This window comes from Electrona antarctica (genome assembly GCF_951216825.1).
Source record: "Electrona antarctica genome assembly, chromosome: 3".
Taxonomy (NCBI): Eukaryota; Metazoa; Chordata; class Actinopteri; order Myctophiformes; family Myctophidae; genus Electrona; species Electrona antarctica.
The window spans coordinates 62,500,531-62,643,346 of record NC_136808.1 but is presented as its reverse complement, the minus strand read 5'-3'; the positions used below and the strand labels follow the sequence as shown (position 1 = coordinate 62,643,346).

General features: G+C 44.7%; 2 protein-coding genes across 3 annotated transcripts in view; one reads left to right on the top strand and one right to left on the bottom strand.

Moving 5' to 3' along the window:
- Positions 1-21,342: 21,342 nt before the first annotated feature.
- On the top strand, positions 21,343-88,644 carry LOC306920458 (protein NLRC3-like; the record flags this gene model as incomplete). The annotated part of the gene is made up of 13 exons (XM_079497216.1): positions 21,343-21,424; positions 28,905-28,988; positions 42,819-42,879; positions 46,980-47,093; positions 52,442-52,555; positions 54,731-54,844; positions 57,981-58,094; positions 70,205-70,318; positions 77,847-77,960; positions 83,705-83,774; positions 86,162-86,369; positions 86,585-88,364; positions 88,464-88,644. Exons 3-13 carry the CDS (start codon positions 42,854-42,856, stop codon positions 88,642-88,644), a joined length of 2,949 nt encoding a protein of 982 aa, XP_079353342.1. The 5' UTR covers positions 21,343-21,424; positions 28,905-28,988; positions 42,819-42,853.
- A 44,980-nt stretch (positions 88,645-133,624) lies between these two features.
- bbox1 (butyrobetaine (gamma), 2-oxoglutarate dioxygenase (gamma-butyrobetaine hydroxylase) 1) overlaps positions 133,625-142,816 on the bottom strand; it is a 72,720-nt gene continuing 63,528 nt past the window's right edge. For both annotated transcript variants that reach the window (XM_079497218.1, XM_079497217.1), the window contains exons 7-9: positions 139,703-139,899; positions 137,144-137,307; positions 133,625-136,159 (exon numbers count right to left, since the gene is read on the bottom strand). In XM_079497218.1, coding sequence (XP_079353344.1) covers positions 135,999-136,159; positions 137,144-137,307; positions 139,703-139,899 — 522 coding nt within the window. In that variant the 3' untranslated portion in view covers positions 133,625-135,998. The remainder of the gene's footprint in view (positions 136,160-137,143; positions 137,308-139,702; positions 139,900-142,816) is intronic.

Here is a 142,816-nt window from a genome sequence, read left to right as displayed (position 1 = left end):
TATTTGTGCACCAGTCCTTCCTGTGCTCCCAGGCAGCACGCCGACCAGTAAATCCTGTTCTTTTGTGTTTTGTTTTAAAGCTGCAACTGAGCCAACTGCTGCCCCTGAGGCATTGTAACCACTTTCATGTTGGCGTCCCTATATTTTGGGCATGTTGGCATTATTGTCAAATGTTTTGGGCATAAACGTAACCGTGTGTGTGTGTGTGTGTGTGTGTGTGTGTGTGTGTGTGTGTGTGTGTGTGTGTGTGTGTGTGTGTGTGTGTGTGTGTGTGTGTGTGTGTGTGTGTGTGTGTGTGTGTGTGTGTGTGTGTGCGTGACTACAGTGTCACGACAAAGGGTCAAAAATAGCAAATCTGTACGCGCTGCGTTTTGAGCTTGATGTTTTGTTTGTTTTGTTTTTTTAACCCATTCTGACCTGAGATCAGATTCTAAAAATGTCTTCTTAATCCTGACAGTTTTCTGAAAAAGCTATGTTTCTATGTCAGTCGTTCTTTGATTTTTCAAAAATAGCAGACCTACAAGCTCGTAGCGCGGCACACGGTGCCTTAAAATGATTATCCAACATGATATAACACCATAACTAATGATTATCCAACATGATATAACACCATAACCTAATGATTATCCATTATGATATAACACCATAACCTAATGATTATCCAACATGATATAACATCATAACCTAATGATTATCCAACATGTTATAACACCATAACCTAATGATTATCCAACATGATATAACACCATAACCTAATGATTATCCAACATGTTATAACACCATAACCTAATGATTATCCAACATGATATAACACCATAACCTAATGATTATCCAACATGATATAACACCATAACCTAATGATTATCCAACATGATATAACACCATAACCTAATGATTATCCAACATGTTATAACACCATAACCTAATGATTATCCAACATGATATAACACCATAACCTAATGATTATCCATTATGATATAACACCATAACCTAATGATTATCCATTATGATATAACACCATAACCTAATGATTATCCAACATGATATAACACCATAACCTAATGATTATCCAACATGATATAACATCATAACCTAATGATTATCCAACATGATATAACACCATAACCTAATGATTATCCAACATGATATAACACCATAACCTAATGATTATCCAACATGATATAACATCATAACCTAATGATTATCCAACATGATATAACATCATAACCTAATGATTATCCAACATGATATAACACCATAACCTAATGATTATCCAACATGATATAACACCATAACCTAATGATTATCCATTATGATATAACACCATAACCTAATGATTATCCAACATGTTATAACACCATAACCTAATGATTATCCATTATGATATAACACCATAACCTAATGATTATCCATTATGATATAACACCATAACCTAATGATTATCCAACATGATATAACATCATAACCTAATGATTATCCAACATGATATAACATCATAACCTAATGATTATCCAACATGATATAACACCATAACCTAATGATTATCCAACATGATATAACACCATAACCTAATGATTATCCAACATGATATAACACCATAACCTAATGATTATCCAACATGATATAACACCATAACCTAATGATTATCCAACATGATATAACACCATAACCTAATGATTATCCAACATGTTATAACACCATAACCTAATGATTATCCAACATGATATAACACCATAACCTAATGATTATCCAACATGATATAACACCATAACCTAATGATTATCCAACATGTTATAACACCATAACCTAATGATTATCCAACATGATATAACACCATAACCTAATGATTATCCAACATGATATAACACCATAACCTAATGATTATCCAACATGTTATAACACCATAACCTAATGATTATCCAACATGTTATAACACCATAACCTAATGATTATCCAACATGATATAACACCATAACCTAATGATTATCCAACATGTTATAACACCATAACCTAATGATTATCCAACATGATATAACACCATAACCTAATGATTATCCAACATGATATAACACCATAACCTAATGATTATCCATTATGATATAACACCATAACCTAATGATTATCCAACATGTTATAACACCATAACCTAATGATTATCCAACATGATATAACACCATAACCTAATGATTATCCAACATGTTATAACACCATAACCTAATGATTATCCAACATGATATAACACCATAACCTAATGATTATCCAACATGATATAACACCATAACCTAATGATTATCCAACATGATATAACACCATAACCTAATGATTATCCAACATGATATAACACCATAACCTAATGATTATCCAACATGATATAACACCATAACCTAATGATTATCCAACATGTTATAACACCATAACCTAATGATTATCCAACATGATATAACACCATAACCTAATGATTATCCAACATGTTATAACACCATAACCTAATGATTATCCAACATGATATAACACCATAACCTAATGATTATCCAACATGATATAACACCATAACCTAATGATTATCCAACATGATATAACACCATAACCTAATGATTATCCAACATGATATAACACCATAACCTAATGATTATCCAACATGATATAACACCATAACCTAATGATTATCCAACATGTTATAACACCATAACCTAATGATTATCCAACATGATATAACACCATAACCTAATGATTATCCAACATGATATAACACCATAACCTAATGATTATCCAACATGATATAACACCATAACCTAATGATTATCCAACATGATATAACACCATAACCTAATGATTATCCAACATGATATAACACCATAACCTAATGATTATCCAACATGTTATAACACCATAACCTAATGATTATCCAACATGATATAACACCATAACCTAATGATTATCCAACATGTTATAACACCATAACCTAATGATTATCCAACATGATATAACACCATAACCTAATGATTATCCAACATGTTATAACACCATAACCTAATGATTATCCAACATGTTATAACACCATAACCTAATGATTATCCAACATGATATAACACCATAACCTAATGATTATCCAACATGATATAACACCATAACCTAATGATTATCCAACATGTTATAACACCATAACCTAATGATTATCCATTATGATATAACACCATAACCTAATGATTATCCAACATGATATAACATCATAACCTAATGATTATCCAACATGATATAACACCATAACCTAATGATTATCCAACATGATATAACACCATAACCTAATGATTATCCAACATGTTATAACACCATAACCTAATGATTATCCAACATGATATAACACCATAACCTAATGATTATCCAACATGTTATAACACCATAACCTAATGATTATCCAACATGATATAACACCATAACCTAATGATTATCCAACATGTTATAACACCATAACCTAATGATTATCCAACATGTTATAACACCATAACCTAATGATTATCCAACATGTTATAACATCATAACCTAATGATTATCCAACATGATATAACACCATAACCTAATGATTATCCATTATGATATAACATCATAACCTAATGATTATCCAACATGTTATAACACCATAACCTAATGATTATCCAACATGATATAACACCATAACCTAATGATTATCCAACATGATATAACACCATAACCTAATGATTATCCATTATGATATAACATCATAACCTAATGATTATCCAACATGTTATAACACCATAACCTAATGATTATCCAACATGATATAACACCATAACCTAATGATTATCCAACATGATATAACACCATAACCTAATGATTATCCAACATGATATAACACCATAACCTAATGATTATCCAACATGATATAACACCATAACCTAATGATTATCCATTATGATATAACACCATAACCTAATGATTATCCAACATGATATAACATCATAACCTAATGATTATCCAACATGATATAACACCATAACCTAATGATTATCCAACATGATATAACACCATAACCTAATGATTATCCAACATGATATAACACCATAACCTAATGATTATCCAACATGATATAACACCATAACCTAATGATTATCCAACATGTTATAACACCATAACCTAATGATTATCCAACATGTTATAACACCATAACCTAATGATTATCCATTATGATATAACACCATAACCTAATGATTATCCAACATGTTATAACACCATAACCTAATGATTATCCATTATGATATAACACCATAACCTAATGATTATCCAACATGATATAACATCATAACCTAATGATTATCCATTATGATATAACACCATAACCTAATGATTATCCATTATGATATAACACCATAACCTAATGATTATCCAACATGTTATAACACCATAACCTAATGATTATCCATTATGATATAACACCATAACCTAATGATTATCCAACATGATATAACACCATAACCTAATGATTATCCAACATGATATAACACCATAACCTAATGATTATCCATTATGATATAACACCATAACCTAATGATTATCCAACATGATATAACACCATAACCTAATGATTATCCAACATGATATAACACCATAACCTAATGATTATCCAACATGATATAACACCATAACCTAATGATTATCCAACATGTTATAACACCATAACCTAATGATTATCCAACATGATATAACACCATAACCTAATGATTATCCAACATGTTATAACACCATAACCTAATGATTATCCAACATGATATAACACCATAACCTAATGATTATCCAACATGATATAACACCATAACCTAATGATTATCCAACATGATATAACACCATAACCTAATGATTATCCAACATGATATAACACCATAACCTAATGATTATCCAACATGATATAACACCATAACCTAATGATTATCCAACATGTTATAACACCATAACCTAATGATTATCCAACATGATATAACACCATAACCTAATGATTATCCAACATGATATAACACCATAACCTAATGATTATCCAACATGATATAACACCATAACCTAATGATTATCCAACATGATATAACACCATAACCTAATGATTATCCAACATGATATAACACCATAACCTAATGATTATCCAACATGTTATAACACCATAACCTAATGATTATCCAACATGATATAACACCATAACCTAATGATTATCCAACATGTTATAACACCATAACCTAATGATTATCCAACATGATATAACACCATAACCTAATGATTATCCAACATGTTATAACACCATAACCTAATGATTATCCAACATGTTATAACACCATAACCTAATGATTATCCAACATGATATAACACCATAACCTAATGATTATCCAACATGATATAACACCATAACCTAATGATTATCCAACATGTTATAACACCATAACCTAATGATTATCCATTATGATATAACACCATAACCTAATGATTATCCAACATGATATAACATCATAACCTAATGATTATCCAACATGATATAACACCATAACCTAATGATTATCCAACATGATATAACACCATAACCTAATGATTATCCAACATGTTATAACACCATAACCTAATGATTATCCAACATGATATAACACCATAACCTAATGATTATCCAACATGTTATAACACCATAACCTAATGATTATCCAACATGATATAACACCATAACCTAATGATTATCCAACATGTTATAACACCATAACCTAATGATTATCCAACATGTTATAACACCATAACCTAATGATTATCCAACATGTTATAACATCATAACCTAATGATTATCCAACATGATATAACACCATAACCTAATGATTATCCATTATGATATAACATCATAACCTAATGATTATCCAACATGTTATAACACCATAACCTAATGATTATCCAACATGATATAACACCATAACCTAATGATTATCCAACATGATATAACACCATAACCTAATGATTATCCATTATGATATAACATCATAACCTAATGATTATCCAACATGTTATAACACCATAACCTAATGATTATCCAACATGATATAACACCATAACCTAATGATTATCCAACATGATATAACACCATAACCTAATGATTATCCAACATGATATAACACCATAACCTAATGATTATCCAACATGATATAACACCATAACCTAATGATTATCCATTATGATATAACACCATAACCTAATGATTATCCAACATGATATAACATCATAACCTAATGATTATCCAACATGATATAACACCATAACCTAATGATTATCCAACATGATATAACACCATAACCTAATGATTATCCAACATGATATAACACCATAACCTAATGATTATCCAACATGATATAACACCATAACCTAATGATTATCCAACATGTTATAACACCATAACCTAATGATTATCCAACATGTTATAACACCATAACCTAATGATTATCCATTATGATATAACACCATAACCTAATGATTATCCAACATGTTATAACACCATAACCTAATGATTATCCATTATGATATAACACCATAACCTAATGATTATCCAACATGATATAACATCATAACCTAATGATTATCCATTATGATATAACACCATAACCTAATGATTATCCATTATGATATAACACCATAACCTAATGATTATCCAACATGTTATAACACCATAACCTAATGATTATCCATTATGATATAACACCATAACCTAATGATTATCCAACATGATATAACACCATAACCTAATGATTATCCAACATGATATAACACCATAACCTAATGATTATCCATTATGATATAACACCATAACCTAATGATTATCCAACATGATATAACACCATAACCTAATGATTATCCAACATGATATAACACCATAACCTAATGATTATCCATTATGATATAACACCATAACCTAATGATTATCCAACATGATATAACACCATAACCTAATGATTATCCAACATGATATAACACCATAACCTAATGATTATCCAACATGATATAACACCATAACCTAATGATTATCCAACATGATATAACACCATAACCTAATGATTATCCAACATGATATAACACCATAACCTAATGATTATCCAACATGATATAACACCATAACCTAATGATTATCCATTATGATATAACACCATAACCTAATGATTATCCAACATGTTATAACACCATAACCTAATGATTATCCAACATGATATAACACCATAACCTAATGATTATCCAACATGATATAACACCATAACCTAATGATTATCCAACATGATATAACACCATAACCTAATGATTATCCATTATGATATAACACCATAACCTAATGATTATCCAACATGTTATAACACCATAACCTAATGATTATCCAACATGATATAACACCATAACCTAATGATTATCCAACATGTTATAACACCATAACCTAATGATTATCCAACATGTTATAACACCATAACCTAATGATTATCCAACATGTTATAACACCATAACCTAATGATTATCCAACATGATATAACACCATAACCTAATGATTATCCAACATGATATAACACCATAACCTAATGATTATCCAACATGATATAACACCATAACCTAATGATTATCCAACATGATATAACACCATAACCTAATGATTATCCAACATGTTATAACACCATAACCTAATGATTATCCAACATGATATAACACCATAACCTAATGATTATCCAACATGTTATAACACCATAACCTAATGATTATCCAACATGATATAACACCATAACCTAATGATTATCCATTATGATATAACACCATAACCTAATGATTATCCAACATGATATAACACCATAACCTAATGATTATCCATTATGATATAACACCATAACCTAATGATTATCCAACATGATATAACACCATAACCTAATGATTATCCAACATGATATAACACCATAACCTAATGATTATCCAACATGATATAACACCATAACCTAATGATTATCCATTATGATATAACACCATAACCTAATGATTATCCATTATGATATAACATCATAACCTAATGATTATCCAACATGATATAACACCATAACCTAATGATTATCCAACATGATATAACACCATAACCTAATGATTATCCAACATGTTATAACACCATAACCTAATGATTATCCAACATGATATAACACCATAACCTAATGATTATCCATTATGATATAACACCATAACCTAATGATTATCCAACATGATATGACACCATAACCTAATGATTATCCATTATGATATAACACCATAACCTAATGATTATCCAACATGATATAACACCATAACCTAATGATTATCCAACATGATATAACACCATAACCTAATGATTATCCAACATGATATAACACCATAACCTAATGATTATCCAACATGATATAACACCATAACCTAATGATTATCCAACATGATATAACACCATAACCTAATGATTATCCAACATGATATAACACCATAACCTAATGATTATCCAACATGATATAACACCATAACCTAATGATTATCCATTATGATATAACACCATAACCTAATGATTATCCAACATGATATAACACCATAACCTAATGATTATCCAACATGTTATAACACCATAACCTAATGATTATCCAACATGTTATAACACCATAACCTAATGATTATCCAACATGATATAACACCATAACCTAATGATTATCCAACATGATATAACACCATAACCTAATGATTATCCAACATGTTATAACACCATAACCTAATGATTATCCAACATGATATAACACCATAACCTAATGATTATCCAACATGATATAACACCATAACCTAATGATTATCCAACATGATATAACACCATAACCTAATGATTATCCAACATGTTATAACACCATAACCTAATGATTATCCAACATGATATAACACCATAACCTAATGATTATCCATTATGATATAACACCATAACCTAATGATTATCCAACATGATATAACACCATAACCTAATGATTATCCAACATGATATAACACCATAACATAATGATTATCCAACATGATATAACACCATAACCTAATGATTATCCAACATGTTATAACACCATAACCTAATGATTATCCAACATGATATAACACCATAACCTAATGATTATCCAACATGTTATAACACCATAACCTAATGATTATCCAACATGTTATAACACCATAACCTAATGATTATCCAACATGATATAACACCATAACCTAATGATTATCCAACATGTTATAACACCATAACCTAATGATTATCCAACATGTTATAACACCATAACCTAATGATTATCCAACATGATATAACACCATAACCTAATGATTATCCAACATGTTATAACACCATAACCTAATGATTATCCAACATGTTATAACACCATAACCTAATGATTATCCAACATGATATAACACCATAACCTAATGATTATCCAACATGATATAACACCATAACCTAATGATTATCCAACATGATATAACACCATAACCTAATGATTATCCAACATGATATAACACCATAACCTAATGATTATCCATTATGATATAACACCATAACCTAATGATTATCCAACATGATATAACACCATAACCTAATGATTATCCAACATGATATAACACCATAACCTAATGATTATCCATTATGATATAACACCATAACCTAATGATTATCCAACATGATATAACACCATAACCTAATGATTATCCATTATGATATAACACCATAACCTAATGATTATCCAACATGATATAACACCATAACCTAATGATTATCCAACATGATATAACACCATAACCTAATGATTATCCAACATGTTATAACACCATAACCTAATGATTATCCATTATGATATAACACCATAACCTAATGATTATCCAACATGTTATAACACCATAACCTAATGATTATCCAACATGATATAACACCATAACCTAATGATTATCCAACATGATATAACATCATAACCTAATGATTATCCAACATGTTATAACACCATAACCTAATGATTATCCATTATGATATAACATCATAACCTAATGATTATCCAACATGTTATAACACCATAACCTAATGATTATCCAACATGATATAACACCATAACCTAATGATTATCCAACATGTTATAACACCATAACCTAATGATTATCCATTATGATATAACACCATAACCTAATGATTATCCAACATGTTATAACACCATAACCTAATGATTATCCAACATGATATAACACCATAACCTAATGATTATCCAACATGATATAACACCATAACCTAATGATTATCCAACATGTTATAACACCATAACCTAATGATTATCCATTATGATATAACACCATAACCTAATGATTATCCAACATGATATAACACCATAACCTAATGATTATCCAACATGATATAACACCATAACCTAATGATTATCCAACATGATATAACACCATAACCTAATGATTATCCAACATGTTATAACACCATAACCTAATGATTATCCAACATGATATAACACCATAACCTAATGATTATCCATTATGATATAACACCATAACCTAATGATTATCCAACATGATATAACACCATAACCTAATGATTATCCAACATGATATAACACCATAACCTAATGATTATCCAACATGATATAACACCATAACCTAATGATTATCCAACATGATATAACACCATAACCTAATGATTATCCAACATGATATAACACCATAACCTAATGATTATCCAACATGATATAACACCATAACCTAATGATTATCCAACATGTTATAACACCATAACCTAATGATTATCCAACATGATATAACACCATAACCTAATGATTATCCAACATGTTATAACACCATAACCTAATGATTATCCAACATGATATAACACCATAACCTAATGATTATCCAACATGTTATAACACCATAACCTAATGATTATCCAACATGATATAACACCATAACCTAATGATTATCCAACATGATATAACACCATAACCTAATGATTATCCAACATGATATAACACCATAACCTAATGATTATCCAACATGATATAACACCATAACCTAATGATTATCCAACATGATATAACACCATAACCTAATGATTATCCAACATGATATAACACCATAACCTAATGATTATCCAACATGATATAACACCATAACCTAATGATTATCCAACATGATATAACACCATAACCTAATGATTATCCAACATGATATAACACCATAACCTAATGATTATCCAACATGATATAACACCATAACCTAATGATTATCCAACATGATATAACACCATAACCTAATGATTATCCATTATGATATAACACCATAACCTAATGATTATCCAACATGATATAACACCATAACCTAATGATTATCCAACATGATATAACACCATAACCTAATGATTATCCAACATGTTATAACACCATAACCTAATGATTATCCAACATGTTATAAGGTTGGCGGTTTTAAGTCGATTTGCAGCGACGACGATCCCTTCAATCAAATATAAACGGGACTTCTCTGTCGGAATATGAAATGTTCAGCTCAGGTTGTTTGGATTATGTTCTATGAATTGTCATTTCTATAAGAGATTAAATGAACATGACGTGACCCTGAATTATATGTCTGTCCTTACTACTGTGTGTGTGTGTGTGTGTGTGTGTGTGTGTGTGTGTGTGTGTGTGTGTGTGTGTGTGTGTGTGTGTGTGTGTGTGTGTGTGTGTACGCATGTAAGGTGTGTCGGAGAGAGGTGCTGTTCAAATTCTCTTGTTAGAACTTGTTTGGCCTGTTTGAAAATAAACACACTCTCTGTCTGTCTGTCTGTCTGTCTCTCTCTCTCCCTCTGTCTGTCTGTCTGTCTGTCTCTCTCCCTCTGTCTGTCTCTCTCTCCCTCCCTCTGTCTCTCCCTCTGTCTGTCTGTCTGTCTGTCTGTCTGTCTGTCTGTCTGTCTGTCTGTCTGTCTGTCTGTCTGTCTGTCTGTCTGTCTGTCTGTCTGTCTCTCTGTCTCTCTCTCTGTCTCTCTCTCCCTCCCTCTGTCTGTCTCTCTCCCTCTGTCTGTCTCTCTCTCCCTCCCTCTGTCTCTCCCTCTGTCTCTCCCTCTGTCTGTCTGTCTGTCTGTCTGTCTGTCTGTCTGTCTGTCTGTCTGTCTGTCTGTCTGTCTGTCTGTCTGTCTGTCTGTCTGTCTGTCTGTCTGTCTGTCTGTCTGTCTCTCTGTCTCTCTCTCTGTCTCTCTCTCCCTCTCTCTGTCTCTCTCTCCCTCCCTCTGTCTGTCTCTCTCCTGTCTGTCTGTCTGTCTGTCTGTCTCTCTCTCCCCTCTGTCTGTCTGTCTGTCTGTCTGTCTGTCTGTCTGTCTGTCTGTCTGTCTCTCTCTCCCCTCTGTCTGTCTGTCTGTGTCTCTCTCTCCCTCTGTCTGTCTGTCTGTCTGTCTCTCTCCCTCTGTCTGTCTGTCTGTCTGTCTGTCTGTCTGTCTGTCTGTCTGTCTCTCTCTCTCCCTCTGTCTGTCTGTCTGTCTGTCTCTCTCCCTCTGTCTGTCTGTCTGTCTCTCTCTCCCTCCCTCTGTCTCTCCCTCTGTCTCTCCCTCTGTCTGTCTGTCTGTCTGTCTGTCTGTCTGTCTGTCTGTCTGTCTGTCTGTCTGTCTGTCTGTCTGTCTGTCTGTCTGTCTGTCTGTCTGTCTCTCTCTCTGTCTCTCTCTCTGTCTCTCTCTCCCTCCCTCTGTCTGTCTCTCTGTCTGTCTGTCTGTCTGTCTGTCTCTCTCTCCCCTCTGTCTGTCTGTCTGTCTGTCTGTCTGTCTGTCTGTCTGTCTGTCTGTCTCTCTCTCCCCTCTGTCTGTGTCTCTCGCTCTCTCTATTTTCACCATTTCATTGTATGTTGTGAGCTTGTAGATCTGCTATCTTCATGCATTTTATTTAATGTTGTGAGCTTGTAGATTTGCTATTTTCACCATTTCATCGCATGCATTTTATTGAATGTTGTAAGTAAACATACAAGGTTTCACCTCAGTTACCCCCCCCATCACCACAGAGACACGCCCACCTCACACATTGTCAAAGAACGGAATGTAATGTTGGCGCTCTAGTCTACAGTTTTCCTGTAAGTCACATGACTTCACTTCAGTGCGTTTGGGAGGGGGGGGGGGGGGGGGGGGGGGGGGGGGTTCTTTAGGCTGTGGATTCTGTGTTTGTTTTGAGGAATGTAGGATTTTAGATGTCAAAGAAAGAGGTTCAAAATGAACACTTTTTACAATCAATAATTCTATCTAGGAGAAAACACAACAGTATAACTTACATAAACTTGTTATGACTTGCATTTGTTATGACGACATAACAGGAAATTGTGTGTGTGTGTGTGTGTGTGTGTGTGTGTGTGTGTGTGTGTGTGTGTGTGTGTGTGTGTGTGTGTGTGTGTGTGTGTGTGTGTGTGTGTGTGTGTGTGTGTGTGTGTGTGTTTGGGTGTTCCCCCTCCCTTTTTTCCTTCCTCATCATTCTCTCTCTACAGATTCAGTTCTTCTCAGAAACAACCTCGTTGAGACTCAACAACAACGATGGACTGATTTTAGACGACACAAATGAAGCATCTAAGGTAAGAGGTTTTACTAGTACTACTACTAACTGAAGCTTACACTTTGATCTAAGGTAAGAGGTTTTACTAGTACTACTAATACTTAGTTACGCCTGACACCCCTACTGGGGTAGAGGCTGTCGACAAGGGACCTCCAGAGTTCTACTGGGGTAGAGGCTGTCGACAAGGGACCTCCAGAGTTCTACTGGGGTAGAGGCTGTCGACAAGGGCCCTCCAGAGTTCTACTGGGGTAGAGGCTGTCGACAAGGGCCCTCCAGAGTTCTACTGGGGTAGAGGCTGTCGACAAGGGACCTCCAGAGTTCTCGGTTACTGTATTCTTTTATATATCTGCGAACGGGTTTGATTGAATACTTTATTGGCAGAAATGTAATCGGTACAGGGTACAGTCAAACACACGGCCAATGGGATCACCGAAAGAAGTCCTTGCGGTCTTGTTTCCATTCAGGTCCTGGGTATTCAATTAATCACCATGACATGAAAAAAAACACAAATCAAATCATCATGAAAGGTTTAAAAAAAAATCACACCCGTGTGAACTGAGTGGTGTAAGGTTTTATATAGCATGATCAGCTGTGGTCTGACGTAATGTCTGACGTTAAAGATCTTTGGCTAGGTAGACTCGTCTTCTGATGTGATGATTTGTGACCATGAAGTTGATTCAGCTGGAGTTTTTGTCCGATGTGAGGTATTATATAAGGTAAGGTATTATATAGCCTGATCAGCTCTGATCTGACGTAATGAAATCACACCTGGATGTGATTTCACAACTGGCTTTTTTTGTGCAGAGAAAATGACCATGGTTGCTACGGTCATCCAGTTCACCCGGGTGTGATTTAATTACGTCAGAAATTATTTTGAACATAGCAACCATGCTCATTTTTTTCTGCACACAAAAGCCAGTTGTAGGAGTGGTTTACACCACTCAAAAAATGTACAGGTTGGGGAACAAAGAAGGGGTTATAAGGAGTTGGGGGTAGTCAGTGGTCACTAGACTGTGGGGGGTGGGGTGGGGGGGGTGTAATAATTTCCTCTCCCTGTGGCATGCTGAAAGGTGGATTTTCAGGCCTGTTTTAAAGGACGCCAGGGATTTGCATTTTTTGAGGGAGGGAGTCAGGGCATTCCACACTTGGGTGGCAGTGCTGTAGAAGGAGAATTTGTTTGTTTGATTGTTGGTTTTGAAAGTGGGTGGTACTAGATCGTTGTTCTCGCTTCCTCTTGTATTGTGGCTGTGGGAGTCGCTCACTTTTTTTAGGTAGTTTGCCAGGTATGCGGGTACAGAGGGCATAGAGGGCAAGGTTTACATTTACTGTTTTAAATGTCAGTCCCAATTTCAATTGCTTAACTCTGTTTTCTACCCGGAGCCACTCTAGACTATCAAAATGTGTTGCAAAGAGATAGGTCATGTTTTGGGAGGTTTGTAGCTTATTGGTCTTTAGTGTCATAGAGATGTTTGAGAACCAAGAGGTGCAAAGCATAGTCACAGTAGGGCTGAATTATGGCTCCCGCTAGAGTCTTTTTTTATTTTTTTAATATATATATGTTTTATCCCACAATTTTTGTAACCCATTTTTTTTACCCAGTGTCAATTATCTAATGTAATCCTGGGCGCTACACTTCCTCTGCCAACCTGGGGGAGCAGCGGACTGACCTCATGCTTCCTTCTATGCATGAGGAGTCCAAGCTGCTTCTTTTCACCTGACGGGGGAGAGTTTCCCCGGCCGGACGTAGCGCGTGGAAGGAACACGTTATTCTTATTTCCAACCAGTTCCTTTCCCCTCCTCCAGGTGCCCCGGCTGGCCAGGGGGAGGTAGTTTTAGAGACCAGGATTACTGCATGTTTTTGTGAGGGTACCTACCCCAGGGGACACGGGGAGAACATGTGAGGGTACCTACCCTAGGGGACACGGGGAGAACATGTGAGGGTACCTACCCTAGGGGACACGGGGAGAACATGTGAGGGTACCTACCCTAGGGGACACGGGGAGAACATGTGAGGGTACCTACCCTAGGGGACACGGGGAGAACATGTGAGGGTACCTACCCTAGGGGACACGGGGAGAACATGTGAGGGTACCTACCCTAGGGGACACGGGGGGGAGAACATGTGAGGGTACCTACCCTAGGGGACACGGGGAGAACATGTGAGGGTAACTACCCTAGGGGACACGGGGAGAACATGTGAGGGTACCTACCCTAGGGGACACGGGGAGAACATGTGAGGGTACCTACCCTAGGGGACACGGGGAGAACATGTGAGGGTACCTACCCTAGGGGACACGGGGAGAACATGTGAGGGTACCTACCCTAGGGGACACAGGGAGAACATGTGAGGGTACCTACCCTAGGGGACACGGGGAGAACATGTGAGGGTACCTACCCTAGGGGACACGGGGAGAACATGTGAGGGTACCTACCCTAGGGGACACGGGGAGAACATGTGAGGGTACCTACCCTAGGGGACACGGGGAGAACATGTGAGGGTACCTACCCTAGGGGACACGGGGAGAACATGTGAGGGTACCTACCCTAGGGGACACGGGGAGAACATGTGAGGGTACCTACCCTAGGGGGCACGGGGAGAACATGTGAGGGTACCTACCCTAGGGGACACGGGGGGGAGAACATGTGAGGGTACCTACCCTAGGGGGCACGGGGAGAACATGTGAGGGTACCTACCCTAGGGGACACGGGGGGGAGAACATGTGAGGGTACCTACCCTAGGGGACACGGGGAGAACATGTGAGGGTACCTACCCTAGGGGACACGGGGAGAACATGTGAGGGTACCTACCCTACGGGACACGGGGAGAACATGTGAGGGTACCTACCCTAGGGGACACGGGGAGAACATGTGAGGGTACCTACCCTAGGGGACACGGGGAGAACATGTGAGGGTACCTACCCTAGGGGACACGGGGAGAACATGTGAGGGTACCTACCCTAGGGGACACGGGGGGAGAACATGTGAGGGTACCTACCCTAGGGGACACGGGGAGAACATGTGAGGGTACCTACCCTAGGGGACACGGGGAGAACATGTGAGGGTACCTACCCTAGGGGACACGGGGGGAGAACATGTGAGGGTACTATACCCTAGGGGACACGGGGAGAACATGTGAGGGTACCTACCCTAGGGGGCACGGGGAGAACATGTGAGGGTACCTACCCTACGGGACACGGGGAGAACATGTGAGGGTACCTACTCTAGGGGACACGGGGAGAACATGTGAGGGTACCTACCCTAGGGGACACGGGGAGAACATGTGAGGGTAGTAGGGTACCTACCCTAGGGGACACGGGGAGAACATGTGAGGGTACCTACCCTAGGGGACACGGGGAGAACATGCAAACTCCACACAGAAAGGCCCTTTCGCCAACCCTGGTTTACTTTTTTGATTATACCCTTGTTGCCATGCGTTCACCTGTCAGTTTGTTGTCAATAATACAGCCAAGATATCTAATCTCTTCTTTGCTGGAGATATACTGTTGTCAACTCCGACCTTGAAATAATTTCCATTTACTTTACTGAGAGCATGTTTGGACCCAAAAAGAATGGATTCTGTTTTTTCCGAGATGTAGTGAGAGTTTGTTATCGGTAAGCCAAGTTTGGATTTTGGTGAGTTCCGAACTGAGAGCCTCCTCAACCTGCATATTGTCCTCCCCCGAGATCAGGAGGGCTGAGTCGTCAGCAAACGGGAACAATTTGCAGTTACAGGCAGCATTCATGTCGTTAATGTATAGTAGGAACAGTAACGCCCCTAGAATGCTTCCTTGGGGAACCCCACAGTTCACTGGGAGTGGAGAGGACATGGTTCCTTTGACGTCAACCATTTGTTCTCTTCCCTCCAGGTAGGATTCCATCCAGTTTAATGATGCACTATATCAAAACCGATCGCCTTCAGCTTGTCCAGGAGAATTGAGTTATTTACAGTGTTGAACACCTTTTGGAGGTCCAGCATGACCATGCCACAGTATTTGCCCGAGTCTACCTCACGTTTAACCCATTCTGGGCGGGAACCCCTTTTGGTGTTAGCATTATGTTATGCTTTAGCTATTGAAAAATAGCAGATCTACAAGCTCAAACCGAGTGGCGCACTACGAGCTTGTAGGTCTGCTATTTTTGAAAAATCAAAGAACGACTGACATAGAAACATAGCTTTTTCAGAAAACTGTCAGGATGTAGAAGACATTTTTTGAATCTGGTCAAAATGGGTTAATGTATGGGTTAATGTAGTCGTTCAAATACAGCAGGCATGGGTCAGTGGAGGGGATGTCCTGAAGCTAGTTTCCGCTCGTCTTAGTCTAGGTAGCTGCTGATTTGTTCGTGAATTAATCTCTCTATAACCTTTGATGAGGAACAAAGGATGGAAACAGGGCGGTAGTTACCAGGTTCTAGTTTGTTTGCTTTTTTGTACAGAGGGATTACTCGCTCCACTTTGAAATCCTGTGGTTCGTACATGACACTGACTGATGGATACATTTGTAATGTGGGCTACTATTGGAGCAATAGAGGCTGTAATGTGGGCTACTATTGGAGCAATAGAGGCTGTAATGTGGGCTACTATTGGAGCAATAGAGGCTGTAATGTGGGCTACTATTGGAGCAATAGAGGCTGTAATGTGGGCTACTATTGGAGCAATAGAGGCTGTAATGTGGGCTACTATTGGAGCAATAGAGGCTGTAATGTGGGCTACTATTGGAGCAATAGAGGCTGTAATGTGGGCTACTATTGGAGCAATAGAGGCTGTAATGTGGGCTATTATTGGAGCAATAGAGGCTGTAATGTGGGCTACTATTGGAGCAATAGAGGCTGTAATGTGGGCTACTATTGGAGCAATAGAGGCTGTAATGTGGGCTACTATTGGAGCAATAGAGGTTGTAATGTGGGCTGCTATTGGAGCAATAGATGCTGTAATGTGAGCTACTATTGGAGCAATAGAGGCTGTAATGTGGGCTACTATTGGAGCAATAGAGGCTGTAATGTGGGCTACTATTGGAGCAATAGAGGCTGTAATGTGGGCTACTATTGGAGCAATAGAGGCTGTAATGTGGGCTACTATTGGAGCAAAAGAGGCTGTAATGTGGGCTATTATTGGAGCAATAGAGGCTGTAATGTGGGCTACTATTGGAGCAATAGAGGCTGTAATGTGGGCTGCTATTGGAGCAATAGAGGCTGTAATGTGGGCTACTATTGGAGCAATAGAGGCTGTAATGTGGGCTACTATTGGAGCAATAGAGGCTGTAATGTGGGCTACTATTGGAGCAATAGAGGCTGTAATGTGGGCTACTATTGGAGCAATAGAGGCTGTAATGTGGGCTGCTATTGGAGCAATAGAGGCTGTAATGTGGGCTACTATTGGAGCAATAGAGGCTGTAATGTGGGCTATTATTGGAGCAATAGAGGCTGTAATGTGGGCTACTATTGGAGCAATAGAGGCTGTAATGTGGGCTACTATTGGAGCAATAGAGGCTGTAATGTGGGCTACTATTGGAGCAATAGAGGCTGTAATGTGGGCTGCTATTGGAGCAATAGAGGCTGTAATGTGAGCTACTATTGGAGCAATAGAGGCTGTAATGTGGGCTACTATTGGAGCAAAAGAGGCTGTAATGTGGGCTACTATTGGAGCAATAGAGGCTGTAATGTGGGCTACTATTGGAGCAATAGAGGCTGTAATGTGGGCGCAATACAGGCTGTAATGTGGGCTACTATTGGCGCAATAGAGGCTGTAATGTGGGCTACTATTGGAGCAATAGAGGCTGTAATGTGGGCTACTATTGGAGCAATAGAGGCTGTAATGTGGGCTACTATTGGAGCAATAGAGGCTGTAATGTAGGCTTCTATTGGAGCAATAGAGGCTGTAATGTGGGCTACTATTGGAGCAATAGAGGCTGTAATGTAGGCTTCTATTGGAGCAATAGAGGCTGTAATTTGGGCTACTATTGGAGCAATAGATGCTGTAATGTGGGCTACTATTGGAGCAATAGAGGCTGTAATGTGGGCTACTATTGGAGCAATAGAGGCTGTAATGTGGGCTACTATTGGAGCAATAGAGGCTGTAATGTGGGCTACTATTGGAGCAATAGAGGCTGTAATGTGGGCTACTATTGGAGCAATAGAGGCTGTAATGTGGGCTACTATTGGAGCAATAGAGGCTGTAATGTGGGCTACTATTGGAGCAATAGAGGCTGTAATGTGGGCTACTATTGGAGCAATAGAGGCTGTAATGTGGGCTACTATTGGAGCAATAGAGGTTGTAATGTGGGCTACTGTGCCTGCCCAGTGCCCCCCCAGGGCCTCCCCAGTGTCCCACTTAGTGCCTCCCCAGTGCCTCCCCAGTGCCTGCCCAGTGCCCCCCCAGTGTCTCCCCAGTGTCTTCCCAGTGCCTCCCCAGGCAGTGTCTTCCCAGTGCCTCCCCAGTGCCTGCCCAGTGCCCCCCCAGTGTCTCCCCAGTGTCCCCCCAGTGCCTCCCCAGTGCCTGCCCAGTGCCTCCCCAGTGTCCCCCCAGTGCCTCCCCAGTGTCTGCCCAGTGCCTCCCCAGTGTCCCACTGAGTGCCTCCCCAGTGCCTCCCCAGTATCCCCCCAGTGTCCCCCTGAGTGCCTCCCCAGTGTCTCCCCAGTGCCTCCCCAGTGTCTCCCCAGTGCCTCCCCAGTGTCCCCCCAGTGTCTGCCCAGTGCCTCCCCAGTGTCCCACTGAGTGCCTCCCCAGTGCCTCCCCAGTGTCTCCCCAGTATCCCCCCAGTGTCCCCCTGAGTGCCTCCCCAGTGCCTCCCCAGTGCCTCCCCAGTGTCTCCCCAGTGCCTCCCCAGTGTCCCCCCAGTGCCTCCCCAGTGTCCCCCCAGTGCCTCCCCAGTGTCTTCCCAGTGTCTCCCCAGTGTCTTCCCAGTGCCTCCCCAGTGTCTCCCCAGTGTCTCCCCAGTGCCTCCCCAGTGTCTTCCCAGTGTCTCCCCAGTGCCTCCCCAGTGTCTTCCCAGTGTCTCCCCAGTGCCTCCCCAGTGTCTTCCCAGTGTCTCCCCAGTGTCTCCCCAGTGCCTCCCCAGTGTCTTCCCAGTGTCTCCCCAGTGTCTTCCCAGTGCCTCCCCAGTGTCTCCCCAGTGCCTCCCCAGTGTCTCCCCAGGTCCCCCCAGTGCCTCCCCAGTGTCTTCCCAGTGCCTCCCCAGTGTCTTCCCAGTGTCTCCCCAGTGTCTTCCCAGTGCCTCCCCAGTGTCTCCCCAGTGCCTCCCCAGTGTCTCCCCAGGTCCCCCCAGTGTCTCCAATAGCAATACAAGAGCAATAATACATCCATCATAAACCCGCCAAAAAAGCATCAATAACCGCTAAGTCCCGCCAAACGTGCACGCGCGCGGTTTGGCGGTGGTGGTACTTGGAGTGACAAATAAAATCTGAGGTGGTACTTGGTGTAAAAAGGTTGAGAACCACTGGGTTAGGGTACTGCCCAAGGGGGCAGGCAGACTTTCCAACGTTGAAGCTCTGGGTGCTAGTGCTAGGAGGAGGGACTACAGGCGGACCCGTGGATTCATGACCGGGAAACCCCGTGCAGCTGGGCTTTAACGTTGAGCGCTCGGTTGCCCTACGTCACTCAGGACCTCAAAGTTGAGGTCCGGGGAGGGACTTCCGGCAGTCTTCCGGGTGCTTCAAAACGCCACTGAGCAACTTCCACTGACATGAATAGCTGGGGGGGCGGAGCTTCGCGCCAGTTCAGTCTCTATTATATATATACTCTATGGTACTGCCCCCTTCCCCCTCAGAGGAAAAATGGAAGCGAAAGAGAACAGTTCTGTCTTCTCATTTCTGTGACTGTTCACACTGTTTTTCAGGTTAGTACAACGTGAAAACAATATTAACTTATCCCTTAAGGTTCGAGTGCTTATGTGGAGATACTGTGAGACTTTTGAGGAAGAATTTGAGTACTTTAGAGTGAGTTTAAAGACGGTGAAAACTCTGCGGTTTTGGAGGGCTGTTGTAGCATGCTGTTGCATAACGGGCGTCGCCCGGTTGTTACATAACCACTGAGAAGATGGCGTCTGCCTCGTGTACTGAACACAGAAAGATGTTTGTTTATAATTATCCACGACATTATTAATGCTGGTTACCTGATTACTTGACAGATATATTTATTGGGTAAAAGGTTTTGTGAACTTTGAACAGCTAATGTTTATTATTCCATTACCTGGTGATTAAGTGAAGAACAGTTATGTGCATTTATACTACATTACATTACATTACAGTCATTTAGCAGACGCTTTTATCCAAAGCGACTTACAATAAGTGTATTCAACATAGGTAGGGAACAAAAACTACTAATCACCAGAAGTCTTTAGTGCATTTTCTGCAAAAACAAGCAACCAAGAGTATACCTAGCGCTAAGGTAAAAGTGCAATATATCAGCTACCTATTTTCTTAAACAGATGGAGGTGGAGGTGGTACTAACGTCACTTCTGAGAACGCAGAGCGGAGAATTTGACTCTTTGTTTTTTCATGACGGGCGTGGTTAAGTTTCAGGTTAAGGAGAGTTCCGGGTTTTACCCTTCATGGTCAAAGAGCCATAAAACATGGTGCTCGAATAAAACATGGTGCTCGGATAAAACATGGTGCTCGAAGGTTGGCGGTTTTAAGTCGATTTGCAGCGACGACGATCCCTTCAATCAAATATAAACGGGACTTCTCTGTCGGAATATGAAATGTTCAGCTCAGGTTGTTTGGATTATGTTCTATGAATTGTCATTTCTATAAGAGATTAAATGAACATGACGTGACCCTGAATTATATGTCTGTCCTTACTACTGTGTGTGTGTGTGTGTGTGTGTGTGTGTGTGTGTGTGTGTGTGTGTGTGTGTGTGTGTGTGTGTGTGTGTGTGTGTGTGTGTGTGTGTGTGTGTGTGTGTGTGTGTGTAAGGTGTGTCGGAGAGAGGTGCTGTTCAAATTCTCTTGTTAGAACTTGTTTGGCCTGTTTGACTGTCTGTCTGTCTCTCTCCCTCTGTCTGTCTGTCTCTCCCTCCCTCTGTCTCTCCCTCTGTCTGTCTGTCTGTCTGTCTGTCTCTCTGTCTCTCTCTCCCTCCCTCTGTCTGTCTCTCTCCCTCTGTCTGTCTGTCTGTCTCTCTCTCCCCTCTGTCTGTCTGTCTGTCTGTCTGTCTGTCTGTCTCTCTCCCCTCTGTCTGTCTGTCTGTCTGTCTGTCTCTGTCTCTCTCTCCCCTCTGTCTGTCTGTCTGTGTGTGTCTCTCGCTCTCTCTATTTTCACCATTTCATTGTATGTTGTGAGCTTGTAGATCTGCTATCTTCATGCATTTTATTTAATGTTGTGAGCTTGTAGATTTGCTATTTTCACCATTTCATCGCATGCATTTTATTGAATGTTGTAAGTAAACATACAAGGTTTCACCTCAGTTACCCCCCCCATCACCACAGAGACACGCCCACCTCACACATTGTCAAAGAACGGAATGTAATGTTGGCGCTCTAGTCTACAGTTTTCCTGTAAGTCACATGACTTCACTTCAGTGCGTTTGGGAGGGGGGGGGGGGGGGGGGGGGGGTTCTTTAGGCTGTGGATTCTGTGTTTGTTTTGAGGAATGTAGGATTTTAGATGTCAAAGAAAGAGGTTCAAAATGAACACTTTTTACAATCAATAATTCTATCTAGGAGAAAACACAACAGTATAACTTACATAAACTTGTTATGACTTGCATTTGTTATGACGACATAGCAGGAAATTGTATGTGTGTGTGTGTGTGTGTGTGTGTGTGTGTGTGTGTGTGTGTGTGTGTGTGTGTGTGTGTGTGTGTGTGTGTGTGTGTGTGTGTGTGTGTGTGTGTGTGTGAAGCCCTAGTGCACGTATAAATTATATTTCTGAGTCGTCAACTGTTTGTTCTCTATCTGTGCTGTCGGTGTCGTCATGGCCGTGAAACTTTCCTAACTGACATTATTGTCTTGAGAAAGTCTAAAACTTGAAATCTGCAATCACGGTATAATCAGTTTTACACCATTTTCTAACGCTTTCTATGGCCTTACTCACATTAAAGGGATTGTGACGTTTTTGTAATTTTTCGTACTTTTATTTGAGGTTTTCTGAGTTCAATTGCACCCACAAAAAAAACTGAACTTTTAACATTCAGTAGATTTTCTGTGGTCTGTGGGTTTTCTGGCTCAAACAAGTGCTCTGCTTTTCCTGCTGTTTGTGATGTCACAGCCTGCAAATGCCATATATGTCAATGGGATTTGCCAGCAGATGTCACTGTTTTCACTGCTTTCATTGCAGCTCAAAAGGCTTCCAAAGCCCAGAGAAGACTCGATGTGGCTTATAGAGTAATGTCTTGCAGAAAACAGCGAGTTGAGAAAACAGGCTTGAAAGGGTTAACTTCTGTGGACTCTAACATTACACCTATAGCTACATGTTTAAGCATTTATTTCATATTTACATATGAAATAAATGCTCTGACACTTATTTCAGACATGCTCTAGTATGTGAAGAGTCCAGTAAATAAAGTAAAAGATTCCTCTCAGGTTGGACAAAATTGGATTATTGTGTTTCTCAACTGATTCTGACATGCAGGACAATAGGTCTACTAGCCAGGATAAAACATCTACCCTAATCTGCTCACTGCTAATACCCTACATTTGCCTTAATCCAAGATGCCACCATTGACATTGACATAAGGTAATATTTTCTAAATGTCATTATGCTTTAAGTAGCATGTGACGTGTCAAACTAGGGGGTTTTCATGATTCTGAATCCATTCCAAGCATTAGTTTTGCATAAAAAACACTCCTTGGGCTAAAAACGGCCATAGCCACTTACCCAAATGACCCCAAAATGTGCTGACCTCATCACATTTGTGATGACGGCTATGGCCGTTTTTAGCCCAAGGAGTGTTTTTCATGCAAAACTAATGCTTGGAAAGGATTCAGAATCATGAAAACCCCCTAGTTTGACACGTCACATGCTACTTAAAGCATAAGGAAATTTAGAAAATATTACCTTATGTCAATGTCAATGGTGGCATCTTGGATTAAGGCAAATGTAGGGTATTAGCAGTGAGCAGATTAGGGTAGATGTTTTATCCTGGTTAGTAGACCTAATCAGTCAGAATCAGGTGAGAAACAAAATAATCCAATTTTGTCCAACCTCTGCCATTTAATTATTGGAGTCTGCCTGTGCTATTAACTCATTTTGGGGGGGAAAGTTTTTCTCCTCTGAAAGAAACTGGAATTTGCGCGATGGTAGGCTCTCAGTCAAATCTGGTCACATTTTACTCCGAGGGAGTGAAAGTGGAGCCCAAAGCACACGTACATGTATGTAGTATGTAGTGAACTTTGTATGATTTGGTTCTGTATGGTTGTTGTGATTTCCACTTTTTAATGTGTTATTTGTGCACCAGTCCTTCCTGTGCTCCCAGGCAGCACGCCGACCAGTAAATCCTGTTCTTTTGTGTTTTGTTTTAAAGCTGCAACTGAGCCAACTGCTGCCCCTGAGGCATTGTAACCACTTTCATGTTGGCGTCCCTATATTTTGGGCATGTTGGCATTATTGTCAAATGTTTTGGGCATAAACGTAACCGTGTGTGTGTGTGTGTGTGTGTGTGTGTGTGTGTGTGTGTGTGTGTGTGTGTGTGTGTGTGTGTGTGTGTGTGTGTGTGTGTGTGTGTGTGTGTGTGTGTGTGTGTGCGTGACTACAGTGTCACGACAAAGGGTCAAAAATAGCAAATCTGTACGCGCTGCGTTTTGAGCTTGATGTTTTGTTTGTTTTGTTTTTTTAACCCATTCTGACCTGAGATCAGATTCTAAAAATGTCTTCTTAATCCTGACAGTTTTCTGAAAAAGCTATGTTTCTATGTCAGTCGTTCTTTGATTTTTCAAAAATAGCAGACCTACAAGCTCGTAGCGCGGCACACGGTGCCTTAAAATGATTATCCAACATGATATAACACCATAACCTAATGATTATCCAACATGTTATAACACCATAACCTAATGATTATCCAACATGATATAACACCATAACCTAATGATTATCCAACATGTTATAACACCATAACCTAATGATTATCCAACATGATATAACATCATAACCTAATGATTATCCAACATGTTATAACACCATAACCTAATGATTATCCAACATGTTATAACACCATAACCTAATGATTATCCAACATGATATAACATCATAACCTAATGATTATCCAACATGTTATAACACCATAACCTAATGATTATCCAACATGTTATAACACCATAACCTAATGATTATCCAACATGATATAACACCATAACCTAATGATTATCCAACATGTTATAACACCATAACCTAATGATTATCCAACATGATATAACACCATAACCTAATGATTATCCAACATGTTATAACACCATAACCTAATGATTATCCAACATGATATAACACCATAACCTAATGATTATCCAACATGTTATAACACCATAACCTAATGATTATCCAACATGTTATAACACCATAACCTAATGATTATCCAACATGATATAACATCATAACCTAATGATTATCCAACATGTTATAACACCATAACCTAATGATTATCCAACATGTTATAACACCATAACCTAATGATTATCCAACATGATATAACACCATAACCTAATGATTATCCAACATGTTATAACACCATAACCTAATGATTATCCAACATGATATAACACCATAACCTAATGATTATCCAACATGTTATAACACCATAACCTAATGATTATCCAACATGATATAACACCATAACCTAATGATTATCCAACATGATATAACACCATAACCTAATGATTATCCAACATGATATAACACCATAACCTAATGATTATCCAACATGATATAACACCATAACCTAATGATTATCCAACATGATATAACACCATAACCTAATGATTATCCAACATGATATAACACCATAACCTAATGATTATCCAACATGATATAACACCATAACCTAATGATTATCCAACATGATATAACACCATAACCTAATGATTATCCAACATGATATAACACCATAACCTAATGATTATCCAACATGATATAACACCATAACCTAATGATTATCCAACATGTTATAACACCATAACCTAATGATTATCCAACATGATATAACACCATAACCTAATGATTATCCAACATGTTATAACACCATAACCTAATGATTATCCAACATGATATAACATCATAACCTAATGATTATCCAACATGTTATAACACCATAACCTAATGATTATCCATTATGATATAACACCATAACCTAATGATTATCCAACATGTTATAACACCATAACCTAATGATTATCCAACATGTTATAAGGTTGGCGGTTTTAAGTCGATTTGCAGCGACGACGATCCCTTCAATCAAATATAAACGGGACTTCTCTGTCGGAATATGAAATGTTCAGCTCAGGTTGTTTGGATTATGTTCTATGAATTGTCATTTCTATAAGAGATTAAATGAACATGACGTGACCCTGAATTATATGTCTGTCCTTACTACTGTGTGTGTGTGTGTGTGTGTGTGTGTGTGTGTGTGTGTGTGTGTGTGTGTGTGTGTGTGTGTGTGTGTGTGTGTGTGTGTGTGTGTACGCATGTAAGGTGTGTCGGAGAGAGGTGCTGTTCAAATTCTCTTGTTAGAACTTGTTTGGCCTGTTTGAAAATAAACACACTCTCTGTCTGTCTGTCTGTCTGTCTCTCTCTCTCCCTCTGTCTGTCTGTCTGTCTGTCTCTCTCCCTCTGTCTGTCTCTCTCTCCCTCCCTCTGTCTCTCCCTCTGTCTCTCCCTCTGTCTGTCTGTCTGTCTGTCTGTCTGTCTGTCTGTCTGTCTGTCTGTCTGTCTGTCTGTCTGTCTGTCTGTCTGTCTGTCTGTCTGTCTGTCTCTCTGTCTCTCTCTCTGTCTCTCTCTCCCTCCCTCTGTCTGTCTCTCTCCCTCTGTCTGTCTCTCTCTCCCTCCCTCTGTCTCTCCCTCTGTCTCTCCCTCTGTCTGTCTGTCTGTCTGTCTGTCTGTCTGTCTGTCTGTCTGTCTGTCTGTCTGTCTGTCTGTCTGTCTGTCTGTCTGTCTGTCTGTCTGTCTGTCTGTCTCTCTGTCTCTCTCTCTGTCTCTCTCTCCCTCTCTCTGTCTCTCTCTCCCTCCCTCTGTCTGTCTCTCTCCTGTCTGTCTGTCTGTCTGTCTCTCTCTCCCCTCTGTCTGTCTGTCTGTGTCTCTCTCTCCCTCTGTCTGTCTGTCTGTCTGTCTCTCTCCCTCTGTCTGTCTGTCTGTCTGTCTGTCTGTCTGTCTGTCTCTCTCTCTCCCTCTGTCTGTCTGTCTGTCTGTCTCTCTCCCTCTGTCTGTCTGTCTGTCTCTCTCTCCCTCCCTCTGTCTCTCCCTCTGTCTCTCCCTCTGTCTGTCTGTCTGTCTGTCTGTCTGTCTGTCTGTCTGTCTGTCTGTCTGTCTGTCTGTCTGTCTGTCTGTCTGTCTGTCTGTCTGTCTGTCTCTCTCTCTGTCTCTCTCTCCCTCCCTCTGTCTGTCTCTCTCCCTCTGTCTGTCTGTCTGTCTGTCTGTCTGTCTGTCTCTCTCTCCCCTCTGTCTGTCTGTCTGTCTGTCTGTCTGTCTGTCTGTCTGTCTGTCTGTCTGTCTGTCTCTCTCTCCCCTCTGTCTGTGTCTCTCGCTCTCTCTATTTTCACCATTTCATTGTATGTTGTGAGCTTGTAGATCTGCTATCTTCATGCATTTTATTTAATGTTGTGAGCTTGTAGATTTGCTATTTTCACCATTTCATCGCATGCATTTTATTGAATGTTGTAAGTAAACATACAAGGTTTCACCTCAGTTACCCCCCCCATCACCACAGAGACACGCCCACCTCACACATTGTCAAAGAACGGATTGTAATGTTGGCGCTCTAGTCTACAGTTTTCCTGTAAGTCACATGACTTCACTTCAGTGCGTTTGGGAGGGGGGGGGGGGGGGGGGGGGGGGGGGTTCTTTAGGCTGTGGATTCTGTGTTTGTTTTGAGGAATGTAGGATTTTAGATGTCAAAGAAAGAGGTTCAAAATGAACACTTTTTACAATCAATAATTCTATCTAGGAGAAAACACAACAGTATAACTTACATAAACTTGTTATGACTTGCATTTGTTATGACGACATAACAGGAAATTGTGTGTGTGTGTGTGTGTGTGTGTGTGTGTGTGTGTGTGTGTGTGTGTGTGTGTGTGTGTGTGTGTGTGTGTGTGTGTGTGTGTGTGTGTGTGTGTGTGTGTGTGTGTGTTTGGGTGTTCCCCCTCCCTTTTTTCCTTCCTCATCATTCTCTCTCTACAGATTCAGTTCTTCTCAGAAACAACCTCGTTGAGACTCAACAACAACGATGGACTGATTTTAGACGACACAAATGAAGCATCTAAGGTAAGAGGTTTTACTAGTACTACTACTAACTGAAGCTTACACTTTGATCTAAGGTAAGAGGTTTTACTAGTACTACTAATACTTAGTTACGCCTGACACCCCTACTGGGGTAGAGGCTGTCGACAAGGGACCTCCAGAGTTCTCGGTTACTGTATTCTTTTATATATCTGCGAACGGGTTTGATTGAATACTTTATTGGCAGAAATGTAATCGGTACAGGGTACAGTCAAACACACGGCCAATGGGATCACCGAAAGAAGTCCTTGCGGTCTTGTTTCCATTCAGGTCCTGGGTATTCAATTAATCACCATGACATGAAAAAAAACACAAATCAAATCATCATGAAAGGTTTAAAAAAAAATCACACCCGTGTGAACTGAGTGGTGTAAGGTTTTATATAGCATGATCAGCTGTGGTCTGACGTAATGTCTGACGTTAAAGATCTTTGGCTAGGTAGACTCGTCTTCTGATGTGATGATTTGTGACCATGAAGTTGATTCAGCTGGAGTTTTTGTCCGATGTGAGGTATTATATAAGGTAAGGTATTATATAGCCTGATCAGCTCTGATCTGACGTAATGAAATCACACCTGGATGTGATTTCACAACTGGCTTTTTTTGTGCAGAGAAAATGACCATGGTTGCTACGGTCATCCAGTTCACCCGGGTGTGATTTAATTACGTCAGAAATTATTTTGAACATAGCAACCATGCTCATTTTTTTCTGCACACAAAAGCCAGTTGTAGGAGTGGTTTACACCACTCAAAAAATGTACAGGTTGGGGAACAAAGAAGGGGTTATAAGGAGTTGGGGGTAGTCAGTGGTCACTAGACTGTGGGGGGTGGGGTGGGGGGGGTGTAATAATTTCCTCTCCCTGTGGCATGCTGAAAGGTGGATTTTCAGGCCTGTTTTAAAGGACGCCAGGGATTTGCATTTTTTGAGGGAGGGAGTCAGGGCATTCCACACTTGGGTGGCAGTGCTGTAGAAGGAGAATTTGTTTGTTTGATTGTTGGTTTTGAAAGTGGGTGGTACTAGATCGTTGTTCTCGCTTCCTCTTGTATTGTGGCTGTGGGAGTCGCTCACTTTTTTTAGGTAGTTTGCCAGGTATGCGGGTACAGAGGGCATAGAGGGCAAGGTTTACATTTACTGTTTTAAATGTCAGTCCCAATTTCAATTGCTTAACTCTGTTTTCTACCCGGAGCCACTCTAGACTATCAAAATGTGTTGCAAAGAGATGGGTCATGTTTTGGGAGGTTTGTAGCTTATTGGTCTTTAGTGTCATAGAGATGTTTGAGAACCAAGAGGTGCAAAGCATAGTCACAGTAGGGCTGAATTAGGGCTCCCGCTAGAGTCTTTTTTTATTTTTTTAATATATATATGTTTTATCCCACAATTTTTGTAACCCATTTTTTTTACCCAGTGTCAATTATCTAATGTAATCCTGGGCGCTACACTTCCTCTGCCAACCTGGGGGAGCAGCGGACTGACCTCATGCTTCCTTCTATGCATGAGGAGTCCAAGCTGCTTCTTTTCACCTGACGGGGGAGAGTTTCCCCGGCCGGACGTAGCGTGTGGAAGGAACACGTTATTCCAATTTCCAACCAGTTCCTTTCCCCTCCTCCAGGTGCCCCGGCTGGCCAGGGGGAGGTAGTTTTAGAGACCAGGATTACTGCATGTTTTTGTGAGGGTACCTACCCCAGGGGACACGGGGAGAACATGTGAGGGTACCTACCCTAGGGGACACGGGGAGAACATGTGAGGGTACCTACCCTAGGGGACACGGGGAGAACATGTGAGGGTACCTACCCTAGGGGACACGGGGAGAACATGTGAGGGTACCTACCCTAGGGGACACGGGGAGAACATGTGAGGGTACCTACCCTAGGGGACACGGGGAGAACATGTGAGGGTACCTACCCTAGGGGACACGGGGAGAACATGTGAGGGTACCTACCCTAGGGGACACGGGGGGGAGAACATGTGAGGGTACCTACCCTAGGGGACACGGGGAGAACATGTGAGGGTAACTACCCTAGGGGACACGGGGAGAACATGTGAGGGTACCTACCCTAGGGGACACGGGGAGAACATGTGAGGGTACCTACCCTAGGGGACACGGGGAGAACATGTGAGGGTACCTACCCTAGGGGACACGGGGAGAACATGTGAGGGTACCTACCCTAGGGGACACGGGGAGAACATGTGAGGGTACCTACCCTAGGGGACACGGGGAGAACATGTGAGGGTACCTACCCTAGGGGACACGGGGAGAACATGTGAGGGTACCTACCCTAGGGGACACGGGGAGAACATGTGAGGGTAGCTACCCTAGGGGACACGGGGAGAACATGTGAGGGTACCTACCCTAGGGGACACGGGGAGAACATGTGAGGGTACCTACCCTAGGGGACACGGGGAGAACATGTGAGGGTACCTACCCTAGGGGGCACGGGGAGAACATGTGAGGGTACCTACCCTAGGGGACACGGGGGGGAGAACATGTGAGGGTACCTACCCTAGGGGGCACGGGGAGAACATGTGAGGGTACCTACCCTAGGGGACACGGGGGGGAGAACATGTGAGGGTACCTACCCTAGGGGACACGGGGAGAACATGTGAGGGTACCTACCCTAGGGGACACGGGGAGAACATGTGAGGGTACCTACCCTACGGGACACGGGGAGAACATGTGAGGGTACCTACCCTAGGGGACACGGGGAGAACATGTGAGGGTACCTACCCTAGGGGACACGGGGAGAACATGTGAGGGTACCTACCCTAGGGGACACGGGGAGAACATGTGAGGGTACCTACCCTAGGGGACACGGGGGGAGAACATGTGAGGGTACCTACCCTAGGGGACACGGGGAGAACATGTGAGGGTACCTACCCTAGGGGACACGGGGAGAACATGTGAGGGTACCTACCCTAGGGGACACGGGGGGAGAACATGTGAGGGTACTATACCCTAGGGGACACGGGGAGAACATGTGAGGGTACCTACCCTAGGGGGCACGGGGAGAACATGTGAGGGTACCTACCCTACGGGACACGGGGAGAACATGTGAGGGTACCTACTCTAGGGGACACGGGGAGAACATGTGAGGGTACCTACCCTAGGGGACACGGGGAGAACATGTGAGGGTAGTAGGGTACCTACCCTAGGGGACACGGGGAGAACATGTGAGGGTACCTACCCTAGGGGACACGGGGAGAACATGCAAACTCCACACAGAAAGGCCCTTTCGCCAACCCTGGTTTACTTTTTTGATTATACCCTTGTTGCCATGCGTTCACCTGTCAGTTTGTTGTCAATAATACAGCCAAGATATCTAATCTCTTCTTTGCTGGAGATATACTGTTGTCAACTCCGACCTTGAAATAATTTCCATTTACTTTACTGAGAGCATGTTTGGACCCAAAAAGAATGGATTCTGTTTTTCCGAGATGTAGTGAGAGTTTGTTATCGGTAAGCCAAGTTTGGATTTTGGTGAGTTCCGAACTGAGAGCCTCCTCAACCTGCATATTGTCCTCCCCCGAGATCAGGAGGGCTGAGTCGTCAGCAAACGGGAACAATTTGCAGTTACAGGCAGCATTCATGTCGTTAATGTATAGTAGGAACAGTAACGGCCCTAGAATGCTTCCTTGGGGAACCCCACAGTTCACTGGGAGTGGAGAGGACATGGTTCCTTTGACGTCAACCATTTGTTCTCTTCCCTCCAGGTAGGATTCCATCCAGTCCAATGATGCACTATATCAAAACCGATCGCCTTCAGCTTGTCCAGGAGAATTGAGTTATTTACAGTGTTGAACACCTTTTGGAGGTCCAGCATGACCATGCCACAGTATTTGCCCGAGTCTACCTCACGTTTAACCCATTCTGGGCGGGAACCCCTTTTGGTGTTAGCATTATGTTATGCTTTAGCTATTGAAAAATAGCAGATCTACAAGCTCAAACCGAGTGGCGCACTACGAGCTTGTAGGTCTGCTATTTTTGAAAAATCAAAGAACGACTGACATAGAAACATAGCTTTTTCAGAAAACTGTCAGGATGTAGAAGACATTTTTTGAATCTGGTCAAAATGGGTTAATGTATGGGTTAATGTAGTCGTTCAAATACAGCAGGCATGGGTCAGTGGAGGGGATGTCCTGAAGCTAGTTTCCGCTCGTCTTAGTCTAGGTAGCTGCTGATTTGTTCGTGAATTAATCTCTCTATAACCTTTGAGGAGGAACAAAGGATGGAAACAGGGCGGTAGTTACCAGGTTCTAGTTTGTTTGCTTTTTTGTACAGAGGGATTACTCGCTCCACTTTGAAATCCTGTGGTTCGTACATGACACTGACTGATGGATACATTTGTAATGTGGGCTACTATTGGAGCAATAGAGGCTGTAATGTGGGCTACTATTGGAGCAATAGAGGCTGTAATGTGGGCTACTATTGGAGCAATAGAGGCTGTAATGTGGGCTATTATTGGAGCAATAGAGGCTGTAATGTGGGCTACTATTGGAGCAATAGAGGCTGTAATGTGGGCTACTATTGGAGCAATAGAGGCTGTAATGTGGGCTACTATTGGAGCAATAGAGGCTGTAATGTGGGCTACTATTGGAGCAATAGAGGCTGTAATGTGGGCTACTATTGGAGCAATAGAGGCTGTAATGTGGGCTACTATTGGAGCAATAGAGGCTGTAATGTGGGCTGCTATTGGAGCAATAGAGGCTGTAATGTGGGCTACTATTGGAGCAATAGAGGCTGTAATGTGGGCTACTATTGGAGCAATAGAGGCTGTAATGTGGGCTACTATTGGAGCAATAGAGGCTGTAATGTGGGCTACTATTGGAGCAAAAGAGGCTGTAATGTGGGCTACTATTGGAGCAATAGAGGCTGTAATGTGGGCTACTATTGGAGCAATAGAGGCTGTAATGTGGGCTACTATTGGAGCAAAAGAGGCTGTAATGTGGGCTACTATTGGAGCAATAGAGGCTGTAATGTGGGCTACTATTGGAGCAATAGAGGCTGTAATGTGGGCGCAATACAGGCTGTAATGTGGGCTGCTATTGGAGCAATAGAGGCTGTAATGTGGGCTACTATTGGAGCAATAGAGGCTGTAATGTAGGCTTCTATTGGAGCAATAGAGGCTGTAATGTGGGCTACTATTGGAGCAATAGAGGCTGTAATGTAGGCTTCTATTGGAGCAATAGAGGCTGTAATGTGGGCTACTATTGGAGCAATAGAGGCTGTAATGTGGGCGCAATACAGGCTGTAATGTGGGCTACTATTGGAGCAATAGAGGCTGTAATGTAGGCTTCTATTGGAGCAATAGAGGCTGTAATGTGGGCTACTATTGGAGCAATAGAGGCTGTAATGTGGGCGCAATACAGGCTGTAATGTGGGCTGCTATTGGAGCAATAGAGGCTGTAATGTGGGCTACTATTGGAGCAATAGAGGCTGTAATGTAGGCTTCTATTGGAGCAATAGAGGCTGTAATGTGGGCTACTATTGGAGCAATAGAGGCTGTAATGTAGGCTTCTATTGGAGCAATAGAGGCTGTAATTTGGGCTACTATTGGAGCAATAGAGGCTGTAATGTGGGCTACTATTGGAGCAATAGAGGCTGTAATGTGGGCTACTATTGGAGCAATAGAGGCTGTAATGTGGGCTACTATTGGAGCAATAGAGGCTGTAATGTGGGCTACTATTGGAGCAATAGAGGCTGTAATGTGGGCTACTATTGGAGCAATAGAGGCTGTAATGTGGGCTACTATTGGAGCAATAGAGGCTGTAATGTGGGCTACTATTGGAGCAATAGAGGCTGTAATGTAGGCTTCTATTGGAGCAATAGAGGCTGTAATTTGGGCTACTATTGGAGCAATAGAGGCTGTAATGTGGGCTACTATTGGAGCAATAGAGGCTGTAATGTGGGCTACTATTGGAGCAATAGAGGCTGTAATGTGGGCTACTATTGGAGCAATAGAGGCTGTAATGTGGGCTACTATTGGAGCAATAGAGGCTGTAATGTGGGCTACTATTGGAGCAATAGAGGCTGTAATGTGGGCTACTATTGGAGCAATAGAGGCTGTAATGTGGGCTACTATTGGAGCAATAGAGGCTGTAATGTGGGCTACTATTGGAGCAATAGAGGCTGTAATGTGGGCTACTATTGGAGCAATAGAGGCTGTAATGTGGGCTACTATTGGAGCAATAGAGGTTGTAATGTGGGCTACTGTGCCTGCCCAGTGCCCCCCCAGGGCCTCCCCAGTGTCCCACTTAGTGCCTCCCCAGTGCCTCCCCAGTGCCTGCCCAGTGCCCCCCCAGTGTCTCCCCAGTGTCTTCCCAGTGCCTCCCCAGGCAGTGTCTTCCCAGTGCCTCCCCAGTGCCTGCCCAGTGCCCCCCCAGTGTCTCCCCAGTGTCCCCCCAGTGCCTCCCCAGTGCCTGCCCAGTGCCTCCCCAGTGTCCCCCCAGTGCCTCCCCAGTGTCTGCCCAGTGCCTCCCCAGTGTCCCACTGAGTGCCTCCCCAGTGCCTCCCCAGTATCCCCCCAGTGTCCCCCTGAGTGCCTCCCCAGTGTCTCCCCAGTGCCTCCCCAGTGTCTCCCCAGTGCCTCCCCAGTGTCCCCCCAGTGTCTGCCCAGTGCCTCCCCAGTGTCCCACTGAGTGCCTCCCCAGTGCCTCCCCAGTGTCTCCCCAGTATCCCCCCAGTGTCCCCCTGAGTGCCTCCCCAGTGCCTCCCCAGTGCCTCCCCAGTGTCTCCCCAGTGCCTCCCCAGTGTCCCCCCAGTGCCTCCCCAGTGTCCCCCCAGTGCCTCCCCAGTGTCTTCCCAGTGTCTCCCCAGTGTCTTCCCAGTGCCTCCCCAGTGTCTCCCCAGTGTCTCCCCAGTGCCTCCCCAGTGTCTTCCCAGTGTCTCCCCAGTGCCTCCCCAGTGTCTTCCCAGTGTCTCCCCAGTGCCTCCCCAGTGTCTTCCCAGTGTCTCCCCAGTGTCTCCCCAGTGCCTCCCCAGTGTCTTCCCAGTGTCTCCCCAGTGTCTTCCCAGTGCCTCCCCAGTGTCTCCCCAGTGCCTCCCCAGTGTCTCCCCAGGTCCCCCCAGTGCCTCCCCAGTGTCTTCCCAGTGCCTCCCCAGTGTCTTCCCAGTGTCTCCCCAGTGTCTTCCCAGTGCCTCCCCAGTGTCTCCCCAGTGCCTCCCCAGTGTCTCCCCAGGTCCCCCCAGTGTCTCCAATAGCAATACAAGAGCAATAATACATCCATCATAAACCCGCCAAAAAAGCATCAATAACCGCTAAGTCCCGCCAAACGTGCACGCGCGCGGTTTGGCGGTGGTGGTACTTGGAGTGACAAATAAAATCTGAGGTGGTACTTGGTGTAAAAAGGTTGAGAACCACTGGGTTAGGGTACTGCCCAAGGGGGCAGGCAGACTTTCCAACGTTGAAGCTCTGGGTGCTAGTGCTAGGAGGAGGGACTACAGGCGGACCCGTGGATTCATGACCGGGAAACCCCGTGCAGCTGGGCTTTAACGTTGAGCGCTCGGTTGCCCTACGTCACTCAGGACCTCAAAGTTGAGGTCCGGGGAGGGACTTCCGGCAGTCTTCCGGGTGCTTCAAAACGCCACTGAGCAACTTCCACTGACATGAATAGCTGGGGGGGCGGAGCTTCGCGCCAGTTCAGTCTCTATTATATATATACTCTATGGTACTGCCCCCTTCCCCCTCAGAGGAAAAATGGAAGCGAAAGAGAACAGTTCTGTCTTCTCATTTCTGTGACTGTTCACACTGTTTTTCAGGTTAGTACAACGTGAAAACAATATTAACTTATCCCTTAAGGTTCGAGTGCTTATGTGGAGATACTGTGAGACTTTTGAGGAAGAATTTGAGTACTTTAGAGTGAGTTTAAAGACGGTGAAAACTCGGTTTTGGAGGGCTGTTGTAGCATGCTGTTGCATAACGGGCGTCGCCCGGTTGTTACATAACCACTGAGAAGATGGCGTCTGCCTCGTGTACTGAACACAGAAAGATGTTTGTTTATAATTATCCACGACATTATTAATGCTGGTTACCTGATTACTTGACAGATATATTTATTGGGTAAAAGGTTTTGTGAACTTTGAACAGCTAATGTTTATTATTCCATTACCTGGTGATTAAGTGAAGAACAGTTATGTGCATTTATACTACATTACATTACATTACAGTCATTTAGCAGACGCTTTTATCCAAAGCGACTTACAATAAGTGTATTCAACATAGGTAGGGAACAAAAACTACTAATCACCAGAAGTCTTTAGTGCATTTTCTGCAAAAACAAGCAACCAAGAGTATACCTAGCGCTAAGGTAAAAGTGCAATATATCAGCTACCTATTTTCTTAAACAGATGGAGGTGGAGGTGGTACTAACGTCACTTCTGAGAACGCAGAGCGGAGAATTTGACTCTTTGTTTTTTCCTGAACCCACTGTCAATAAGACACCCCAGTTTTATAAAAGACACTTACGATTTTGTAGACAAAATCAAAGCAATAGTAGTACCAAAAGAAGCCTTTCTGTTTTCGATAGATATAGACAGCCTCTACACAAACATTGAGACGACAGCAGGGCTACAAGCAGTCAAGGAAGTTTTCAGTAAATACCCAGACACAAATCGACCAGAGGAGGAATTACTCCAATTGTTAGACTTAAATCTAACCAGGAATGATTTTTCCTTCAATAACAAGTTATATCTACAAACCAAAGGGACGGCCATGGGAAAGAGGTTTGCACCATCTTATGCAAACATTTACATGAGCATATGGGAACAGACAGCCCTAGAAAAATGCAGACTAAAACCAACACATTACTATAGATTTCTGGATGATATCTTTGGAATATGGGAACATAGCAAAGAAGAATTCCAGGCATTTATTGATGTGTTAAATAGCCATCATAGATCCATAACGATAAAATATGTGACACACACGGAAAGTATTGACTTTCTGGATGTCACAATCTTCAAGGGCCCAAACTTCAACACAAACGGGAAATTAGACTTAAAAGTATTCTTTAAGGAAACAGACACTCACGCCTTACTACACAAAACGTCATTCCACCCACCACACTCGTACACAGGTATAGTCAAATCACAACTGCTGCGATTCCATAGGATTTGCACGCAAGGAAGTGATTTCAAAATAGCCTGTAAAACGCTATTTAATGCTCTCAGACTACGAGGTTACACCAGGACATTCCTACGGAAAGCTCACAATACCTTCTTAGAGGTAAGAGTACGGGATCAAGGCCCAAAAATAGCCCTAGTAACCAGTTATTCAACACAGAGCAGACTAGCCAACAACAGATTAAAAAGGAATTTTGAGAACCGAACAGATGATCTTCTAAAGGAATATAAAATTATATCAGCCTACAGAAAAAACAAAAATCTTAAAGACTATCTGGTACAGAGCAAGCTAAAAGGAATCAACACACCAGCACGCCAGAGACCAGAATACTTCAAACCCAAACAAATAGTTAAAAATAGAACTACAAAACGTGTGCTGGAGATTAAACAACAGATAACAGCCAGCACCAGCAACTGTATTTATTTAATCACATGTGAAAAATGTGGCTTACAATATGTCGGAGAAACGAGTAAAACAATAGCTGCAAGGCTGAGACAACACAGGTACAATATTAACAATGCAAAAAAGACAACTACAAGGATTGTCCAACATTTCATGGCACATGGCATTGCAGATCTAAAAGTGTCTGGACTCCAACACAATCCCAACTGGACAGTAGGACAAAGACGTTTTAATGAAAGACAGTGGATCAAGAACCTCAACACGGATTTTCCTGGAGGTTTAAACATGCCAAAAAATTAGACAAGTTGTTTTGATTTTGTACCAAAACTCCACAGACACATAGAAAAAGCCAACACTCAATGGAAATCAGACTTTGAATAGGGGACACATTAGCACATTCCAAATCAACCTGGGACAAGAAACAAAGAGGTGTCACTGACACCAAATGGGCCATTAGACACCCAGGGAACAAAAGAGAAACACATGTAAATGTTTCTTTTTTGAAATGGAGCCATGGGGTGAATTAACCCCAATAAGGCTAAATAAACCAAAAATCCTACAACAATAGGGTAAATTTAAACTCAGGGATAAACTGGATAAAATCTAAGAGTGATTGGATTAGACTTCCTTCAAGTACATGGCGAATGCACTCATTCCTTGCAATGTACTTACATACACTTACATATGTTGCGACCTTCGGTCGCAACATATGTAAGTACATTGCACTGAAGTCCCCAGGTCCCCCCAGTGCCTCCCCAGTGTCTCCCCAGTGCCTCCCCAGTGCCTCCCCAGTGTCCCCCCAGTGCCTCCCCAGTGTCTTCCCAGTGCCTCCCCAGTGTCCCCCCAGTGCCTCCCCAGTGTCTTCCCAGTGTCTCCCCAGTGCCTCCCCAGTGTCCCCCCAGTGCCTCCCCAGTGTCTCCCCAGTGTCTCCCCAGTGTCTTCCCAGTGCCTCCCCAGTGTCTCCCCAGTGCCTCCCCAGTGTCTCCCCAGGTCCCCCCAGTGTCTCCAATAGCAATACAAGAGCAATAATACATCCATCATAAACCCGCCAAAAAAGCATCAATAACCGCTAAGTCCCGCCAAACGTGCACGCGCGCGGTTTGGCGGTGGTGGTACTTGGAGTGACAAATAAAATCTGAGGTGGTACTTGGTGTAAAAAGGTTGAGAACCGCTGGGTTAGGGTACTGCCCCCTTCCCCCTCAGAGGAAAAATGGAAGCGAAAGAGAACAGTTCTGTCTTCTCATTTCTGTGACTGTTCACACTGTTTTTCAGGTTAGTACAACGTGAAAACAATATTAACTTATGCCTTAAGGTTCGAGTGCTTATGTGGAGATACTGTGAGACTTTTGAGGAAGAATTTGAGTACTTTAGAGTGAGTTTAAAGACGGTGAAAACTCCGCGGTTTTGGAGGGCTGTTGTAGCATGCTGTTGCATAACGGGCGTCGCCCGGTTGTTACATAACCACTGAGAAGATGGCGTCTGCCTCGTGTACTGAACACAGAAAGATGTTTGTTTATAATTATCCACGACATTATTAATGCTGGTTACCTGATTACTTGACAGATATATTTATTGGGTAAAAGGTTTTGTGAACTTTGAACAGCTAATGTTTATTATTCCATTACCTGGTGATTAAGTGAAGAACAGTTATGTGCATTTATACTACATTACATTACATTACAGTCATTTAGCAGACGCTTTTATCCAAAGCGACTTACAATAAGTGTATTCAACATAGGTAGGGAACAAAAACTACTAATCACCAGAAGTCTTTAGTGCATTTTCTGCAAAAACAAGCATTGATTGATTGATTGATTGAAGAATTTATTAACAGTTTGCAGAATTACAGTACATTTCAAGCACAAACTCAATACAAAGGCTGTTAACTGTGAGTGGACGACCCAATTAAGCATTACACTTGTTTCCAACAGGGTCCACCATGTTCAAATCATCAAAACATTTAGAGACGTACAAATAGACACTTCTATAGACAGAACAGGAATTCATCAAAAAAGAATTCATCAAAAAGGAGGTAAAAAGGGAAAAGAAATATATACAGTGAGGGGAAAAAAGGGGGGGGCGGGGGGGGGATTCAGATTTTACGGGGGCCAGTTTCGAATTGCAGCCATCCGTAGGTGCCCTTTGAGAGCGGTTTTGAAGGAGTCAAGGGATTCGCATGTCTTAATGACAGTTGGTAGGGCGTTCCACATTTTGGTGGCATAGGAGCGAAAAGAATTTAGTCCCTTGTTTGTGCCGAATCTGGGTTGTACATGGTTCGTTGCACTCCCTCTGGTGTTGTGGGTGTGGACTTCGTTAACATTAAGGAAGTATCTAGACAGGTACATGGGTATCTTGGTGGTGTATCGAATCTTGTGGACCAGACCCATTGCAAGTTGCTGTACTCTGTCGTCGACCCTAAGCCATTCCAGCCTGTCGAAGTGGGCAGGGGTGAGGTGGGTTCGGGGGGCTAGATCAAGTAGGAGCCTGACCAGTTTGTTTTGGGAAGTCTGGAGCCTGGTTTTAAGGGCCTTTGAGGTGCTGTGGTACCAGGAGGTGCATGCATAGTCAAAGAAACCCTGTACAAGGGCTCCTGTTAAGGTCTTCAAGGTGTTTTTGTTGACCAGTGAGGAGATCCTGTAGAGGAATCTTGTTCTATGGTTGACTTTTTTGATTACGTTGGTGGCCATTTTATCACCGGAAAGATTAGCCTCCAGGATGGAACCTAGGTAGGTAATTTCATCTTTGCGTGTGATAACATTGTCACCCACTCCAACCAAGAGTATACCTAGCGCTAAGGTAAAAGTGCAATATATCAGCTACCTATTTCCTTAAACAGATGAGACAAAATAGCTAAATCAAATGAGCATGAGCTATAACAATTAAGTGTATCGACTAAACAATCCAATAAACAATACAACAATAGAAAACAAGCGTTCGTACAACTAGTTAACAACAAGTAGGTCAGGCTACTACTACTTTTATATTTCTACTATTTACATTATTGTTATTACTGGGTTTATTGCAAAAGTGCCTTTAGTGAGGTTATTGTGATTGGAGTGTATTTGAATATGCTCACTTTTCTTATTATTAATATTCCCTACTTGATGTCAGTATGTTTTGAAAAGACAACAGTTGAGTACTAAGAGCAGCTTAAAGCTAAACAAAATTAATGTATATTCATTTTGCACTATGGTTGTGATGATTAAGAATTATGGCACAATTGCACAGCCAACCCTTTGCACCATATAATGGCAGCTAAATGGAAGCAGTAGCAGTACTGAAGAGATGCACTTGGATGTATTTATGTGATAACTTTGAGGTTTATTGAGATTGATGAAGCTAAAGAGTTTTATTGTAAATGTTGAAAATGGAAAGATGTACTTTTATGGGACAACAGGACACACAACAACATTACATACTCACCTGTTTAACACGTTTAAGGACAATACACATTCATTCACCTACACAGACATGCCATACCTACCTGGAACACACACACGCAACCTGGAAAGAGAACAATAACTGTACACTTACACATTTCTTACCCACCTTGAACCTGACAAAGGACTTGAACAAAAACAGACATTATTGCAGTATTGGGAAATGTTTTATTGATTGTTATAATTGATTGATTGTATTGTGAATAAACTGAGAGGAAAAATGGAAGCGAAAGAGAACAGTTCTGTCTTCTCATTTCTGTGACTGTTCACACTGTTTTTCAGACCAATATTCATCCAATTGTAAATGTGGTACCCGGCCTGGCTTGGGACCCGTTACATATTATTAGATTTATATTTTATAGGTACTTTATGAGGTATCATGGATGTATTATTAGATTTATATTGTATAGGTACTTTATGAGGTATCATGGATGTATTATTAGATTTATATTTTATAGGTACTTTATGAGGTATCATGGATGTATTATTAGATTTATATTTTATAGGTACTTCATGAGGTATCATGGATGTATTATTAGATCTATATTTTATAGGTACTTTATGAGGTATCATGGATGTATTATTAGATTTATATTTTATAGGTACTTTATGAGGTATCATGGATGTATTATTAGATGTTGTGTAACGTGTCATGTACGATGTAGCATTTAATAATGTAATGTAGCTTTGAAGTGTGATTGTATTTCTTCCTCTTGGTCAGTTCACACTTGGAAAAGAGACTTGTGTCTCAATGTGTTTTTACTGGTTAAATAAAATAAAATGTTGGCCATGTGTAAATCTACAGTCTATTGTTACAATTACAACTAATATGTTGTTGTTTTGTTGTTGTTTATCAGACGCTGTCGTCCTCATTGAGCTACAAAGAAGAAACATGGATCCTGGTCAACCAACTACAGGGTCAGTGTCAAATGTTTCATATTTATTTACTCTTTCAAATGTGTGAACATGTTCTATCAGGAGTAGTGCGTTATAATGTAATGTTATACTGTTATAATGTTATACATTAATGTTATGTTCTATCTATCAGATGCAGAGCGATGGAACAAAGCTTTAAATTTAACCTTTATTTCAAGAGAATCCATTGAGACCAAGGTCTCTGTTCACATGACCTCTGTACCGTACAAGAAAGATTGATTGAAATATGTATTAACAGTTTTCAGAATTACAGTACATTTCAAGCACAACTCAATACAAAATGAGACCATGACGCACTTGTTTACAACAGCTAGGGTCCACCTTGTTCAATTCATCAAAACATTTAGAGACGTACAAATAGACACTTCTATAAAGCCCAAAACAGGAATTCATAGAGGAGGTAAAAAGGAAAAAAAATCAAACATATACAGTGGGTTTGTTGAACTCCCTCTGGTGTTGTGGGTGTGGACTTCATTGACATTAAGGAAGTATTTAGACAGGTACATGGGTATCTTAGTGAAGTATTTAGACAGGTACATGGGTATCTTAGTGAAGTATTTAGACAGGTACATGGGTATCTTAGTGAAGTATTTAGACAGGTACATGGGTATCTTAGTGAAGTATTTAGACAGGTACATGGGTATCTTAGTGAAGTATTTAGACAGGTACATGGGTATCTTAGTGAAGTATTTAGACAGGTACATGGGTATCTTAGTGAAGTATTTAGACAGGTACATGGGTATCTTAGTGAAGTATTTAGACAGGCACATGGGTATCTTAGTGAAGTATTTAGACAGGCACATGGGTATCTTAGTGAAGTATTTAGACAGGTCATTGGGTATCTTAGTGAAGTATTTAGACAGGTACATGGGTATCTTAGTGAAGTATTTAGACAGGCACATGGGTATCTTAGTGAAGTATTTAGACAGGCACATGGGTATCTTAGTGAAGTATTTAGACAGGTACATGGGTATCTTAGTGAAGTATTTAGACAGGCACATGGGTATCTTAGTGAAGTATTTAGACAGGTACATTGGTATCTTAGTGAAGTATTTAGACAGGTACACGGTTATCTTAGTGAAGTATTTAGACAGGTACATGGGTATCGAGCCTAGTTTTAAGGGCCTTAGAGGTGCTGTGGTACCAGGAGGTGCATGCATAGTCGAAGAAACCTTGTACGAGGGCTCCTGTTAGGGTCTTCAAGGTGTTTTTGTTGACCAGTGAGGAGATCCTGTAAAGGAATCTTGTTCTTTGGTTGACTTTTTTGATAATGTTGGTGGCCATTTTATCACCGGAAAGATTTGCCGTGTGTGTGTGTGTGTGTGTGTGTGTGTGTGTGTGTGTGTGTGTGTGTGTGTGTGTGTGTGTGTGTGTGTGTGTGTGTGTGTGTGTGTGTGTGTGTGTGTGTGTGTGTGTGTGTGTGTGTTGAAACAGCTCATATAGAAGAATCATAAAGTTTAACATCTTAACTACTGACATTTGGAAAGCTTGTGATTCTTATCAGCAGACACTACTTGTGAAATCAATCAGTGGTCAGTGGTTCTCAAAGTGTGGTCCGGGGACCCCCAGGGGTCCTTGAGGAGGTTCCAGGTGGTCTCCACCAAAAGGAGGAACAGATTAACTAGTTCAACCTTATTTTATACTTTGGATATCAGGGCCGGTTCGGGGGGGGGGGGGGGGGGGGTGCTGATATAAGCCAAAACTAATTTATTATGGAATACTGTAATCAAGTATTAACTGTCCAACGTCCAACTGTGAATATCAGGTCAAAGGACAGCAGTGAAGCAAGACTTTTATTGCAGTCGATGGATTGAAGTTGGACGATTATCTGTGTTGTTATCTGACAGATTAATATATAGATTATCTGTGTTGTTATCTGACAGATACAGATTAATATAGATTATCTGTTATGGAACTGTGTTACTGTCTGACAGATTAGGCCTACTGCACAAACAATATAAAAGCATATTATCAAAAGGACAAAGTACACTGTACTTTAATCATCTGTCAGAAAGCAACACAGTTCCCTAAAAGATGCCAAGTTGCCAACTTCATTCCATTGACTGCAATTATAGTACTTTGACCGTGGGGCGCCCGCTGGCCTAGCGGTCCAGGCACATCATGCCACATATAGGCTCTGGCCTGACAGGGCGGCGCTTGTTCGAGTCCCGTTCATGACCACCTTTGCTGCGTCTCTCTCTCTCTCTCTCTCTCTCTCTCTCTCTCTCTCTCTCTCTCTCTCTCTCTCTCTCTCTCTCTCTCTCTCTCTCTCTCTCTCTCTCTTTCCTCTCATTCTTCACTTCAATGGAGGCAGAAAAGCCGAAAACAACAAATCTTTAAAAAAAGAAAATGAAAAGTACTTGGACCGCCTACCGCTTTATTGATGTTGGACAGCCAATAAATTTAACAATTAATTGATTACAGTATGGTCACTGTGGTCACTGTGGTCAAATGTACATGCCACTTCCAAAATGGTCACTTCTCTACTGTCCTCATCAACAACAACTATCTGGTGTATTAGCTGTGACATCTGAAAAGGCATCATTTTCATTATTGTGCATGAACATGGCAGGTGAAACACGTGAGTTTATACATTTTGGCAGATGATGAAACATATGAACTTATGTCCTTAGCCTATGTCAACAATTCTGTCGTGCCTAGCAATGTACATTCCCTTATATACATAGCAGCCATTAAGAATATGTGACAGTGTTTCTGTAAGTGGAGTGTGGTCATGGTGCAGACAATGAGGAGGAAACGTGTTAGGGTACCACAGAGAGAGATTGAGTCTGGTTGGAAGGACCTGTAATCTGGCTTTGACTGTAAAGGTGACTATATATCCTCATCAACTGCATAGTTCTTGAATATTGTATGAGATACGGTGTGGTCTGCATCGGGAAGGCAAGCTAGCTTCCTCTGTAGTTTTAAACCAGTCCAGTGTTGTTGTCGTTTACAAGGTACCTCCGCGCATTGACCGGTGATATATGGTGTTCTGTATCAATTACAGTATACAGTACTCCTTACTGAGATCAAACAGTTGGTAATAATGTCCTCAGAAACTGCTACAGATTCAGAGTCAGGTCGAACCCAGCACAGAGATACTCCAGTTCTCACACAGAGGTCATTGAGGTCAGGCCAATCTGACCACACCCCAAACCCAGTAGCATGCGAGTCCATTTTAAGGTTGGGCTTTCTTCTGAACCCCAACCCCCTTTTTGAAACTAGCTCCTTGCCACTCACCCTAGACACTTCCACTTGGTTTGAGCATACATATATAAATCATAGAGGCAGCACTGGATGGGAGGGGAATCCCAGTGCCGTCTCTATTATTTATATATCTATGCTCAAACCAAGTTAGCTAGTTTCAAAAAGGGCCCAAGAAACTAGGCTGGCCCTCTGCTGCCAGGACGGCACTTTACGCCGTTTCATATCTAGAACCAGAGAAGATCTAGCAAGTTCCCTGACAGTCGTGTCATCACTGACATGTTTAACATGTTTATCAAGTGAGCCAGCACACCCCCCCCCCCCATTATCCCTCATTCTGTGTGTGTGTGTGTGTGTGTGTGTTGTGTGTGTGTGTGTGTGTGTGTGTGTGGTGTGTGTGTGTGTGTGTGTGTGTGTGTGTGTGTGTGTGTGTGTGTGTGTGTGTGTGTGTGTGTGTGTGTGTGTGTGTGTGTGTGTGTGTGTGTGTGTGTGTGTGTGTGTGTGTGTGTGTGTGTGTGCTAAAACGTAGGACATTTCCCAGCACTCCTCCTCCTCCTCCAACAATACGGATAGATTTAGAGCCAGTAAAACCACCTCTGTCATCATGTGTCATTGACCTGAAACCAGCCTGATGTTGTTAGACTTTGATACGGAACATGTTTTTACAGCTCATAGAATCATAAAGTTTAATATCTAACTCACATTGTAAGAAGCACTTCATTATTTACAAGGGACGGTACATATACATAATGATGTCATTTCTCTTGTGAAATGTGGATAATTGGTTGGTTGTCATGGTGATGTATAAATGTAATGTTTATGATGGTTGTCATGGTGATGTATAAATGTAATGTTTATGATGGTTGTCATGGTTTCAGGGTTGATCATCAGAGAGCAGAGTCTCCTGTACCCAGCTGTGTCTCCATGAAGAGTGACCAGTCCAAGGGAGGATACATTAACTTCAAAGATGGACACCAGTCTACTGATCAGAGGTCAGCATGTAAACATGGACATTTTGTGTATTTACAGACCGATTTACCAGCAGTAAAACCTCCTGACCTCTACTGTCTCTGTTGTCATGTTGCATTGACCTGAAACCTCCTGACCTCTACTGTCTCTGTTGTCATGTTGACCTGAAACCTCCTGACCTCTACTGTCTCTGTTGTCATGTTGACCTGAAACCTCCTGACCTCTACTGTCTCTGTTGTCATGTTGCATTGACCTGAAACCACCTGACCTCTACTGTCTCTGTTGTCATGTTGACCTGAAACCTCCTGACCTCTACTGTCTCTGTTGTCATGTTGACCTGAAACCACCTGACCTCTACTGTCTCTGTTGTCATGTTGACCTGAAACCTCTTGACCTCTACTGTCTCTGTTGTCATGTTGCATTGACCTGAAACCTCCTGACCTCTACTGTCTCTGTTGTCATGTTGCATTGACCTGAAACCTCCTGACCTCTACTGTCTCTGTTGTCATGTTGACCTGAAACCTCCTGACCTCTACTGTCTCTGTTGTCATGTTGCATTGACCTGAAACCTCCTGACCTCTACTGTCTCTGTTGTCATGTTGACCTGAAACCTCCTGACCTCTACTGTCTCTGTTGTCATGTTGCATTGACCTGAAACCACCTGACCTCTACTGTCTCTGTTGTCATGTTGCATTGACCTGAAACCTCCTGACCTCTACTGTCTCTGTTGTCATGTTGACCTGAAACCTCCTGACCTCTACTGTCTCTGTTGTCATGTTGCATTGACCTGAAACCTCCTGACCTCTACTGTCTCTGTTGTCATGTTGACCTGAAACCTCCTGACCTCTACTGTCTCTGTTGTCATGTTGACCTGAAACCACCTGACCTCTACTGTCTCTGTTGTCATGTTGCATTGACCTGAAACCACCTGACCTCTACTGTCTCTGTCGTCATGTTGACCTGAAACCTCCTGACCTCTACTGTCTCTGTTGTCATGTTGACCTGAAACCACCTGACCTCTACTGTCTCTGTTGTCATGTTGACCTGAAACCTCCTGACCTCTACTGTCTCTGTTGTCATGTTGACCTGAAACCTCCTGACCTCTACTGTCTCTGTTGTCATGTTGCATTGACCTGAAACCTCCTGACCTCTACTGTCTCTGTTGTCATGTTGACCTGAAACCTCCTGACCTCTACTGTCTCTGTTGTCATGTTGACCTGAAACCTCCTGACCTCTACTTTCTCTGTTGTCATGTTGCATTGACCTGAAACCTCCTGACCTATACTGTCTCTGTTGTCATGTTGACCTGAAACCACCTGACCTCTACTTTCTCTGTTGTCATGTTGACCTGAAACCTCCTGACCTCTACTGTCTCTGTTGTCATGTTGCATTGACCTGAACCCTCCTGACCTCTACTGTCTCTGTTGTCATGTTGACCTGAAACCTCCTGACCTCTACTGTCTCTGTTGTCATGTTGACCTGAAACCACCTGACCTCTACTGTCTCTGTTGTCATGTTGCATTGACCTGAAACCACCTGACCTCTACTGTCTCTGTCGTCATGTTGACTTGAAACCTCCTGACCTCTACTGTCTCTGTTGTCATGTTGACCTGAAACCACCTGACCTCTACTGTCTCTGTTGTCATGTTGACCTGAAACCTCCTGACCTCTACTGTCTCTGTTGTCATGTTGACCTGAAACCACCTGACCTCTACTGTCTCTGTTGTCATGTTGACCTGAAACCTCCTGACCTCTACTGTCTCTGTTGTCATGTTGCATTGACCTGAAACCTCCTGACCTCTACTGTCTCTGTTGTCATGTTGACCTGAAACCTCCTGACCTCTACTGTCTCTGTTGTCATGTTGCATTGACCTGAAACCTCCTGACCTCTACTGTCTCTGTTGTCATGTTGACCTGAAACCTCCTGACCTCTACTGTCTCTGTTGTCATGTTGACCTGAAACCTCCTGACCTCTACTTTCTCTGTTGTCATGTTGCATTGACCTGAAACCTCCTGACCTCTACTGTCTCTGTTGTCATGTTGACCTGAAACCACCTGACCTCTACTTTCTCTGTTGTCATGTTGACCTGAAAACTCCTGACCTCTACTGTCTCTGTTGTCATGTTGCATTGACCTGAACCCTCCTGACCTCTACTGTCTCTGTTGTCATGTTGACCTGAAACCTCCTGACCTCTACTGTCTCTGTTGTCATGTTGACCTGAAACCACCTGACCTCTACTGTCTCTGTTGTCATGTTGCATTGACCTGAAACCACCTGACCTCTACTGTCTCTGTCGTCATGTTGACTTGAAACCTCCTGACCTCTACTGTCTCTGTTGTCATGTTGACCTGAAACCACCTTACCTCTACTGTCTCTGTTGTCATGTTGACCTGAAACCTCCTGACCTCTACTGTCTCTGTTGTCATGTTGACCTGAAACCTCCTGACCTCTACTCTCTCTGTTGTCATGTTGCATTGACCTGAAACCAACCTAATGTTGTTGGACTTTGATACGGAACATGTTTAAACAGCTCATAATAAAGTTTTATATCTAACTCACATTGTAAGAAACACTTTCCAGGCACGTTCACACATAGACATCAAATAACAGGCCAAATCATGCTTTACCTACAGTATATAGACTGCCCCCCCCTTGTATGGAAACATAGCCTACTACAAACCTACATCAAATCTGGGAATACATTTCTTGCCAAGAACTTTCTTCGCCGAAGTGTTTGTAAACCTGAAACCACCTGACCTCTACTGTCTCTGTTGTCATGTTGACCTGAAACCTCTTGACCTCTACTGTCTCTGTTGTCATGTTGCATTGACCTGAAACCTCCTGACCTCTACTGTCTCTGTTGTCATGTTGACCTGAAACCTCCTGACCTCTACTGTCTCTGTTGTCATGTTGACCTGAAACCTCCTGACCTCTACTGTCTCTGTTGTCATGTTGCATTGACCTGAAACCTCCTGACCTCTACTGTCTCTGTTGTCATGTTGACCTGAAACCACCTGACCTCTACTGTCTCTGTTGTCATGTTGACCTGAAACCTCCTGACCTCTACTCTCTCTGTTGTCATGTTGCATTGACCTGAAACCAACTGACCTCTACTGTCTCTGTTGTCATGTTGACCTGAAACCTCCTGACCTCTACTGTCTCTGTTGTCATGTTGACCTGAAACCACCTGACCTCTACTGTCTCTGTTGTCATGTTGACCTGAAACCTCTTGACCTCTACTGTCTCTGTTGTCATGTTGCATTGACCTGAAACCTCCTGACCTCTACTGTCTCTGTTGTCATGTTGACCTGAAACCTCCTGACCTCTACTGTCTCTGTTGTCATGTTGACCTGAAACCACCTGACCTCTACTGTCTCTGTTGTCATGTTGCATTGACCTGAAACCACCTGACCTCTACTGTCTCTGTCGTCATGTTGACCTGAAACCTCCTGACCTCTACTGTCTCTGTTGTCATGTTGACCTGAAACCACCTGCCCTCTACTGTCTCTGTTGTCATGTTGACCTGAAACCTCCTGACCTCTACTGTCTCTGTTGTCATGTTGACCTGAAACCACCTGACCTCTACTGTCTCTGTTGTCATGTTGACCTGAAACCTCCTGACCTCTACTGTCTCTGTTGTCATGTTGCATTGACCTGAAACCTCCTGACCTCTACTGTCTCTGTTGTCATGTTGACCTGAAACCTCCTGACCTCTACTGTCTCTGTTGTCATGTTGACCTGAAACCTCCTGACCTCTACTTTCTCTGTTGTCATGTTGCATTGACCTGAAACCTCCTGACCTCTACTGTCTCTGTTGTCATGTTGACCTGAAACCACCTGACCTCTACTTTCTCTGTTGTCATGTTGACCTGAAACCTCCTGACCTCTACTGTCTCTGTTGTCATGTTGCATTGACCTGAACCCTCCTGACCTCTACTGTCTCTGTTGTCATGTTGACCTGAAACCTCCTGACCTCTACTGTCTCTGTTGTCATGTTGACCTGAAACCACCTGACCTCTACTGTCTCTGTTGTCATGTTGCATTGACCTGAAACCACCTGACCTCTACTGTCTCTGTCGTCATGTTGACTTGAAACCTCCTGACCTCTACTGTCTCTGTTGTCATGTTGACCTGAAACCACCTGACCTCTACTGTCTCTGTTGTCATGTTGACCTGAAACCTCCTGACCTCTACTGTCTCTGTTGTCATGTTGACCTGAAACCACCTGACCTCTACTGTCTCTGTTGTCATGTTGACCTGAAACCTCCTGACCTCTACTGTCTCTGTTGTCATGTTGCATTGACCTGAAACCTCCTGACCTCTACTGTCTCTGTTGTCATGTTGACCTGAAACCACCTGACCTCTACTGTCTCTGTTGTCATGTTGACCTGAAACCTCCTGACCTCTACTGTCTCTGTTGTCATGTTGCATTGACCTGAAACCTCCTGACCTCTACTGTCTCTGTTGTCATGTTGACCTGAAACCTCCTGACCTCTACTTTCTCTGTTGTCATGTTGCATTGACCTGAAACCTCCTGACCTCTACTGTCTCTGTTGTCATGTTGACCTGAAACCACCTGACCTCTACTGTCTCTGTTGTCATGTTGACCTGAAACCAACTGACCTCTACTGTCTCTGTTGTCATGTTGACCTGAAACCACCTGACCTCTACTGTCTCTGTTGTCATGTTGACCTGAAACCTCCTGACCTCTACTGTCTCTGTTGTCATGTTGACCTGAAACCTCCTGACCTCTACTGTCTCTGTTGTCATGTTGACCTGAAACCTCCTGACCTCTACTGTCTCTGTTGTCATGTTGACCTGAAACCACCTGACCTCTACTGTCTCTGTTGTCATGTTGCATTGACCTGAAACCTCCTGACCTCTACTGTCTCTGTTGTCATGTTGACCTGAAACCACCTGACCTCTACTGTCTCTGTTGTCATGTTGACCTGAAACCTCCTGACCTCTACTCTCTCTGTTGTCATGTTGCATTGACCTGAAACCAACCTAATGTTGTTGGACTTTGATACGGAACATGTTTAAACAGCTCATAATAAAGTTTTATATCTAACTCACATTGTAAGAAACACTTTCCAGGCACGTTCACACATAGACATCAAATAACAGGCCAAATCATGCTTTACCTACAGTATATAGACTGCCCCCCCCTTGTATGGAAACATAGCCTACTACAAACCTACATCAAATCTGGGAATACATTTCTTGCCAAGAACTTTCTTTACAAGTGTTTGTAAAGGTGTCTACTTTGTGATGACGGCTATGGCCATTTTTAGCCTTTTTATTTCAGAGAAGTGTAAAATCCTCCAGTGAACATTCTAAACATTAAACGGTTCCTTATGTTCCTGTCAGGGTTGATCATCAGAGAGCAGAGTCTCCTGTACCCAGCTGTGTCTCCATGAAGAGTGACCAGTCCAAGGGAGGATACATTAACTTCAAAGATGGACACCAGTCTACTGATCAGAGGTCAGAATGTAAACATGCACATTTTGTGTATTTACAGACAGATTTACCAGCAGTAAAACCTCCTGACCTACTGTCTCTGTTGTCATGTTGCATTGACCTGAAACCACCTGACCTCTACTGTCTCTGTTGTCATGTTGACCTGAAACCACCTGACCTCTACTGTCTCTGTTGTCATGTTGACCTGAAACCTCCTGACCTCTACTGTCTCTGTTGTCATGTTGACCTGAAACCTCCTGACCTCTACTGTCTCTGTTGTCATGTTGACCTGAAACCACCTGACCTCTACTGTCTCTGTTGTCATGTTGCATTGACCTGAAACCACCTGACCTCTACTGTCTCTGTTGTCATGTTGCATTGACCTGAAACCTCCTGACCTCTACTGTCTCTGTTGTCATGTTGCATTGACCTGAAACCTCCTGACCTCTACTGTCTCTGTTGTCATGTTGACCTGAAACCTCCTGACCTCTACTGTCTCTGTTGTCATGTTGACCTGAAACCTCCTGACCTCTACTGTCTCTGTTGTCATGTTGCATTGACCTGAAACCTCCTGACCTCTACTGTCTCTGTTGTCATGTTGCATTGACCTGAAACCTCCTGACCTCTACTGTCTCTGTTGTAATGTTGCATTGACCTGAAACCTCCTGACCTCTACTGTCTCTGTTGTCATATTGCATTGACCTGAAACCACCTGACCTCTACTGTCTCTGTTGTCATGTTGACCTGAAACCACCTGACCTCTACTGTCTCTGTTGTCATGTTGACCTGAAACCTCCTGACCTCTACTGTCTCTGTTGTCATGTTGACCTGAAACCTCCTGACCTCTACTGTCTCTGTTGTCATGATGACCTGAAACCTCCTGACCTCTACTGTCTCTGTTGTCATGATGACCTGAAACCTCCTGACCTCTACTGTCTCTGTTGTCATGTTGCATTGCCCTGAAACCTCCTGACCTCTACTGTCTCTGTTGTCATGATGACCTGAAACCTCCTGACCTCTACTGTCTCTGTTGTCATGTTGACCTGAAACCACCTGACCTCTACTGTCTCTGTTGTCATGTTGACCTGAAACCTCCTGACCTCTACTGTCTCTGTTGTCATGTTGACCTGAAACCACCTGACCTCTACTGTCTCTGTTGTCATGTTGACCTGAAACCTCCTGACCTCTACTGTCTCTGTTGTCATGTTGCATTGACCTGAAACCACCTGACCTCTACTGTCTCTGTTGTCATGTTGCATTGACCTGAAACCTCCTGACCTCTACTGTCTCTGTTGTCATGTTGACCTGAAACCACCTGACCTCTACTGTCTCTGTTGTCATGTTGCATTGACCTGAAACCTCCTGACCTCTACTGTCTCTGTTGTCATGTTGACCTGAAACCACCTGACCTCTACTGTCTCTGTTGTCATGTTGACCTGAAACCAACTGACCTCTACTGTCTCTGTTGTCATGTTGACCTGAAACCACCTGACCTCTACTGTCTCTGTTGTCATGTTGACCTGAAACCTCCTGACCTCTACTGTCTCTGTTGTCATGTTGACCTGAAACCTCCTGACTCTACTGTCTCTGTTGTCATGTTGACCTGAAACCTCCTGACCTCTACTGTCTCTGTTGTCATGTTGACCTGAAACCACCTGACCTCTACTGTCTCTGTTGTCATGTTGCATTGACCTGAAACCTCCTGACCTCTACTGTCTCTGTTGTCATGTTGACCTGAAACCACCTGACCTCTACTGTCTCTGTTGTCATGTTGACCTGAAACCTCCTGACCTCTACTCTCTCTGTTGTCATGTTGCATTGACCTGAAACCAACCTAATGTTGTTGGACTTTGATACGGAACATGTTTAAACAGCTCATAATAAAGTTTTATATCTAACTCACATTGTAAGAAACACTTTCCAGGCACGTTCACACATAGACATCAAATAACAGGCCAAATCATGCTTTACCTACAGTATATAGACTGCCCCCCCCTTGTATGGAAACATAGCCTACTACAAACCTACATCAAATCTGGGAATACATTTCTTGCCAAGAACTTTCTTCGCCGAAGTGTTTGTAAAGGTGTCTACTTTGTGATGACGGCTATGGCCATTTTTAGCCTTTTTATTTCAGAGAAGTGTAAAATCCTCCAGTGAACATTCTAAACATTAAACGGTTCCTTATGTTCCTGTCAGGGTTGATCATCAGAGAGCAGAGTCTCCTGTACCCAGCTGTGTCTCCATGAAGAGTGACCAGTCCAAGGGAGGATACATTAACTTCAAAGATGGACACCAGTCTACTGATCAGAGGTCAGAATGTAAACATGCACATTTTGTGTATTTACAGACAGATTTACCAGCAGTAAAACCTCCTGACCTACTGTCTCTGTTGTCATGTTGCATTGACCTGAAACCACCTGACCTCTACTGTCTCTGTTGTCATGTTGACCTGAAACCACCTGACCTCTACTGTCTCTGTTGTCATGTTGACCTGAAACCTCCTGACCTCTACTGTCTCTGTTGTCATGTTGACCTGAAACCTCCTGACCTCTACTGTCTCTGTTGTCATGTTGACCTGAAACCACCTGACCTCTACTGTCTCTGTTGTCATGTTGCATTGACCTGAAACCACCTGACCTCTACTGTCTCTGTTGTCATGTTGCATTGACCTGAAACCTCCTGACCTCTACTGTCTCTGTTGTCATGTTGCATTGACCTGAAACCTCCTGACCTCTACTGTCTCTGTTGTCATGTTGACCTGAAACCTCCTGACCTCTACTGTCTCTGTTGTCATGTTGACCTGAAACCTCCTGACCTCTACTGTCTCTGTTGTCATGTTGCATTGACCTGAAACCTCCTGACCTCTACTGTCTCTGTTGTCATGTTGCATTGACCTGAAACCTCCTGACCTCTACTGTCTCTGTTGTCATGTTGCATTGACCTGAAACCTCCTGACCTCTACTGTCTCTGTTGTCATATTGCATTGACCTGAAACCACCTGACCTCTACTGTCTCTGTTGTCATGTTGACCTGAAACCACCTGACCTCTACTGTCTCTGTTGTCATGTTGACCTGAAACCTCCTGACCTCTACTGTCTCTGTTGTCATGTTGCATTGCCCTGAAACCTCCTGACCTCTACTGTCTCTGTTGTCATGATGACCTGAAACCTCCTGACCTCTACTGTCTCTGTTGTCATGTTGACCTGAAACCACCTGACCTCTACTGTCTCTGTTGTCATGTTGACCTGAAACCTCCTGACCTCTACTGTCTCTGTTGTCATGTTGACCTGAAACCACCTGACCTCTACTGTCTCTGTTGTCATGTTGACCTGAAACCTCCTGACCTCTACTGTCTCTGTTGTCATGTTGCATTGCCCTGAAACCTCCTGACCTCTACTGTCTCTGTTGTCATGATGACCTGAAACCTCCTGACCTCTACTGTCTCTGTTGTCATGTTGACCTGAAACCACCTGACCTCTACTGTCTCTGTTGTCATGTTGACCTGAAACCTCCTGACCTCTACTGTCTCTGTTGTCATGTTGACCTGAAACCACCTGACCTCTACTGTCTCTGTTGTCATGTTGACCTGAAACCTCCTGACCTCTACTGTCTCTGTTGTCATGTTGCATTGACCTGAAACCACCTGACCTCTACTGTCTCTGTTGTCATGTTGCATTGCCCTGAAACCTCCTGACTTCTACTGTCTCTGTTGTCATGATGACCTGAAACCTCCTGACCTCTACTGTCTCTGTTGTCATGTTGCATTGACCTGAAACCAACCTAATGTTAGGAACATGATTAAACAGCTCATAATAACGTTTTATATCTAACTCACATTGTAAGAAACACTTTCCAGGCACGTTCACACATAGACATCAAATAACAGGCCAAATCATGCTTTACCTACAGTATATAGACTGTCCCCCCCCCCCCTCCTGGTATGGAAACATAGCCTACTACCTCAACTCTGGGAATACATTTCTTACCAAGAATCTTCTTCGCGGAAGTGTTTGTAAAGGTGTCTACTAACATATCTATAGTCACCAATGTGTTTGTAAAGGTGTCTACTAACATATAGTCACCAATGTGTTTGTAAAGGTGTCTACTAACATATCTATAGTCACCAATGTGTTTGTAAAGGTGTCTACTAACATATCTATAGTCACCAATGTGTTTGTAAAGGTGTCTACTAACATATCTATAGTCACCAATGTGTTTGTAAAGGTGTCTACTAACATATCTATAGTCACCAATGTGTTTATAAAGGTGTCTACTAACATATCTATAGTCACCAATGTGTTTGTAAAGGTGTCTACTAACATATCTATAGTCACCAATGTGTTTGTAAAGGTGTCTACTAACATATCTATAGTCACCAATGTGTTTGTAAAGGTGTCTACTAACATATCTATAGTCACCAATGTGTTTGTAAAGGTGTCTACTAACATATCTATAGTCACCAATGTGTGTGTAAAGGTGTCTACTAACATGTCTATAGTCACCAATGTGTTTGTAAAGGTGTCTACCAACATATCTATAGTCACCAATGTGTGTGTAAAGGTGTCTACTAACATGTCTATAGTCACCAATGTGTTTGTAAAGGTGTCTACTAACATATCTATAGTCACCAATGTGTTTGTAAAGGTGTCTACTAACATATCTATAGTCACCAATGTGTTTGTAAAGGTGTCTACTAACATATCTATAGTCACCAATGTGTTTGTAAAGGTGTCTACTAACATCTATAGTCACCAATGTGTGTGTAAAGGTGTCTACTAACATATCTATAGTCACCAATGTGTGTGTAAAGGTGTCTACTAACATATCTATAGTCACCAATGTGTTTGTAAAGGTGTCTACTAACATATCTATAGTCACCAATGTGTTTGTAAAGGTGTCTACTAACATATCCCACATTGGTTTATATTCAACCACCCTAAGGGGAATTGTTGACAGCTGCTGAAAATTGGGGTACCATCAACAACCAATATAAGGCAAAATGTTCTAAATTTCACTATACTTTAAGTAGCATGTGACGTGACATGTCAAACTAAGGGGTTTTCATGATTCTGAACCCATTTCAAGCATTAGTTTTGCACAAAAAACACTCCTTGGGCTAAAAACGGCCATAGCCGTCATCACAAATGTGATGAAGTCAGCATATTTTGGCACATTTGGGCAAGTGGCTATGGCCAAACTAGGGGGTCTATGGCCAAACTAGGGGTCAAACAAGGGGGTTTTCATGATTCTGAACCCATTCCAAGCATTAGTTTTGCACAAAAACCCTCCTTGGACTAAATTCGGCCATAGCCACTTGCCCAAATGTGCTGAACTCATCACATTTGTGATGACGGCTATGGCCGTTTTTATCCTTTTTATTTCAGAGAAGTGTAAAATCCTCCAGTGAACATTCTAAACATTAAACGGTTCCTTATGTTCCTGTCAGGGTTGATCATCAGAGAGCAGAGTCTCCTGTACCCAGCTGTGTCTCCATGAAGAGTGACAAGTCCAAGGGTAGATTTATTAACTTCAAAGATGGACACCAGTCTTCCAGAAAGAGGTGAGAATGTAAAACACACAGTTATAGTTACTTTATTAACACAAATGTATAAAACATTGGGTCCAAACAATAATAGAAAACCCATGAATACAAACTTTAAAAAGGTACAATACATTAAAATATACAATACACAACACTAAATCCCTTTACTTGTACAACAGGAGCTTTCTGTTGATGATATGCACACGGCTGCCATCTTGCCAGCAAGGTGCTACCTAGGTGCAACTTCCCATAGACAGCCCATTCATCCAAACAGAAATGTCCTCTCTAATTATATTAAACAACATCAAAATCACCAACATCGCAGCTGTACGGAAAGCTTATCCTCGTTCTATCTTTCTAAGTGCTGGAGTTTGGAAGTGCTCGTTGACTATCACTCAACAGCCCTGCGTACCACCTGTTTAGAATTTGCACATAATGCAGGAGGCAGCAGGAGGTTGCTTTACTGATAAGAGCGCTTCCAAACTCTGACACTTAGAAATATAATAATCTGCAAGGAATTTCTTGACAGGACGTAGCTCATAAAATATAAACACAACCGTCTTTAGTTCACTATAAAAACACTGAGGACGCAACCGTCTTTAGTTCACTATAAAAAGACTGAGGACGCAACCGTCTTTAGTTCACTATAAACACAAGACATCTCCCTCACTCTCCCTCACTCTCACTCTCCCTCACTCTCTCTCTCTCACTCACACACACGCACACACGCACACACTTAACATCTCCTTCTCCATATATGGTCGACTGCCAATTATTGCAGACACTGAACAGAATTTTGCCGATGCCTGATCAGCTCTCGGCTTATTGGGCATGCCTGCCATCTGCAGGCCCCTCACGACTGATTTATGGACATTACTGAGGCTTCCAAATATGAACACAAGTTGTTTACATTTGTAGCCAAGCTGTATAATAGCATCCTTAAGACGCTGGTACTTAAGCACCTTGGTAAGGAATGCCTCTTCCAGGCTGTGGTCAAATGTACATGCCACTTCCAAAATGGTCACTTCTCTACTGTCCTCATCAACAACAACAATATCTGGTGTATTAGCTGTGACATCTGAAAAGGCATCATTTTCATTATTGTGCATAAACATATGGCAGGTGAAACACGTGAGTGCTTATACATTTTGGCAGATGATGAAACATATGAACTTATGTCCTTAGCTAATAGGTCACCAATTCTGTCGTGCCTAGCAATGTACATTCCCTTATATACATAGCAGCCATTAAGAATATGTGACAGTGTTTCTGTAAGTGGAGTGTGGTCATGGTGCAGACAATGAGGAGGAAACGTGTTAGGGTACCACAGAGAGAGATTGAGTCTGGTTGGAAGGACCTGTAATCTGGCTTTGACTGTAAAGGTGACTATATCCTCATCAACTGCATAGTTCTTGAATATTGTATGAGATACGGTGTGGTCTGCATCGGGAAGGCAAGCTAGCTTCCCCTGTAGTTCTATTTCGTCCCTGCTTAAGCACTGAATACGTCCCTTCGCGCATGCGCCGTCGAGTATTTTATACCAACAATGTCAATTTTGACCCCATGATGACCCGGAGTAGTCTATATCTTCCGTCGGTCTACAGGGGCTCAGTCCCTAATTTCTTCTCGCTCGCCGTGTGAGAACCAAGTTTGCACCGAGCTGCGATGTGTTGCTATGCAATGCAATATGTAGCCTATGGTGCCTGCCGAGTCGCTGGTAGTTCCGTGACCGCATCGGTCGGAGTAGCGGCTGTTCGCCCTCCAGGAACTGCGACTATGGATTTTGTTTTACTCCTCTATGAGTGGAGTTTATTTGGATTCGCGGGGACGCGGTAGCGTCCAATCTCTCTCGCCGGTAATGAAGGCGAACAAAACCTCCCTGGACAAAAGGTACGTTATCGTCTAAAGCGGTGCTATCCCCGCTAAACAGACGTTCAAATTATATGATATATTGCATCATGGCATAACCTCTTGTGAGTAAAGGCTGCGTTTGCGCCACCTCCCTGCTCCGCATACGAGGTTTGTTTGACGGTGAACGCTAACAGACGTTCAAATTATATGATATATTGCATCATGGCATAACCTCTTGTGAGTAGAGTCTGCGTTCGCGCCACCTCCCTGCTCCGCATACGAGGTTTGCTCGACTGTGAACGCTAGCGCTTATTATATGCGACTATAAGATTTGCCGAAGGATAAGAAAGAACACTGTCATATTACCTTCGTTTGATAAACACGCTACTTTGCAAGCTTTGGTTAGCCCCTGCTGTTGATGGCAAGCGCTGGCGCTCCATTCTCTCAGCAGTCAGCATATAACTTATGATATAAGTTAAGTTAGTTAAGGCTAACTGTCATTTTCTGTTTGGCAAGCCTTGCTGGCCAAAGCCATATACCGATAATATTGGCAGCGCTCAAGCTTAACTGCTTTCGCGTATAGCTTGTCTTCTTGTTGTTGTTGTTGTTAATAATAACAATAACAACTTGTTATTATTAGCCCGGTACAGGAGCAGCTACCTGCGTCCTCCCAGGGTATTGATGTGGCTACCAGTAGTTTGTAGCTCAAGAGTATTAACAGCTATTGGTGTACATAGCTTGTCTGGTTATTAACCCAGCTGGCCCCCAGCAGTGGGCCTCGATACTGATGCTGCTACCAGTATGTCTGGAGCTCAAAGCTCTATTAACAGTTTTTTGCGTATACAGTGGGTACACTTTGTTCTTTCCCCACAGGTGCCCCTGGGTACCTTTGGGGCCTATTAGCCCAGCTGGTCCCCATCACAGGGCATCTGGCGCTGCTGCCAGCGTAGCTCACAGCTGCTACCAGTAGCATAAAGCTAAAGGTGTTTATGAACAGCTATTCGTGTAGGCTATAGCTTGTCTTGTTGTTAGTAGCCCAGCTGGTCCCCAGCATTGGGTCTCTAACTGGCGCTGCTACCCGTAGTTGTAGCCCAAGCGCTTATTATACTATTTGTTATAACAGCTATCTGTGTATAGCTTGCCTTACTGTTTATTGGCCCAGCTGGTACAGGGCAGGCAGCGTATGCGCTCCGCTCCTCCAGCATACGGCCTCTAGTTTGATGTTACTTGCTACTAATCGTTTGTTAGCTCAAGCAGTTATTAACAGCTATTGGTGTATAGCTTGTTCTGTTTATTAGCTGCAGCTGATACAGGCAGCGTACACGCTCCCTTCCTTCAGCAGGCGGCCCCTATCGGTGGAGCTATTGGTTGTAGCCTTTTCTCCAGTTTGTGTTGGTTTATTTAACCAAACTTTTGGCTGGTGTAGGCAGCGTTAGTGCTCCCTCCTCCCAGCATGAATGCGTAGTAGTGCCTTGACTAGCGCATTGGAAGTGTCTTCTGGACTAGCAAACATAAATATAATGCACTTGGAGTTTGGATAAACGTCATAGTGCTGTGATAAACGTTCGCATAGGAAACACTACAGCTGCTACATAGCAGCGTCCAAGCCTCGACTGAAGGCTACTTTATTATCATAATTTATAAGTAAGCCTCAGCTGGGGGTACAGGTAGCGTGCAAGCTCTCCTCCCCCACCGCGACCATGCAGGTCGCACAGTCTAGCTAACAGCAGCGTTTGTGCGCTGTTCCTATGACGCACTTTACATCTGGTTAAATCTCAAAGTGCTACAATGAGCATTTGCATAAAACGTAAATGCATATTCACATGCTGCGGCAGGTATAGCAGCATTCAGTTGTTTGATTAAGTTATATGCCGATCTAAGTTAAAGCCTCTGCTGGTACAGGCAGCGTATGCGCCTCCTCCCCCCAGCATATGGCCAACACCTAGCAACCAGTAGCGTCCGCGCCCTGGGCTAGTTGGGACTGGTGTGCACCGGCCGGTCCAGAGGAACCGGTGCCACCACAACGGAGAGCTCCCACTTTTGTACCTCGAAAGCCTCTGCTGGTACAGACGGCGTACGCACTCCCTCCAGCATATGGCCAACACCTAGCAACCAGTAGCGTCCGCGCCCTGGGCTAGTTGGGACTGGTGTGCACTATGCCGATCTAAATGAAAGCCTCTGCTGGTACAGGCAGCGTACACGCTCTCTTCCTTCAGCATATGGCCAACACCTAGCAACCAGTAGCGTCCGCGCCCTGGGCTAGTTGGGACTGGTGTGCACTGGCCCGTCCAGAGGAACCGGTGCCACCACAATGGAGAGCTCCCACTTTTGTACCCCGTGTGAAGCTCCCCTTCAGCCGTGAGCCGACCTTGGTCCTGCCCCGTGTGCCAGGAGGAAAAGGTCTGACCGCCGGCCACAGCAGATCCGAGAGGGCTCAGCTATCTGCGGAGCTGGCCCACATGAGGTCCATGCTCACCTCGGATAACACCTAGGCACCTCGGAGGGTTCGAGTGCCTCCCCCTCCGATGCCACAGCTGACTCGAGAACGATGTGCTCTCCCCGACAGCTTAAGCTATGCACTTCCATGACTATGAGGAAGATGCAGAAGACGGTGCCTCCAAGGCATCAGAGCCAGCCTCCCACTTCTCAGCTCAGGACCTTCTTCTTTCGTGTAACGTCAGAGGTCCAACTATGTGTCGTGGAGCCACGCCCGCATCTCTGGTCCCAGGTCAAAGAGGCTGGCTTCCGAGGGTGGTCTGTATAAGGGGCAGGTGTATATGATATGGTCGGCGGTCTGCTCAGGGTCACCGCACTCGCATGCCGCACTGTCCGCCAATCCCCACTTCTGCATTGGTGCATTGAAGCGCCCAACCCCAGTTCTTAGGCGGTTTAGTGTGGTCCATTGCTGGCGAGGTAGGTCATCTCCAGCTATGGCACCAGCTCCTGGTTCCCAGATGTACCGGTGCATGCGGGAGGGCCCGGCTGACTCCCACTCCTGCTTCCACGCTGCTGCAAGCCATGCATCTCTGGAGATGTCCTCAGGGATGGAGTTGAGCATCTCCTGTGCTGCCCTGTTGTAGGGGTGACGAGACCTGAGTCTGCTTGGAGGCGCTGGAGTTGTGGTGGTGCCATGCAGGATGTGCCAGTCCTGCTTTTGGGCTTTCCTGGCCAGGACGAGGGTGGCAGCCTCCCGTCGGAGGCCGGCCGGAGCTATTCCAGCAAGGACTGGCAAGTGAGACACAGGGGTGGGCTTCAGGCATCCCGTGATGATCCGGAGGGCGTTGTTGATTGCCACATCGATCTTTCTTGCATGGGGGCTTCTGCTCCAGACTGGGGCGCAGTATTCCGCTGCTGAGAAGACCAGGGCTTGGGTGGATATACGCAGCGTCTTAGCAGAGGCTCCCCAGGTTGTTCCAGCGAGGCGGCGGATCAGCGCAACCCTGGCTGTCACCTTGGCCTTGAGTTCATTGAGGTGTAGGCTGAAGGACAGTGTCCGATCCAGACGCACGCCAAGGTACTTCGGGGCTTGCTGGACCTCCAGGCGTTTGCCGTCGACACTCACCTCAAGTTCCCTCCTTGCTTCCCTGGTGCTAAGGTGGTATGCCGCAGCGACTGTCTTTCCAACGCTAAGCTGTAGACGCCACCTTTGAAGGTATGCTACCATGGTGCCCATGTCTTCATTCAGGCCCTCTTCCATCGCCTTCCATGTTGGTCGACTCAACATGATGGCCAGGTCGTCTGCATAGCCATATTTTCTGGACGATGTATCAGGTAGGTCGTGTATGTAAATGTTGAACAGCATCGGCGAGAGAACCGACCCCTGCGGTACCCCGTTCCTCAGTCTTCTGAGCCTACTGCACTGCCCACTGCTGGTCTGGAGAATGAAGCTGCGGTTGGAGAGCGTCTCCATGATGAACTTCACCATATGCCGGTCCGGTATTGTCCTCAACAGCTTCAGGTGGAGTCCCCGGTGCCACACGGTGTCGTATGCGGCAGTCAGGTCCAGGTACACCACCCCAGCTTTCTCATTGTCCTGGAAGCTGTTCTCGATGTCTTGAGAAAGTAGTATTACCTGGTCTGCTGTTGACCTTCCACGACGGAAACCAGCTTGTTCCCGTGGGAGCTGTGAGTCCACTACTGGCTCTATGCGGCCATGGATCATCCTCTCCAAGATCTTAAATGGGACACTGAGCAATGAAATGGGCCTGTATGACTTGGGGTCTTCCGCATCTTTATTTGGCTTTGGCAGGGCTATCACAGAGGCGCGGCGCCAAATCTTTGGGAGCTTTAACCTCCGGTAGCATGCTGTAAAGAAAGCACAAAGCCAGCCAGATGTTGTTGTGCTCTGGTGGATGACGAACTCCGGGTGGATGTTGTCACGGCCTGGAGATTTGCCCGGCTTAAGCTTGCTCATGGCCTCACTGAGTTCCTCTGCTGTAAATTCTCCCGAGAGGTTGGAATCTACACTGGCCGCTCTTGAGATGCAAGACACCTCACGCGATGTCAGTCGGGCAAAGTCTTTGTCTGCATCCGGGAAGCGGCCGTTCTTCAGGAGCTGGGAAGCGATGGCATCTGCGGTGACTGGGCATCTTTGGGCTGTTGTATTTCTGCCTGTAAGCTGGTTGATGGTCAGCCACGCCTTGCGACTAGAATGGGTGAAGTCGATTGACTCGACGACTTCTGTCCATCTGGCCTTGCGGGTGGCATCAAGCCTCTGGAGCAGTGCTGCTGCAGTCACATCCACCTCTTCTCTGGAGCTGGCTCTCTGGTGTTCACTCAGGAGGCGGCTGCACTCCTCGTCCCAACCTGGGATGTAGTTCCTGTTATAACCACGTGGGATGGTCTTCTTTGCCGCACACAGGAGGACCCGGCAGTAGGCTGCATAGGCTGCATCCATGTCTGCTGTCTCTGGGTCTGGCAGGCCGGCTGACCTTCTTTCCGTCTCCTCAGCATACGACTCCCTGTTGGCCTTTCGGAAGTTCCATCGCTTGATAGGTTTCCCTGGGACCGGTTCCACCAGTGATGGAACTTTAATGATGGAAGGTCGGTGGTGTGAGCGGGGGAACCTGTCGAGGACGCGTCTCTCTGGTTTTGTGTCGTTACTGTGGCAGATGGCGAAGGCCAGGTCTGGGTTGGTGGTGGTATTCCAGCGTGCAGAGAAGAAGGTTGGAGGCTCCTTGGGGTCGTACAGCAGCAGGGCATCAGTGTTGGAGGCCCATTCGCTCAGCGCCACTCCATTAGGTGTTGTGTGGTTGTACCCCCAGTCTGTGTGCTGACAGTTGAAGTCGCCTGCATAGATAGCGGGTGCAGTTACTGATGGGAGTGACGTCGCGGATAGCTCCGATGGTGGGGGCTTGTATACGTTGATGACTGAAGTTTCCTGGATTTTAGTAACCAGCCACTCAATGTTAGAGCCTGGTGGGGATTGGCTACTGGCTGACCAGCTTATTTCAGTCCGGACGAAAGTTGCCACCCCGTGTTGCTTGCTGTGGATGGACCCGGCGAGATGGAACCCAGGGATCTTGAGGATGTTGAGGATGATCTTGAGGACCCACTGGCCGAGATGGCTCCATGCGCACCTTCATGCGCATAGCCGTGGAACGCTAATTGTTAGTCATACCACAGTAGGCAGTCGGATCCTCCAAGCGCCTTCTTCAGACGCGGGTCGGCCCTCACCGTCACTGGAGGCATTTGGTGTCATGTCCTCAGAGAGAGGACGGCTGATGTCCATCCTAGCTCTAGCCCATCGCCAAGTCAGGCTTTCACAGTAAAGCCTGACCGAGGAGCCTAGGCCAACTCTCCGTAGTCTCCCTGAGGAGCCAGGAGCACTAGGTGGTTCAGCTGTGCAAGAATCGCTGGAGCGAACCATCCAGGTGGGGAAGACCAGGCTGCAGCATGCAGGCCTATGACACATCACGCCTCCCAACGAGCTCCAACAGAGATGAAATCACTGTCCTCTGAGCTCGCGTATCACCGCCGGCCCACACTAGGCCAGTGTGTTCCTCGGCGTCCCACGCAGGGACCTGCCTGTGACTTTCCGGGCTGTGCAGTGCCTTCTGACGCCAGCCCCCCATATCCGGCGGGGTCAAAATGGCCGTTATCAGCAACATGACGAGAGCCCTAGTATCAGACCAGGAGTGATGTGTCCTCCTGCCCAAGGGTGCAACAGAGGCCGTAGATCCTCAGTCACACCAAGGGAAGTCCGATCTACATACTTCCTCGTGACGCAAGACAGACTGTTGTCGACATGTCTTGAATTGATGGGACCCAACAGGGTTATGAAGTTCATGCTCTGCTCTACAGCACTTCCTGCCGTACCTGAGAGGCAAGCACATTCTCATACGTTCGGGCAACACCTCGACCGTGTATCATGTAAGTCATCGGGCGGGGCCACGTTGCTTGGCTGCCGTAGGTGTCTATGGACCCTCTGACTTGGGCAGCCACCCCCCCACGCCTGATCAGCCTATGGGCAAGTTATCTAAGTGGAGAGCGGGACTACATGGTAGGCTCTCTCCCATCAAAAGCTTCCATGAGGGGAGCGGTACCCCATCCAATGGTGGTGAACACTAATCAGAGGCTACCTCGGCAGAGCGGAGGTGGACCTCCTCACCCTAGAGTCGCTGACTCACTAACCTCTCCGGTTCTCCCTAACGGAGACATCCAGCCCTCCGGGCCAGGACGCAATGGTCCGATGGTTTCATAGAACCTGAACGCCACGAATGGCTGTCAGCCCGCAGGCCTTCATGCCACATAGCCAGTATGAACAGAACGACCTGCATCGTTCCTGACACACACATGGCCCTAAGTAGGCCACCGCCCACAGGGCACTATCCTTTTAAATGCGCACTGGCCAGAGGCACTGTATATGCCTTGCCACTGCCTCTGATATGACCAGCGCTTCAGAGAGTTCTTTAGGAGGGTCACACCATACTTCTGGTTGCCCCCCTCCAGCCAAGAAGTACTTGGTTTCCTCTGCTGAACAGACCCAGTCGGAGGACGCCATGGCGTCTCCCCGACAGAGGTCTCCTCAACTGGGAGGCGGTCGGATATGGCATTCAAATGCTCGACGCCCCCAACTGTGCGTTTGGCCGCTGGCAGCCCTGAACCGCTGCCGAGCAGCTGTGTGGAACCAGCCAGGCATGCCACCCTGAATTCAAGGGTGCCATGACATCCATCAGACTACGGTACGATAACCGATGGAATCTATTTCCAACTGACGTGAGGGTCAGAGCAAAGACCTAGTGCGCTGCTCTGCCTACCTTTCTGGAGTTCCGCAGTCCCTCCTAGACGAGGGCCGATCTCCTACTCTAAAAGCATAAGTAGGCGAAATATCATGTCGATATGCTAGAATCAATATCGCACAGCCACAGGTGGGGAGCCACAGTCTGGTGTCCCTCTTCCTGATGGGGGCTCTGAGGTTGCATCCTCTACGAGCCCTGAGAACTCCGGCACAGGCTCTTCCCTAGTGCGGCATGGTCTATGCAGGCCTCCCTTTGAGCCCTCGGCACGGGCGGAGTTTAGAGTGTCAAGGAAGACGAAATTCTTCCTGGCCATTACCTCAACGTAGCGTGTCAGTGAGCGGCACGCCCTGTTTGTCAGTGACTTGCGTCTGAAGCAAAGCTCAGACGGCCTGAGTGTCTCTGTGGCCGAACACAGTGTTCCTCCTGAGGGTGCTGTCACATACACACCTCAACCAGCCTATACGGCTAGCACAGTCTTGCCCTCCACCAGAAGAGTGGATTGACAAGCGGGAACTATTGCGCCCAACGTGGGCCCTGAGAGCCGCTTGTTAGACCTGCCGCATGCATTCGGCGGTCAGAATGGCTGTTCCGTTGTGACGATGGCCCTTTCAAAGGCGGCGCTCTCTCCAGACAGCGCCCGCCCCACACTACTGTGGATGCCATTAACCACGCGTATGGGCCGAGTAATCGTACCCTACCATTTGGCGTGAGGTGCCACTCTAACGGGAGCGTCCCCACATCATGGGCTGCCCCGAGGGAAGTACCCCTGGAATATATCTGCCGCTGCCTCATGGGCATCACAGCGAGTTTTCTATGTTCCACTGGGTGAGTGTTGCCACTCCCCACCCGCTGGACGTGGTCCTCTTACGAGAGTCCTCCGATTCTACTCCTTATGGCTTGGGATCAGGATTCCTCGTGACCTTGTTGGTATTGGTCATTCAGTGCTTAAGCACCGCCTCTGGCGGTCAGCAGGGACGAAATAGAACGTAAGTTACGTATGTAACTATGGTTCTATGAGTCCCGAATGACCGCCAGAGCACTCTTGTCACTCAGAATCCTCGTGGTCTCGCGAGAAGATTCTGTAGGGACTGAGCCCCTGTAGACCGACGGAAGATATAGACTACTCCGGGTCATCATGGGGTCAAAATTGACATTGTTGGTATAAAATACTCGACGGCGCATGCGCGAAGGGACGTATTCAGTGCTTAAGCACCGCCTCTGGCGGTCATTCGGGACTCATAGAACCATAGTTACATACGTAACTTACGTTTTAAACCAGTCCAGTGTTGTTGTCGTTTACAAGGTACCTCCGTGCATTGACTGGTGATATATGGTGTTCTGTATCAATTACAGTATACAGTACTCCTTACTGAGATCAAACAGTTGGTAATAATGTCCTCAGAAACTGCTACAGATTCAGAGTCAGGTCGAACCCAGCACAGAGATACTACAGTTATCACACAGAGGTCATTGAGGTCAGGCCAATCTGACCACACCCCAAACCCAGTAGCATGTGAGTCCATTTTAAGGTTGGTCTTTCTTCTGAACCCCAATAAACTAGGCTGGCCCTCTGCTGCCAGGACGGCACTTTACGCCGTTTCATATCTAGAACCAGAGAAGATCTAGCAAGTTCCCTGACAGTCGTGTCATCACTGACATGTTTAACATGTTTATCAAGTGAGCCAGCCCCCCCCCCCCCCCCGAACCGGCCCTGATATCCAAAGTATAAAATAAGGTTGAACTAGTTAATCTGTTCCTCCTTTTGGAACCTCCTCAAGGACCCCTGGGGGTCCCCGGACCACACTTTGAGAACCACTGACTTTGATTTCACAAGTAGTGTCTGCTGATGAGAATCACATGCTTTTCAAAATGTGAGTAGTTAAGATGTTAAACTTTATGATTCTTCTATATGAGCTGTTTCAACACACACACACACACACACACACACACACACACACACACACACACACACACACACACACACACACACACACACACACACACACACACACACACACACACACACACACACACACACAGTTGCCGTGGTGGCTCAAAAAGCTCATTCAAGCATTCTCTTTCAGTAGAAAAAACTTTGCGACAATTTAACTCTATTAGGGAGATGACACCTGCAGTGAAGTGAGCAGTGTGTTGGAGTCCAGCATAGTTGAGCACAGGGTCGTAATTATCCCTCATTCTGTGTGTGTGTGCGTGCGTGCGTGCGTGCGTGCGTGCGTGCGTGCGTGCGTGCGTGCGTGCGTGCGTGCGTGCGTGCGTGCGTGCGTGCGTGCGTGCGTGCGTGTGTGCGTGTGTGTGTGCGTGTGTGTGTGTGTGCGTGCTAAAACGTAGGACATTTCCCAGCACCCCCCCTCCTCCTCCTCCAACAATACAGATAGATTTACAACCAGTAAAACCACCTCTGTCATCATGTGTCATTGACCTGAAACCAGCCTGATGTTGTTAGACTTTGATACGGAACATGTTTAAACAGCTCATAGAATCATAAAGTTTAATATCTAACTCACACTTTAAGAAACACTTCATTATTTTCAACGGACGGTACATAATGATGACATTTATCATGTGAAATGTGGATAATTTGACTTGACTTGTGTCATAATTTAAATCTAAGTGATTTAATATATTGATGTGTAGTGTGAGTAACATAGTGCTCTCTGTAAAGCAGAAAAGGAGTCCATCCAATTCTCTCTGGTTCAGTCTGTGCTAGACAGAGAATACATAGTGTTGGATAAGTGACGTGACAATAACATATGACATCATAGAAACGTGACATCATAGGACCAAGGCTGACCTCACTGGAGACATCTAACAGATGACCCTCATATCTATAAACAACATTCAAGCTGTAATATCACGTATCAAAGTACATAAACACTGTGTCTACAAGTTCAACTACACAGACTTCATTACATGTACATGGACAAAGCATAACAGTTGTCATATAAATGTAATTTTTATGATGGTTGTCATGGTGATGTATAAATGTAATGTTTATGATGGTTGTCATGGTTTCAGGGTTGATCGTCAGAGAGCAGAGTCTCCTGTACCCAGCTGTGTCTCCATGAAGAGTGACTGGTCCAAGGATGATGTTATTGACTTCAAAGATGGACAGCAGTCTGCTGATCAGAGGTCAGAATGTAAAACTATCAGAACAAAACACATGATTACAGTTTTATTAGACTCTACTGATCAGAGGTCAGAATGTCTCTCCTACATTTAGTGAAGCATCTTAAATTAAAAGAGAGGAGAAGAAGTTCGAATCCGGGTCACGTCACCAATGTAACGCCCAGGATTTGATCTCCGATCTCCTGCATGAAAGTCCAACATCTTAACCACTAGACCAAAGGGATATCCCTGAGATATTGGTCTTTCGTGCTGGAGACCCGAGTTCGAATCCTGGGCGTTACATTGGTGCCGTGACCCGGACCGGGTTTCCCCGTGGGAGGAGGTCTAAAGGGGGGTGAGTGTAGCAGAGTGGCTCACAGCCTGATGGTGGCGCTATAGTGTAGCAGAGTGGCTCAGAGCCTCACCCTGATGGTGGCGCTATAGTGTAGCGGAGTGGCTCAGAGCCTGATGGTGGCGCTATAGTGTAGCAGAGTGGCTCAGAGCCTGATGGTGGCGCTATAGTGTAGCAGAGTGGCTCACAGCCTGATGGTGGCGCTATAGTGTAGCAGAGTGGCTCAGAGCCTGATGGTGGCGCTATAGTGTAGCAGAGTGGCTCACAGCCTGATGGTGGCGCTATAGTGTAGCAGAGTGGCTCAGAGCCTGATGGTGGCGCTATAGTGTAGCAGAGTGGCTCAGAGCCTCAGCCTGATGGTGGCGCTATAGTGTAGCAGAGAGGCTCAGAGCCTGATGGTGGCGCTATAGTGTAGCAGAGTGGCTCACAGCCTGATGGTGGCGCTATAGTGTAGCAGAGTGGCTCAGAGCCTGATGGTGGCGCTATAGTGTAGCAGAGTGGCTCAGAGCCTCAGCCTGATGGTGGCGCTATAGTGTAGCAGAGTGGCTCAGAGCCTGATGGTGGCGCTATAGTGTAGCAGAGTGGCTCAGAGCCTGATGGTGGCGCTATAGTGTAGCAGAGTGGCTCAGAGCCTGATGGTGGCGCTATAGTGTAGCAGAGTGGCTCAGAGCCTGATGGTGGCGCTATAGTGTAGCAGAGAGGCTCAGAGCCTGATGGTGGCGCTATAGTGTAGCACAGTGGCTCACAGCCTGATGGTGGCGCTATAGTGTAGCAGAGTGGCTCACAGCCTGATGGTGGCGCTATAGTGTAGCAGAGTGGCTCAGAGCCTGATGGTGGCGCTATAGTGTAGCAGAGTGGCTCAGAGCCTGATGGTGGCGCTATAGTGTAGCAGAGTGGCTCAGAGCCTCTGCCTGATGGTGGCGCTATAGTGTAGCAGAGTGGCTCACAGCCTGATGGTGGCGCTATAGTGTAGCAGAGTGGCTCAGAGCCTGATGGTGGTGCTATAGTGTAGCAGAGTGGCTCAGAGCCTCTGCCTGATGGTGGCGCTATAGTGTAGCAGAGAGGCTCAGAGCCTCAGCCTGATGGTGGTGCTATAGTGTAGCAGAGTAGCTCACAGCCTGATGGTGGCGCTATAGTGTAGCAGAGTAGCTCGGAGCCTCTGCCTGATGGTGGCGCTATAGTGTAGCAGAGTTGCTCACAGCCTGATGGTGGCGCTATAGTGTAGCAGAGTAGCTCGGAGCCTCTGCCTGATGGTGGTGCTATAGTGTAGCAGAGTGGCTCACAGCCTGATGGTGGCGCTATAGTGTAGCAGAATTGCTCACAGCCTGATGGTGGCGCTATAGTGTAGCAGAGTAGCTCACAGCCTGATGGTGGCGCTATAGTGTAGCAGAGTAGCTCGGAGCCTCTGCCTGATGGTGGCGCTATAGTGTAGCAGAGTTGCTCACAGCCTGATGGTGGCGCTATAGTGTAGCAGAGTGGCTGAGAGCCTGATGGTGGCGCTATAGTGTAGCAGAGTGGCTCAGAGCCTCTGCCTGATGGTGGCGCTATAGTGTAGCAGAGTGGCTGAGAGCCTGATGGTGGCGCTATAGTGTAGCAGAGTGGCTCAGAGCCTGATGGTGGCGCTATAGTGTAGCAGAGTGGCTCAGAGCCTGATGGTGGCGCTATAGTGTAGCAGAGTGGCTCAGAGCCTCTGCCTGATGGTGGCGCTATAGTGTAGCAGAGTGGTTCAGAGCCTCTGCCTGATGGTGGCGCTATAGTGTAGCAGAGTGGTTCAGAGCCTCTGCCTGATGGTGGCGCTATAGTGTAGCAGAGTGGTTCAGAGCCTCTGCCTGATGGTGGCGCTATAGTGTAGCAGAGTGGCTCAGAGCCTCTGCCTGATGGTGGCGCTATAGTGTAGCAGAGTGGCTCACAGCCTGATGGTGGCGCTATAGTGTAGCCGAGTGGCTCACAGCCTGATGGTGGCGCTATAGTGTAGCAGAGTGGCTCAGAGCCTGATGGTGGCGCTATAGTGTAGCAGAGTGACTCAGAGCCTGATGGTGGCGCTATAGTGTAGCAGAGTGGCTCAGAGCCTCTGCCTGATGGTAGCGCTATAGTGTAGCAGAGTGTCTCACAGCCTGATGGTGGCGCTATAGTGTAGCAGAGTGGCTCAGAGCCTCTGCCTGATGGTAGCGCTATAGTGTAGCAGAGTGTCTCACAGCCTGATGGTGGCGCTATAGTGTAGCAGAGTGGCTCACAGCCTGATGGTGGCGCTATAGTGTAGCAGAGTGGCTCAGAGCCTGATGGTGGCGCTATAGTGTAGCAGAGTGGCTCAGAGCCTGATGGTGGCGCTATAGTGTAGCAGAGTGACTCACAGCCTGATGGTGGCGCTATAGTGTAGCAGAGTGGCTCAGAGCCTGATGGTGGCGCTATAGTGTAGCAGAGTGGCTCAGAGCCTGATGGTGGCGCTATAGTGTAGCAGAGTGGCTCACAGCCTGATGGTGGCGCTATAGTGTAGCAGAGTGGCTCAGAGCCTGATGGTGGCGCTATAGTGTAGCAGAGTGGCTCAGAGCCTGATGGTGGCGCTATAGTGTAGCAGAGTGACTCACAGCCTGATGGTGGCGCTATAGTGTAGCAGAGTGGCTCACAGCCTGATGGTGGCGCTATAGTGTAGCAGAGTGGCTCAGAGCCTCTGCCTGATGGTGGCGCTATAGTGTAGCAGAGTGGCTCACAGCCTGATGGTGGCGCTATAGTGTAGCAGAGTGGCTCAGAGCCTCTGCCTGATGGTGGCGCTATAGTGTAGCAGAGTGTCTCACAGCCTGATGGTGGCGCTATAGTGTAGCAGAGTGACTCACAGCCTGATGGTGGCGCTATAGTGTAGCAGAGTGGCTCAGAGCCTCAGCCTGATGGTGGCGCTATAGTGTAGCAGAGTGGCTCACAGCCTGATGGTGGCGCTATAGTGTAGCAGAGTGGCTCACAGCCTGATGGTGGCGCTATAGTGTAGCAGAGTGGCTCAGAGCCTGATGGTGGCGCTATAGTGTAGCAGAGTGACTCACAGCCTGATGGTGGCGCTATAGTGTAGCAGAGTGGCTCACAGCCTGATGGTGGCGCTATAGTGTAGCAGAGTGGCTCAGAGCCTCTGCCTGATGGTAGCGCTATAGTGTAGCAGAGTGTCTCACAGCCTGATGGTGGCGCTATAGTGTAGCAGAGTGACTCACAGCCTGATGGTGGCGCTATAGTGTAGCAGAGTGGCTCAGAGCCTGATGGTGGCGCTATAGTGTAGCAGAGTGGCTCAGAGCCTGATGGTGGCGCTATAGTGTAGCAGAGTGACTCACAGCCTGATGGTGGCGCTATAGTGTAGCAGAGTGGCTCAGAGCCTGATGGTGGCGCTATAGTGTAGCAGAGTGGCTCAGAGCCTGATGGTGGCGCTATAGTGTAGCAGAGTGGCTCACAGCCTGATGGTGGCGCTATAGTGTAGCAGAGTGGCTCAGAGCCTCAGCCTGATGGTGGCGCTATAGTGTAGCAGAGTGACTCAGAGCCTCTGCCTGATGGTGGCGCTATAGTGTAGCAGAGTGGCTCAGAGCCTGATGGTGGCGCTATAGTGTAGCAGAGTGGCTCACAGCCTGATGGTGGCGCTATAGTGTAGCAGAGTGGCTCAGAGCCTGATGGTGGCGCTATAGTGTAGCAGAGTGGCTCACAGCCTGATGGTGGCGCTATAGTGTAGCAGAGTGGCTCAGAGCCTGATGGTGGCGCTATAGTGTAGCAGAGTGGCTCAGAGCCTGATGGTGGCGCTATAGTGTAGCAGAGTGACTCACAGCCTGATGGTGGCGCTATAGTGTAGCAGAGTGGCTCACAGCCTGATGGTGGCGCTATAGTGTAGCAGAGTGGCTCAGAGCCTCTGCCTGATGGTGGCGCTATAGTGTAGCAGAGTGGCTCACAGCCTGATGGTGGCGCTATAGTGTAGCAGAGTGGCTCAGAGCCTCTGCCTGATGGTGGCGCTATAGTGTAGCAGAGTGTCTCACAGCCTGATGGTGGCGCTATAGTGTAGCAGAGTGACTCACAGCCTGATGGTGCTGCTATAGTGTAGCAGAGTGGCTCAGAGCCTCAGCCTGATGGTGGCGCTATAGTGTAGCAGAGTGGCTCACAGCCTGATGGTGGCGCTATAGTGTAGCAGAGTGGCTCACAGCCTGATGGTGGTGCTATAGTGTAGCAGAGTGGCTCAGAGCCTGATGGTGGCGCTATAGTGTAGCAGAGTGACTCACAGCCTGATGGTGGCGCTATAGTGTAGCAGAGTGACTCACAGCCTGATGGTGGCGCTATAGTGTAGCAGAGTGGCTCAGAGCCTCTGCCTGATGGTAGCGCTATAGTGTAGCAGAGTGTCTCACAGCCTGATGGTGGCGCTATAGTGTAGCAGAGTGACTCACAGCCTGATGGTGGCGCTATAGTGTAGCAGAGTGGCTCAGAGCCTCAGCCTGATGGTGGCGCTATAGTGTAGCAGAGTGGCTCAGAGCCTGATGGTGGTGCTATAGTGTAGCAGAGTGGCTCACAGCCTGATGGTGGCGCTATAGTGTAGCAGAGTGGCTCACAGCCTGATGGTGGCGCTATAGTGTAGCAGAGTGGCTCAGAGCCTGATGGTGGTGCTATAGTGTAGCAGAGTGGCTCACAGCCTGATGGTGGCGCTATAGTGTAGCAGAGTGGCTCAGAGCCTGATGGTGGCGCTATAGTGTAGCAGAGTGGCTCACAGCCTGATGGTGGCGCTATAGTGTAGCAGAGTGGCTCAGAGCCTGATGGTGGCGCTATAGTGTAGCAGAGTGGCTCAGAGCCTGATGGTGGCGCTATAGTGTAGCAGAGTGACTCAGAGCCTCTGCCTGATGGTGGCGCTATAGTATACACACACGCACACACACACACACACACACACACACACACACCACTTGCCGTGGTGGCTCAAAAAGCTCATTCAAGGTGCGTTGGAGTCCAGCATAGTTGTGGACTTAGCACAGGGTCGTAATTATCCCTCATTCTGTGTGTGTGTGTGTGTGTGTGTGTGTGTGTGTGTGTGTGTGTGTGTGTGTGTGTGTGTGTGTGTGTGTGTGTGTGTGTGTGTGTGTGTGTGTGTGTGTGTGTGTGTGTGTGTGTGTGTGTGTGCTAAAACGTAGGACATTTCCCAGCACCTCCCCTCCTCCTCCTCCAACAATACAGATAGATTTACAACCAGTAAAACCACCTCTGTCATCATGTGTCACTAGCCGCGGTTACATGCAGGCTGATCATTCCGAATAAATACTTCCGAATAAAATACATCCGAAGTAATGTTTTTTGCTGCGTGTTTACATGGGAAATGGTCATTCCGAATGAGCGTTTACAAGGAGATGTGATATAAGACATGATACATGTTAATTCACGTGATGGACACGTGTTGGACACATAAAATATAGGCAGTTCATTCATTATGTGAAAGACGATACTTTGAAATCCCATCATTTCATTCTGCAGTAGCTTTGAGGCTGCTGGTTGGATAGGGGCGGGCGTATATGTTTACCGTCTTTTATTCCCCACCCGCTGCGGCTCCCCTTCTCCGCTGGGAAGGTGATCATCTCGTTTTTATTTGTACTTTATTATCTACACTACAGCACGGCCAGGGCACGCACACTGATTATTATTGTATCAAGGGTCGCTCGTTATTTTTGAGAGGAGAGAGAGAGAGAGAGAGAGAGACTGTTGAACACACACACACACACATCGCATTTATCAAGTTTTCGCTGTGCGCCTCACAAGGCTATTGGGTTTATTTGTGATTCGTCTTTGCACAATGCACGTACATTGTGTAAGTAAGCGCTGATCTACAGGCTGACAACGTGTCCCAATTAAACTGCAAAGCCGTTATGTTTCATGACGTTTTGGTTGCAACTTGGAATAGGCAAGTTATAGCCTATAAAAGTTTAAAGGGATAGGATGGACATTATAGCGATAATAGCGTATTCTTGGGACTGTGTGTGTGTGTGTGTGTGTGTGTGTGAGAGATTACTGAACAGCGGACTGACGGCATTTCGTCCTCTCTCTCCTCCGTCTTTCTGTGAGTCCCCCATGCACTTAGCCTACAGTAGCATGAAGCATCCAGATACATATAGGCTGGCTATATAACCTATAGGCCTATCAAACATGTTTGAAAATTGAGTGATCATCAACTCGGGACGGTTGGATCTTTGAACACTCACAGATCAGGGGGATCATCATCACCACTGCTGCTGCAGCCTGCTCCACGTTTTTTTTGTGTGTAGGCTATTTCGGATCTGCAAAATGCACGAAATAACGCGCTCTATGTGCAAACTCCTCGGCGCGCCTTGGATATGAGCGCCTTGGAGTTGGAGCGCCTTGGAAATGAGCATGCTCAGAAAGACCAGAATGAATTTACATCCGAAGCAGTGTATACATGAGTCCAACTTTCGGCCAATCGCATCGGAATAATCCGGCCAGTGACATCGGAATGGTTTTTAAATCGCATCGAGCATTTTCATTCGGATTTACGTTTTTGTAGGTGTTTACATGACAACGTTTAATAGGATTTAACTTCTATTCGGAATTAAGAGGGGTTGAAAGACCTCATGTAAACGTACCCATTGACCTGAAACCAGCCTGATGTTGTTAGACTTTGATACGGAACATGTTTAAACAGCTCATAGAATCATAAAGTTTAATATCTAACTCACACTTTAAGAAACACTTCATTATTTTCAACGGACGGTACATAATGATGTCATTTATCATGTGAAATGTGGATAATTTGACTTGTGTCATGATTTAAATCTAAGTGATTTAATATATTGATGTGTAGTGTGAGTAACATAGTGCTTTCTGTAAAGCAGAAAAGGAGTCCATCCAATTCTCTCTGGTTCAGTCTGTGCTAGACAGAGAATACATAGTGTTGGATAAGTGACGTGACAATAAGATATGACATCATAGAAACGTGACATCATAGGACCAAGGCTGACCTCACTGGAGACATCTAACAGATGACCCTCATATCTATAAACAACATTCAAGCTGTAATATCACGTATCAAAGTACATAAACACTGTATCTACAAGTTCAACTAAACAGACTTCATTACATGTACATGGACAAAGCATAACAGTTGTCATGGTGATGTATAAATGTAATGTTTATGATGGTTGTCATGGTGATGTATAAATGTAATGTTTATGATGGTTGTCATGGTTTCAGGGTTGATCGTCAAAGAGCAGAGTCTCCTGTACCCAGCTGTGTCTCCATGAAGAGTGACTGGTCCAAGGATGATGTTATTGACTTCAAAGATGGACTCCACTCTACTGATCAGAGGTCAGAATGTAAACATGCACATTTTGTGTATTTACAGATAGATTTACCAGCAGTAAAAATACCTGACCTCTACTGTCTCTGTTGTCATGATGACCTGAAACCACCTGACCTCTACTGTCTCTGTTGTCATGTTGACCTGAAACCACCTGACCTCTACTGTCTCTGTTGTCATGTTGACCTGAAACCACCTGACCTCTACTGTCTCTGTTGTCATGTTGACCTGAAACCTCCTGACCTCTCCTGTCTCTGTTGTCATGTTGACCTGAAACCACCTGACCTCTACTGTCTCTGTTGTCATGTTGACCTGAAACCTCATGACCTCTACTGTCTCTGTTGTCATGTTGACCTGAAACCACCTGACCTCTACTGTCTCTGTTGTCATGTTGACCTGAAACCACCTGACCTCTACTGTCTCTGTTGTCATGTTGACCTGAAACCACCTGACCTCTACTGTCTCTGTTGTCATGTTGACCTGAAACCTCCTGACCTCTACTGTCTCTGTTGTCATGTTGACCTGAAACCACCTGACCTCTACTGTCTCTGTTGTCATGTTGACCTGAAACCTCTTGACCTCTACTGTCTCTGTTGTCATGTTGACCTGAAACCACCTGACCTCTACTGTCTCTGTTGTCATGTTGACCTGAAACCACCTGACCTCTACTGTCTCTGTTGTCATGTTGACCTGAAACCTCCTGACCTCTACTGTCTCTGTTGTCATGTTGACCTGAAACCACCTGACCTCTACTGTCTCTGTTGTCATGTTGACCTGAAACCTCCTGACCTCTACTGTCTCTGTTGTCATGTTGACCTGAAACCACCTGACCTGACCTCTACTGTCTCTGTTGTCATGTTGACCTGAAACCTCCTGACCTCTACTGTCTCTGTTGTCATGTTGACCTGAAACCTCCTGACCTCTACTGTCTCTGTTGTCATGTTGACCTGAAACCTCCTGACCTCTACTGTCTCTGTTGTCATGTTGACCTGAAACCTCCTGACCTCTACTGTCTCTGTTGTCATGTTGACCTGAAACCACCTGACCTCTACTGTCTCTGTTGTCATGTTGACCTGAAACCTCCTGACCTCTACTGTCTCTGTTGTCATGTTGACCTGAAACCACCTGACCTCTACTGTCTCTGTTGTCATGTTGACCTGAAACCACCTGACCTCTACTGTCTCTGTTGTCATGTTGACCTGAAACCACCTGACCTCTACTGTCTCTGTTGTCATGTTGACCTGAAACCACCTGACCTCTACTGTCTCTGTTGTCATGTTGCATTGACCTCTACTGTCTCTGTTGTCATTTTGACCTGAAACCTCCTGACCTCTACTGTCTATGTTGTCATGTTGACCTGAAACCACCTGACCTCTACTGTCTCTGTTGTCATGTTGACCTGAAACCTCCTGACCTCTACTGTCTCTGTTGTCATGTTGCATTGGCCTGAATCCAACCTGATGTTGTTAGACTTTGATACAGAACATGATTAAACAGCTCATAAAGTTTAATATCTAACTCACATTATATTTGATCAAAGGAGAGTACGTAATGATGAAATCCATCTTGTGAAATGAGGTGAATGTTCAATATAGATGCCCATGTACATTTGCTGTTTGGGCTTTTGTGTCTTGTATTTTTTCATAGTCATTGTTGACATTTATTTTACGTGACTCTGCAAGGCTAGCCGCCTATAAGAGGGTCTTTAGTACAGGACTTTGGGCACTACAACATGTATTTATATATATATATATTTACAATATGTATTTATAACGTGACTCTGCAAGGCTAGCCGTCTATAAGAGGGTCTGTTGTGTAATCCACAGGATGAGTGATAAATCTATGAGTCATTCACTTTGTCATGAAATCAATAAAGTTTGAACATGAAAAACACAGAGCGATGGCAGCCATGTTCCTTTCCTCCATCAATGATTTACTGCATCGTACCTCCTGAACCAAACATGATAATACAGAATCATTATGTTTTTATGGTCAACGGTTACAAGGACACCACATACAATGACCACCATGGTCGTGACAAGGCCTTTTAGTGACCGCTCCATTCCTGACCGTTTAAAACCCCAACCTGTATTTAGTTACCCTGCTACACTGGTTCTCTGACTGTTTAAACCCCACCTGTATTTAGTTCCCCTGCTACACTGGTTCTCTGACTGTTTAAAAACCCCAACCTGTATTTAGTTCCCCTGCTACACTGGTTCTCTGACTGTTTAAACCCCACCTGTATTTAGTTCCCCTGCTACACTGGTTCTCTGACTGTTTAAAAACCCACCTGTATTTAGTTCCCCTGCTACAGATAGATAGATAGATAGATTCTTTATTATTGTGTCATGCACCCAAGGCGCCCAGCCCACATGGACTTATAGGACACACCACAAATCATTGCGTCAGTATTGCATTGTGTACAGGAAACAGTTTTCTTTTTCTTTTCTTTTTACACAAACAAAACATTCTGCCTTTTTTCCCACGCTTTGCATAAAAAGTCTGCTAAAGCAAAAATACCTTTCCTAAAACAAAATTCCAACTTTTCGTAGTCCTCTAACCAGAAAAAGTTAACACAGATGGTTGTCATTTTACAAAATAATACATGTCTTAGTTCTTCATATAATGGGCAGTAAAACAAAAAATGAATTTCATTTTCAATTTCTTTCAAATCACACAGTAAACATACTCTGTCCTCCTCAGGAGTACCAATGAATCTACCCGTTTCTAAAGCTAATGGTAAGGTCCCAGAATGCAGCTGTGCACAAAAAGATCTCTGACTTTTGGATACATTTTGTGTAACATAAGGTTCAGGGCCATAATTATTTTTAATAAGACGATATGTTCTTAGTTTTGGTTTGTACCATAAATCAACAGCCCAACTCTCCTTATACCCAAGGAACATAAAGTTCTGTATCGCATGAATATTACAGCATAGTTTATTTAAATAAATAAATGATGAATTATTCATAAAAAATAAAGACTTTACTTCATTGGCCCAGGGGTAACCATTAGAAATGTCCCAGTTAAAAATCTTTTTGGTTAGTCTGTCATCGGACATATTAACAAGTCTATTCCAAAGTCTCAACATCTCACCTTTGTGTCTGATATTTACGGGCATCCATCCCATATCTCCGCTAATGGCCAAGATAGGCGTAAGCTTATGAACTCCAAGAAATGACCGTATGGCTCTATTTTGAATTGTGTTACAACTTTCCTACACTGGTTCTCTGACTGTTTAAACCCCAACCTGTATTTAGTTCCCCTGCTACACTGGTTCTCTGACGGTTTAAACCCCAACCTGTATTTAGTTCCTTTGCTACACTGGTTCTCTGACTGTTTAAACCCCAACCTGTATTTAGTTCCCCTGCTACACTGGTTCTCTGACTGTTTAAACCCCAACCTGTATTTAGTTCCCCTGCTACACTGGTTCTCTGACTGTTTGAACCCCAACCTGTATCTAGTTCCCCTGCTACACTGGTTCTCTGACTGTTTAAACCCCAACCTGTATTTAGTTCCCCTGCTACACTGGTTCTTTGACTGTTTAAAACCCCCAAACTGTATTTAGTTCCCCTGCTACACTGGTTCTCTGACTGTTTAAACCCCAACCTGTATTTAGTTCCCCTGCTACACTGGTTCTCTGACTGTTTAAACCCCAACCTGTATTTAGTTCCCCTGCTACACTGGTTCTCTGACTGTTTAAACCCCACCTGTATTTAGTTCCCCTGCTACACTGGTTCTCTGACTGTTTAAAAACCCACCTGTATTTAGTTCCCCTGCTACACTGGTTCTCTGACTGTTTAAAACCCCCAACCTGTATTTAGTTCCCCTGCTACACTGGTTCTCTGACTGTTTAAACCCCCCAACCTGTATTTAGTTCCCCTGCTACACTGGTTCTCTGACTGTTTAAACCCCAACCTGTATTTAGGTCCCCTGCTACACTGGTTCTCTGACTGTTTAAAACCCCACCTGTATTTAGTTCCCCTGCTACACTGGTTCTCTGACTGTTTAAACCCCCACCTGTATTTAGTTCCCCTGCTACACTGGTTCTCTGACTGTTTAAACCCCCCAACCTGTATTTAGTTCCTCTGCTACACTGGTTCTCTGACTGTTTAAACCCCCACCTGTATTTAGTTCCCCTGCTACACTGGTTCTCTGACTGTTTAAACCCCCAAACTGTATTTAGTTCCCCTGCTACACTGGTTCTCTGACTGTTTAAAACCCCACCTGTATTTAGTTCCCCTGCTACACTGGTTCTCTGACTGTTTAAACCCCAACCTGTATTTAGTTCCCCTGCTACACTGGTTCTCTGACTGTTTAAACCCCAACCTGTATTTAGTTCCCCTGCTACACTGGTTCTCTGACTGTTTAAACCCCAACCTGTATTTAGTTCCCCTGCTACACTGGTTCTCTGACTGTTTAAAACCCCCAATCTGTATTTAGTTCCCCTGCTACACTGGTTCTCTGACTGTTTAAAACCCCACCTGTATTTAGTTCCCCTGCTACACTGGTTCTCTGACTGTTTAAAACCCCACCTGTATTTAGTTCCCCTGCTACACTGGTTCTCTGACTGTTTAAAACCCCACCTGTACTTAGTTCCCCTGCTACACTGGTTCTCTGACTGTTTAAACCCCAACCTGTATTTAGTTCCCCTGCTACACTGGTTCTCTGACTGTTTAAACCCCAACCTGTATTTAGTTCCCCTGCTACACTGGTTCTCTGACTGTTTAAAACCCCCAATCTGTATTTAGTTCCCCTGCTACACTGGTTCTCTGACTGTTTAAAACCCCACCTGTATTTAGTTCCCCTGCTACACTGGTTCTCTGACTGTTTAAAACCCCACCTGTATTTAGTTCCCCTGCTACACTGGTTCTCTGACTGTTTAAACCCCAACCTGTATTTAGTTCCCCTGCTACACTGGTTCTCTGACTGTTTAAACCCCAACCTGTATTTAGTTCCCCTGCTACACTGGTTCTCTGACTGTTTAAACCCCAACCTGTATTTAGTTCCCCTGCTACACTGGTTCTCTGACTGTTTAAAACCCCCAATCTGTATTTAGTTCCCCTGCTACACTGGTTCTCTGACTGTTTAAAACCCCACCTGTATTTAGTTCCCCTGCTACACTGGTTCTCTGACTGTTTAAAACCCCACCTGTATTTAGTTCCCCTGCTACACTGGTTCTCTGACTGTTTAAAACCCCACCTGTACTTAGTTCCCCTGCTACACTGGTTCTCTGACTGTTTAAACCCCAACCTGTATTTAGTTCCCCTGCTACACTGGTTCTCTGACTGTTTAAACCCCCACCTGTATTTAGTTCCCCTGCTACACTGGTTCTCTGACTGTTTAAACCCCCACCTGTATTTAGTTCCCCTGCTACACTGGTTCTCTGACTGTTTAAACCCCAACCTGTATTTAGTTCCCCTGCTACACTGGTTCTCTGACTGTTTAAACCCCAACCTGTATTTAGTTCCCCTGCTACACTGGTTCTCTGACTGTTTAAACCCCAACCTGTATTTAGTCCCCTGCTGCACTGGTTCTCTGACTGTTTAAAACCCCAAACTGTATTTATTTGCTACACTGGTTCTCTTGTACATTAACATTTGTCAGAGACGCATTTTTGAACGACGCAGATATTCAGTGGATTATAGTATACATATAAGTTGTTTAAACATTATTCGTGCGTGCGTGCGTGCGTGCGTGCGTGCGTGTGCGTGTGCGTGCGCATGCGTGTGTGTGTGTGTGTCCTCCACAGTGACCAGCAGCAGGGGTCCAGTGGTCAGTCAGCTCAGGAACATCAAACAGATCTGGACTCCATATTTAAGGTTTGTCAATGTACAACAACAGCTTTACTTCATCTGCACATAAAATTAATACATAATGAGTTGATCACAATAGAGACAAGTAGTCCTTGTGTCAACAAAGCATTTTATCCACTGAGAAGCTGCTCTGCTAAAATCACTTCCAGAAGTATTTTATCTCTGGACTGCAGGGTGCCCAGATAAAATTGTCAAACAGCAGGTGAGTTGACATTTCCTGAAGTGAAGTGGGTCTTCTTAACTTACAATGAGTTTCCATTGTTCTCTGAGCCAGTCTTATGAAGAGGGTTTTACAATGTTGTTGCTGCGAGAGAGAGGTCTATCCAACACCAACTCAGGATTCCTGGATCACTGCCCTCCACACTCTCCTATCCAACATCAGGTTCTTGAGCTCTGCAGTGTTGTTAGCCAAGCTGTCGCACCGCAGCACGTAGGTGGTACGCTTCTTTCCCCTTCAACCCTCCTGGCTTTGCCCTGGGTTGGCTCCCATAGGGTCAATTTACTTGCTTCAAGTTCTGGGTGCCTGACGCAGTGCCCTGCCAGCCTCATCCTTCTCTCTCTGACTTTGTCCGTGACCCGTGGTAGGTCCCCATAGAGGTCCACATTTGTGATGCGGTCCGTCCATGTGACACCTAGTGCCATTCGTAGCATTCTTGTGTAGACTCCATCCAGGGCTTTTTCCTCCACTGTGAGGGTCCATGTCTCGGCCCCATACAGCAGTACTGACTCCACTGTGAGGGTCCATGTCTCGGCCCCATACAGCAGTACTGACTCCACTGTGAGGGTCCATGTCTCGGCCCCATACAGCAGTACTGACTCCACTGTGAGGGTCCATAATGAATTGAATTGCATTTTTATAGCGCTTTTCCAAGTTCTCAAAGCGCTTTACAATGGTCCATTCATTCATACATTGGGAGGTGAAGTGGCAAACAGTCGACGCCAGCGTCCTCACTTCCCACATTCAGACACCAATGGTGGCAAGTTCACACTGACCAACTCATTGGAGGCAATGTAGGGTTCAGTGTCTTGCCCAAGGACACTTCGACATGTGGACAAGAGGAGCCGGGATTCAAACCGCCGACCCAGGGATCATTGGACGACCTGCTCTACCTCCTGAGCTACAGCCGCCCTTTCCATGTCTCGGCCCCATACAGCAGTACTGACTCCACAGTAGCTATGAACTCTTAAGGTCTTCTCCCATATCTGATTTCCACACTCTCCTCATCCCGTGCAAGGCTTTCCAGGCAAGTGCTCTCCGAACCTTCAGATCCTGTTCACTTGAGGCAGTCCAGGCCCCGAGGAGGTAAAATGGTAAATGGTAAATGGTGCATTTATATAGCGCCTTTATCCAAGGCGCATTACATTCACCCATTCACACACACATTCATACACCGATTGTGGCGGAAGCCATGCAAGGTACCAACCAGCACATCGGGAGCAATTTGGGGTTCAGTGTCTTGCCCAAGGACACTTCGACATGTAGAAAGGAGGAGCCGGGATTCGAACCGCCGACCCATGGATCATTGGACGACCTGCTCTACCTCTTGAGCCAGGGCCCAGAGCCTGGGGCCCAGGGCCCAGGACATGGGGCGAGGCACAAAATGCGGCTCTGGGCCCAGAGCCTCAGTGGGTCGACCTTGACTTCCTTCCCCTACTGGGGTCCATCTCAGTGGGTCGACCTTGACTTATTTCCCCTACTGGGGTCCATCTCAGTGGGTCGACCTTGACTTCATTCCCCTACTGGGGTCCATCTCAGTGGGTCGACCTTGACTTCATTCCCCTACTGGGGTCCATCTCAGTGGGTCGACCTTGACTTATTTCCCCTACTGGGGTCCATCTCAGTGGGTCGACCTTGACTTATTTCCCCTACTGGGGTCCATCTCAGTGCAACAACCTTTGGGATTCTACTCTGGGCCATTCGGAGAACATGACCCAGCCATCGTAGACGGCAGCGTTTGATTTCCTGCTCATCCTGTGCAGCTCTTTATTTGAGGTCTTCTCAGGCCAGAAGATAATGCAGGTCTTACGGAGGCATCCATTGTGGAAGCCATTGATCTTTTTCATGTCCAGTTCTGTCACTCGCCAGCATTCCGAGCCGTACAGCAGCACTGATTGTACGTTGCTGTTGTACAGTCGGACCTTTGATCTTAGACTGGACTGCTTTGACTTCCTGATAGCATCCTCATCCGCTTATCCAGACTCGGGTCGTGGGGGTAACGGTTCCAGCAGAGAGCTCCAGACTTCCCTTTCCCAGGCCAACAGTATTCACTTCATACTGGAGGATCCTGAGGCGTTCCATGGCCAGCATGGAGATATCAATCAATCAATCAATCAATCAATCAATCAATGCAATATTGTTGAGTTTAAACTGTATTAATTATTATGTGTTTCAGCTGCTTGAACAGAAACTCGTAACACTCGTGAAGAAAGAGATGAAGAGGTTCCGGAAGGTTCTGACAACAGATTACCCAGAATGCTTAGAGAGTCAGGGGGAGGAGGGGGAGGAGGAGAGAAGAAGCTTCACAGAGGGAGCTCTGAAGATCACACTGACCCTCCTGAGGAGTCTGAAGATGGACGAGATGGCTGACCTCCTGATGATGAGTAAGAGACTATTTATATGATGGAGATCAGTAAGAAAGTCTTTAATTAAGTCTTTAGTCTTTAAAGTGTTAATAAAGATCTTCTAATGGCCATTAGTTGTATTACTATCTGGAGGTCTCGTTAACGTTAACATATTTACTGACTGGTGTCTTCTGGAGGTCTCGTTAACGTTAACATATTTACTGACTGGTGTCTTCCGTTCTTTGGTCATGTAGAAACTCTTGCTCCTGTCAGTCGACGACAACTCAAGTCTTATCTGAAGAAGAAGTGTCAGAATGTGTCTGAGTGGATCGCTGAAGATGGAACCCGAACCCTTCTGAAGCAGATCTTCACAGAGCTCTACATCACAGATGGAGTCAGTGGAGACGTCAATAAAGAACATGAAGTCAGACTCATTGAAGCAGCTTCCAGAAAACCAGCCAATGAGACGCCAGTCAGCTGTGATGACATGTACGAACCCTTACCTGGACACGATGGACCAATCAAAACGGTGATGACAAACGGCGTGGCCGGCATCGGTAAAACGGTGTTAGCTCAGAAGTACGCTCTGGACTGGGCAGAAGGCAGAGCCAACCAGATGGTCCACTTCTTGTTTCCACTCACTTTCCGAGAGCTGAACCTGATGAAGGAGGAGAAGTACAGCTTGGTGGAACTCCTTCAGCATTTCTTTGGTGGGATCATGAAACCACTCGTCTGCAGCTTGAAGGAGTTCCAAGTCATGTTCATCCTCGATGGATTGGATGAACTGAGGTTTCCTCTGGACTTCCAGAACGCTGAGGTTGTAACCGATGTCACCACGCCAACCTCGGTGGCCGTGTTGCTGACAAACCTCATCAGAGGCGACCTGCTTCCCTCTGCTCGCCTCTGGATAACCACACGACCTGCAGCAGCCAATCAGATACCAGCCGCTTATGTTGACAGGGTGACGGAGGTGAGAGGATTCACCGATCCGCAGAAGGACGAGTACTTCGTCAATAAATTCGGGGATGAGGAGAAGGCACGCCCAATCGTCTCCCACGTCAAGAGATCCAAAAGCCTCCACATCATGTGTCACATCCCGCTCTTCTGTTGGATCACCGCCACAGTTCTGGAGGTCCTGTTGAAGACAGACGTGAAAGGATCGCTGCCAAAGTACCTGACCGAGATGTACCTCCACTTTCTGCTGGTTCTGTTCGGACAGAAGAGTGTGAAATATCACGACGGAGCTCCAGAGAACACCAAGGTCATTCTGGCTTTAGGAAAACTGGCGTTCGAGCAGCTAGTGAAAGGACAACTGATCTTCTATGAAGCAGACCTGAGAGAGTGTGGCATTGATGTCCGAGAGGCCTCTGTGTACTCTGGAATGTTTACACAGATCTTTAAACGGGAGAGAGGGCTGCACGTGGACACCGTGTTCTGCTTTGTCCATCTGAGTGTCCAGGAGTTTCTGGCTGCTGTTCATGTCTTTGTGTCCTTCGTCCAGGATGGTGTCAACCTGCTGTCAGGACCACAAACAACCTCCAACTGGTCCAAGGTATTTAAACCCAAAGCTAAGATTCATCACCTCTACCAAAGTGCTGTGGACAAGGCCTTAAGGAGTCCAAATGGACACCTGGACTTGTTCCTGCGTTTCCTGCTGGGCCTCTCTTTGGACACCAATCAGAAACTCCTACAAAGGCTGCTGATACAGACAGGAAACACCTTCCAGACCAATCATGAAACCATCAAATACATCAAGGAGAAGATCACAGAGAATAAATCTCCAGAGAAAAGCATCAATCTGTTCCACTGTCTGAATGAGCTGAATGATCATTCCCTGGAGGAGGACATCCAACGGTACCTGACGTCAGGACGTCTCTCCACAGACCAGCTCTCTCCTGCTCAGTGGTCAGCTCTGGTCTTCATTTTGCTGTCTTCAGGAAAGGAGCTGGACGTGTTTGACCTGAAGAAATACTCTGCTTCAGAGGAGGCTCTTCTGAGGCTGCTGCCCGTGCTCAAAGCCTCCAATAAAGCTCTGTAGGTTCACTGATAACTATAGGCCTATATTTCACAAATTATACAATCTTTCTTTAACAGAAAATCTCATGAATAAATGCTTTACGACTGTTTCTTCAGGCTGAGTGGCTGTAACCTGTCAGAGAGATGCTGTCAGGAGTTATCGTCAGCTCTCAGCTCCAGCTCTAGTCTGAGAGAAGTTGACTTGAGCAATAACGACCTTCAGGACTCTGGAGTCAACCTTCTGGCTGTGGGACTGGGGAGTCCACACTGCATTTTGGAGACTCTCAAGTCAGTATAACTGTGTTCAACTGAGTTTAAACGGTTTCTGAAATCAAAAGTCATTTTTTTATGTAATATTGTGAAACTTCTCACTGTGTGTGTGTGTGTGTGTGTGTGTGTGTGTGTGTGTGTGTGTGTGTGTGTGTGTGTGTGTGTGTGTGTGTGCGCAGTTTGTCAGGATGTCTGGTCACAGAGAAAGGCTGTTCTTCTCTGACCTCAGCTCTACGCTCCAACCCTTCCCATTTGAGAGAGTTGAATTTGACCTTCAATCATCCAGGAGAATCAGGCGAAGCGATGCTCTCTGCTGCTGTGAAGGATCCATGCTACAGACTGGACACTCTGAGGTGTGTGTGTGTGTGTGTGTGTGTGTGTGTGTGTGTGTGTGTGTGTGTGTGTGTGTGTGTGTGTGTGTGTGTGTGTGTGTGTGTGTGTGTGTGTGTGTGTGTGTGTGTGTGTGTGTGTGTGTGTTCATAGTGTCTACTGTCTACTATGATGTGAGAGACAGTTAGTCAGTTCAACTAGTTCTGACAGCAGGAGGCTGTGAGAGACAGTTAGTCAGTTCAACTCTGGCAGCAGGAGGCTGTGAGAGACAGTTAGTCAGTTCAACTCTGACAGCAGGAGGCTGTGAGAGACAGTTAGTCAGTTCAACTCTGACAGCAGGAGGCTGTGTGAGAGACAGTTAGTCAGTTCAACTCTGACAGCAGGAGGCTGTGTGAGAGACAGTTAGTCAGTTCAACTCTGACAGCAAGAGGCTGTGAGAGACAGTTAGTCAGTTCAACTCTGGCAGCAGGAGGCTGTGAGAGACAGTTAGTCAGTTCAACTCTGACAGCAGGAGGCTGTGAGAGACAGTTAGTCAGTTCAACTCTGACAGCAGGAGGCTGTGAGAGACAGTTAGTCAGTTCAACTCTGACAGCAGGAGGCTGTGAGAGAAAGACCAACACGACATGTTCATCAGATTGCACCTGCTTGTCACTCCAGAATGACCTCTGTTCTGCCAGCTCACCTTTGATAGAAAATCAATAACTAGGTAATCAATAGGCTATGAATAAATATATGATCTATAGCTTTAGAGAAGGACAGCATACTGTGATGCTGTTCTGTGTTGTTTGATGTTTAATGGTGTAAAATCATTATCAATTATATTATCATAGAGAATATTCAGGTGTGACTTTGTCTCTCCAACTCCAGTGTGGACCACGGTGGAGAGAACAGGCTGACACCAGGAGTGAAGAAGTGTAAGTTTATATTCTGTGATATTCATTCAATCAAAGCATCACATCCAGCTATTAGGTCATTGGTTCTCAAAGTGGGGTCCGGGGACCCTCCAGGGGTCCTTGGGGGGTTCCAGGGGGTCCCCAGCTAAATGTGTTAATACAGCATCACAATAACTGTTAACCACTTTATCCATGGATATTTATGAACATTTAAAAAACCTTGAAAGTGTTTTAATGTTCTCTTCATGATGGGGGTCTGTGGCCAAATATAATATAAATGTGGGTCCTTTGAATGAAACAGTTTGAGAACCACTGACTTGATTGAAGATGATAATTACCATAACATGTAGACTAATACAGTGATATTATTAATAACATGTAGACTAATACAGTGATATTATTATAATAACATTTAGACTAATACAGTGATATTATTAATAACATGTAGACTAATACAGTGATATTATTATAATAACATGTAGACTAATACAGTGATATTATTATAATAACATGTAGACTAATACAGTGATATTATTAATAACATGTAGACTAATACAGTGATATTATTATAATAACATGTAGACTAATACAGTGATATTATTATAATAACATGTAGACTAATACAGTTATATTATTAATAACATGTAGACTAATACAGTGATATTATTATAATAACATGTAGACTAATACAGTGATATTATTATAATAACATGTAGACTAATACAGTGATATTATTATAATAACATGTAGACTAATACAGTGATATTATTAATAACATGTAGACTAATACAGTGATATTATTATAATAACATGTAGACTAATACAGTGATATTATTATAATAACATGTAGACTAATACAGTGATATTATTAATAACATGTAGACTAATACAGTGATATTATTATTATAACATGTAGACTAATACAGTGATATTATTATAATAACATGTAGACTAATACAGTGATATTATTATAATAACATGTAGACTAATACAGTGATATTATTATAATAACATGTAGACTAATACAGTGATATTATTATAATAACATGTAGACTAATACAGTGATATTATTATTAATAACATGTAGACTAATACAGTGATATTATTAATAACATGTAGACTAATACAGTGATATTATTAATAACATGTAGACTAATACAGTGATATTATTAATAACATGTAGACTAATACAGTGATATTATTATAATAACATGTAGACTAATACAGTGATATTATTATAATAACATGTAGACTAATACAGTGATATTATTATAATAACATGTAGACTAATACAGTGATATTATTATAATAACATGTAGACTAATACAGTGATATTATTATAATAACATGTAGACTAATACAGTGATATTATTAATAACATGTAGACTAATACAGTGATATTATTATAATAACATGTAGACTAATACAGTGATATTATTAATAACATGTAGACTAATACAGTGATATTAATAATAACATGTAGACTAATACAGTGATATTATTATAATAACATGTAGACTAATAAAGTGATATTATTAATAACATGTAGATTAATACAGTGATATTATTATAATAACATGTAGACTAATACAGTGATATTATTAATAACATGTAGACTAATACAGTGATATTATTAATAACATGTAGACTAATACAGTGATATTATAATAATAACATGTAGACTAATACAGTGATATTATTATAATAACATGTAGACTAATACAGTGATATTATTATAATAACATGTAGACTAATACAGTGATATTATTAATAACATGTAGACTAATACAGTGATATTATTAATAACATGTAGACTAATACAGTGATATTATTATAATAACACTGTATTAGTCTACATGTTATTTTAATAACGGACCCCTCACCAACCTTAATCCGGTCGCTTTAACGGACCCCTCACCAACTTTAATCCGGTCGTTTTAACACACCCCTCACCAACCTTAATCCGGTCGCTTTAACGGACCCCTCACCAACCTTAATCCGGTCGTTTTAACGGACCCCTCACCAACTTTAATCCGGTGGTTTAACGGACCCCTCACCAACTTTAATCCGGTCGTTTTAACACACCCCTCACCAACCTTAATCCGGTCGCTTTAACGGACCCCTCACCAACCTTAATCCGGTGGTTTTAACGGACCCCTCACCAACCTTAATCCGGTGGTTTTAACAGACCCCTCACCAACCTTAATCCGGTCGTGTTAACGGACCCCTCACCAACCTTAATCCGGTGGTTTTAACGGAACCCTCAACAACTTTAATCCGGTCGTTTTAACGCACCCCTCACCAACCTTAATCCGGTCGTTTTAACAGACCCCTCACCAACCTTAATCCGGTCGTGTTAACGGACCCCTCACCAACCTTAATCCGGTGGTTTTAACAGGACCCTCAACAACTTTAATCCAGTTGTTTTAACGGACCCCTCACCAACTTTAATCCGGTCGTTTTAACGCACCCCTCACCAACCTTAATCCGGTGGTTTTAACGGACACCTCACCAACCTTCTGATATAGAAATGTAGGTATTTCAGAAAACTGTCAGGATTTAGAAGACATTTTTTAAATTTCGACGTCAGGCCTAAATGGGTTAATCCGATCGTTTTAATGGACCCCTCACCAACCTTAATCCGGTCGTTTTAATGGACCCCTCACCAACTTTAATCCGGTCGTTTTAACGCACCCCTCACCAACCTTAATCCGGTCGTTTTAAAGCACCCCTCACCAACCTTAATCCGGTCGTTTTAAAGCACCCCTCACCAACCTTAATCCGGTCATTTTAACGGACCCCTCACCAACTTTAATCCGGTCGTTTTAACGCAACCCTCACCAACCTTAATCCGGTCGTTTTAACGGACCCCTCACCAACCTTAATCCGGTCGTTTTAACGGACCCCTCACCAACCTTAATCCATTCTGGGCGGGAACCCCTTTTGGTGTTTTAAGCATTATGTTATACTTTAGCTATTGAAAAATAGCAGATCTACAAGCTCATAGCGCGACACCGAGTGCCGCGCTACGAGCTTGTAGGTCTGCTATTTTAGAAAAATCATGAAAATGCGGCACAAATCTTTGAATATGTATTCTTTCAGAGTGAACGTTTTTAACTCATATCTTTGCTTCTGAGGTGTCCCTAGATTTAGAACAACATATTTTCAAATGGGGGTCCGCGGGCAATTACATATAATGTTTGGGGTCCTTGACATGAAATATTGAGCACCACTGGTTTTAACGGAACCCTCATCAACCTTAATCCGGTGGTTTTAACGGACCCCTCACCAACCTTAATCTGGTGGTTTTAACGGACCCCTCAACAACTTTAATCCGGTCGTTTTAACGCACCCCTCACCAACCTTAATCCGGTCGTTTTAACAGACCCCTCACCAACCTTAATCCGGTCGTTTTAACGGACCCCTCACTAACTTTAATCCGGTCGTTTTAACGGACCCCTCACCAACTTCAATCCAGTCGTTTTAACGGACCCCTCACCAACTTTAATCCGGTCGTTTTAACGCACCCCTCACCAACCTTAATCCGGTGGTTTTAACGGACCCCTCACTAACTTTAATCCGGTCGTTTTAACGGACCCCTCACCAACCTTAATCCGGTCGTTTTAACGGACCCCTCACCAACCTTAATCCGGTCGTTTTAACGGACCCCTCACTAACTTTAATCCGGTCGTTTTAACGGACCACTCACCAACTTTAATCCGGTCGTTTTAACGGACCCCTCACCAACCTTAATCTGGTCGTTTTAACGGACCCCTCACCAACCTTAATCCGGTGGTTCCCACCACAAACCTTCTGGGTGGGAACCCCTTTTGGTGTTTTAAGCATTATGTTATACTTTAGCTATTGAAAAATAGCAGATCTACAAGCTCATAGCGCGACACAGAGTGCCGCGCTACGAGCTTGTAGGTCTGATATTTTAGAAAAATCGTGAAAATGCGGCACAAATTTTTGAATATATATTCTTTCAGAGCGAACGTTTTTAACTCATATCTTTGCTTCTGAGGTGTCCCTAGATTTAGAACAACATATTTTCAAATGGGGGTCCGCGGCCAATTACATATAATGTTTGGGGTCCTTGACATGAAATATTGAGCACCACTGGTTTTAACGGACCCCTCACCAACCTTAATCCGGTGGTTTTAACGGACCCCTCACCAACCTTAATCCGGTGGTTTTAACGGAACCCTCAACAACTTTAATCCGGTGGTTTTAACGGACCCCTCAACAACTTTAATCCAGTAGTTTTAACGCACCCCTCACCAACCTTAATCCGGTCGTTTTAACGGACCACTCACCAACTTTAATCCGGTCGTTTTAATGCACCCCTCACCAACCTTAATCCAGTCGTTTTAACGGACCCCTCACCAACCTTAATCTGGTCGTTTTACGGACCCCTCACCAACCTTAATCCGGTGGTTTTAACGGACCCCTCACAAACCTTAATCCGGTCGTTTTAACGGACCCCTCACCAACTTTAATCCGGTCGTTTTAACGGACCCCTCACCAACCTTCTGATATAGAAATTTAGGTATTTCAGAAAACTGTCAGGATTTAGAAGACATTTTTTAAATTTCGACGTCAGGCCTAAATGGGTTAATCTGGTCGTTTTAATGCACCCCTCACCAACCTTAATCCAGTCGTTTTAACGGACCCCTCACCAACCTTAATCTGGTCGTTTTAACGGACCCCTCACCAACCTTAATCCAGTCGTTTTAACGGACCCCATACCAACCTTAATCTGGTCGTTTTAACGCACCCCTCACCAACCTTAATCCAGTCGTTTTAACGGACCCCTCACCAACCTTAATCTGGTCGTTTTAACGGACCCCTCACCAACCTTAATCCAGTCGTTTTAACGGACCCCTCACCAACCTTAATCTGGTCGTTTTAACGCACCCCTCACCAACCTTAATCCAGTCGTTTTAACGGAACCCTCACCAACCTTAATCTGGTCGTTTTAACGGACCCCTCACCAACCTTAATCCGGTGGTTTTAACGGACCCCTCACAAACCTTAATCCGGTTGTTTTAACGGACCCCTCACCAACTTTAATCCGGTCGTTTTAATGCACCCCTCACCAACCTTAATCCAGTCGTTTTAACGGAACCCTCACCAACCTTAATCTGGTCGTTTTAACGGACCCCTCACCAACCTTAATCCGGTGGTTTTAACGGACCCCTCACAAACCTTAATCCGGTTGTTTTAACGGACCCCTCACCAACCTTAATCCGGTGGTTTTAACGGAACCCTCAACAACTTTAATCCGGTCGTTTTAACGCACCCCTCACCAACCTTAATCCGGTCGTTTTAACAGACCCCTCACCAACCTTAATCCGGTCGTGTTAACGGACCCCTCACCAACCTTAATCCGGTGGTTTTAACGGAACCCTCAACAACTTTAATCCAGTTGTTTTAACGGACCCCTCACCAACTTTAATCCGGTCGTTTTAACGCACCCCTCACCAACCTTAATCCGGTGGTTTTAACGGACACCTCACCAACCTTCTGATATAGAAATGTAGGTATTTCAGAAAACTGTCAGGATTTAGAAGACATTTTTTAAATTTCGACGTCAGGCCTAAATGGGTTAATCCGATCGTTTTAATGGACCCCTCACCAACCTTAATCTGGTGGTTTTAACGGACCCCTCAACAACTTTAATCCGGTCGTTTTAACGCACCCCTCACCAACCTTAATCCGGTCGTTTTAAAGCACCCCTCACCAACCTTAATCCGGTCGTTTTAAAGCACCCCTCACCAACCTTAATCCGGTCATTTTAACGGACCCCTCACCAACTTTAATCCGGTCGTTTTAACGGACCCCTCACCAACCTTAATCCGGTCGTTTTAACGGACCCCTCACCAACCTTAATCCATTCTGGGCGGGAACCCCTTTTGGTGTTTTAAGCATTATGTTATACTTTAGCTATTGAAAAATAGCAGATCTACAAGCTCATAGCGCGACACCGAGTGCCGCGCTACGAGCTTGTAGGTCTGCTATTTTAGAAAAATCATGAAAATGCGGCACAAATCTTTGAATATGTATTCTTTCAGAGTGAACGTTTTTAACTCATATCTTTGCTTCTGAGGTGTCCCTAGATTTAGAACAACATATTTTCAAATGGGGGTCCGCGGGCAATTACATATAATGTTTGGGGTCCTTGACATGAAATATTGAGCACCACTGGTTTTAACGGAACCCTCATCAACCTTAATCCGGTGGTTTTAACGGACCCCTCACCAACCTTAATCTGGTGGTTTTAACGGACCCCTCAACAACTTTAATCCGGTCGTTTTAACGCACCCCTCACCAACCTTAATCCGGTCGTTTTAACAGACCCCTCACCAACCTTAATCTGGTGGTTTTAACGGACCCCTCAACAACTTTAATCCGGTCGTTTTAACGCACCCCTCACCAACCTTAATCCGGTCGTTTTAACGGACCCCTCACTAACTTTAATCCGGTCGTTTTAACGGACCCCTCACCAACTTCAATCCAGTCGTTTTAACGGACCCCTCACCAACTTTAATCCGGTCGTTTTAACGCACCCCTCACCAACCTTAATCCGGTGGTTTTAACGGACCCCTCACCAACCTTCTGATATAGAAATTTAGGTATTTCAGAAAACTGTCAGGATTTAGAAGACATTTTTTAAATTTCGACCTCAGGCCTAAATGGGTTAATCCGATCGTTTTAACGGACCCCTCACCAACCTTAATCTGGTCGTTTTAACGGACCCCTCACCAACCTTAATCCGGTCGTTTTAACGGACACCTCACTAACCTTAATCCGGTCGTTTTAACGGACCCCTCACCAACCTTAATCCGGTCGTTTTAACGGACACCTCACCAACCTTAATCCGGTCGTTTTAACGGACACCTCACCAACCTTAATCCGGTCGTTTTAACGGACCCCTCACCAACCTTAATCCGGTCGTTTTAACGCACCCCTCACCAACCTTAATCCGGTCGTTTTAATAGACCCCTCACCAACCTTTATCCGGTCGTTTTAACGCACCCCTCACCAACCTTAATCCGGTCGTTTTAATGGACCCCTCAACAACTTTAATCCGGTAGTTTTAACGCACCCCTCACCAACCTTAATCCGGTCGTTTTAACGGACCCCTCACCAACCTTAATCCGGTCGTTTTAACGGACACCTCACCAACCTTAATCCGGTCGTTTTAACGGACCCCTCACCAACCTTTATCCGATGGTTTTAACGGACCACTCTCCAACTTTACTCCGGTCGTTTTAACGCACCCCTCACCAACCTTAATCCAGTCGTTTTAACGGACCCCTCACCAACCTTAATCCAGTCGTTTTAACGGACCCCTCACCAACCTTAATCCGGTGGTTTTAACGGACCCCTCACCAACCTTAATCCGGTGGTTTTAACGGACCCCTCACCAACCTTAATCCGGTGGTTTTAACGGACCCCTCACCAACCTTAATCCGGTCGTTTTAACGGACCCATCACCAACCTTAATCCGGTGGTTTTAACGGACCCCTCACCAACCTTAATCCGGTCGTTTTAACTGACCCATCACCAACCTTTATCCGATGGTTTTAACGGACCCCTCACCAACCTTAATCCCGTCGTTTTAACGGACCCCTCACCAACCTTAATCCGGTGGTTTTAACGGACCCCTCACCAACCTTAATCCGGTCGTTTTAACGGACCCCTCACCAACCTTAATCCGGTCGTTTTAACGGACCCCTCACCAACCTTAATCTGGTGGTTTAACGGACCCCTCACATACCTTAATCCGGTCGTTTTAACGGACCCCTCACCAACTTTAATCCGGTCGTTTTAACGCACCCCTCACCAACCTTAATCCGGTCGTTTTAACGGACCCCTCACCAACCTTAATCCGGTCGTTTTAACGGACCCCTCACCAACCTTAATCCATTCTGGGCGGGAACCCCTTTTGGTGTTTTAAGCATTATGTTATACTTTAGCTATTGAAAAATAGCAGATCTACAAGCTCATAGCGCGACACAGAGTGCCGCGCTACGAGCTTGTAGGTCTGCTATTTTAGAAAAATCATGAAAATGCGGCACAAATCTTTTAATATATATTCTTTCAGAGCGAACGTTTTTAACTCATATCTTTGCGTCTGAGGCGTCCCTAGAACAACATATTTTCAAATGGGGGTCCGCGGCCAATTACATATAATGTTTGGGGTCCTTGACATGAAATATTGAGCACCACTGATATAGAAATTTAGGTATTTCAGAAAACTGTCAGGATTTAGAAGACCTTTTTTAAATTTCGACATCAGTCCAATATGGGTTAATCCGGTGGTTTTAACGGACCCCTCACCAACCTTAATCCGGTGGTTTTAACGGACCCCTCACCAACCTTTATCCGGTCGTTTTAACGGACCCCTCACCAACCTTAATCCGGTCGTTTTAACGGACCCCTCACCAACTTCAATCTGGTCGTTTTAACGGACCCCTCACCAACCTTAATCCAGTCGTTTTAATGGACCCCTCACCAACCTTAATCCGGTCGTTTTAACGGACCCCTCACCAACCTTAATCCGGTGGTTTTAACGGACCTTTCACCAACCTTAATCCGGTGGTTTTAACGGACCCCTCACCAACTTTAATCCGGTCGTTTTAACGGACCCCTCACCAACCTTAATCCATTCTGGGCGGGAACCCCTTTTGGTGTTTTAAGCATTATGTTATACTTTAGCTATTGAAAAATAGCAGATCTACAAGCTCATAGCGCGACACCGAGTGCCGCGCTACGAGCTTGTAGGTCTGCTATTTTAGAAAAATCGTGAAAATGCGGCACAAATTTTTGAATATATATTCTTTCAGAGCGAACGTTTTTAACTCATATCTTTGCTTCTGAGGTGTCCCTAGATTTAGAACAACATATTTTCAAATGGGGGTCCGCGGCCAATTACATATAATGTTTGGGGTCCTTGACATGAAATATTGAGCACCACTGGTTTTAACGGACCCCTCACCAACCTTAATCCGGTGGTTTTAACGGACCCCTCACCAACCTTAATCCGGTGGTTTTAACGGAACCCTCAACAACTTTAATCCGGTCGTTTTAACGCACCCCTCACCAACCTTAATCAGGTCGTTTTTACAGACCCCTCACCAACTTTAATCCGGTCGTTTTAACGGACCCCTCGCCAACTTTACTCCGGTCGTTTTAACGCACCCCTCACCAACCTTAATCCGGTCGTTTTAACGCACCCCTCACCAACCTTAATCCGGTCGTTTTAACGCACCCCTCACCAACCTTAATCCGGTCATTTTAACGGACCCCTCACCAACCTTAATCCGGTCGTTTTAACGGACCCCTCACAAACCTTAATCCGGTCGTTTTAACGGACTCCTCACCAACCTTAATCCATTCTGGGCGGGAACCCCTTTTGGTGTTTTAAGCATTATGTTATACTTTAGCTATTGAAAAATAGCAGATCTACAAACTCATAGCGCGACACAGAGTGCCGCGCTACGAGCTTGTAGGTCTGCTATTTTAGAAAAATCGTGAAAATGCGGCACAAATCTTTGAATATATATTCTTTCAGAGCGAACGTTTTTAACTCATATCTTTGCTTCTGAGGCGTCCCTAGATTTAGAACAACATATTTTCAAATGGGGGTCCGCGGCCAATTACATATAATGTTTGGGGTCCTTGACATGAAATATTGAGCACCACTGGTTTTAACGGACCCCTCACCAACCTTAATCCGGTGGTTTTAACGGACCCCTCACCAACCTTAATCCGGTGGTTTTAACGGACCCCTCACCAACCTTAATCCGGTGGTTTTAACGGACCCCTCAACAACTTTAATCCGGTCGTTTTAACGCACCCCTCACCAACCTTAATCCGGTCGTTTTAACAGACCCCTCACCAACCTTAATCCGGTCGTTTTAACGGACCCCTCACTAACCTTAATCCGGTCGTTTTAACGGACCCCTCACCAACTTCAATCCAGTCGTTTTAACGGACCCCTCACCAACCTTAATCCGGTGGTTTTAACGGACCTTTCACCAACCTTAATCCGGTGGTTTTACCGGACCCCTCACCAACTTTAATCTGGTCGTTTTAACGCACCCCTCCAAACCTTAATCCGGTCGTTTTAACGGACCCCTCACCAACCTTAATCCGGTCGTTTTAACGGACCCCTCACCAACCTTAACCCGGTCGTTTTAACGGACCCTTCACCAACCTTAATCCGGTCGTTTTAACGGACCCCTCACCAACCTTAATCCATTCTGGGCGGGAACCCCTTTTGGTGTTTTAAGCATTATGTTATACTTTAGCTATTGAAAAATAGCAGATCTACAAGCTCATAGCGCGACACCGAGTGCCGCGCTACGAGCTTGAAAGTCTGCTATTTTAGAAAAATCATGAAAATGCGGCACAAATCTTTGAATATATATTCTTTCAGAGCGAACGATTTTAACTCGTATCTTTGCTTTTGAGGCGTCCCTAGAACAACATATTTTCAAATGGGGGTCCGCGGCCAATTACATATAATGTTTGGGGTCCTTGACATGAAATATTGAAACTTAGGTATTTCAGAAAACTGTCAGGATTTAGAAGACCTTTTTAAAATTTCGACATCAGTCCAATATGGGTTAATCCGGTGGTTTTAACGGACCCCTCACCAACCTTAATCTGGTGGGTTTTAACGGACCCCTCACCAACCTTAATCCGGTCGTTTTAACGGACCCCTCACCAACCTTAATCCGGTCGTTTTAACGGACCCCTCACCAACTTCAATCTGGTCGTTTTAACGGACCCCTCACCAACCTTAATCCAGTCGTTTTAACGGACCCCTCACCAACCTTAATCCGGTCGTTTTAACGGACCCCTCACCAACCTTAATCCGGTGGTTTTAACGGACCTTTCACCAACCTTAATCCGGTGGTTTTAACGGACCCCTCACCAACTTTAATCCGGTCGTTTTAACGGACCCCTCACCAACCTCAATCCATTCTGGGCGGGAACCCCTTTTGGTGTTTTAAGCATTATGTAATACTTTAGCTTTTGAAAAATAGCAGATCTACAAGCTCATAGCGCGACACCGAGTGCCGCGCTACGAGCTTGTAGGTCTGCTATTTTAGAAAAATCGTGAAAATGCGGCACAAATCTTTGAATATATATTCTTTCAGAGCGAACGTTTTTAACTCATATCTTTGCTTCTGAGGTGTCCCTAGATTTAGAACAACATATTTTCAAATGGGGGTCCGCGGGCAATTACATATAATGTTTGGGGTCCTTGACATGAAATATTGAGCACCACTGGTTTTAACGGACCCCTCACCAACCTTAATCCGGTGGTTTTAACGGACCCCTCACCAACCTTAATCCGGTGGTTTTAACGGAACCCTCAACCACTTTAATCCGGTCGTTTTAACGCACCCCTCACCAACCTTAATCAGGTCGTTTTAACAGACCCCTCACCAACTTTAATCCGGTCGTTTTAACGGACCCCTCGCCAACTTTACTCCGGTCGTTTTAACGGACCCCTCACAAACCTTAATCCGGTCGTTTTAACGGACCCCTCACCAACCTTAATCCATTCTGGGCGGGAACCCCATTGGTGTTTTAAGCATTATGTTATACTTTAGCTATTGAAAAATAGCAGATCTACACACTCATAGCGCGACACAGAGTGCCGCGCTACGAGCTTGTAGGTCTGCTATTTTAGAAAAATCGTGAAAATGCGGCACAAATCTTTGAATATATATTCTTTCAGAGCGAACGTTTTTAACTCATATCTTTGCTTCTGAGGTGTCCCTAGATTTAGAACAACATATTTTCAAATGGGGGTCCGCGGCCAATTACATATAATGTTTGGGGTCCTTGACATGAAATATTGAGCACCACTGGTTTTAACGGACCCCTCACTAACCTTAATCCGGTGGTTTTAACGGACCCCTCACCAACCTTAATCCGGTGGTTTTAACGGACCCCTCACCAACCTTAATCCGGTGGTTTTAACGGACCCCTCACCAACCTTAATCCGGTGGTTTTAACGGACCCCTCAACAACTTTAATCCGGTCGTTTTAACGCACCCCTCACCAACCTTAATCCGGTCGTTTTAACAGACCCCTCACCAACCTTAATCCGGTCGTTTTAACGGACCCCTCACCAACTTCAATCCAGTCGTTTTAACGGACCCCTCACCAACCTTAATCCGGTGGTTTTAACGGACCTTTCACCAACCTTAATCCGGTGGTTTTACCGGACCCCTCACCAACTTTAATCTGGTCGTTTTAACGCACCCCTCCAAACCTTAATCCGGTCGTTTTAACGGACCCCTCACCAACCTTAATCCGGTCGTTTTAACGGACCCCTCACCAACCTTAACCCGGTCGTTTTAACGGACCCTTCACCAACCTTAATCCGGTCGTTTTAACGGACCCCTCACCAACCTTAATCCATTCTGGGCGGGAACCCCTTTTGGTGTTTTAAGCATTATGTTATACTTTAGCTATTGAAAAATAGCAGATCTACAAGCTCATAGCGCGACACCGAGTGCCGCGCTACGAGCTTGAAAGTCTGCTATTTTAGAAAAATCATGAAAATGCGGCACAAATCTTTGAATATATATTCTTTCAGAGCGAACGATTTTAACTCGTATCTTTGCTTCTGAGGCGTCCCTAGAACAACATATTTTCAAATGGGGGTCCGCGGCCAATTACATATAATGTTTGGGGTCCTTGACATGAAATATTGAAACTTAGGTATTTCAGAAAACTGTCAGGATTTAGAAGACCTTTTTTAAATTTCGACATCAGTCCAATATGGGTTAATCCGGTGGTTTTAACGGACCCCTCACCAACCTTAATCCGGTGGTTTTAACGGACCCATCACCAACCTTAATCCGGTGGTTTTAACGGACCCCTCACCAACCTTAATCCGGTCGTTTTAACGGACCCCTCACCAACCTTAATCCGGTCGTTTTAACTGACCCCTCACCAACCTTTATCCGATGGTTTTAACGGACCCCTCACCAACCTTAATCCCGTCGTTTTAACGGACCCCTCACCAACCTTAATCCGGTGGTTTTAACGGACCCCTCACCAACCTTAATCCGGTCGTTTTAACGGACCCCTCACCAACCTTAATCCGGTCGTTTTAACGGACCCCTCACCAACTTCAATCTGGTCGTTTTAACGGACCCCTCACCAACCTTAATCCAGTCGTTTTAACGGACCCCTCACCAACCTTAATCAGGTCGTTTTAACGGACCCCTCACCAACCTTAATCCGGTCGTTTTAACGCACCCCTCACCAACCTTAATCCGGTCGTTTTAACGGACCCCTCACCAACCTTAATCAGGTCGTTTTAACGGACCCCTCACCAACCTTAATCCGGTCGTTTTAACGGACCCCTCACCAACCTTAATCCATTCTGGGCGGGAACCCCTTTTGGTGTTTTAAGCATTATGTTATACTTTAGCTATTGAAAAATAGAAGATCTACAAGCTCATAGCGCGACACCAAGTGCCGCGCTACGAGCTTGAAAGTCTGCTATTTTAGAAAAATCATGAAAATGCGGCACAAATCTTTGAATATATATTCTTTCAGAGCGAACGATTTTAACTCGTATCTTTGCTTCTGAGGCGTCCCTAGAACAACATTTTCAAATGGGGGTCCGCGGCCAATTACATATAATGTTTGGGGTCCTTGACATGAAATATTGAAACTTAGGTATTTCAGAAAACTGTCAGGATTTAGAAGACCTTTTTTAAATTTCGACATCAATCCAATATGGGTTAATCCGGTGGTTTTAACGGACCCCTCACCAACCTTAATCCGGTGGTTTTAACGGACCCCTCACCAACCTTAATCCGGTCGTTTTAACGGACCCCTCACCAACCTTAATCCGGTCGTTTTAACGCACCCCTCACCAACCTTAATCCGGTCGTTTTAACGGACCCCTCACCAACCTTAATCCGGTCGTTTTAACTGACCCCTCACCAACCTTTATCCGATGGTTTTAACGGACCCCTCACCAACCTTAATCCCGTCGTTTTAACGGACCCCTCACCAACCTTAATCCGGTGGTTTTAACGGACCCCTCACCAACCTTAATCCGGTCGTTTTAACGGACCCCTCACCAACCTTAATCCGGTCGTTTTAACGGACCCCTCACCAACCATAATCCGGTGGTTTTAACGGACCCCTCACATACCTTAATCCGGTCGTTTTAACGGACCCCTCACCAACTTTAATCCGGTCGTTTTAACGCACCCCTCACCAACCTTAATCCGGTCGTTTTAACGGACCCCTCACCAACCTTAATCCGGTCGTTTTAACGGACCCCTCACCAACCTTAATCCATTCTGGGCGGGAACCCCTTTTGGTGTTTTAAGCATTATGTTATACTTTAGCTATTGAAAAATAGCAGATCTACAAGCTCATAGCGCGACACCGAGTGCCGCGCTATGAGCTTGTAGGTCTGCTATTTTAGAAAAATCATGAAAATGCGGCACAAATCTTTGAATATGTATTCTTTCAGAGCGAACGTTTTTAACTCATATCTTTGCTTCTGAGGCGTCCCTAGAACAACATATTTTCAAATGGGGGTCCGCGGCCAATTACATATAATGTTTGGGGTCCTTGACATGAAATATTGAGCACCACTGATATAGAAATTTAGGTATTTCAGAAAACTGTCAGGATTTAGAAGACCTTTTTTAAATTTCGACATCAGTCCAATATGGGTTAATCCGGTGGTTTTAACGGACCCCTCACCAACCTTAATCCGGTGGTTTTAACGGACCCCTCACCAACCTTAATCCGGTCGTTTTAACGGACCCCTCACCAACCTTAATCCGGTCGTTTTAACGGACCCCTCACCAACTTCAATCTGGTCATTTTAACGGACCCCTCACCAACCTTAATCCGGTCGTTTTAACGGACCCATCACCAACCTTAATCCTGTGGTTTTAACGGACCCCTCACCAACCTTAATCCGGTCGTTTTAACTGACCCCTCACCAACCTTTATCCGATGGTTTTACCGGACCCCTCACCAACCTTAATCCCGTCGTTTTAACGGACCCCTAACCAACCTTAATCCGGTGGTTTTAACGGACCCCTCACCAACCTTAATCCGGTCGTTTTAACGGACCCCTCACCAACCTTAATCCGGTGGTTTTAACGGACCCCTCACCAACCTTAATCCGGTCGTTTTAACGGACCCATCACCAACCTTAATCCGGTGGTTTTAACGGACCCCTCACCAACCTTAATCCGGTCGTTTTAACTGACCCCTCACCAACCTTTATCCGATGGTTTTAACGGACCCCTCACCAACCTTAATCCCGTCGTTTTAACGGACCCCTCACCAACCTTAATCCGGTGGTTTTAACGGACCCCTCACCAACCTTAATCCGGTCGTTTTAACGGACCCCTCACCAACCTTAATCCCGTCGTTTTAACGGACCCCTCACCAACCTTAATCCGGTGGTTTTAACGGACCCCTCACCAACCTTAATCCGGTCGTTTTAACGGACCCCTCACCAACCTTAATCCGGTCGTTTTAACGGACCCCTCACCAACTTTAATCCGGTCGTTTTAACGCACCCCTCACCAACCTTAATCCGGTCGTTTTAACGGACCCCTCACCAACCTTAATCCGGTCGTTTTAACGCACCCCTCACCAACCTTAATCCGGTCGTTTTAACGGACCCCTCACCAACCTTAATTAGATCGTTTTAATGGACCCCTCACCAACCTTAATCCGGTCGTTTTAACGCACCCCTCACCAACCTTAATCCGGTCGTTTTAACGGACCCCTCACCAACCTTAATCCGGTCGTTTTAACGCACCCCTCACCAACCTTAATCCGGTCGTTTTAACGGACCCCTCACCAACCTTAATTAGATCGTTTTAATGGACCCCTCACCAACCTTAATCCGGTCGTTTTAACGCACCCCTCACCAACCTTAATCCGGTCGTTTTAACGGACCCCTCACCAACCTTAATCCGGTCGTTTTAATGGACCCCACACCAACCTTAATCCGGTCGTTTTAACGGACCCCTCACCAACCTTAATCCGGTCGTTTTAACGGACCCCTCACCAACCTTAATCCGGTCGTTTTAACGCACCCCTCACCAACCTTAATCCAGTCGTTTTAACGGACCCCTCACCAACCTTAATCCGGTCGTTTTAACGCACCCCTCACCAACCTTAATCCGGTCGTTTTAACGGACCCCTCACCAACCTTAATCCAGTCGTTTTAACGCACCCCTCACCAACCTTAATCCGGTCGTTTTAACGGACCCCTCACCAACCTTACTCCGGTGGTTTTAACGGTCTATTGCCTAACGAGGCATGCTACCAGCTGGCTGCTGGAATGCTTCTCTAGAGTCTACTTCATTAGAACACGGCCAAGTCATGTCAAAGAAAAGGAAAAACCCCGCCCAGTAGGGGAGGGGTTCCCATATGTCTGTCAGAAAGCCTTGAGGGTTGATTTCACCCAACACCTCATCAAGTCACCATATAGCTGTCTGTCACGGGCATGGTGCGCCCTCTAGCGGTGACCTGTGGGCATTACAGTCCATCTGTTACCATTGAAAGCAGAGGATGGTTAGTTACAGTAATGTGAGGTCACTGAGGTGAAATTATTATTATTATTATTATTATTATTATTATTATTATGTGATTGTAAACTGGTGCTGTATTGCATGTTGTTCTTCTCATCAGATGTGTGTGAACTCACACTGGATCCAAACACAGCACACAGAGAGCTCTCTCTGTCTGAGAACAACAGGAAGGTGAGCTGTGTGGGAGAGGATCAGAACTATCCTCCTCATCCACACAGATTTGAGACCTGCCCTCAGGTGATGTCCAGAGAGACACTGAGTGGACGCTGTTACTATGAGGTAAAGTGTAGTGGAGGGGTTGCTGTAGCAGTGGCACACGGAGAACACCCCAGACGGGGTGATAAGAGTTGGTTTGGAGACAATGATCAGTCCTGGAGTCTGCTCTGTGATGGTTATAATAACAGGTACAGTGTGTGGCACAATGAGGAGCAGACTGACCTCCCTGTCAGTCCCTCCTCCTACTCCTCCACAGTAGCAGTGTATGTAGACCATGCTGCTGGCACTGTGTCCTTCTACACACTGTCCTCTGACACACTCACACACCTGCACACCTTCCAGTCCAGGTTCACTGGACCTCTCTATGCTGGGTTCATGTGCTGGAGGGGCTCAGTGTCTCTGTGAGTCAGAGGAGGAGAAGGAGGAGCTACATGCACTGTAGCTGTGTGTGTGTGTGTGTGTGTGTGTGTGTGTGTGTGTGTGTGTGTGTGTGTGTGTGTGTGTGTGTGTGTGTGTGTGTGTGTGTGTGTGTGTGTGTGTGTGTGTGTGTGTGTGTGTGTGTGTGTGTGTGTGTGTGTGTGCAAACATGAATTTATGCTACAGAAATGCGCGCGCACGCGCGCACACACACACACACACACACACACACACACACACACACACACACACACACACACACACACACACACACACACACACACACACACACACACACACACACACACACACACACACAGGCTCCTCAGTGTTTATTGATGTAAATGATTGATGTTATTATTATTAGAACGCCTGTAGTATTTTCTGTACATTTTGTAAATAAAGTGTCATTTAGTTTTAGGACATTTTAACTGTTTTAACTGTTTTAACTGTTTTGTAAAACTGTGGTTCTCAAACTTTATACCACATTTCAACAACCTCCATTACGCCTTCAGACCCCCATAACCAAATGGACCCTTTTGGTTCCATTTGTTACACTCTGAGTCACAGACCTGTAAGGGTCCATTTGGTTCCATGTGTTACACTCTCAGAGTTACAGACCTGTAAGGGTCCATTTGGTTCCATGTGTTACACTCTCAGAGTTACAGACCCGTTAGGGTCCATTTGGTTCCATGTGTTACACCCTCAGAGTTACAGACCTGTAAGGGTCCATTTGGTTCCATTTGTACACTCTCAGAGTTACAGACCCATAAGGGTCCATTTGTTACACTCTCAGAGTTACAGACCCGTAAGGGTCCATTTGGTTCCATGTGTTACACTCTCAGAGGTACAGACCTGTAAGGGTCCATTTGGTTCCATGTGTTACACTCTCAGAGTTACAGACCCGTAAGGGTCCATTTGGTTCCATGTGTTACACCCTCAGAGTTACAGACCCATAAGGGTCCATTTGGTTCCATGTGTTACACTCTCAGAGTTACAGACCCATAAGGGTCCATTTGGTCATACTGGCCGTCATCACAAAATGTGATGAGGTCAGTACATTTGGTACAAGTGGATAGGAACGAATTTAGGCCAAGGAGTGTTTTTCATGCAAAACTAAAGCTTGGAATAGATTCAGAATCATGAAAACCCCCTAGTTTGACACGTCACATGATGCACATGAGCTGCACATGAGCTGCACATGAGCTGCACATGAGCTGCACATGAGCTGCACATGAGCTGCTCATGAGCTGCTCATGAGCTGCACATGAGCTGCACATGAGCTGCACATGAGCTGCACATGAGCTGCACATGAGCTGCACATGAGCTGCACATGAGCTGCTCATGAGCTGCTCATGAGCTGCACATGAGCTGCACATGAGCTGCACATGAGCTGCACATGAGCTGCACATGAGCTGCAGGCCTGCTGAGATTCTTCCAACTCCACTGAGCTGTAATCCAGGGAGGAGGAGTAAACTGAGGAGGTGATTTGTTTGCAGGAGGATTGAGACCCTAAACCACCCACAGGTAACCCAGATTAGGAGTTGATCTAGTGAGACCCTAAACCACCCACAGGTAACCCAGATTAGGAGTTGATCTAGTGAGACCCTAAACCACCCACAGGTAACCCAGATTAGGAGTTGATCTAGTGAGACCCTAAACCACCCACAGGTAACCCAGATTAGGAGTTGATCTAGTGAGACCCTAAACCACCCACAGGTAACCCAGATTAGGAGTTGATCTAGTGAGACCCTAAACCACCCACAGGTAACCCAGATTAGGAGTTGATCTAGTGAGACCCTAAACCACCCACAGGTAACCCAGATTAGGAGTTGATCTAGTGAGACCCTAAACCACCCACAGGTAACCCAGATTAGGAGTTGATCTAGTGAGACCCTAAACCACCCACAGGTAACCCAGATTAGGAGTTGATCTAGTGAGACCCTAAACCACCCACAGGTAACCCAGATTAGGAGTTGATCTAGTGAGACCCTAAACCACCCACAGGTAACCCAGATTAGGAGTTGATCTAGTGAGACCCTAAACCACCCACAGGTAACCCAGATTAGGAGTTGATCTAGTGAGACCCTAAACCACCCACAGGTAACCCAGATTAGGAGTTGATCTAGTGAGACCCTAAACCACCCACAGGTAACCCAGATTAGGAGTTGATCTAGTGAGACCCTAAACCACCCACAGGTAACCCAGATTAGGAGTTGATCTAGTGAGACCCTAAACCACCCACAGGTAACCCAGATTAGGAGTTGATCTAGTGAGACCCTAAACCACCCACAGGTAACCCAGATTAGGAGTTGATCTAGTGAGACCCTAAACCACCCACAGGTAACCCAGATTAGGAGTTGATCTAGTGAGACCCTAAACCACCCACAGGTAACCCAGATTAGGAGTTGATCTAGTGAGACCCTAAACCACCCACAGGTAACCCAGATTAGGAGTTGATCTAGTGAGACCCTAAACCACCCACAGGTAACCCAGATTAGGAGTTGATCTAGTGAGACCCTAAACCACCCACAGGTAACCCAGATTAGGAGTTGATCTAGTGAGACCCTAAACCACCCACAGGTAACCCAGATTAGGAGTTGATCTAGTGAGACCCTAAACCACCCACAGGTAACCCAGATTAGGAGTTGATCTAGTGAGACCCTAAACCACCCACAGGTAACCCAGATTAGGAGTTGATCTAGTGAGACCCTAAACCACCCACAGGTAACCCAGATTAGGAGTTGATCTATTGAGACCCTAAACCACCCACAGGTAACCCAGATTAGGAGTTGATCTAGTGAGACCCTAAACCACCCACAGGTAACCCAGATTAGGAGTTGATCTATTGAGACCCTAAACCACCCACAGGTAACCCAGATTAGGAGTTGATCTAGTGAGACCCTAAACCACCCACAGGTAACCCAGATTAGGAGTTGATCTAGTGAGACCCTAAACCACCCACAGGTAACCCAGATTAGGAGTTGATCTAGTGAGACCCTAAACCACCCACAGGTAACCCAGATTAGGAGTTGATCTAGTGAGACCCTAAACCACCCACAGGTAACCCAGATTAGGAGTTGATCTAGTGAGACCCTAAACCACCCACAGGTAACCCAGATTAGGAGTTGATCTAGTGAGACCCTAAACCACCCACAGGTAACCCAGATTAGGAGTTGATCTAGTGAGACCCTAAACCACCCACAGGTAACCCAGATTAGGAGTTGATCTAGTGATACCCTAAACCACCCACAGGTAACCCAGATTAGGAGTTGATCTAGTGAGACCCTAAACCACCCACAGGTAACCCAGATTAGGAGTTGATCTAGTGAGACCCTAAACCACCCACAGGTAACCCAGATTAGGAGTTGATCTAGTGAGACCCTAAACCACCCACAGGTAACCCAGATTAGGAGTTGATCTAGTGAGACCCTAAACCACCCACAGGTAACCCAGATTAGGAGTTGATCTAGTGAGACCCTAAACCACCCACAGGTAACCCAGATTAGGAGTTGATCTATTGAGACCCTAAACCACCCACAGGTAACCCAGATTAGGAGTTGATCTATTGAGACCCTAAACCACCCACAGGTAACCCAGATTAGGAGTTGATCTAGTGAGACCCTAAACCACCCACAGGTAACCCAGATTAGGAGTTGATCTATTGAGACCCTAAACCACCCACAGGTAACCCAGATTAGGAGTTGATCTATTGAGACCCTAAACCACCCACAGGTAACCCAGATTAGGAGTTGATCTAGTGTGACCCTAAACCACCCACAGGTAACCCAGATTAGGAGTTGATCTATTGAGACCCTAAACCACCCACAGGTAACCCAGATTAGGAGTTGATCTAGTGAGACCCTAAACCACCCACAGGTAACCCAGATTAGGAGTTGATCTAGTGAGACCCTAAACCACCCACAGGTAACCCAGATTAGGAGTTGATCTAGTGAGACCCTAAACCACCCACAGGTAACCCAGATTAGGAGTTGATCTAGTGAGACCCTAAACCACCCACAGGTAACCCAGATTAGGAGTTGATCTAGTGAGACCCTAAACCACCCACAGGTAACCCAGATTAGGAGTTGATCTAGTGAGACCCTAAACCACCCACAGGTAACCCAGATTAGGAGTTGATCTATTGAGACCCTAAACCACCCACAGGTAACCCAGATTAGGAGTTGATCTAGTGAGACCCTAAACCACCCACAGGTAACCCAGATTAGGAGTTGATCTAGTGAGACCCTAAACCACCCACAGGTAACCCAGATTAGGAGTTGATCTATTGAGACCCTAAACCACCCACAGGTAACCCAGATTAGGAGTTGATCTATTGAGACCCTAAACCACCCACAGGTAACCCAGATTAGGAGTTGATCTAGTGAGACCCTAAACCACTCACAGGTAACCCAGATTAGGAGTTGATCTAGTGAGACCCTAAACCACCCACAGGTAACCCAGATTAGGAGTTGATCTAGTGAGACCCTAAACCACCCACAGGTAACCCAGATTAGGAGTTGATCTAGTGAGACCCTAAACCACTCACAGGTAACCCAGATTAGGAGTTGATCTAGTGAGACCCTAAACCACTTACAGGTAACCCAGATTAGGAGTTGATCTAGTGAGACCCTAAACCACCCACAGGTAACCCAGATTAGGAGTTGATCTATTGAGACCCTAAACCACTCACAGGTAACCCAGATTAGGAGTTGATCTAGTGAGACCCTAAACCACCCACAGGTAACCCAGATTACGTGACTGACAACAGGAGGATTTCAAACACTAACATTTGGATAACAAGAGGATTTCAAACATTTCCGTTCCCCTTCCCTACAGCAGGAGGAGCTGTTTCCCTTTGTTTTGATTGAACTGAACTCTCAAAGACCAATTTTTGCGTTATATCAAATGAGTGGTGAATTTAATTAATAAATCCCCATTTGTGCCCAAGGTTTTGAGTTGAACATTTATTGAATATTCTTTGTGTTGGTTGGTTCTTACTTGGTTTCTTTCTTTCGTTCGGAATATTGAATTCCATTTATGTTTTGTTGTTTTCATTGTAAAGTAAATGTTGTAACCTGACCCAGCCTGGTTCTATCCTTACAATACACTGTTCACTGTAACCTGACCCAGCCTGGTTCTATCCTTACAATACACTGTTCACTGTAACCTGACCCAGCCTGGTTCTATCCTTACAATACACTGTTCACTGTAACCTGACCCAGCCTGGTTCTATCCTTACAATACACTGTTCACTGTAACCTGACCCAGCCTGGTTCTATCCTTACAATACACCACTGTTCACTGTAACCTGACCCAGCCTGGTTCTATCCTTACAATACACCACTGTTCACTGTAACCTGACCCAGCCTGGTTCTATCCTTACAATACACCACTGTTCACTGTAACCTGACCCAGCCTGGTTCTATCCTTACAATACACCACTGTTCACTGTAACCTGACCCAGTCTGGTTCTATCCTTACAATACACTGTGCACTGTAACCTGACCCAGCCTGGTTCTATCCTTACAATACACTGTGCACTGTAACCTGACCCAGCCTGGTTCTATCCTTACAATACACCACTGTTTACTGTACCCTGACCCAGTCTGGTTCTATCCTTACAATACACTGTTCACTGTAACCTGACCCAGCCTGGTTCTATCCTTACAATACACTGTTCACTGTAACCTGACCCAGCCTGGTTCTATCCTTACAATACACCACTGTTTACTGTACCCTGACCCAGCCTGGTTCTATCCTTACAATACACTGTTCACTGTAACCTGACCCAGTCTGGTTCTATCCTTACAATACACCACTGTTCACTGTAACCTGACCCAGCCTGGTTCTATCCTTACAATACACCACTGTTCACTGTAACCTGACCCAGCCTGGTTCTATCCTTACAATACACTGTTCACTGTAACCTGACCCAGCCTGGTTCTATCCTTACAATACACCACTGTTCACTGTAACCTGACCCAGCCTGGTTCTATCCTTACAATACACTGTTCACTGTAACCTGACCCAGCCTGGTTCTATCCTTACAATACACTGTTCACTATAACCTGACCCAGCCTGGTTCTATCCTTACAATACACCACTGTTCACTGTACCCTGACCCAGCCTGGTTCTATCCTTACAATACACCACTGTTCACTGTAACCTGACCCAGTCTGGTTCTATCCTTACAATACACCACTGTTCACTGTAACCTGACCCAGCCTGGTCCTAACCTTACAATACACTGTTCACTGTAACCTGACCCAGCCTGGTTCTATCCTTACAATACACTGTTCACTGTAACCTGACCCAGCCTGGTTCTATCCTTACAATACACCACTGTTCACTGTAACCTGACCCAGTCTGGTTCTATCCTTACAATACACCACTGTTCACTGTAACCTGACCCAGCCTGGTTCTAACCTTACAATACACTGTTCACTGTAACCTGACCCAGCCTGGTTCTATCCTTACAATACACCACTGTTCACTGTAACCTGACCCAGTCTGGTTCTATCCTTACAATACACTGTTCACTGTAACCTGACCCAGCCTGGTTCTATCCTTACAATACACCACTGTTCACTGTAACCTGACCCAGCCTGGTTCTATCCTTACAATACACTGTTCACTGTAACCTGACCCAGCCTGGTTCTATCCTTACAATACACCACTGTTCACTGTAACCTGACCCAGCCTGGTTCTATCCTTACAATACACTGTTCACTGTAACCTGACCCAGCCTGGTTCTATCCTTACAATACACTGTTCACTGTAACCTGACCCAGCCTGGTTCTATCCTTACAATACACCACTGTTCACTGTAACCTGACCCAGCCTGGTTCTATCCTTACAATACACCACTGTTCACTGTAACCTGACCCAGCCTGGTTCTATCCTTACAATACACCACTGTTCACTGTAACCTGACCCAGCCTGGTTCTAACCTTACAATACACTGTTCACTGTAACCTGACCCAGCCTGGTTCTATCCTTACAATACACTGTTCACTGTAACCTGACCCAGCCTGGTTCTATCCTTACAATACACCACTGTTCACTGTAACCTGACCCAGCCTGGTTCTATCCTTACAATACACTGTTCACTGTAACCTGACCCAGTCTGGTTCTATCCTTACAATACACTGTTCACTGTAACCTGACCCAGTCTGGTTCTATCCTTACAATACACCACTGTTCACTGTAACCTGACCCAGCCTGGTTCTAACCTTACAATACACTGTTCACTGTAACCTGACCCAGTCTGGTTCTATCCTTACAATACACTGTTCACTGTAACCTGACCCAGCCTGGTTCTATCCTTACAATACACTGTTCACTGTAACCTGACCCAGTCTGGTTCTATCCTTACAATACACTGTTCACTGTAACCTGACCCAGCCTGGTTCTATCCTTACAATACACCACTGTTCACTGTAACCTGACCCAGCCTGGTTCTATCCTTACAATACACTGTTCACTGTAACCTGACCCAGTCTGGTTCTATCCTTACAATACACTGTTCACTGTAACCTGACCCAGTCTGGTTCTATCCTTACAATACACTGTTCACTGTAACCTGACCCAGCCTGGTTCTATCCTTACAATACACTGTTCACTGTAACCTGACCCAGTCTGGTTCTATCCTTACAATACACTGTTCACTGTAACCTGACCCAGTCTGGTTCTATCCTTACAATACACTGTTCACTGTAACCTGACCCAGCCTGGTTCTATCCTTACAATACACTGTTCACTGTAACCTGACCCAGCCTGGTTCTATCCTTACAATACACTGTTCACTGTAACCTGACCCAGTCTGGTTCTATCCTTACAATACACTGTTCACTGTAACCTGACCCAGTCTGGTTCTATCCTTACAATACACCACTGTTCACTGTAACCTGACCCAGCCTGGTTCTATCCTTACAATACACTGTTCACTGTAACCTGACCCAGCCTGGTTCTAACCTTACAATACACTGTTCACTGTAACCTGACCCAGTCTGGTTCTATCCTTACAATACACTGTTCACTGTAACCTGACCCAGCCTGGTTCTATCCTTACAATACACCACTGTTCACTGTAACCTGACCCAGCCTGGTTCTATCCTTACAATACACCACTGTTCACTGTAACCTGACCCAGCCTGGTTCTAACCTTACAATACACCACTGTTCACTGTAACCTGACCCAGCCTGGTTCTATCCTTACAATACACCACTGTTCACTGTAACCTGACCCAGCCTGGTTCTATCCTTACAATACACCACTGTTCACTGTAACCTGACCCAGCCTGGTTCTATCCTTACAATACACTGTTCACTGTAACCTGACCCAGCCTGGTTCTATCCTTACAATACACCACTGTTCACTGTAACCTGACCCAGCCTGGTTCTATCCTTACAATACACCACTGTTCACTGTAACCTGACCCAGCCTGGTTCTATCCTTACAATACACTGTTCACTGTAACCTGACCCAGCCTGGTTCTATCCTTACAATACACCACTGTTCACTGTAACCTGACCCAGCCTGGTTCTATCCTTACAATACACCACTGTTCACTGTAACCTGACCCAGCCTGGTTCTATCCTTACAATACACCACTGTTCCAATCTAAAAATAAATGTTCTTTATTTTATATTGAGTCCTACACCAGTGGTTCCCAAAGTGTGGTCCGGGGACCCCCAGGGGTCCTTGAGGGAGTTCCAGGGGGTCCCCAGCTAAATCATAGTTTGGAACCAAATGGACCCTTATGGGTCTGTAACTCTGGGAGTGGGTCCATTTGGTTCCATGTGTACACTCTCAGAGTTAAATTAACATTGATTTATACAATATAAATTGGGGGTCCCAGAGATAGAAATGCCATTAAATGGGGGGTCCGTAGACTAATGCATGTCAAACTGGGGGGTCCTTTCATCCATTTTGGGCGGGAACCCCTGTTGGTGTTTTAAGCATTTTGTTATACTTTAGCTTTTGAAAAATAGCAGACCTACAAGCTCGTAGCGCGCCACTTGTAGGTCTGCTATTTTTGAAAAATCGTGAAAATGCGCCACAAATCTTTGAATATATATTCTTTCAGAGCGAACGTTTTTTGTAACTAATCTTTGCTTCTGAGGGGTCCTCCCTAGAACAACATATTTTCAGATGAGGGTCGGTGGCCAAATACATAATAATGACATAGAAACATAGGTATTTCAGAAAACTGTCAGGATTTAGAAGGCATTTGTAGAATCGTCCTCAGGTCTAAATGGGTTAAATTAAACGGGTTGAGAATCACTGCTAGAGCTGTAAACATCTTCTCTTAGGGGGTCCCTCAGTCCCTGCATGGCATGTCTTTTCAAATGGGGGTCCTTGACATGAAAAGGTTTGGGAACCACTGCCTTACACCACCACACACACGGGAGAGGCTATAGGTTCCTCTCTGGTAGCTACAGGCTGCCTGGCACCCCAAATAAGTTCCTCTCTGGTAGCTACAGGCTGCCTGGCACCCCAAATAAGTTCCTCTCTGGTAGCTACAGGCTGCCTGGCACCCCAAATAAGTTCCTCTCTGGTAGCTACAGGCTGCCTGGCACCCCAAATAAGTTCCTCTCTGGTAGCTACAGGCTGCCTGGCCCCCCAAATAAGTTCCTCTCTGGTAGCTACAGGCTGCCTGGCACCCCAAATAAGTTCCTCTCTGGTAGCTACAGGCTGCCTGGCCCCCAAAATAAGTTCCTCTCTGGTAGCTACAGGCTGCCTGGCACCCCAAATAAGTTCCTCTCTGGTAGCTACAGGCTGCCTGGCACCCCAAATAAGTTCCTCTCTGGTAGCTACAGGCTGCCTGGCACCCCAAATAAGTTCCTCTCTGGTAGCTACAGGCTGCCTGGCACCCCAAATAAGTTCCTCTCTGGTAGCTACAGGCTGCCTGGCTCCCCAAATAAGTTCCTCTCTGGTAGCTACAGGCTGCCTGGCACCCCAAATAAGTTCCTCTCTGGTAGCTACAGGCTGCCTGGCACCCCAAATAAGTTCCTCTCTGGTAGCTACAGGCTGCCTGGCACCCCAAATAAGTTCCTCTCTGGTAGCTACAGGCTGCCTGGCACCCCAAATAAGTTCCTCTCTGGTAGCTACAGGCTGCCTGGCACCCCAAATAAGTTCCTCTCTGGTAGCTACAGGCTGCCTGGCACCCCAAATAAGTTCCTCTCTGGTAGCTCCAGGCTGCCTGGCAACCCAAATAAGTTCTTCTCTCACAGTACATTTTGCAGAGTAGATTTTACTCAATTTGAGTAAGATTTTACTCCCAAAAAGATAGTATTTGGTCCCAGTCCAAATAAGAGTAAAGATTGCTGGTCACAGTTAGATTTTCAGAGTTATTTCTACTCTATTTAGAGTTTACATTTAACTCCACAAGATGAAATGGAGTAAATACTCCATTTAGCATAAGAACAACTCCAACACCATTTCACTCAACACAGAAGTATTTTACTCTAATTCCATCAGAATAGAGTAGTATTTTACTCTGTACAGGAGAAGTAATTCCATCAGAATAGAGTAGTATTTTACTGAGAAGTAATTCCATCAGAATAGAGTAGTATTTTACTCTGTACAGGAGAAGTAATTCCATCAGAATAGAGTAGTATTTTACTGAGAAGTAATTCCATCAGAATAGAGTAGTATTTTACTCTGTGAAGGAGAAGTAATTTCATCAGAATAGAGTAGTATTTTACTCTCTACAGAGCAGTAATTCCATCAGAATAGAGTAGTATTTTACTGAGAAGTAATTCCATCAGAATAGAGTAGTATTTTACTCTGTGAAGGAGAAGTAATTCCATCAGAATACAGTAGTATTTTACTCTCTACAGAGCAGTAATTTCATCAGAATAGAGTAGTATTTTACTCTCTACAGAGCAGTAATTCCATCAGAATAGAGTAGTATTTTACTCTGTGCAGGAGAAGTAATTCCATCAGAATACAGTAGTATTTTACTCTCTACAGAGCAGTAATTCCATCAGAATAGAGTAGTATTTTACTCTGTGCAGAGCGTCAGAGTTCTCCAGGACAGACGACAGGCTATATAAGACCTTACACCACTCAGTTCACACGGGTGTGATTTTGTTTGGTACGAACAGACACGGGTACATTTTTGAGTGGTGTAAACCACTCCTACAACTGGCTTTGTTAGTTTACGTGTCTGTTCGTACCAAAAAATGAGCATGGTTGCTATGGTCACCCAGTTCACACGGGTGTGATTTCATTACGTCAGACCACAGCTGATCAGTCTATATAAGACCTTACACCACACAGTTCACACGGGTGTGATTTTGTTTGGTACGAACAGACACGGGTACAAAGCCAGTTGTTGGAGTGGTTCACTCAAAAAGACACACATTGAGGGGTGGGGTCTGCGTGTATACATTTTCACAGTGCATTGCGGTGCCGTGCACTGTGCACATGTAGACAGTACTGGTGCCTTGCACTGTGCACATGTGGACAGTACTGGTGCCTTGCACTGTGCACATGTAGACAGTACTGGTGCCGTGCACTGTGCACATGTGGACAGTACTGGTGCCTTGCACTGTGCACATGTAGACAGTACTGGTGCCGTGCACTGTGCACATGTGGACAGTACTGGTGCCTTGCACTGTGCACATGTAGACAGTACTGGTGCCGTGCACTGTGCACATGTAGACAGTACTGGTGCCGTGCACTGTGCACATGTGGACAGTACTGGTGCCTTGCACTGTGCACATGTGGACAGTACTGGTGCCTTGCACTGTGCACATGTAGACAGTACTGGTGCCGTGCACTGTGCACATGTGGACAGTACTGGTGCCGTGCACTGTGCACATGTAGACAGTACTGGTGCCGTGCACTGTGCACATGTGGACAGTACTGGTGCCGTGCACTGTGCACATGTAGACAGTACTGGTGCCGTGCACTGTGCACATGTGGACAGTACTGGTGCCGTGCACTGTGCACATGTGGACAGTACTGGTGCCGTGCACTGTGCACATGTAGACAGTACTGGTGCCGTGCACTGTGCACATGTGGACAGTACTGGTGCCGTGCACTGTGCACATGTGGACAGTAGCCTAATGGTGCCTTGCACTGTGCACATGTAGACAGTACTGGTGCCGTGCACTGTGCACATGTAGACAGTACTGGTGCCGTGCACTGTGCACATGTAGACAGTACTGGTGCCTTGCACTGTGCACATGTAGACAGTACTGGTGCCGTGCACTGTGCACATGTAGACAGTACTGGTGCCGTGCACTGTGCACATGTAGACAGTACTGGTGCCGTGCACTGTGCACATGTAGACAGTACTGGTGCCTTGCACTGTGCACATGTAGACAGTACTGGTGCCTTGCACTGTGCACATGTAGACAGTACTGGTGCCGTGCACTGTGCACATGTAGACAGTACTGGTGCCGTGCACTGTGCACATGTAGACAGTACTGGTGCCTTGCACTGTGCACATGTAGACAGTACTGGTGCCTTGCACTGTGCACATGTAGACAGTACTGGTGCCGTGCACTGTGCACATGTAGACAGTACTGGTGCCGTGCACTGTGCACATGTAGACAGTACTGGTGCCGTGCACTGTGCACATGTAGACAGTACTGGTGCCTTGCACTGTGCACATGTGGACAGTACTGGTGCCGTGCACTGTGCACATGTAGACAGTACTGGTGCCTTGCACTGTGCACATGTAGACAGTACTGGTGCCGTGCACTGTGCACATGTAGACAGTACTGGTGCCGTGCACTGTGCACATGTAGACAGTACTGGTGCCGTGCACTGTGCACATGTAGACAGTACTGGTGCCGTGCACTGTGCACATGTAGACAGTACTGGTGCCTTGCACTGTGCACATGTAGACAGTACTGGTGCCTTGCACTGTGCACATGTAGACAGTACTGGTGCCTTGCACTGTGCACATGTAGACAGTACTGGTGCTGTGCACTGTGCACATGTAGACAGTACTGGTGCCTTGCACTGTGCACATGTGGACAGTACTGGTGCCGTGCACTGTGCACATGTGGACAGTACTGGTGCCGTGCACTGTGCACATGTGGACAGTACTGGTGCCGTGCACTGTGCACATGTAGACAGTACTGGTGCCTTGCACTGTGCACATGTGGACAGTACTGGTGCCGTGCACTGTGCACATGTGGACAGTACTGGTGCCGTGCACTGTGCACATGTGGACAGTACTGGTGCCGTGCACTGTGCACATGTGGACAGTACTGGTGCCTTGCACTGTGCACATGTGGACAGTACTGGTGCCGTGCACTGTGCACATGTGGACAGTACTGGTGCCGTGCACTGTGCACATGTGGACAGTAGATGTGAAATGATTTCCTACTGTAGCTCTAGCTCAATCCTCATGCACTTTACATAGCTGCATGGAATACAACATGCAGCTATCTATGCAGCTAACACTAGAGAGACTCAATTATTGAGTTTTTTAGTAGTAATATGAATTAATTAATATTACTTGTCTTAGTCAGAGTTAAAGAAAGAAAACGGTCATATCTCCCACTGCTATGCATTTTAAGCCTGATTACTCCATTGTACAACAGTGTTGCATACAGAAAATAGCCAATCCACAAGCTTACAACAAGTTATAGTGCATTGTAAGATTGTAGATTCAGCACACAATATTGTTGTACAACGTTAACTGAGCAGTTGAATTGATTTACATTTTCTGCAATACTGTACTGATTGCTGCACAAATATATCAACACGACAACTTCACAAGCAGTTCGTTTCCCTGCTTGGAAACAGTGTTGATTTTGTCGACTACCTTTTTCCACTGACGAAGACTAAATGGAAACTAAATAAAAACTAAGCTATGATGACTAAAACTAAGACTAAATATATTTCGTCAACAAATAAAAACTATACTAAATGTTAGGAAGGGACTAGTGGACAAGAGATCCAGTAAGAGTCATTTTACACTTGGTTGCATGCTGAAAATAGTAGATCTACAAGCTCACAACGCGTCGCACTGCAACGCGTTGTGAACTTGTAGATCAGCTATTTTCAGCAAGTGTAAAAACATTACTTTATGTCGTCATTACGACGACATAAAGGCCCGCCAAAATAAATTTTAGTCGACTAAATCAACTAACACTAACACATTCCAGGTGACTAAAATGGGACTAAAACTAAATGAAAACTATTCAACAGACTATGACTAAAACTTCAATCAAAATTTGCTGCCAAAAACAATATGGCGTCCTATACTTCACTCACCTGTAAGTGAGTGATCTTTCTATCAATATTTATGGGGGAAGTGACACTCAGGGATATATTCGTAGTCGTCTGGATAACTGTCGCCGTCCACAGAGTTGACACAGGGAATTGGAACTCTTTCCTGTCCCTGAGAGATGTCTCTGTAAAAGGAAACAGAAGCACAAATTAGACAAACGAGCTGAACAAGCAAAACAAGCCTTCAATCTGTAGAAGAAACCCAAAGTGAATTTAAGCTTTTTGCACAAGGAATCAATATGAAATTTGATTGTGTTTATCCAACCAAAAGCCAAGGTATTTGTAGCGTTACCATCGAGAGTGGAGATGCTCATTGGAGCTGAAATAGCTTGTGGAGTGAACAACATAGCTTTAGTTTTGGTGCCATTTAGCAATAATTTGCTCTTTATTAATTCGTGCTGCAGGGAGACGAAATCAAAAGACAAATTTGCTACAGCCACCTCAAGAGTCGGCGCACATGTGTACAGAACCGTATCATTTGCATACATGTGATACCTAGAGTGCTTTGATTGACTACAGATGTTGTTCACATACAGAAGAAAGAGTAGGGGACCTAATATCGAACCCTGAGGGACACCTTTTTCCAAAGTTGCAGGATCAGACACAATGTCGCCTATTTTGACACACTGTGTCCGACCCAGCAAGTAACATTTAAACCAGCTATTCGCATTTTGACCCATGCCTAAATTGGACAGAGTATCAAGCAAAATAGGGTGGTCCACGGTGTCAAAAGCCTTGCATAAGTCAATAAACAGGGCAGCACAGACATAGGACTTGTCCCAAGCAGCCTTGATGTCATCCAATACAGCAAGGCCTGCTGTGACCGTGCTGTGCTTGGATCGGAAGCCTGACTGCATGGGGTTTAAGATCATATGCATATCAAGAAAGTGATTTACCTGTGTAGATACTTGCGCTCCAATAATTTTTGCTAAGGCAGAGAGATTTGAAATTGGCCTCTAGTTGTTTACATCAAGAGGGTCACCTGCCTTTAGGAGAGGAGAAATGTAAGCTTGTTTCCACTCAACAGGTAAGTTTTGAGAAATTAGTGAAAGATTGAAAATGTCAGTTATGGGCTTAGCAATAACTGCTGTGGCTAATCTCAGAACATAAGGGTCAAGGCCATCCGGACCCGAGGACTTTTTTGGGTCCAATGATGACAGGGCAAGGAAAACATCAGAGACCACTATAGGGGAAAAATCTAAATATACATCCGGAGCCACTGATGCCGTCTCCTGTGCACCTTGGTGAGAGGAGGGGGCATTTTGTGTGTCAAATATGTGCCCAGCTCTTTTGAAATGATCATTAAAAGCATTTGACATTAACTTTTTGTCACTTATAATGGAATCCCCAACCACAGCTTTCAACTACGCGCCCCTATCGGTCGGGAGGAGTGTGGCACTGAGTGTGTTCGATATATTCACGCTGACCGCACTGCCAATACAGATGTTTTTTTTTATATATTTTTTAAAATAATATGCATGTTTTTCACTGATTTTGCCCCCCTATGATATGGATCTATTTTTCATTTTCATTTTATTTATTTTTTTAAGTCATGATGAAATATTAAAGAAGAGTACCTCAAGTTGCCATGTATTGCTGTACTTCAATATATTTTGATGAGAAATATCTTTTATGGAATATTTTACATTGGGTCAAATATACCCGTGTTTAGTGATGGTGTGTAACACCATCACTGTTCTAGAGGCTTCACAGTACATTCATATATGAGCCATCCATCCATCCAGTCTGCCAGAAGGTCTGGGGCTGGGCAGTCATGGGGCCGGGGCTGAGCCAAAACAAAAAGAAAAAGTAATAAAAAAGAGACATAGTAGCATCTTTGGGCCGGTGAAGACCACTAAGTTCGTGCCTGCATCCATCCATCCATATCCTCTGATCCTTATAGTCAGGTCGTGGGGGTAACAGTTCCAGCAGAGAGATCCATACTTTCCAATCCCAGGCCACATTAGCCACTTCGTACAAGGGGATCCCGAGGTGTTCCAAGACCAGTGTGGAGATATAATTCCCCCATCCCTCAATCTGCCCCGTGGCCTCCGTGGCCTCCTCCCAGTGGGATGAGCCCCAAGGACCTCCCTGGAAGAATCCTCCCCAAGGACCTCCTCCCAGTGGGATGAGCCCCAAGGACCTCCCTGGAAGAATCCTCCCCAAGGACCTCCTCCCAGTGGGATGAGCCCCAAGGACCTCCCTGGAAGAATCCTCCCCAAGGACCTCCTCCCAGTGGGATGAGCCCCAAGGACCTCCCTGGAAGAATCCTCCCCAAGGACCTCCTCCCAGTGGGATGAGCCCCAAGGACCTCCTCCCAGTGGGATGAGCCCCAAGGACCTCCCTGGAAGAATCCTCCCCAAGGACCTCCTCCCAGTGGGATGAGCCCCAAGGACCTCCCTGGAAGAATCCTCCCCAAGGACCTCCTCCCAGTGGGATGAGCCCCAAGGACCTCCCTGGAAGAATCCTCCCCAAGGACCTCCTCCCAGTGGGATGAGCCCCAAGGACCTCCCTGGAAGAATCCTCCCCAAGGACCTCCTCCCAGTGGGATGAGTCCCAAGGACCTCCCTGGAAGAATCCTCCCCAAGGACCTCCTCCCAGTGGGATGAGCCCCAAGGACCTCCTCCCAGTGGGATGAGCCCCAAGGACCTCCTCCCAGTGGGATGAGCCCCAAGGACCTCCTCCCAGTGGGATGAGCCCCAAGGACCTCCCTGGAAGAAGCCATACTAGATGCCCGAACCACTTTAACACCACTTTAACCGGCTCCTTTACGAGCCCCCATTTGTCACGCACTCTAGGGCAAACCTTTTAAATGATATATTTATTATTCTAAATGAAATAAATTAGGCAATAATCAAATAAACTGGTATGAGATGTGAAAAAATAATGCCAGTAATCAGTCTGGATGTATGGAGTATGTGTGTGCGTGTTGTAAGAGGTGTGCAACTGCTTGAAAGGAAGGAAAGAGAGCTGAGTTGAGAGCATGGAAGGAGAGACCCTTATATATGCTCTCCCAAACCACACCCCCCTCAGGTGTACACAGTTGGAGAGCATGGAAGGAGAGACCCTTATATATGCTCTCCCAAACCACACCCCCCTCAGGTGTACACAGTTGGAGAGCATGGAAGGAGAGACCCTTATATATGCTCTCCCAAACCACACCCCCCTCAGGTGTACACAGTTGGAGAGCATGGAAGGAGAGACCCTTATATATGCTCTCCCAAACCACACCCCCCTCAGGTGTACACAGTTGGAGAGCATGGAAGGAGAGACCCTTATATATGCTCTCCCAAACCACACCCCCCTCAGGTGTACACAGTTGGAGAGCATGGAAGGAGAGACCCTTATATATGCTCTCCCAGACCACACCCCCCTCAGGTGTACACAGTTGGAGAGCATGGAAGGAGAGACCCTTATATATGCTCTCCCAGACCACACCCCCCTCAGGGGTACACAGTTGGAGAGCATGGAAGGAGAGACCCTTATATATGCTCTCCCAGACCACACCCCCCTCAGGGGTACACAGTTGGAGAGCATGGAAGGAGAGACCCTTATATATGCTCTCCCAGACCACACCCCCCTCAGGGGTACACAGTTGGAGAGCATGGAAGGAGAGACCCTTATATATGCTCTCCCAGACCACACCCCCCTCAGGGGTACACAGTTGGAGAGCATGGAAGGAGAGACCCTTATATATGCTCTCCCAGACCACACCCCCCTCAGGGGTACACAGTTGGAGAGCATGGAAGGAGAGACCCTTATATATGCTCTCCCAGACCACACCCCCCTCAGGGGTACACAGTTGGAGAGCATGGAAGGAGAGACCCTTATATATGCTCTCCCAGACCACCCCCCCCTCAGGTGTACACAGTTGGAGAGCATGGAAGGAGAGACCCTTATATATGCTCTCCCAGACCACACCCCCCTCAGGTGTACACAGTTGGAGAGCATGGAAGGAGAGACCCTTATATATGCTCTCCCAGACCACACCCCCCCTCAGGTGTACACAGTTGGAGAGCATGGAAGGAGAGACCCTTATATATGCTCTCCCAAACCACACCCCCCTCAGGTGTACACAGTTGGAGAGCATGGAAGGAGAGACCCTTATATATGCTCTCCCAGACCACACCCCCCTCAGGTGTACACAGTTGGAGAGCATGGAAGGAGAGACCCTTATATATGCTCTCCCAGACCACACCCCCCCTCAGGTGTACACAGTTGGAGAGCATGGAAGGAGAGACCCTTATATATGCTCTCCCAAACCACACCCCCCTCAGGTGTACACAGTTGGAGAGCATGGAAGGAGAGACCCTTATATATGCTCTCCCAGACCACACCCCCCTCAGGGGTACACAGTTGGAGAGCATGGAAGGAGAGACCCTTATATATGCTCTCCCAGACCACACCCCCCTCAGGTGTACACAGTTGGAGAGCATGGAAGGAGAGACCCTTATATATGCTCTCCCAGACCACACCCCCCCTCAGGTGTACACAGTTGGAGAGCATGGAAGGAGAGACCCTTATATATGCTCTCCCAGACCACACCCCCCTCAGGTGTACACAGTTGGAGAGCATGGAAGGAGAGACCCTTATATATGCTCTCCCAGACCACACCCCCCTCAGGTGTACACAGTTGGAGAGCATGGAAGGAGAGACCCTTATATATGCTCTCCCAGACCACACCCCCCTCAGGTGTACACAGTTGGAGAGCATGGAAGGAGAGACCCTTATATATGCTCTCCCAGACCACCCCCCCCTCAGGTGTACACAGTTGGAGAGCATGGAAGGAGAGACCCTTATATATGCTCTCCCAGACCACACCCCCCTCAGGTGTACACAGTTGGAGAGCATGGAAGGAGAGACCCTTATATATGCTCTCCCAGACCACACCCCCCTCAGGTGTACACAGTTGGAGAGCATGGAAGGAGAGACCCTTATATATGCTCTCCCAGACCACACCCCCCTCAGGTGTACACAGTTGGAGAGCATGGAAGGAGAGACCCTTATATATGCTCTCCCAGACCACCCCCCCCTCAGGTGTACACAGTTGGAGAGCATGGAAGGAGAGACCCTTATATATGCTCTCCCAGACCACCCCCCCCTCAGGTGTACACAGTTGGAGAGCATGGAAGGAGAGACCCTTATATATGCTCTCCCAGACCACACCCCCCTCAGGTGTACACAGTTGGAGAGCATGGAAGGAGAGACCCTTATATATGCTCTCCCAGACCACACCCCCCTCAGGTGTACACAGTTGGAGAGCATGGAAGGAGAGACCCTTATATATGCTCTCCCAGACCACACCCCCCTCAGGGGTACACAGTTGGCCTGACGGCCCTTATCTCTCAGGCTGCCGGCTAGCCTACTGTGAGGCAGAGGGGGCGGGGCAGGGCCGTCACAATAGTGAAAATAGCTATACAATACATTGTGAGCATGTGGATTAGCTATTTGAACTATTTTAAAAATGTTTTTCAAAATAGTATTGGATAGGATAGGATTTAGGGCATAAGGTGCAGCTGGATCCAGTGTATGTGTATGTGTGTGCATGCTAATAAGTGGTAGAGAGAGAGAGAGAGCGTGCACCGTGTGTCAAAATATCCAGCACTCACGTGACACCTTCCAGCCCATCCTCTGGTGCAGCGTTGTGAAGAGGGGAGTCTCCGCGGTGGACGGTGGCCTGAAGGTCACAACGTGCGTCCATGTGAAGAGGGGAGTCACCACGGTGGACGGTGGCCTGAAGGTCACAACGTGTGAAGAGGGGAGTCACGGCGGTGGACGGTGGCCTGAAGGTCACAACGTGTGAAGAGGGGAGTCACCGCGGTGGACGGTGGCCTGAAGGTCACAACGTGTGAAGAGGGGAGTCACCGCGGTGGACGGTGGCCTGAAGGTCACAACGTGTGAAGAGGGGAGTCACCGCGGTGGACGGTGGCCTGAAGGTCACAACGTGTGAAGAGGGGAGTCACCGCGGTGGACGGTGGCCTGAAGGTCACAACGTGTGAAGAGGGGAGTCACCGCGGTGGACGGTGGCCTGAAGGTCACAACGTGCGTCCAAGGGGAGTCACCACGGTGGACGGTGGCCTGAAGGTCACAACGTGAAGAGGGGAGTCACCGCGGTGGACGGTGGCCTGAAGGTCACAACGTGCGTCCATGTCACCACTGGCACTGAACACGGCTCCGTCCTGCCAGATGTTCTCCTCCTGGAGACAACATGACAACAACAAATTAACCACAGGAACGTTACAGGGAGGCTGGTCGTCCAATGATCCCAGGGTTGGCGGTTCGAATCCCGGCTCCTCCTGTCCACATGTCGAAGTGTCCTTGGGCAAGACACTGAACCCTACATTGCCTCCAATGAGTCGGTCGGTGTGAGCTCGCCACCGTTGGTGTGTGAATGTGGGAAGTGAGGACGCTGGCGTCGACTGTTCGCCGCTTCACTTCCCAATGTATGAATGAATGAACCATTGTAAAGCGCTTTGAGCACTTGGAAAAGTGCTATAAAAATGCAATTATTATTATTATTATTATTATTCCTATTACAGGCATATGTCATCATAGAAAGTCAGAAACGCACTCGGTGCTCTTCAGACTCTAAAGAGCAATCTCATCTAATTAATTAACCAGTCCACAGAGAAGGTTCTCAACAACGTTGTAATGACCAGACTCTGCCTCTAGATGGAGACACATGAACCCCTCTACACCCTGGGGAAAACCAGCTGTCAAATGAACTAAGTACACAAGTAATGACCAGACTCTGCCTCTAGATGGAGACACATGAACCCCTCTACACCCTGGGGAAAACCAGCTGTCAAATGAACTAAGTACACAAGTAATGACCAGACTCTGCCTCTAGATGGAGACACATGAACCCCTCTACACCCTGGGGAAAACCAGCTGTCAAATTAACTAAGTACACAAGTACTGCACTTCATAAGCCATTTAGACCTGAGGCCGATTCTTTAAAAAAAAAAAGGCTTCTAAATCCTAAAAGTTTTCTGAAAAACCTGTTTCTAGGTCACTGGTGCTCAACCTTTTTCATGTCAAGGACCCCCAGAATTGTCTGTATTTGGCTGTGGACCCCCTATCTGAAAATATGTGTTCCAGGGACCCCCCATGCAGAAGCAAAGATATGAGTTAAAAACGTTCACTGTGAAAGCAATATATTCAAAGATTTGTGCCACATTTTCACGATTTTTCAAAAATAGCAGACCTACAAGCTCGTAGCGCGGCACTCGGTGGCGCGCTATGAGCTTGTAGATCTGCTATTTTTCAATAGCTAAAGTATAACATAATGTTTAAAACACCAAGAAGGGTTCCCGTCCTGAATGGGTTTAAGAATAATACTCACTTGAGGTACTTTCTTTTTTTTTCTTCAGTTTTTCAATACATTTCAGAGGCAAACATTGTACTTTTTACTCCACTACAATTATTTGACAGGGCTAGTTACCAGTTACTTTGTAAATGATTAAAGACATACAGTACATTAACCACTATACTCTCACCATAGCAGAGCTTGTAGATCTGCTATTTTCAAAAAAGGTTGGAAATGTGGTACTTTTACCCTGGTACTGTAAGTACTTTAATGCCATTATATTTTGTACTTGTGACAGTATTTTTGTATTCTTACTGTTACTTATACTGTAGGTAAAAAAATCACACCTGTGTGAAGTGAGGGGCACTAATATATTAAAGTCTAACTCATGTTGATTAGGTGATGTAATGGTGATATAAAACAAACGGTGCCAACACAAAAATGAAACGCCATTGGGGGCGTATTCCCTCCTCCGCGTCATCAGTGCCCATACCCGAGGCGGGGTTGGCGAAAGGGCCTTTCTGTGTGGAGTTTGCATGTTCTCCCCGTGTCCCCTAGGGTACGTACCCTCACAAAAACATGCAGTAGTCCTGGTCTCTAAAACTACCTCCCCCTGACCAGCACCTGATGGAGGGGAACTGGAATAACGTGTTCCTTCCACGCGCTACGTCCGGCCAGGGAAATCCCCCCCTGTCAGGTGAAAAGAAGCAGCTTGGACTCCTCATGCATAGAAGGCAGCATGAGGTCAGTCCGCTGCCCCCCCAGGTTGGCAGAGGAAGTGTAGCACCCAGGGTTACATTAGATAATTGGCACTGGGTGAAAAAACTGGGTTGCAAAATCGTGGGATAAAAATGATATATATATAAAAAAAATCACACCCGTGTGAACTGAGTGGTGTAAGATCTGTCTGCCGCGCTGTGAACTTGTAGGTCTGCTATTTTTGAAAAATAGCAGACCTACAAGTGGCACCGAGTGCCGCGCTGTGAACTTGTAGGTCTGCTATTTTTGAAAAATAGCAGACCTACAAGTTCGTAGCGCGCCACTCGGTGGCGCGCTATGAGCTTGTAGATCTGCTATTTTTCAATAGCTAAATTATAACATAACTTTGCTGTGGGACATGGCATCCCATTCCTCATGCTGCATGGTCACCAACCTAGCCACACTTTGCTGTGGGATATGGCATCCCATTCAACGTGGTTCTGTTGGTCACTCTAGCACGTACAGTATAGCACGTCCAAGCTGATCCCACAAGTGTTGGACTCATGGCAGGCCGTTCCATCCTCTCCACTCCAAAGTTATGATGGTAGGCTATACTCTGCAATGATCCTGGCTCTGTGTGGGCAAGGGTTAGGGTTAGGATGACGTTAGGTCCCAGATTCTGTAGATATGGGAACGCCACTGGCTCCAGAATCTTATCCCGATATCTCACTGCATTGAGATTGCCTTCAATGATGACAAGTTCTGTCTTGCCTGTGAGAGAGATACTGCCCCATACCAAGTGTTGTGGCTGCGTATGGATCTTCCAGACACTACTGAGTTCCCTAACACTGAGTGTAAAATTAATAAAGTGTAAAAATGGCCAATATGTGTTTCCCTTATTACGGTGTGAGAGTGCAATCATCCAATCCACTAAGCAACTCAAAGCAAGGATGAATTAACCTGACTCCGCCAGATGGGGCAGCAGAGAGTACACTGTGTTAGGAGGGAGGAACACAGTGTACTCTCTGCTGCCCCATCTGGCGGAGTCAGGTTAAGGATGAATACCAACCACTTGCCATTTTGGCAAATCTTTTGGAGGCGCTAGTGCTACCTACACATTTAGCTGTGTTGCTCATTCCATGAACGCCCGGTCCTTACAAGCTATACCTTGTTGTAAAGGTGACTAATCATTCCATGAACGCCCGGTCCTTACAAGCTATACCTTGTTGTAAAGGTGACTAATCATTCCATGAACGCCCGGTCCTTACAAGCTATACCTTGTTGTAAAGGTGACTAATCATTCCATGAACGCCCGGTCCTTACAAGCTATACCTTGTTGTAAAGGTGACTAATCATTCCATGAACGCCCGGTCCTTACAAGCTATACCTTGTTGTAAAGGTGACTAATCATTCCATGAACGCCCGGTCCTTACAAGCTATACCTTGTTGTAAAGGTGACTAATCATTCCATGAACGCCCGGTCCTTACAAGCTATACCTTGTTGTAAAGGTGACTAATCATCGATTAAAATATTATAAAATACAATACATTATTAAAGATGGAGTGCCGTGGTTTTTGTATGTTTTTTGTTTTTGTATGTGTTTATGAGGTGACATAGACCCCTTGGTGTGGTTGTTATGTGCAATGATGTCTTCCCTTAATTTGTATTTAGGGTTTCTTCCTGGAGGCTGAAACCTTGACAGTCAAACGTGCCAATGGAAAAAAACAGTGATATAGTGACATCACAATATCATCCCCTCTCCTAACCCCTCCCCCTTGATCATACGACAACAGCTGTGGGTGCGGCTTCAGTTCAGGTGGATCACCACCCATCACCACCCACCAGGCAAACCAGGCATACTTAATGACTTAATGAACTGGTGGGCGTGTCCACATAAAAACAACAAAACAAATACTGTACACTTTTTTGTAAAAAAAAATCTTTCTCCTTATATAATAATAATACCTGCTGGTCATGGTTATATGGTGGTCCTTATATAATAATAATACCTGCTGGTCATGGTTATATAATAATAATACCTGCTGGTCATGGTTATATAATAATAATACCTGCTGGTCATGGTTATATGGTGGTCCTTATATAATAATAATACCTGCTGGTCATGGTTATATAATAATAATACCTGCTGGTCATGGTTATATAATAATAATACCTGCTGGTCATGGTTATATAATAATAATACCTGCTGGTCATGGTTATATAATAATAATACCTGCTGGTCATGGTTATATAATAATAATACCTGCTGGTCATGGTTATATAATAATAATACCTGCTGGTCATGGTTATATGGTGGGAAATAAAATCACAGCACTCCATCTGTAAAGTGGAGAAATAATGGACCAAAGTTAAGTTTCCAAACTTTTGTAGTGAGTGTATTACCTTGCTGTTACATTGCATTGTTATGTAAGTACAGTCCCTCTGTACAGAGACAATCCTGTCCACGCATTGACAAACTACCCGTTGTTGCATATAGACTATTGTGGTGACCATTTATTTCCTAATCAAACTAGACCTGTACGTGCCCGTTGGCCACCGGCCTACTTGAGAGCGATGCCACTTGGGCACCTAATAATACCCGTTGTCAACTTGTCATAGCACCCGTTTTAACTGTCTGTCTGTGTCCCACATGGAGATCTCTGTATTTGTCTGTCTGCCTGTGTGTGAAGAGTGCAAACTGACTGTGAGAAGTGGAGTGGTTAAGTAATCAATTTGCAGGTGTGGGGTTGCCATGGCAATCAATTGGCTGAGGCAGAGGCTGGAAATCTTTGTTGGTTGTAAAGTGTCTTGAGACAACTTGTTGTGATTTGACACTTTAATAAAATTGAATTGAATTGAATTGAAATTGCACAGGTGAGGGGATTTAGGCTGATTAGGCCCACTGGCAGAGCCTGAGCAGAGCCTTTTGTGGTGGTTCTGGAGAACCGTGGGTCCGCCCGACTCGATACCGGGCACTGCACTCCCTGCGGGGGTGTGGACCGCGTGTCGAATGTGAAGTCGGTGGGGCGGTGGTCGAGCTACAGTACGTGCATTACAGCCGTACACACACACACACACACACACAGAGACACACACACAGACACACACACACACACACACACACACACAGAGACACACGCAGACACACAGAGACACGCAGACACACACACGCAGACACACAGAGACGTGGCGCATTTATAGTAGGATTGTAATAGAGATATTTACGAATAATGGCAAACAATGACGGAAATAACGGATAATGAAGCAGGAGTTTCTGTAAACCAAAATGCTTTCTTTATTTAAAAAATATATATAATATAATAATAACATGACATTTTATGCATGCTAAGGCAATCGGAAAGTACACATTGTACATAAAAGTATTAATTTATGAAGTTCGTATATATGTGAAATTGATGACTACACCATTCAGGATTCAAATTCTAAAATGGCAAAAGTAGCAGATCCACAAGCTCAAGCTCCAGAGCTTGTATACAGTATCTGCTACTTTTGCCACTTTTTGATGCTATTGTATGATCAAGCAGTGGTGGAAAGTAACTAAGTACTTTTACTTAAGTACTGTACTTAAGTGCAATTTTCAGGTATTTGTACTTTACTTTGAGTATTTCCAATTTCCAATACTTTTACTTCTACTCCACTATACATCTCAGAGCCAAGATTTGTGCTTTTACTTCACTACAATCATTTGAAAACTTTAGTTACTTTGGAGATTTTCATTTTGATTAGAAAACATACAAACTCCTTTGCTGCCCCTAGTGTTAGCATGCTGGTACTGCCCGTCCAGGCCCACTCTATGGATCTTGTTGTCCTTCCGGGTTAAACAGGAAGGGGAGGGGCCTCCGGAAGTGGAACGAAGTAGTTCTAAATTGCAGTATTGGTACTTTTACTTAAGTAAAACAATTGAGTACTTTTTCCACCACTGTGATCAAGTAGGGCGTTACTTGGTAAATGGTAAAAAGGTATCTTCCAAATTGACTGATCTGTGTTTAACCATATTAATTCCAATGATGTGTTTTTATTTTAATTAATATTTGTTTATTGTTTTTGATGTTTTTTTTAGTACATTTTATGACATAGGAAAAAGGGATTGATGTGTATGAAAAATGTATATGGACCTATGGAGCTATGGAAAACCCCTTCCAACCTCTCTATGATGAAATGATATGAAAATGCAAAATTGCAATTGTTTTGACATGTAACTCTTATCCTTTGTAAGTGAACCATTGTATGTTAGTGTATTGTAGTTGTATGTTGTGGTGAATGATGTGTTGTGTTTTTGGGTATTGTAGTTGTATGTTGTGGTGAATGATGTGTTGTGTTTTTGGGTATTGTAGTTGTATGTTGTGGTGAATGATGTGTTGTGTTTTTGGGTATTGTAGTTGTATGTTGTGGTGAATGATGTGTTGTGTTTTTGGGTATTGTAGTTGTATGTTGTGGTGAATGATGTGTTGTGTTTTGTGTATTGTAGTTGTATGTTGTGGTGAATGATGTGTTGTGTTTTTGGGTATTGTAGTTGTATGTTGTGGTGAATGATGTGTTGTTTTTTGTGTATTGTAGTTGTATGTTGTGGTGAATGATGTGTTGTTTTTTGTGTATTGTAGTTGTATGTTGTGGTGAATGATGTGTTGTGTTTTTGGGTATTGTAGTTGTATGTTGTGGTGAATGATGTGTTGTGTTTTTGGGTATTGTAGTTGTATGTTGTGGTGAATGATGTGTTGTGTTTTGTGTACTCGACTCCAGGAAGAATAGCCACGCTTTTGCAAGTGCTAATGAAGATCCATAATAAAGTAAAGTTAAGTTAAGTTACGAAAAAACACAAAAGAATAAGGATTTATTTCAAGAGAAGAAATGACGCCGCGACCCAGGCGGATAGCCCCCACCCCCATAAATTGTTTTATACTTAGTCATAGGACAGTGTTTTGCGCAAACTACAGTAGTGAAATTAGCGAGCTTGTCATTCTGTTTTGGGTAAATATTTTGAAAAATAACAGAAGTTTTGGACAAACAATGTTTCTGCCCAACAGTGACGAAATGATGTGTATGTTGGATCCAATGGATTACATAAAACTGGAGACAATGGATTACATACAGTAAGACTGGAGTTATGTTGTACAGTAAACACCAGTTTAACCCATTTAGGCCCGACAATGTCTTCTAAATCCTGACAGTTTTCTGAAATACCTATGTTTCTATATCAGTGGTTCTCAATATTTCATGTCAAGGACCACAAAAATGATATGTACTGTAATTGGCCACCGACCCCATTTTAAAATATGTTGTTCCAGGAACCCCTCAGAAGCAAAGATTTGAGTTAGAAATGTTCGCTCTGAAAGAATATATTCAAAGATTTGTGCTGCATTTTCACGATTTTTCAAAAATAGCAGGACTACAAGCTCGTAGCGCAGCACCCGGTGCCGCGCTATGAGCTTGTAGATCTGCTATTTTTCGATAGCTAAAGTATAACATAATGCTTAAAACACCAAAAGGGGTTCCCGTCCAGAATGGGTTAAAGGTAAATTAACTTACAAGTTGATATCAACAAAATAATATTTGTCATGCCAATCGGCTGAGAGTCCCAAACCCCAAATGTACAATAAAAAAAAGTTTTCTGAAAAACCTGTTGCATTATTATATATTATATATATTGCTAAAATCTAAAATGACAGATGTTTTACGGGGTTTTTCTGGGTTAAACCCATTATTCCGACATCCCAATATTCCGACCACAGAAGTGCCCTGCGCCATATAAAGCCATTATTCCATACACCTGCTGGTTGAATAGTATACTCTGCCCTGTAACTGGAAGGGCAATTTGGCCAAATTCATCAAGATTGTACACTCCCTCTTTCCGTCATCCAGAGTATGACCATAGACTGTGCAAAAATATGGACAAGGGGAAACTGTCACGTGACCCATTGGTTTCTACAGATCCCTTTTGAATCTACTTTCAAATTCAAATCCACCATCTTGGAACTTCCGATCGGGAAACGTCTGATAGCGTGGGTGGGTCTTCACTCAGGAGAACCAGTTGAAAGCCTGAGAAAAACTGCCTACTTTCATCATCAATTTAAAAGTTAAAGGGACCATAACTTACTAAACGCATATAATTAAAAAAAAACAAAGTATTTGTGAAAATGTTGACTAAAGCCCAAGCCACACCAATGGGGCTCCATGCAACTCCTTGAAACCAAACGGTTGTGAGTCGACGCATGTCGTTGAGTCGACGCATGTCGTTGCAATGCCACAGTAGACGCATGTCGTTGCAAGCAGCCATCGAGTTGAACCAATTGAATCACTCGCGTCGACATCCGCCACAACAATGCGCCAACGTGCAACTGTGCTGCAACGAACGCTAAAACCGCGTTGTTGCGTCTCGAACAACTGGTGTGGTTTGGGCTTAATACGGTAATGAAATCCAAGTGTAAAAGTCCGGGCCAAAACCTCGTTCACTTGTATAGAGTGTAAATCCTTCCGCAGCCATGCAGCAGTAGGAGGAGTATAGCGACATCTAGGGTCATTAATGGGAACTGCAATCCTTAAGACATTCAACTTCCTGGGCTTCAAATCCAGCGGAGCTTCCTCGCCGCCTGGTTGGAGCAGGCCTTTCTTTACGCCTCGCCGTGGACGGACCTGCGGAGAATCCGCAGGCGGGACATGACCTCGTCCCAGTCCAGGTACGCCCCCTCCAGGTGACGCAGGCTCCCAAGGCCGCTCACGTAGCTCTTCCGTCCGTGGAGCAGCCGCCAGTTGTCGAACGTATACACGTCACCTGAAGATGGAATTTAGGCAGTATGTGAACACATAACGGAGCAATGAGCTATTTTACAGACATACACAGGCAGATATCTCGTACCTCCATATGTGTTTCTTTTTCATAAGCTAGAGGTTAAAGGTTTCATGGCATTAATTTTCATTTATTTTTATTTTTCGTTTTTCTTTTTTCTCTGGGGGTTGGAAGCCTTTTGAGCTGCAATGAAAACAGGCAAAACTGAAAACAGTGACATCTGCTGGCGAATCCCATTGACATATATGGGATTTGCAGGCTGTGACATCACAAACAGCAGGAAAATCAGAGCACTTGTTTGAGCCAGAAAACCCCAGACCACAGAAAATCTACTGAATGTTAAAAGTTCAGTTTTTTTGGGGGTGCAATTGAGCTCAGACAAATTACGAAAACTTTTATTTTTATGTCACAATCCCTTTAAGGCCACTATGTTTGTTTATGGTTTTGAGCTTGGAGATCTGCAACTTTTGCTGTTTTTTGGATTTGAATCCTGAAAAGTAACAGTTTTGGCCAAGCGTACCTATGTTCCCCAGGTTCTTTGTTCCCCACTTAGAATAAACCTAAACCAGAAACCTAACCTAGTAATTTTGGTAATTCTAGTAAGACTAAAAGTATTTTAGCAATTTAGTTTTAGTGTTACTTTTAGTAGCGAATTCAGATTTAAGCTCAGTCTTTGAACAATCCATTTAACTTTAGGCCTGCCTATAGGCTACTTAAACAATCTAGTCTTAGCCAACTAAAAATGAACACTGGCATAAAATAAACTAAAACATAATTGCTCAGACTCTTCAACAAAGATGGCAAAAACAAACATTATTTTTTTCTGTACTTATACATACAATTGTACTGGGGAAAATAGAACCTGGGGAAAATAGAACCTGGGGAACATAGAACCTGGGGAACATAGAACCTGGAGAACATAGAACCTGGGGAACATAGGGAGGACCCCTTTTCCAGCTGTCCACTGACCTGGTTCCATGCGGTAGGTTGCCATGTTCTGTGGTCGGTTCATGATCTCCACGTAGGCTTTCAGCGCTCTGTAGAAGGGCTGCACCTGATGGACGGGCAGGTCCAGGACCGAGTCCCTGGTGGCGTTGTTGTAGTTGATCCTGACCACCTGGCCCTCGTCCAAACTGACCACAGACGCACGCGCGGGCGCGCGCGCACACACACACACACACACACACACACACACACACACACACACACACACACACACACACACACACACACACACACACACACACACACACACACACACACACACACACACACACACACACACACACACACACACACACACACACACACACAGTACGTAAGGAAATTATCCTATAAAATACTTTTCATAATTTTCATTTAAATGGATTGCTTTTTATTCCTTTAAAGGGCAGTCAATCTAAGATTTGACCCAAAATAAATTGCAATAGTTTATTATTCATGTTTTTTTTTATGATCCTTAGGGTCATCCAAATAACATTTTAAAAATGTATTATTATTATATACTTTTTGGATCATGGTAAATGCAGGGGTTGAACGTTGGGGTACCATTGAAAACCTATATAAGGCAAACATTTCAAATTTTAATTATGCTTTAACCCCTTTTGGTGTTTTAAACATTATGTTGTACTTTAGCTATTGAAAAATAGCAGATCTACAAGCTCAGAGCGCAGCACTGAGTGCCGTGCTATGAGCTTGTAGATCTGCTATTTTTTTTTAAATCGTGAAAATGTGCCTCAAATCTTTGAATATATATTCTTTCAGAGTTTCAGTTTTTTAACTCAAATCTTTCCGGGGGGTCCCTGGGGGGTCCTTCTGGGGGGTCCCTGGAACAACATATTTTCAGATGTTCAGAAAAAAATTCATTTCGACTTCAGGCCTAAATGGGTTAAGTAGCATGTGACATCTGAACCAATAGGCCTATCTCACAGCCCGTTTTTCACGCCCACTTCCGGTAAATAGTGGTGACTTTAACATGGGCATTTACACGTTTTTTTCTCTGGAGAATCTAAGTACATTTTCTAATGTAAAAATGTGACAGACCAATATTATTATGAAGCAAACAAGATGGTAAATCAGGTCGAGCAGATAGAACAAACCTTACCTTGAGAAAACAAAAGTTGTAGACTTCTTAAATAACCTCTTTTAACATGTAGCGTCTATGGAGTGACGTCACGCTATCACCACTAACCCCGAAAGGGGGCGTATTTAGGGGGGCGGGGAAATTCTGTGAGATAGGCTTATTCCAAGCATTAGTTTTGCACGAAAATCACTCCTTGGGCTAAAAACAGCCATAGCCGTCTTTTGGGCAAGTGGCTATGGCCGTTTGTAGCCCAAGGAGTGTTTTTCGTGCAAAACTAATGCTTGGAATGGATTCAGAATCATGAATAACCCCTAGTTTGACACATCACATGCTACTTTTAAAGCATAATTCAATTTTGAAAATGTTGCCTTATAATATTGATATAATAATCAATTTTTAATATGTTATTTGGATGACCCTAAGGATCATAAAAGCCCCTTTTTAGCTTAGATTGACTGGCCTATTTGTTTTAATATGTTCTAGTGGTGGATTTAGGGAAGTTCACCATACTGAACGACAGATGGCAGTGTTGTACTGTTTTACCATTAAAACAGCTTATGCACATCTTCACTTGCATGACTGCTTGTGTGCGTGTGGCCGTGTGCACACGTGCGTTCATGCACACGTGCGTTCATGCACACGTGCGTGTGAGATAGGACAACATTACAGATAATAGTCTAACTTCACACTCCCAATTGCACACACATGCCACATACGGTTGGAAACCGGGTGGTTTACCAATGTCCAAAACTGTTGGAAAAAGTAGCATATCTACAAGAGACCAAAACACGTCGCTTGGCCCCACAGTTCCAGCTCGCAGATCTGCTACTTTTGATGCTTTCGTATAATCAGTAATGTCTGACGTAATGAAATCACTCCCGTGTGAACTGGGTGACCATAGCAACCGTGCTCATTTTTTGAGCACAGACAGACAGACTAACAAAGCCAGTTGTAGGAGTGGTTTACACCACTCAAAAAAATATATGGAGATAAGATGTTTCAGCCCGACAGCAACGATACAGTACCCAGGGTTCCCCAATAAATTTTCCTCGAGGGCCATATTTTGACTAGGGTACCAGGCTGGGGGCCGAGTCCGCACGCGTGAGGTCGAGGTCTTGCCCTGAAAATTCATTTTCAGGGCAGGACCCCATTTGAAAAGGATGCCCAGTTTGACATGCATAGGATACTGACCCCCATTTAATGCCATTTATATCTGGGACCCCCCCCAAAAAAAAAGATTTTTTATTTTTTATTTTTTCTTCCGCGGGCCGCAAGGGGGCGCTCCGCGGGCCGCAAATGGCCCGCGGGCCGCCTATTGGGGAACCCTGCAGTACCGTATGTCACATGGACCAGCTGTACATTCTGGAGGTTACACCTCATTACATTACGTCATTTCTTGTCGTACACTTTTCACAGACAGACGTGACGAATCCCACAACACTCACTCGATGATGTGGTTCTTGGACTGCACCATGAAGTCACAGTAGTCCGTGCCGGTGTCGGTGAAGTCCACCCTCAGGGAGGTGAGCGTGTGGAAGGCCTGGGGGTCTTCTCTCCGTAGCTGCTCCGCCATGTGGAAGCCGTCCACCACCAGGCTCTCCCCGCCCGACCGGGCCTGGCTCAAACAGTGGAGGAACTGCACCTAAATGGTAAATAGAAATCACACCCGTGTGAACTGAGTGGTGTAAGGTCTTATATAGAACACGTCATCCAGTGACGTCACATACTAACCATAGCAACCGTGCTAATTGTTTTTGGTACGGACAGACACGGGTACATAGCTTTTTGAGTGGTGTAAACCACTCCTACAACTGGCTTTGTTAGTCTGTCTGTCTGTCTGTCTGTCATGGTTGCTACGGTCACCCAGTTCATCCGGGTGTGATTTCATTACGTCAGACATTACGTCAGACCACAGCTGATCAGTCTATATAAGACCTTACACCACTCAGTTCACACGGGTGTGCTTTTTTTGGTACGAACAGACACGGGTACATCGCTTTTTGAGTGGTGTAAACCACTCCTACAACTGGCTTTTTTGTGCAGAAAAAATGAGCATGGTTGCTATGTTCACCCTGTTGTAATGACGTAATGAAATCACACCCGGGTGAACAGGGTGAACATAGCAACCATGCTCATTTTTTCTGCACAAACAAAGCCAGGTAATGAAATCACACCCGGGTGTGATTTCATTACGTCAGACATGATTTCATTACGTCAGACAGACCTTACACCACTCAGTTCACACGGGTGTGATTTTTTTGGTACGAACAGACACGGGTACAAAGCCAGTTGTTGTGGTTTACACCACTCAAAAATGGTAAATGGTGCATTTATATAGCACCTTTATCCAAGGCGCTTTACATAGATTGTGCATCACATTCACCCATTCATACACACATTCATACACTGATGGCAGCAGAAACCATGCAAGGCACCAACTAGCACATCGGGAGCAATTAGGGGTTCAGTGTCTTGCTCAAGGACACTTCGACAGTAACTCTGGGGGAGCCCGGGTTCGAACTGTTGCCATCCAGGCACTCTACCGCTGAACCACCGCCGCACCTATACGTATATAGACACACACACACACAGTGGTAGAAAGTACATTTAGAGCAGGGGTTCTCAACGTTTTTGGCTGGGGACCCCCAGAAATGCTTTGGCCATGTCTCGCGACCCCCAACCCGCCCCCCCACCCCCAAAACAAACTGACTGCAAAAATAACCTTAATATTACAGAAAATATATCAGAAATGAATACTGAAACCAGATATAATCATTAAGGAAAGTTTATGCATATACTATGTGTACTATGTGAACTCTTAATTTCCATTTTCCAGCCATTCAATTGCAAAAAAATAAAAAATAAAAATTATTTTGGCGACCCCCCCAAAATAATTTGGCGACCCACGGGTTGAAAACCCCTGATTTAGAGTACATTTTTTGAGGGGTGCTAGCCCCTCCCAATATTCAGCTATTAGTGTAGATTTTACACTAATAGCCACACAGACAGAACATTAAAACATGACATTAGCTGGTGCATAGCAGCAGCTAATCTTCCGGGGCTCCACACAGAACATAACAACATGACATTCGACATGAATGACATTACAGGACAATGATATATAAATAAAATAAAATAAAAAATATTTGACAACAATTTCCTCATCCACTTTCCGATTCCCCATTTTCTTGGAAGAGAAAGAAAAACCAAAAAGGATATAATTATATGTACGTATATGTATATATCAGTTACATATTAGCCTTTAGAGATAAAAATTGATAATATAATCCTAACTGCTGTGTGTGTGTGTGTGTGTGTGTGTGTGTGTGTGTGTGTGTGTGTGTGTGTGTGTGTGTCTGTGTGTGTGTGTGTGTGTGTGTGTTCGAGCACCCTACAGTGGCTTCAAGATGCCTCTTCAATTGTCTCTTGATAAGAGCACACAATGTGCTCATATGCACAGCTTTAGTGTGTGTGTGTGTGTGTGTGTGTGTGTGTGTGTGTATGAGCACGGAATGTGACGATTTGATTGGTTGAGCATGGAATGTGATGTATGATGATGTAGGATAATGTATGATGATAAGAGCGCCCCTCACTTCACACAAGTGTGATTTTTCTTTTTCTTTTCTTTTTTTTTTGAGTGGTGCAACCACTCCCTTACGGAGCTATGTGTGTGGCTGGGTGGGTGGGTGTCTGGGTAGGAGCACGAAAACAGCATGGTTGTTTTTCACCACCTGTGCGCAACCTAACGCACACACAAACACACACGCATGTATTAACTGTATATATGATGCTTTCGGGGGTGTGCCAGTACAGTACAATGACAGTACAGTACTGTACAGTAGAGGGACCGCCACACGGTAACTCAGTCATTTCTCAACCGTTTGCGGACGCGGGGCGGCCGGAACCGGCCCGGCCCCCTGGGCGCGTTCCTGGGGGTCCAGTACGGAACCGGCCCGGACCCTGCGTCGCAGCGCGTAGATCTGCTATTTTCAGCAAGTGTAAAATCAGTCATTACGACGGCATCAAGGCCTGCCAAACTACATTTAAAATTTTAAATCAACTGTAGATTTAGTCGACTAAAATCTTATGATATTTAGTCGACTAAAACTAGTCTAACACTAACACATTCCAGGTGACTAAAATGAGACTAAAACTAAATGAAGACTATTCAAGAGACTATAACCACTGCCAAAACAACACTGGTGGTGGAGCAGTGACCGGGACGTCTCCCTGGCGCCCCCTGCAGCCAGCGGAAGGATCCTTGTTCTGCCCACACACACCCCCGTTTTTGTGTCTGTGAAATGAGTCCCGAAGGGACTAACTATATGGCCGGGACGTCCATCTCCCTGAGTCAAGCGGGGGCCTTTTTATTAGTATGAGTGGCTGACAATGGCTTCCATTATAGCATGCCAACTTTTCAGGAATGCAGTTTCTATTAGCTTGGATTCCCCATGACGATGTCAGGTAGGTAGGCGGCTTTCTGAACTGTCCACAGCAGCAGCCCTAATAATGGGCATTGGTGAGGACCAATTATATGAAGTTGAAAATGGGTGACGGCG